Below are 139,578 nucleotides of genomic sequence, written 5' to 3'. Positions count from 1 at the left end.
TATTGCGATTTTAAATAGATTTTTCTTACATTTGATCAAATATTTCTCTACTTACATTTAAATTACAGCAATGCGTTTATCATAATCCACATAACAGTGTATATTTGCATCATTTTCACTCAAGAGCGTTCATAATCAATTATTTTTCATGAAACCAGAATATAATCTCAACATACTTTCATAGACGTATTATTTATTATTATTAATAGACTTTTTTATTAATATAAAGATAATAGAAATATTAACAACGATATAGAAACAGGACAACGTTAAAATACAATTTTCAAAGATCTCTCACAAGCTTAGAACAACACGAACGCCTGTTGAATTTATAAACGCAACTAGTGGCACACGGGTAAAACTTTGATCAGTTAATAATAACAGGTGTTTACGATTAACGATTGAGCTAAAAGGTTTTTGTAAAGATTTTAATACGTTACTCTGTCATAATACACAGAGGTATAATATATTTAGTGTTTTAACAAGGTTGCAGGTGTAAGAAGTAGCCCTGTCGAAGGCGACAGTTCGACTGCTGGGCTAGCACCTGTTAGCTGAATCGACCGTTGCGCGCGTGCGTAACCCAATGACGTACCAAATATGTTAAAGAGCTAAGAAGGACCAGAATTGTTTGATGAAAACTAAATTTGTGTATGGGGTTGTGAGAGATTCTTCGCCTTGGGGAGTCCAGTAGAGGACCTCTACTAGCGGAGGTAGTGTATATATGATTGAATGATAATTAATGATCGTAAATGATTACTAAACATAATTTGATTTAATTCGTGGTTATGGATAAAAAATATGAGATTACTACGACACTAAGAATAATAAGAACGTTAAAAAAATGGTTTATTTTGCTATCATTATATTAAGTTCAAGTTTTCGAATCTTTAATAATCTTATCACTGAAAACTTTTGAACTACTATGATAGGATCAAATGGGCCTTGGTGATCACTTTCCATCAGGTGAGCCTCCGGCTCGTTTACCACATATAACATAAAAAAGACAAGTATAAATCATTCATGGAACACGATAAAAGGTTAAATTTTATATTTTACAGTTTATCGATGTTACAGAATATTAAAAAATAATATTCAGTTCTATATTTCCATACACCTTCGATCGTCGGCATTCAGTGCAGAGCAGTTTCATTGGCTATAAAACTGCTGCTCGGCGTATCTTTGTTTTACACGCGTACTTGACTTCTAAGCATATTGCATTATATAAAGTCCGCAGTTAAAGTAAAATGGAAGACATATTATATGACTGTCATATCTTGATGATTTCCTTTTTCATACTATTTATTACGAGTAGGTATTATTGTTTCATGTTTCATTTATTTTATACTTTACGAGCGACCCGCCTCAGATGCAATGCTGATACAAAATACAGAATGTTTTTATTTACAATATTCACAGCTTTTTTATTCATTAGTACTGTAATATAATCTCAATTACAATAAATGTAGGTAATTTTTTTTCTTGCTCTTGTAAATGAATATAATGGTTTTGTTGATGTTTTTTTGATATATGCCTTATTTTTTTTAATTAGGCCAAATTAAACTCTGATTTAACGTGAAGCTCGTGTAAGGATTGTAAACGACATTAGCTCAAGGTCGCATTCAAAATCCTTTATTCAGTTTAGACGAATTACAGGTACTTATAAGTTTTAAATTAAAAACTACCATCGTTTTGCAAAGAAAATAACTAGCCCTGAAAAGGACCTTCATTGGACTTTGTGAATCAGGCCTGCAGGCTTGGTAGGTAGGTACTACCCACGCTTCGCATCATATTCTAGTGCTAACAGCAATTATCTTAGTATTTTTGTGATACGGATTGAAGATTCACTGAGTCAGTCATAACTAAGGAACGACGCACGAGGGAAACAACATACTGCTGCACTGGCGACATGAATGGTTTTTTGCATTCATTTATAAAATAACTAATTAGTAATTAATGTGTTTTATAATAATTATTATTGTAATACCATATTATAAAATGATATTTCTGTTTTAAATATCACATTTTCACAAAATTATAAATATATTTTATCATATATACAACTGAATAAAACGAAACTCAAGGAACATTATAATTACAGTTAAAAAGCTCATTATTAAGTTATAATTTAAAACATACTGTTTTATCACAGCAGCTCCACTTCATAAAAACAATCGATTTGAAACAAAGATGTAAACATATTTAAAAACAAGTGATTCAATAATTATTTATTATTTGATACCAGTTTGTTTTAAAAATGTTAAGAAGCACAGATTTAGTCGATTTTACACTAAATTTGTGATTCAATTCAATTCAATTCTTAGTTTAATGGCTTGTAGTTGTGCCGGCAGGGCACAGATTATTTCGCCAATGTCACGTAGGATGGAGAAGACACGAATGAGATTGATCGGTACGGTTGAGACACTAAACTCAATTGAATTTTAAAGTCAAGAATAGTAGTATTAATTTCCTTGTTAATCCTTAACCTAGAACAACACAAACATTAAGAGTTAATAATAAGATAATTAAAAAAAAAAAAAAAAAAAATAGTTGTTAGTATTCTAAACTATATATGTAATAAAATATGAAAAATTGGACTATTCACAACTTAATTTTATTTAATTTGATATATTTACATAAGATTGAACAAAATGGACTAAACACAAACGTCAACAAACATTCAACATTTATAGGGCGAGGGACTTTAGGAGGGAGGATGTCATAAATGGGACGAAGAAGTTTAGGGCAAAGGAACAGGATATGGGTTGCAGAGCCTTCGTCTAGGCCACATTCACACAGCGAGTGATCACGAACTCTGATTTTTGCTAGATGAGTAGGTGTGCATGAATGGCCGAGGCGTAACCGACAGATGGTGGAGGTGACCCAACGGTCAGCGTGCCTGTGAGATGAAAACCAAGGTCGCCTCGGAATTTCAGGTTGTAACGCCGAATAATATTTACCCTTGACCAATTTTGATGAAACCCAAAAAGAATTCCAGGATTTAATCATTTCAGCTTTGGCAAGAGAAAGCAAATCCTGAGATGTGTTGGCAAAATGCTCAGATGTACCAGATTGGATAGCAATCTTAGCATATGAGTCTGCCATCTCATTACCAGATATAGCTGAATGGCTAGGAATCCAGACCAGCAGGACTTGTAGCCCTTGTTGATGACAGGACAACAGGGCCTCTCTGATCTTAAAAACGATTGAAAGTCTTGATCTGCTACGAAAAGGATTCTCTTTAATGGCTAACAGACAGCTTAGTGAGTCACATAAAATAATTGTTTGCTGAATATTGTGTGACAGGGCATACTTTACGGCTTCCAGTAAAGCGATGGCCTCACCGGAGAATACAGAGGTTTCGGGGGGACATTTAAATAATAGTGCTATTTTAAATTTAGGAATCCAACAAGCTGCACCAACGCAGCCGGTCGGCGAGAGCTTAGAGGCATCAGTATATATAGGGAGATGATTAGGCCAATTTTGATGAAAAATTGTTTGAAATTGGATATTAGCATCAGGGGAACCTTTTACGAGTCCAAGATTTGTTATTACCGGAGGATTATAAATAAGTGCTTTAAAGGAGGTGGAAAAAAGAGGATTAGAGGGAAAAGTGGTAAGTGGATGGGGGAGTTTGGTATACTTGAGGAAACTGTTTAATAGGAATGGGGATGCCGGATTATCTGGGTTACAAAGGTGGGATAGTTTGTTTAATCTAATCAGTAGAGGATGGGAGGGTAGCTGTAACAATCTGATGATAAAGCGGTCACAAAGATATTGCCTCCTTATCTGTAGAGGAGGGTCAACACACTCAACCTGCAGAGCATTAGTAGGGGTGGATTTCATCGCACCCAATATAATACGGAGACATTTATATTGTATTTTATTTAATTTTTCTGAAGCTGATTTATTAAAAGGATCTAGAACGAACAGTCCATAGTCCAAATGACTACGAACTATTGCGTTATAGATCAATTTTAATGTATAAGGGTGAGCTCCCCACCAGACTCCAGACACTGCTCTAAGGGCATTAATAGATTTTTCACATTTCTTGGCTATGTAATCGGAGTGAGAAATTCCGTTCAGTTTGTAATCGAGAATTATACCAAGAAATTTTGTTTTGTCTACAAAGTTAATGCATTGACCCTCATAAAACAGATCAAAGGCAGGAATACGTCTTTTTTTCGTAAAAATCACTGCTTGACTTTTGGCTATCGACAGCGACAAGCCATGGTCACAGAGCCATTGGGATAGGTAATGCAAAGCAGAGTTTAATCGAAATGATAAATTTTCAACGGAACTTGATCTATGATATAAAACTATGTCATCAGCATACTGGAGGATGTTACAAAAGTTGTTAACAGACAAATCGAGGTCATGAGTGTATATGCTATAAAGCAGAGGACTGAGTACAGAGCCTTGAGGAAGACCTTTCCAGACGAATCTGGGGGGAAGTGAGAGATGTTGGTGTCTTACCGTTATTGATCTGCAAGTTAACAGATTACATATGAAATGAACTATCCTCGGAGGAATACTCAGCTGTTGCATTTTCTGCCTGAGCAACGGAAGAAGGACATTATCATATGCAGAAGATATATCAAGAAAGATTCCCACAAGGTACTCTCCTTTAGCGAAGGCAATTCGAATGTCTGTTGTAAGTATGCTTAGACTATCAATAGTGCTCGACCCCTTCCGAAAGCCAAATTGAGAGGGAGCAAGTATGTTTCTGCTTTCCATTAACCATTCCAGGCGATTCTTCAAGAGATGTTCAGTGATCTTTGCCAAAGTAGATGATAAAGCTATAGGTCTATAAGAATTGAAATCGGAAGGGTTCTTACCCGGTTTAAGAATGGGAATAACAATTTGTGACTTCCAAGATTGCGGGATGATTCCTTTGATAAAAACCGAGTTTATAATATTTAAAAAACAATGTTTAGCTTTATCATTCAATTTGGAAATAAAAGAGTAAGGAACGCCATCTTCCCCAGGTGTCGAATCGGATAAACCATTTAATGCACATTGAAGTTCGGAAAAAGAGAAGGGGGCATCCATTTCATCCAAAGTAGATGCTGGCGTAGAAATTAGAAAACTGTCCTCATATGGGACAAAAGGGGGGGCAAGCTTATCAGCAAAATTGTTAAGCCACTCAGAAGGAGTATTTGAGGTAGGGTTGTCAGAGTTAAGGCAACGGCGGAATTTTTTAAGTTGGGACCAGACTGCAGAGGAAGAGGAACGAGGGCTCAGGGATTCACAAAATTGAATCCAACTGACTTTTTTCTTTTTAGAAATCAGTCGTTTTAATTTGGCGTCGATTCTCTGATACTTGTAAAAATTATCCATAGACATACACATAGTGTATGTTTCTTCAGCCTCTAGTCTCTGTTCAGTTAATCGTTTGCATTCCTCATCCCACCAGGGGGTGGAAAGCAAATGATTTTTTGAGATGTGTTTTTTGGGAAAATGGAGATCAGCTGCAGTTAAAATACCATTAACGAAAAGGTCGTAGCAAAGGATTACATTTCGATAGTCTTGCGACGCAAAGAGGGAGTCAATCATGTCGTCAACAGATTCAGCATATGCAGACCAATTAACATGTTTTAATTTATATTTTAATAAAGGATTTGGGTTGGAGTATGGGATGGATCGGTTATTTAAAGAAAGGAGGATAGGGAAGTGGTCACTACCAAAAGAGGATGATAGGACATTCCAGGATAATTGAGAAGCAAGGGCAGGAGAGGTTAGGGATAGGTCAACAACGGATTTTGGGTTTTGGTTGGGGTATACTCTACGTGTTGGTGAGCCATTATTGAGGATGCAGAGGTTTGCATCATCAAATATGTCCATCAACAAGAGAGCAAACGAATCAGAAAAATGTGAACCCCAGGTGGTATGGTGGGCATTAAAATCACCCATGACAAGGATAGGATGAGGGAGACTAGAGAAGATGGCGGATAAATCGGGAATTAAAGCGGGATTAGGGTGAGGGATATACAGGGAGAGAAAAGAGATGTTGAGGGCTCTGACAGCAACAGCATTAATATGCTGGCTGGACAGGGATAGAGGGATTTGGGAAAAGGGAAGGGAGTGCCGGATAAAAATGGCACTCCCGGCATAACCATCACTCCTGTCATCTCTCAAACAGGAGAAGCCCGGTACCCGAAATCGGGATCCAGGGATCAACCAAGTTTCAGAGATGGCAATAATGACAGGTTTATGGAGATTAATTAGAGAGAGGAGTTCATGTTTTTTAGGCCGGACGCTCTTGCAGTTCCATTGAAGGAAGCTGATTGGGGCCATTTTTAAGGATTGAGAATAGTTGACCTAAGTCTTGAGCAACGTTGGACGGTAAGGGGATATCATTACAGGTTGAAATAATGCTTAGAAGAATCTTCGTTAACATTTCCAAGAAGTTGGGATTGTTATTTACGGGGAGAGAAGTATTTTGGTTGAGAGCACAACCATTGGGAGTAGTAGAGGGACAATTGCTAACAATGGATTGGTGAGCCTGTTTATCGTATCCTTTTCCAAGCGGTGATCTTGGGCGAGGAGTACTTAAAACAGTCTTACGATAGGATCTGATAGGTGAAGGGATAGATTTGTTTGGGATAGTTGGAGAATATATAGGAGGGGTGAACATCTCTTTTGCAATCTCTGCATAGGATCTACGAACAGGAGGGAACCGTGAGGATGCTTCTATATATGACACATTGTCTTGGGACATAACAATTTTTATGGATTGTTGGCGTGAAAATTCAGGACAGTCCTTATCCGTAGTAAAATGAACACCTGAGCAATGTAAGCAAGTGGCGTTATCCTTACTTACATCACAAGACTCACCTGTGTGGGATTTGGAGCACTTAAAACATCTAGGTTGTGATCGGCACTGAGTTTTTATGTGTCCATAACGGCAGCAGTTCAGGCATTGGATCGTAGGAAGTTTATACATTTCTACAGGTAGGGAAGTATGATAGGAAAACACTTTATTGGGAAGCATTTGCCCCCTAAATGTGATAACCACAGATTGGGTTGGGACCCATGTGATAACACCATCAGTAAAAGTTTTCCTGTTAAGGCGTCTGATTTTTAAAACTTCACCACATCCAGAGGGAAGTTCGAGTGATGATGCTAATTCATCCATTGTCCAGTCCACGGGAATACCCTTAATCAAACCCATTCTAGTAATATTGAAAGTCGGTACAATAGCTTTGTATTTACACATTTCAATAACAGGGTTTGCTAGAAAGGAGTTTGCTGCCTTGCTTGTTGAAAACTCAACAGATATTTTATTGCGTCCTACATTTTTAAGACCATCGTTAATAATACCACTAATTTTGTGAGTATGTAGAAATTGCCCAAATTTGATAGCCCGTATAGTAGTTCCTGAAGCAGGATCAGAGACTTCCCGGGACACATGAACAATGAAAGGGCCTTTGTCACTGTCTAAATAACTTTTAGGGCCTTCAGAGTAGGAAGGATGGGTATAAATCGTTTGGATGGAGGGAGTTGCGGTTGTGGGATGAATTACCGTTTTCTTTGTGTTGGAGTCGGAATTAATCGAATCATTAGTACTTTGTCGTTTACGAGAAGGTATAGAAGGAGAAGAACAATTGTCGGGAACTAAATCTACTGAGCCACCTGGATCAGGGGGTTCGGGAGGAGTATCAACCTCCATTATAAAACTTAAAAACTACAGAATATTAAAATACAGCAAATACTCACAATATGTATAAATGTTAGTAACACCACTAACCCAAATATCAACTAATAGTACTATTAACAGTAAAATACACTACAAAACTAAACGTAAACACTCAAAATCTCTTAACACGTGTGTTAACCAACACTAACGCAAGCCCACTAAATTTGTATAAAATTGAATAGTGCCGTCAATTGTCAAGTCAGCTGTCGCCTGTCCGTTGTCTCTTACATTTGACACTAGTTATCGCAACTTGTCAAAAATTGAGAAAATCCTGTCGAAAAGTCGTCTAAATGAATACATAAACATACTAAAGTAGTTACGATTTGTTAGCAGTTTCAATTTACCTCACTTCCTCATTTCATGTAGCGAATAATAATATTGCGTCTTCGCGTTTAAGTAGACAGCGTAATCTTAATCGACCGGCGATTGTGTGATATGTTCGATACAGAACTGTAGTTATGGCTTCTGGTTCCAAGAATGATATTGTGAATAGACTTTTAAACGTAAGGCTCGAGGAAGGTGCGAGTGGCGAAGAACATCCTCCTCAAAATATGCTACCATCTAATCAACAATCGAGACAAGGCAGTCATATTGACGAAGAAAATGGTCACGCGAACGAGCCTATGCCGTCGTCGTCCGCAATAGAGAACCTTCAGCCTACCAACAACACAGGTTGTCGTCTGCACAACTGGCAAGCGACAAAAACGACGGTTAAGGAACGATTGTCTTTCCTTTTTAATAATGAAATACTGTCCGATGTACATTTCATTGTAGGAAAAGATGCAAATCAACAAGTCATACCGGCACATAAGTTTGTACTTTCCGTCGGCAGCGCGGTGTTTGACGCGATGTTCAATGGAGTTCTGGCTACGAAATCTGATGAGGTCGAACTACCTGATGTTGAGCCGGCTGCGTTCTTACATTTACTAAAATTTCTCTATTCAGACGAAGTTAGAATCGGGCCAGAGAGTGTCATGACAACTTTGTACACCGCAAAGAAGTATGCTGTAGCTGCTTTAGAGGAACACTGTGTTGATTTTCTGAAGAGCAATCTTGGCACAGACAATGCTTTCTTGCTCTTGACACAGGCGAGGCTGTTCGATGAGCCCCAGCTAGCTGCACTCTGCTTGGAAATGATAGACAAGAATACAACAGATGCTTTGAACGCTGAAGGTTTTACGGATATAGATCAAGACACTTTAAATGCAGTTTTAGAAAGGTAAATTCCACACAAAGAAAGATAAACTTCTCATATTTTATATGTTTAGACCACTGTTATTCATCATTTAGGCAATATTTAAATATTTACTTGAACATAGTGCAGACTTGGCACAATAGATGTTTTATAAAGTTTTCATTTGGATATTTAAGATATGATGCTATGTCATTACTTTCATTGTTATGATTTAGGTAAGTTGACGGTCAAATGGACCACCACCCATAGACATTTAAAGAAATATTAACAATTCCTTACATTGCCAATGCACCAACCTTGGGAACTAACATGTTTTGTCCCTAGTGTAGTAAGTTTTAAAGTTATTCAGAAATGTTTTTAATTATTAACTGTGAATAATTTTATGAAACCAAATTATATTTTAAAACATTTTTAGTCATGTACATATAATACATTTCTGAGTTAAAATGTTATAACCATGTAGTTTTTATTTCAAATAGGCATTACAAAAAAAGGCTTCTCATTTATTATTTATAGATACATATATGTTTAAATGACAACTGCAGAGCTCTATTTTAAGAAAAAAACTGAAAATTTACCATAGAATACTAGTGCCTTGAAGTGATGATGTCAATGAAGTTCCATGAGATAGTGATATAAATAAGTAAAAAGTTTTTAACATAGAATACTTCTTACATTTACAGAGATACTCTACGCATACGAGAGGCGAAAATATTCGCAGCGGTTCTACGCTGGTCCGAGGCTGAATGTACACGACGCCAACTGCCGGTTACTCCTAACAACCAAAGAATGGTCCTCGGAAGGGCCTTCCATGCTATTCGATTCCCATTGATGTCTGTAGAAGAATTTGCAATGGGTCCCGCACAGAGCGGTCTGCTCGATGATAGAGAAATAGTTCAGCTCTTCCTATATTTTACCGTTAATCCAAAGCCTAATGTCGGTTTCCTAGACACACCTAGATGCTGTATGACAGGGAAAGAACTGACGGTGAATAGGTTCTCCCAGACTGAGTCTCGGTGGGGTTACAGCGGCACAACTGATAGGATAAGGTTTACTGTTGATCAGAGAATTTTTGTCGTTGGTTTTGGACTATACGGATCTTACTTTGGACCCACCGAGTATGAAGTTCATTTGCAAGTAAGTTGTAAAATATTGAATTATTTTATTAAAATACTATGTACCCTCGACCTTGTACGAGTTTGAATTTAAAAAAAATAAATATTATTGTAGCCTAAGTTACTACTTATTATATCAGTTATCTGCCAGTGAAAGTTCCGTCAAAATCGGTCCAGCCGTTCCAGATATTAGCCGGAAAAAATAGACAGACATACAAAAATCGTAAAAATGTTATTATGGTATACGTACCTACCATGTATATATACATATGCATTGATTATAAAGGGGGTATTTTAATATTACAAACAGACACTACAATTTTATTATATGCATTAGATATGAATAGTTTTGTTTAAAATAGTAGCACAAGCTAAGCATAAAAGTTTATTAAACGGCATGACTTGAATATCATATAATACTAGTTGGCTAACGTTCCTTAAAGTATATAAGTATACAGTGTGTTATAATTGTGCAAGATTGTGTGTGCACAAATATAAGTGCACTTTCTATTCACTCACTTGAGTCGAGATGGCCCAGTGGTTAGAACGCGTGCATCTTAACCGATGATTGCGGGTTCAAGCCCAGGCAAGCACCGCTGATTCATGTGCTTAATTTGTCTTTATAATTCATCTCGTGCTCAGCGGTGAAGGAAAACATCGTGAGGAAACCTGCATGTAACAAATTTCATAGAAATTCTGCTACATGTGTATTCCACCAACCCGCATTGGAACAGCGTGGTGGAATTTGTTCCAAACCTTCTCCTCAAAGGGAGAGGAGGCCTTTAGCCCAGCAGTGGGAATTTACAGGCTGTTGTTGCTGTTGTTGTTTGTTTCTATTCACTCACTATAATCCGATTGGACGACAAATCCCACAGACTATTTGACAATACGAAAAATAAATTGTGAATTATTGTAATCAGTGTATATTATGTGTTTAAAAATGGTTATTTACTAACGAAAGTTGAAAATAATACTTAATTTATTCAAAAATCCATAAATTTAAATGCAAATTTCCAAACGTTTGTCACGTGACACAAAACGCTCCTGATTGGCCGGGCTTATGATGAAGTCATTTTCTTGTAAACTTTGCTTTTCTACTATATGGGTTCCTTAACTTCTACTTAATAATATAAAATGGATTTTAAAAACCAGTCAAATAGTTGGAAATAATTTAGTCACAGAACCAACAACTTTACGTTTTTTCCGAAGCACTCTTCATGTTTAAATAAGCCAGTGTAACTTCAGGCACAAGGGACATAACATCTTAGTTCCCAAGGTTAGTGGCGCAGTGACGATGTAAGGAATAGTTAATATTTCTCACAGCGTCATTGTCTATGGGTGATGGTGACCACTTACCATCAGGTGGCCCATATGCTCGTCCGCCAACCTATACCATAAAAAAAAAAAATTAATATATATTATTTAAATAATGTTATCTTATATTGCAGATTATTCACTTAGCAACGAAGAAAGTCTGCGGCTCCAATACGACCACGTTCTGCTGCGACGGAACGGACGACACCTTCCGCGCCATGTTCAAGGAGCCGGTGGAGATATTGCCAAACACGTCGTACATTGCCAGCGCTAAGCTAAAGGTAACGTTTCATAAAAAAAAAAATCTTTTATAATATATATCACGTCATAAAGAATGGATCACAATTCAGTGTTTTTTAAATATGTTTTTTTTTTTTTAATAAAAATATAACAAGTAATTCATCCACCATATATTTTTTTATATTTTACAATATACGACCTTATTCTAGGTATACTTACGGCCTGTTGATTATCAAATATATCGACCATTGGTTCAAATTTAAATTACACATTTGCATTTGCTTTGCAAACGATCAATTAAAGTAGGGGTTTCATCTTCGTTAATAAATAAATGCGTCAGTGTATGAAATCCTATCGTAAACTTCCGCATTTATATATAACATCAGAACTAGGCTATAAAATGTTAATTTCACACGAAAAGAGTTAAGACTAAAAATATATTAAAAAAAAAACGATAATAGCCGTATGACTTTTCGTAAAAGGCAGTTTTATAGTTAAAAGAGCGATCTTTCCAAATTTGAATATAGAACACATGATTTATAAAACGTAAGGAGATATGCAGTTCGAGTAACTAAACAATATTTTGACATTCATCTATTAATATATATTATTACATACTGATTATTATAATCGATAGATCGATAACCTTCACAACAACAACATCAACAGCCTGTAAATTCCCACTGCTGGGCTAAAGGCCTCCTCTCGCTTTGAGGAGAAGACTTGGAACATATTCCACCACGCTGTTCCAATGCGGGTTGGTGGAATACACATGTGGCAGAATTTCTATGAAATTTGTCACATGCAGGTTTCCTCACGATGTTTTCCTTCACCGTTGAGTACGAGATGAATTATAAAGACAAATTAAGCACGTGAATCAGCGGTGCTTGCCTGGGTTTGAACCCGCTCGGTTAAGATGCACGCGTTCTAACCACTGGGCCATCTCGACGACGTCATATAGAATGGATCACAATTCAGTGTTTTATAAATATGTTTTTTTTTTAAAAAAAAATATAACAAGTAATTCATCCACCATATATTTTTTTATATTCTACAAATATACGACCTTATTCTAGGTATACTTACGGCCTGTCGATTATCAAATATATCGACCATTGGTTCGAAAATAAATAGCCTAGATTTGAAATGATATTATTTAACAACAATTAATTTAAAGTAGGGGCCTCATCTTCGTTAATGAATAAATGCGTCAGTGTATGAAATCCTATCGTAAACTTCCGCATTTATAACAGAAGAACTAGGCTATAAAATGTGTTATTGCACAAGAAAAAAGTAAGAGCAAAAATATATAAAAAAGTATGCCTTTTCGTAAAAGACAGTTTTATCGTTCGAACAATTAAACAGTAATTTCACTTGAATCTATTAATATACACAAATTTTCAGCGTATTGTTTATTACAATCGATATATCGATAAAATTACATGTTTTTTTTTTCAGGGTACGGATTCGTACTACGGCACAAGAGGCCTGAGGCGCGTGACTGTCGACTGCAACAACGGCGAAAAGGTCGTATTCCAGTTCTCGTACGCAGCCGGAAACAACAACGGAACGTCCGTCGAGGACGGACAAATCCCCGCCATTATATTTTATATTTAGAACATTCGTGTATTCCTAGCAAAATTATTTTGAATATGGCAACATATTTCATCAATTTCCGTTCTAGGCTGTTACGTGATCTGGTTATATTCGGTACGCTTAAACGGGAATGTAGTTTACTTAGGAGCTCAAAAGTTTTAAATATGTTCTACGAACGAATTGTGATAAATTATTTATGAATTTCAAAAATCATATTACAAGTATAAAATTAATATTCAATTTTTTTTAAATTACACATGAAATCAAAGGATCAAATTGCATAATTAAAAAAATATATATTTTTAAGGCCAAACGCACACCCGGTGGAATGCAGAGGATAGTTGACAGATAATAAATAATCAATTTTAAAATATAAACCCAAATACTTGCGGTCCGCTGGCCAGATACGCTGTCGATTGTCGACAGTCTGCAAACTCGCGTCGATGCTCGCTAGACGATAGGACGCTTTTTGCGTTAAATACTAATTCATTTAAGAAATTCAAAATCGTGTGATTATCAACGTGAAGGATTTGTCAATATTTGGAAATAATATAATTTTAAAACGTCAATAACGATAATTAATTATTAATATATGTTTGTAGTGTACATGTGTAATCTTTGTCAATGGCAAATTATTGTCAGTGTTTAGAACATCGTTGCTAACGTTTCACTTGATAAATGATTATTGAAGATAATTACAAACATAGGTTATAAAATACAGATTACAAAAATAGGTTTATACAATTCAATTCCAATCAGGCATATGCATATTCATTGAAAATTCACACCGTCCTTATTTCATATCAAAACTTCAAAGAGGTTTCACGCATCTTCGGCACTCGAGTCAGACCTGCGCGAACACTCCCCAGATGTGCGCCGGCCTTAATATTTTCAATTTTTTTTATTGGCGCATTATTAAATGCATCGTATCGTTTTCATAATATTCTTATTAATTAACTATTCAAGCTTTTTCAAATACATCGAGATATTTGCGAAATATTTTGGGAACTACAACCATTATCACGAATGAATGAATGAATACTCGAAAACAGAATAGTTAATAACAATAACATATTTATTATCTGTACGATTTTTTAAATAATATCAATATAAACTTCATTCTTTAAAATTTCCAAATCATTTTGATAGTTGTGTTTTTTAAACTAGACTAATATCATAAAATAAAATAATTAGTAACTCTAATGTCACATTAAGTTCGGATCTCAAACTGTGATAGAAAATAATATAACGATATACGAATCGCAAATGAATTTATAATTTCATATGTAGGAGTGTTTTGCTTGTAATTAAATGTAGCAGAAAAATAAGTTCACTATATCCGAATCTTAGGCAGATTACGGGTTCAAAGGACGGGCAAGCACTTTAATCTCCACACTTCAAACATTTACAGACTTACTTTCTATATCTTTAATGCGCTGGCAACACTAGGATCTAAGATATCGTGTCCTTTGTCCATGTGCTTATTTATCTTGAAAAAAAACATACACACATAATTTTTAAATAATTAACATGTCGAAACTAGTCGTCATAAGTCAATCGCAGATAGCTAGTAAATCATACCAGATATAATTAGAAATTGTCGTAAAAGATTTGCATTAAAAATCTAGCTAATTGTAATTATCATTGAGTAAACAACAAATCAATCAAGTCAAGTTGGGTACTTTTATCTATTGCGTTGATGTGACGACTGACTCCGACAAATATATAGTCTATGGTGTCCATAGTCTTCCAATCAAAGAAGAAGTAAGGATTAATAATAGATTTACACATGTCACCTGATTTACTAATAGCTATATTGTGTATTACTAATGTTTCGTGAATAACATTTCTCCATTTATAATAAAACATCGTTGCACTTAACTACTTAGATATATCCATTTTAATTTTACTACTAAAGTTCGGATATCAGATTCGTTGACGTTCAAAGCGCCATTTTTGCAAATCCATAGTGTATCATAGATTCATCATAGATTCGAGTTCTCGATCAATGATATCACTTCAATTTTATGTTAAAATTTTAGTCCTTAATTCTCTTGTGGCTAGCTGCTATAGAAATTAAAATTTGAAGAGAAATCATCATAAAAAAAACCTTAGCATCCGTTTCTATTGGTTATATATGAGTTATATACAGTTTAAAAAAATACATATCATATCAGTATCCACTGGGGATTGTTTAGGAGAATTCGTAGCCGACGTTATTCTTATTTAATTTTAAATCTTTGCAGTGGACGTATGTGTCTACCAAATCTTTAATATATTTTTCATTTAATATATATATACACCTGGCTACATTAATATGTTTATATGTAGCTTACAAAAGAGCTGTTCTAAAATTTAAAAAGAATACTTATAAAAAAAATTAAGTTTTATCCTAAAAAAAAACATATTTTCATTTCCTTCATAAATTGTTTATATTATTTACGCAGCGAAATCATCTCATACATACTCAGTTCATCCTCTTTCGAAGTGAAACCTTTTGCGTAATAATATTTTTCCTGATTGAATCTGCATCGTCTAATTTATCTAGACGCTACATATAGGTCTCGGCCAGAGAATTCCTTAACTTAAGCGACCACTTCTCAAACCCGACAGTGCTTCCAAAACTATTATATTCTACGTAACCTTACGATAATCTTCTGCATGTCCATATTAACTAATATTGCCAAAAGTATCGAAACATCGTAACCCTCTAAACTCTAATACAAATGCTAGCGAAGCATTTGTCATTGTCCGCCGTAACTTAAACCCTGAGTGTCGATGCTCGCTATTGTTTCTGCTGTTATATTACGACACAACTTAGATTTAGCATCGGCAAAATTCGGAAAACCGATCCCATCCGAATTAAGTATAGTAAGACCGGTAGCATCGGAAAATGCAATGGAATGAAAATAAAACCGATTACTGCCGATTTACACAACCAATAGAAATAGCTCCCTATCGCGCCATTCGACGCTATTCGTCGCTATAGATTCACGCGTCAGAGAAAGCAAGTGCATGTAAATCGACGGTTCAAATTGCCGAATATATTAGGTCATATGATATTACAAGTTATTACGTTTGTGCAAAGATCATATTCGCATGAGAAATAAATATTGATAATTTGGGATGGCGAAATTCGGATGTGATTCGATTTTACGAATTTTGCCGATGCGACATCTAAGTTGTGTCGCTATCCCAAATTATTAATATTTATTCCTCATGTGAATATGATCTGTAGTAACTTGCAATATCATATGACCTAATGTTCGTCAATATGACGCGTCGATTTACATGCACTTGCTTTCTCGGGTTGAACTGACAGGAGATCTATAGCGACGAATATCGTTGAATGGCGCGATAGGGAGTTATTTTCTAGGTTCTATTGAAAATGCCGATGCTGCGTCTAAATTGTATTGTACTATTTTACACAGTATCCATTTGTTCACTTGCCCGTTTCTGAAAACTCGTAACCTTTAATGCCGATAAATTATAATTATAACTGCATATGATCTATTAAATTTTATTAGTAATACACAAAGATGCCTTTCGCCGGTGCCAAAATACACGTTTATTACAAATTTAAACTGGATATGAAGAAATTGAGGATTCCATATTTGTTGATTCAAATTCGTTATTTTTTTCCTTATAAATAAGTTTCCCGAAATCACATGAAGCTTTGTTTGCACAGATTATGTATAGTTTTTTATTTTTTATTCGTATGTATGGTATGTCAACTTGTTGCCTTTCACAAAGTGTTAATTTTCTTTCTAGTCAATCAAAAAAATCGAATCTAATGTTAATAAATCGATTCTGGGTGAAGCGTTGTTTTAAAAAAATCATTTTAAAATAAATCGTAAAATGAAATTATAGAAAATAATGTTCCTTATAAATATTTAAAGGTAGTGTTATATTTTTTATTTTTCATTAACAAAAAAAAAAGTATTAATTAGGAATTGAGGTATTAAGAATAGATATTTTTCAAAGTTTTGTATAGAGGACGTTTTAACATAGATATCAATAAACCTAATTAGTTTGATTCATCTTTTATTTACTTCCTTTATCCCTAAGTGTAATTTTAAGTCTTTTAAAATAACTCCCATGTACAGTCGGGGTTAGAAAAGGTTCGTCACGAGTAAGATCTATTTTCGTGTGCTCAGTATGAGCGATCTGCTTGACCGATCGAAAATCATATTGCGTCGCCATCATTTGATGTTTAGATTCAAAAGGTACGAAGGTTTTCTTACTCTGACTGTACACTGCTTTGATTATACCTTTATGGTACTCCCTTCAGGCACGATTAATTAAAGATTGTTTTACAAACAAAAAGGCGAATGTTGTATGATAATAATGATGCTGAACATTGTATCCAAAAAGAGGATTTGTGAACTTCCATTTTAATTTTTCATGACCATTATTTTCTCCATTAAGTTTCAATTAAAAGAAAAATTAATAGATCAGGCTTTATCTTCTGATCATTTTTAATAGTTACAATTTATAAATTTATTTAATTACTAACTAGTTGTGTCTAAGCCGATCCCATTTCCTTCTGCCATTCTTCATGCTTTGTTGCAAGATTTTTGGAAATTGGTTTCGTCCTCTCTATCGCTGTGAGTACATCAGATAGAGATAGCTTATCTTTGCGGTTTGATTGACCTGTGGAATTATTATATATATTACATGTCATCTGCCAGTCTTTCAATTGTCATCTCGGTTGAAAGGTTTAAGAATTGATGTTCCGTGCAGTCCAATGTCCATCCATCGGCCAGTTACAACGAAGATACTTTACTTGGTGGCTTCGTGCAAGCCTGACATTAAGGTAACATCGTTTTACCAATTGACATAAGCCCTAAAATAGTAATACTTTGTATTGTTTAGTACCAGTTAGAAAGGTGAGTAAGGCAATGTAACTACTGGCACAAACTATCTGACACCCTAGTTGCCAAGGTTGGTATTGCTGATATGATTTATATTTTAAGGTACCTATATTTATAGATAAGTTTACCTAACTATATGACATAAAAATGTTTTAAATAATAAATGTATAAAAGTCTCAATGAAAATATACACGTGTGCCATATTTTATAGTAACCGGACAAACGGAGTCGAAGTCTTATTATATTATCTTCGAAGACACTACCTGTGCGACTTCGTTTGCGTTTGAATTTTCAGACACTCCAATCTCACTAGGTTTAATTATTATAATAAATATAGGTATATTGAAATCATATTGATATTTAAACATAGTTGCTTTTAAAATATTCACCAATATATTGGTACTTGATGACATATTTATGGATATTTATTTTCAAACTTTTCCAAAGAACTGGACTTTCATAAAACTATTGTACCAAGAAAGTAATACCAAATAATACTAGCAAGCACAATCTCAATACGCACCCTTGCTCCCCATATTGGGCAACATTTTCCGAACATTAGCCATCAAAGCCTCCTTGCAGACCAGTTTGACATCACTTCCTGAATAACCCTCAGTTTTAGCGGACAACTCCTCAAAATCAACATTCGGTACGAGTTCTATGCTCTTGCTAGAGAGAAAGGATTCGAACAATTCTGCTCTCGTTTTAAAATCTGGTAGAGGTATGTATATACGCTTTTCCAATCTTCTTAACATCGCTGAATCTATTTCCCTGTAAGTAAATATATATCTGCTAGATATTTAAATTAATATTTAAACAAAAACAATATTATCCTAAACGGTTGTGTAATTGAAACCTCAAGGAAGATGAGGTGTTGGTATTATACTTGTAGTATCACGTTTATTTTAAACGTATGTATATCTAGTGTAAAATTCATGTTATGCATCTACCACTATCATGGTTCTTACTGGTTAGGTTTACTTGAAAAGTAAGCCTATTTGGTGTAAAATCGACCTTTTAAATGATTATTAGTTAGACATTATAAACTTAAGTAAAATGTTTTAGCTCAAGTAATAAGACGGACTTATGATAAACGTTTTATCTATAAATAATGGTAAAGTCATTCCTTAATATGTTTAATGTGCTTTTGCTTTTGCTGTGGCGGTAATCAACCTTGGTGTGTTATATGACAACGAAAAACTAACAACTTTCTACTATAAAACAGACTTATTCAAGAATTTTCGCCAATGAAAATCCTTTGGCAGGAAATTTAATAATAAAATCTTATTAAAAATTGGAAGTCGAACTTATCGATCAAGCTAGCTGCAACCTTTTACTAAAAATGACATTTTATTAAAATGTGAGAGACGAAACCTCCCGTTCAAGCTAGGTCAAAAAACTTATCTAACTCACCAGGGTATGTTAGAATTGACGAGCAGGAATACGATTCCTTCCCGCTGGACGATGCCGTCGATTTCGGTGAGCAGCTGTGCTTTCAGGCGCCGCGAGGCCTCGTGCTCGCCCGCGCCGCGCGCCGCCGCCAGCGTCTCTGCCTCGTCTATGAATATGATGGAGGGCGCGTAGTACGACGCCATGTCGAATAGCACCTGGGATGAAAAACGATTCTCCTATTTACCGCCCTCTTTCTTCGGAAAGCCAAAACTCATTGAACGACGTCAGAAATCACAACATAAACCCTCGAAGAAATTCTCGAGTTATATTGTCTTTACTTTGCACTCCAGGAATCAGCATTCTTTCATTTTCTATACAAAATTAATAGAAGCTTTGAAAAATGCTTAATTGAATAGAAGCGAAATCATTAATTACATTTGTTTAAGCTTGAGTGCTTATTAAACTATATAATTATTAATATTAAGTAGCAATATCTTTTTCTGTCTGAAATTTATATATAACATTACTTATAGAGAATTTGCATACTTGGTTCAAAAAAAACTAGGGCGAGTGTTAAGATGTATAGGCCCAGTACGGGCGGATAGACAGCTTGGCTTAATAATTTTATTTATATAGCATTCTTTAAAAAGTATTGGGAATTATGTGCGACGCAAATAAGTAATATACAAATAGGTCCCATAAATATAGCAATTACAATTTTGTTCAGAATAGGTAAGTTTTTAAGCCTTGTTGTCTAGTGTCAAAATATAAAGCCACAGAGGCCGCGGTACTGTGTTCAAACTCCACGATCAATAAAAAATTCTGCTACAGCCCAGACACTGGACGATGGTAGTCTTTTCCGTGATTCGGAAAGCACATGTGCTTGGTTCAGAGCCTAACCTATTTCGGATCGTGTCAGAATTAACGTACCATCGAATTACGAGAGTGAAGAAATAGTGCAACTATGTTTGCACACACACACTAGTGCATTATCTATATATACCTATTATATATAAAGTAACACATCCAGACTGACTGATTCATTCTCGCCATCGCCAAGGCCCTCTAGATTGGTTGCCGTTGCCGAAATCGGTCGACATTAGTATATTAAATTATAAAAGTATGACTCATCTCACCATACACCACCAAGAGTTTAAATTTCAACTATGTAATTAAAATGAAACCAATTTAATTTTTTATATGACTCATAGGCCTATTTCTAAAACGCTCAAAAACAGCTAAATTAGGTTTGCTTTAGTCTAAGCCCTCATTTGTCCCCTGATGCGTCATAAGCTTAATAGATTAAAGTTAATTTGATTTTGATCCACTGGTCGAAATCAAATTAACTTTCTGCGTTAATAATGAATAAATTGGTTCAATAGCTTAGTGCTAGCCGGGCTGACCACTCACTCATCATATGCTATCGCCAAACAGAATTACTTTCACCTGTTATGTTCTAGTTAGTCAGTGAGCCAGTGTAGCAACAAAAACAAGGGAAATTAAATCCAAGTTTCCAAGATTTGTGACGCAGAAGATGCTAATACGTATAACGGATTGCTAAAATTTCTTACAGTGCCCATGTGGATAGGCGATGACACTTACCTACAGATGGTTCAATTTGAAGCCTGCTTTCCGATTTAACTTAAAAATGCTTATCAAAAACAAAATCGATACTGAAATGAAGTCTAATTAATACAATAGGATTTATTATTGAGTAAAATAAATAATCAGAACAAAGTTTTACCTTTACAATTTTCTCCGATTCCCCTCGCCATTTATTAACGACGGTACTGCAGGTTATATTGAAGAACGTACAGCCGCTCTCACTGGCGACGGCGCGCGCCAGCATCGTTTTCCCCGTCCCCGGGGGACCGTGCAATAGAACTCCTCGCCAGGGTTCGAGCAGCCCAGTAAATACTTCGGGAAATCTAGAATTGAACGTCGTTATACGTTATATGAATTCTGAGTCGAAATGGCCCAGTGGTTAGAACGCGTGCGTCTTAACCGATGATTGCGGGTTCAAACCCAGGCACAAAACGAAGAACCGCTGTTTCATGTGCTTAATTTGTCTTTATAATTCACCTCGTGCTCAGCGGTGAAGGAAAACATCGTGAGAAAACCTGCATGTGACAAATTTCATAGAAATTCTGCCATATGTGCATTCCACCAACCCTCATTGGAACAGCGTGGTAGAATATGTTCCAAACCTTTTTCTCAAAGGGAGAGGAGGCCTTTAGCCCAGCAGAAAGAATTTACAGGCTGTTGTTGTTGTTGTTGTTGTTGTTGTATACGTTCATAGTGAGACTTTTCATCTTTACTCGAAGTTGAAGCCACACATCGTGAGTAAACCTACACATATTGGAAGAAAGGTTGCCACATTTGTACATGTTCGTGCATATTATTACAACAGAAAATCTTCTTGGAATAAGCTCCAAGTCTCATCGAACCGAGGTTACTCTTATAGGATTTCGGTATCTGATTACATAATCATTAATAAAAATCGTGAGTAATTAATTTATATTCAACAAGCTCCATGATCGCGTCCCGGGTTCCATTCCCGGCTGAGTCGATGTAGACAAAGTTCATTAGCTTTCTATTTTGTCTTGGGTTAGGGCGTTTGTGGTACCGTCGTTAGTGCTGATTTTCCATAACACAAGTGCTTTAGCTACTTACATTGAGAATAGAATAATATATGTAATGTTGTTCAATATTACCTAACAGGGTAGACGACTGACTCCATTAAAATACTCTTGGCTGCAGTCAAGCCCTTAATATCATCCCAGGATACGCCAGAGGGCCTGATAATATCTTGATATAGTAATTCTACAATTTGCTTCTTCTCTTGTGATACACCAGCCAAGTAACCTGCTATCGGTTTCCTTTCCAACGCTGAAATCGGGGCTTCGGCATTCGCTAACAGATTCTCCTGTAAAAAAAAAACAATGTAAAAACTAAATTTTAACTAAAGATATCACCCTCCTCCAATTCGATTTGATATTATTTAATTATGAAATAAATAGCCGGGCGGATTAACATGCCAACTGATGGTAAATGGTCTTAGAAATTGGTACTATTTGGTGTTATGTCGTATAGGTTCGGAAAAACCGCCGGCGAAAGCTGGTTCCACAAAGTGGTTGTACGAGGCAGAAAATGTCTAAGAAATCGCGCTGTTGTGGATTTTCGGACATCAAGGTGGTGCGGGTGATACTTAGAATTTTGATGATGTGAATGATATTTTGATAGGCGCTCACCTTCAACAGCTTGGTCACTGTAAATGTACCCGGAAGGTCAGGGTCGGAGTCCACCTTCTCCACCACGTGTTCATGTCTAGTTCTTCTCGTCTGCGGACGCTTGACCGGCTGCTCGTCAACTTTACGACAAAACTGCGGCTGTTTGTTGAACCTGATCAGGTAGTAACTGCAATAATCCTGAATGCAAAAGAATAAACAATTATTTATATTTATACAAGAAATTCACGTGCCTGTCTGTGATTTCGAAATAACTGCAAAGTTCTTAAAGTTATATTTACTACTAGCTGTGCCCGCGAACTTGTATGCGTGTGAATTTAACAAACAAAATGATTGTATCCTAAGTTACTCCTTATTACAGTTATCTGCCAGTGAAAGTCCCGTCAAACTTTGTCCAGCCGTTCCAGAGATTAGCCGTAACAAACAGATACATAGACGAACAAAAATTGTAAAAAATGTTATTATTGTGTAAGTACTGTGTATACATACACATGCATTGAGTAAGAAAGGCCTATTTTAATATTACAAACAGACACTCCAATTTTATTAGATGTGTGAGCGAGTAAACATCATCAAACCAATGTTTTAACTTTAATCCATCTCTTTGTTCTGGTTTATCTTGACAACGGGTAAGAATCACATACATATTTATAATAAAAAGGGAATAAAGAGTACACTTGAAACTTTTATTTGCGCCAAGGCTCGTGAGGCCCGAGCCTAAAGCGGTAAAATTTAAGGGGGTGGTAAAACTAGGCAGGTATTTTTAGTAGCGACGCTAGTTATACAATCTAGAAACTCACGTTGAAAAACTCAAAAAAGAAACTGTATATTGCACCTCAAAAATATATGACACTATTTCATATTTTAATCAATGGCCGAAATTTGCTAGTTCTTCTAGTCATCATATCAACTACATCTATACTTTTGTATTTAAAAAAAAGCAGATCGAGAAACATTAAAAAATAAGATAGCGAACCTTGCCCTTTGTCACCTTGGATAGAAAAATTATAAAAAATTCAAATGAAACGTTGCTAACTAGCGTCAGAAGCGTTTAGAAGCAGGGACGATAATAGCACAAGGCCAGGATCGATCGGCTCAGGATCGATCCTGCGACTTTACCATCGCCACGTCGAACGTACACCGTCCAACAATTAAGACTAATATAAGTATATTTATATGATTATTCTTATATAATTTCTATTTTAAACGTAGTAACAATTACGACGTAAACTTTATATTTATAACCATTCTAATTAATTTATGTTAAACGACATTTAAGCCAATTATTTCGATTTTATTGCAGAATATTAAACAGGGAGCTGAGATAGCCGATTTGAGAACATTCCGATAGCCGCTACAGGTAGTATCGGAATACTTGGCGTTGATATTTCGAACCTCGTTCAGTTCCGCGGTCAATTGGAAGGCAAAGCCAAATTGGCTTCAAAAAAGCTGGGCGTGCTCAGCAAGGCGAGACAGTATTTCACGTGGGCCCATCGCCTAAAACTTTACAAGGCGCAAATTCGGCCTCACATGCAGTACTGCTCTCACCTCTGGGCGGGTGCTCCCCAGTACCAGCTCCTTCCATTTGACCGCATCCAACGTAGAGCGGCTCGAGTTATCGACGATCAAGCCCTTTCCGATCTCCTTGATCCTTTGGCTTTGCGTAGAGATGTCGGATCGCTCTGCATCTTCTACCGAATTTTTCACGGGGAATGTTCCGAGGAATTGTTCGGATTAATCCCGGCTGCTGAATTTCACCTTCGGACATCTCACCAAAATTCTAAGTTTCACCCGCACCACCTTGATGTCCGAAAATCCACAACAGCGCGATTTCTCAGACATTTTCTGCCTCGCACAACCACTTTGTGGAACCAGCTTTCGCCGGCGGTTTTTCCGAACCGATACGACATGGGAATCTTCAAGAAAAGAGCGTACTCCTTTTTGAAAGGCCGGCAACGCACCTGCAAGCCCCCTGGTGTTGCAGATGTCCATGGGCGGTGGTAGTCACTTTCCATCAGGTGAGCCTCCTGCTCGTTTGCCACCTATGCTATAAAAAAGAAAAAAAAAAAAATGATAGCCCAGTCGTTGCAAGGATTACGGGTTCAAACCCAGGCAAGTTTCACTGAATATTCATGTGCTTAATTTGTGTGTTATAATTTATCTTGAGGTCAACAGTGAAGGAAAATATCGTGAGGAAACCTGCATGTGTCTCATTTGAACGAAGTTCTGCCACATGTGTATTCCATTAACCCGCATTGGAACAGCGTGGTGGAAACAATTAATTAATTAATTAATTGTATTTAATTAACATGACGTTGTATTTTTTAAATGTTAAAAAAGAGTAACTACTGAGTTTCTTGCCGGTTCTTCTCGGTAGAATCTACTTTCCGAACCGGTGGTAGCTTCACTTAATTGTAAAATGACGATTCACAAGTGCTTATAAAAGCCTACTTGAATAAAGTTTATTTTGATTTTGATTTTGAATATGTTCCAAAAACCTTCTCCTCGAAGGAAGAGGAGGCCTTAGCCCAGCAGTGGAAAATTTACAGGTTGTTGTATATTTTAAACAAGGTAACAATTACGATGTAAACTCTGTACTTATAAACATTCTAATTGGCTTGTGTTAAACGACATTTAAGCCAATTATTTAGATTTTATTGCAGAATATTGAAGAACAGATCGATATGAATATAGGAAATAAAGCGCAAACGCTGTCCTGTCATCTCTACCGATGCCTCACAGACAACTTTGTTGATAAAAGTTTGTTTACAGATGACATCTGTATCTCAACTGAAGGAGATAAGTATCTGTATTATATCATCTAGCGCTAATCACTTGTGTAATTTCAGTAGTTCGGGATGGCCATAATAATATTAATGTTTTACAAAGACCATAAAATAATAATAAAATAAATATGAGACAACATCACATACATTACTCTGATCCCAATGTAAGTAGCTGAATCACTTGTGTTATGGAAAATCAGAGGTAACGACGGTACCACAAACACCCAGACCCAAGACAACATAGAAAACTAATGTTAATCTACATCGACTCGGCTGGGAATCGAACCCGGGACCTCAGAGTGGCGTACCCATGAAAACCTGTGTACACACCACTCGACCATGGAGGTAAATGACGCCCCAATCTTGTTTACAATGCCACGCTATCGTCCAATTGTTTTCTAATGACAGCTCAATCATATTTAAAATAAGAAATAGTGTTACATGCCAGTATTAAATGCTATGCCATATAAAATAATATTAATTACAGTTTAACAAATGATTGATCAATTAATAACAATAATAACTGCTATATTCGTAATATGCAATAATAATGTGATATAAATTATGATATATGTAGAAAGAATCACATGTCATAACACCGTACTGAAGGCTAGGGTACTCTGTAACAATAGGAATTCTAAATTTAAATCTATATGTTTTCGTTTCAATATTAACCTTATATTATAAGGATATATTATATGGATATAGTTATGAGATTCTTACAACATGACTGTGCTAGACATTTTTTTCATTTATATCTTATATACTATCCAATCTGTTGTAATTCATTCGTTCATTAGATGTCATTGTCTACATATACCATTTAACCGTACGATATATGTAGATAGTGATATGTCTAGGTAAAAGCACTCATCAGATATTCTAACGCCATAGCGTGAAGTTAGTAATTGTTGACGTCCAGGCAGGATGTATTACATACACATATAATTTAACTAACATGACTTTATTCTTTTAAATGTTGAAAAAGATTAACTACTGACTTTCTTGCCTGTTATTCTCGGTAGAATCTACATTCTGAACCGGTGATAGCTTCCCTTAGTATAGTTGATTTAATGACGATTCAAAAGACAAAGACACTTCTGCTTCAAGGGCAGAAACTAAAGGAATAAGCGTCACACGGATTGAGAAAAAATAAGAATGTGAAAAAATACCCTAAAAGAAGGCTTCCTTATTATGGTATAGGTAGGCGGACGAGCATATTGGCAACCTGATGGTAAGTGGTCATCATCACCCATAGACAATGACGCTGGAAAATTTTAACTATTCTTTACATCGTCAATGTGCCACCAACCTTGGGAACTAAGATGTTATGTCCCTTGTGGCTGTAGTTACACTGGCTCTCTCATCCTTGAAACCGAAACGCAACAATACTGAATACTGTTATTTGACGGTAGAATAACTGATGAGTGAGTGGTACCTACCCAGACGTGCTAGCACAAAGCCCTACCATCAAGTAAATGCTTCCTGCACATATTACATTCGTAAAGATATTATGTGCATGCAGTTTCATCATATGACTATAGTAAGTAAGTTCACGATTAAAGTCACGTACAATAAATCTGATAGAAGTTGATTTGTCCATTTGGCATTTAATAAAGCGTACTGCTTAACGGTTTCTTATGGAATTTGCCGAAGTAATACGACATTCAAATTATTTTCGTCGGCGCCGCTGGCAGGTAAGAGACATTATGAATGTCAACTGGATTTATTTGTACAGTGTTATTCATAGCTGTACTTAAAATACATTTCCTAATAAACATAAACAAACCATAAATCAGTCACTTTACGTAGATTAGAATTAAATATAGGAAACGCAACGTACTGGGATCATATCTTATTTTGACGTCAATGTATTAACGACTCAAGTAAATAATTATCAACAATCTTTAATACTAAAACAAGCTATACTCATTTGTAGAAAAAGAAAGACTGTTTATAAATTGAAGAAGAAACATACAGAGAAAAAGATAATTAATTTTGCGCCTCAAAATATATCACCAAAGTCTCATAATGAGCGGACACATTATTTAGTAACGCAAGAGAAACAAAACAAAAAAAAATCTCGATTTTAATTGTATTATTAATACATGGCATCTAATATTAAATATAAAACTTGATTAATTGTTACTAAATTGCTAAATAGGGTGCAGCACTGAAACAACAATTAATTACCTTTCTGATAATAGTAATTTCACAGACTTATCGGTATAGTCTATTAAAACCACAAAAGTCAAAAACCACATCAATTAACAATTAATAACAAGCTTGAATCTATAATCATGTTATAAATGTAAAAGTAACTCTGTCTGTCCGCCTGTCGCTCTTTCACGACCAAACCGTTGAACCATATTTGATGAAATTTGGCATGAAGCAAACTTGAACTCCAATAAAGGACATACAACAACAACAACAAAAACAACAGCCTGTAAATTCCCACTGCTGGGCTAAAGGCCTCCTCTCCCAGGAGAAGGTTTGAAACATATTCCAGCACGCCGTTCCAATGCGGGTTGGTGGAATACACATGTTGCAGAAGTTCTATGAAATTTGTCACATGCAGGTTTCCTCACGATGTTTTCCTTCACCGCTGAGCACGAGATGAATTATAAAGACAAATTAAGCACATGAATCAGCGGTGCTTGCCTGGGTTTGAACCCGCAATCATCGGTTAAGATGCACGCGTTCTAACCACTGGGCCATCTCGACTTTCACTGGGCCATCTCGACTCTCGTAAAGGACATAGGCTACTTTTTTGCCTGACACATGACAACCATCACCCTAAAACGCAAGCAATGCCAGGCGACTGCTTATAATCATATATATTCTGTTTTAAACGTCCACAAAGCTTTTATCTAAACTTTGGAAGTAAAATTAACGCTAATACAAGTCGTTAAGTGTCCATAAGGATAAATTAGACCATGACCTCATTGCAGAAAGTTAATACGTAACGAAAATAAGTGTCACATAATATTATTTGTCAAATCAATCAAACGATTTTTAACGTCGAAATAGATGAAATAATCATTAAAGTGAAACGTATAGCACTGTGGAATCACTCATCTGCATCTACATTCTATACAGTGAAATAGATATCCCACTTTATAAGCCTAAATCCACAATGAAGATGCCGACATATCGATTACCACAATATTTGACCGAAGCACAGAAAGGGAGAAAGACAAAAGAAATAATGAAGTGCATAAATAAATCAATTCAAATCTATACACATAAATAAATAACCGCTGTTTAAAAAATGCATATATGGTAAAATATTTTTTTTTACAATTTTTGTCTGTCTGTTTGTTTCGGGTACTATCTGGAACGGCTGGATTTTTCACTGGTAGAAAGCTGTCAATACATATTGAGAAGTAACATATTACAACACACGTTCTCGGGCATAGCTATTTTAGAATATAATTGTAATAGTATGTGTCATGCATGAGAGTGAAATGTTTTAACAATAACAACAGCCTGTAAATTTGACTGCTGGACTAAGACTAACTTTGGAAAATATTCCACAACGCTGTCCCAATTTTATTTAAACTTGGGTATTTATAATATATTTACTTTCTTTTTATTTATTTTTTAAATGCTCAGTATCAGTATACATATATTTGTGTATTCTATATTTATATTTATTTCATAGTTTTATTAACAGATTCATATTATTTTATTTATAAGTAGAGCACCACCCACCTTATATTCTATGACCTATCCTACACCGTTGGTTGCCTGGAAGAGATCGCTATGTAGCGATAAGTTCGCCAAAATTGTACGCCTGTTATATCTAGGCCATATCTTTGTCATATGTATTTTTTATTTCACTGTGTAGTGTACAATAAAGAATAAACTAAACTAAACTATCAGTAATACATTATTGTTATTATGTGAACACGGCCTTACCGGAACGTCAACACTGGCGTCCGCGAGTCTCAACATCTCTCGTGGCAGCGGTCCAACGTTTTGGACGATGCACATTGTATTTCAACTTCGATTCTAAATAAACAGCTTGTACTTTGTCCGACTTTAAGCCGTTACATAATAGAAGCTTTTGCTCTCATTCAAAAATTATAAATCCTTTTTGGGATGAAAGTAAAATTTGTAAACATGTATTTTTATGATTGCACCACTTAGATTGTTTATCTGAAATTTGTCTCTCTGAGACTCTGTTGTGCGGATAAGATTATTTTTAGTATTGTAAATTTGTGCTCAATAAAGTATAATAATACAGAACAAAACAAATTTCAATTTAAGTGTAACACAGACCATGATAAAAAGTTGTTGGTAGCTTAAAAATGTGCCCTTTATATATACGAAAAGTTATGCTTTTTTAAGAATGTTTTTTACTTGGTGGTAGGGCTTTGTGCAAGCCCGTCTGGGTAGGTACCACCCAATCATCAGTTATTCTACCGCCAAAGAACAGTATTCAGTATTGTTGTGTTCCGGTTTGAAGGGTGAGTGAGCCAGTGTAACTACAGGCACAAGGGACATAACATCTTAGTTCCCAAGGTTGGTGGCACATTGACGATGTAAGGAATAGTTAATAATTCTTACAGCGTTAATGTCTATGGGCGATGGTGACCACTTACCATCAGGTGACCCATATGCTCGTCCGCCAACCTATACCATAAAAAAAAAGAAAAAAAAAAATAGAATGTAATACGGGATGATTGACTACCACACCACACCAACGCTCCCCTACAAATTAACAATATGGCTAAATTGTTCAAATAAATAAAAAAATGTATTCATCTCGGGCCGTGGAGGTGATAACTTAACCTGTCCGAAATACGGCTAGCGTTGTGGATTAAAGTAACAAAGCCTGCCTACCGCTACCATCTGCGTAAGAAAAGGAAGCCAGACTCACTGGCGCCGTAACGCGTTACGTAACGAGATCGTTTACCATAAGATCTTATCACTTTAAAAACGTCGTAAAATCAATTTCACTTGTAATTTTTAAACTGCGATTGTATTACTTAATAAATTAAAAAAAAACTATAAACAAATCATTTAACGTCACAAACAAAAACAATTTTCCAAAAGACAAACGCTGTATCATTCATTCGCTATTCAAATCCATGCCTATTACTGGCTCAAAGCTGACGTTTATAGTGAAAAGACACTAAGGCGGTGCACGGCGCTTTGTAATATCCGCTCCGAATATGGGTCACTGTGTCTATGACATGGGATGTTTCGACAGAACTGTTTTGAAGTGATCTTGATAAACATTCTATTTTTGAAAACGTACATACATTCATATATATAAAAAAAAAAACATTAAATAAATAAATAAATATGAGACAACATCACATACATTACTCTGATCCCAATGTAAGTAGCTGAAGCACTTGTGTTATGGAAATCAGAAGTAACGACGGTACCACAAACACCCAGACCCAAGTCAACATAGAAAACTAATGGTAATCTACATCGACTTGGCCGGGAATCGAACCCGGGACCTCCGAGTGGCGTACCCATGAAAACCGGTGTACACACTACTCGACCATGGAGGTCGTTAAAACAGACATTACAATTTTGATATACACAAATACTTCTCCTGTTTCACTAACTTATTTAATCATCATCATCACACAGTATAAAACAAAGCCGCTGACCGCTGTTTGTATGATATTGACCCTATGTATGCTTTGATCTTTAAAATTACGCAACGGATTTTGATACGGTTCTTTTAATAGATCGAGTGACTTGAATCACTGATTTGTGTAAATATTATATAAACAATATAGTTAACAAACACTGATAAAATTTTAGAAGTGTGTAATGTAATGTCGTAATATGAGAATGAGTATATAAGAGGAAGTTTAAAAGTGACACCGATAGCCGAGAAGTTATGTGGAAGGCGGCTATCATGGTATGGGCATGTAATGCGGAGGAATGAGGAACACATTGTGAGGAAGGCCTTGAGCATGGATGTGGATGGATATAGAGGTAGAGGACGACCAAGGAAACGATGGATGGATTGTGTGAAAGACGATATGGCTAGAAAGAATGTTACTTGTGAGATGACGTCTGACAGAGAAGTATGGAAGGAGAAGACATGCTGTGCAGACCCCAAATAAAATTGGGATAAGGGCAGGAGAATGATGATGATGATGTGTAATGTAATGTCGTAAAATGTAAACAAATTCTGTTGTACATTTAGTATCAGCATTGAACCCGTGCGAAGCTGGGGCGGGTCGCTAGTATGATATAAAAAAGATTATATAATTTACAAAAAATATTCTAACGCGATATTTACGTAAACATTTATTTGTTTACATAATAAACCATACATTCTGAATGTATATAAAATTATTGAGACCTATTCATAATGTTTATTAACAAAAATAAAGTTAAATATAAAAACGTTCACTTGCTACTCTTGCAACAAAGTCGTGTCTCCGCAAGCGACACTTATAATCATAGTGGATGGCTATTGAGGCGCGGAACTGCGCTTTTTAATTTACGCCCTCAATATGGGTCACTGGATGATCGTTGGAATTAAAAGAAAACATGTTTTCAAAAGATATTCCTCTATCCTTTTGGGAGTTGAAACAAAAAGAAACTTTTATTTATTTAATTCTGTAATTCCAGTTACAGAATTTTGAAAAAACTCTATTAAATATGAGACTTAAAGCACTAGCATTGGAATTCCTACGTATATACTAATATTATGAATGCGAATGGCACTCTATTGGGATATCTTTTTTTCAATGTGATAGTTGGCAAAGGGGCAGGAGACATTTGCAAGAACAGGGGGCTTGCAGGTATGTTGCTGGCTTTTAAGGAAGGTGTACGATCTTTTCTTGGAGATCGATTACTTGGTGGTAGGGCTTTGTGCAAACCCGTCTGGGTAGGTACCAACCACTCATCAGTTATTCTACCGCCAAATAACAGTACTCTGTATTGTTGTGTTCCAGTTTGAAAAGTGAGTGAGCCAGTGTAACTACAGGCACAAGATACATATCTTAGTTCCCAAGATTGGTGGTACATTGACGATGAAAGGAATACGTATCGGTTCGGAAAAACCGCTGGCGAAAACTGGTTTTTTAAAAAACGCGCTCTTTTTGATTTTCGGACATCAACATGGCTACGATTCGAAACTACGATTAGTGTAGAAAGTAGATTCTATCGAAACGAACCGGCTAGAAACTCATCAGTTACTCTTTTTCATTGCTTTGAACAGCAAAGTATGTCTATTAACAATTAAATTTACATATAGGTATATTCTATCTAGAATTACTAAGTTCACACTTTTTTTATCATTAATACAATTTTGTATGTCTTATTTATTGTTTTCTGTCATGATATAACATTATTCGTGTATTTCAAAATTTCTTGTGTTTATGCTGAATGTTTATACTGTTTCCGAACATCGACGTCCAACTCTGCAATTCCTATGAGCACATAAATTATACGCGGCCGATTCCGTTAGGGTATTGGTTATATAGGATAGTCTGTTGTATCATATGACGAGTATCTAGCACCAATCCGCATTCCATTGGCGTGGTGAAATAAAATCCAAATTGTGTCTTCAAGAAGATATACAACATCACTTACTTGATGGTATGGCTTTGAAGCCCGTCTGGGTAGGTACCACCCACTCTTCAGATATTCGACCGCCAAACAACAGTACTTTGTACTGTTGTATTCGAGTTTGAAAGGTGAGTAAGCCAGTATAACTACGGGCAATCGGGACGTAACATCTTAGTTCCCAAGGTTGGTGGCGCATTGGCGATGAAAGGAATGTTTAATGTTTCTTACTGCTTTTTTCTTATTGTCTATGGGCAGTGGTGACCACTTACCATCAGATTGCCCATATCGTCCGCCCAGCAATAGCATAAAAAAATCTGCAATTGACAGGCTTATACTTGAGTATACTTTAAATGGGAAACTCTTTGAGCTTTCCGCAAACACGCGCCATAAAATCTATTGAAAACATCCGCCAACGTCATCCCGCTAGGAAATTACATAATAATATTATCTTACCTTGCGGGCACGCCAGCCTCGCTACTGCTATTTTGAGCTACTTTCAGCTCTACACATTTCATTCGTATATACAGTAACAGCCTGTAAAATTCCCACAGCTGGGCTAAGGCCTCCTCTCTCTTGAGAAGAGAAGAGAAAGAGAGAGAGAGAAGGTTATGGGCACTTTCTAACTCGCTGCGCCAATGTGGTTCGATAGGTTTAAATTTGGGAGAATTGTGTTGAAAATAGACACATGTAAGTTTCCTCGCGACATATTTTTTCACCGCTGAGCTCGAAATGCATAATATGTTAGTAACACAAATTAATGAGAAAGATGAAAATACAATAGTGCATATCAGAGTTTGAACCCGCATTCATAAGTTAAAATGTATGCGTTCTAACCACTGGGCTAGTTAATGAATTTACCAACTTTTAAAAAAAACTATTATATAATCTTTTTTTAAATGTACTTACACAGACTACAAACTCATCAAATTCGATTGAATGGTTTAATCGTAACAGACAGACAGATAGACAAAGTTACTTACGCATTTATAATTTTAGTATAAATATTCTATTGTATGAAGTGGCTTATTAAAAATGTTTTTATTATAAAAAAAAAAAAAAAAAAAAAAAAACGATTTAAAAGAAATTTAACTTTAATAGCAATACTCTGTTTCTCAAATGGTATATAGGTCTTTTTAATATTAACACATTGCGATACAGGAAAACGTCTCGAGAGAATTCGAAATATTATAAATGTGCATAAAATCTTCATAAACGTGATAAAAGCAACGGATGTTAGTCTGTTATCAGCTGTTATTATAATCAGATGCATGTGATTGACCTCTTCCACTATTTCCTAGATAAATATATGTTTATAATACGAAATCAACTCGTTGGTGTTGTGGCTAGCGCGTAATCAATCAATCAATTAAACGGCTTGTTGGTAAAATTAGTGGCTAGAAGATAATGCATATATATCCATTATTATAAATGCGAAATTAACTATGTCTGTCTCGCTTTAACGGCAAAACTACTGGATCGATTTAAATTAAATTTGGTACACAAATATTCTAGAATCTACGAAAGGGCATAGGCAACTTTTTAATTTGATAATAATGTAAACAAAGAGGTCTTATCCGTGTAACATTTTAAGTTAATTTGTAAATATATTCATATTTTCTACGCCAGCAAAGCCGCGAGTAGAATTTAGTTATTCAAATAAATTTAGATAAGTTTATACAAATCAAAATCAAACTTAGTGATTATTGATTGTCTGCTGAACAAATCATTGGGTTACTGACAAACTGCCTAGCGGTATTATACCACCTCCTTTATTTCGAAATTATAGATGCTCTCGAACCTTCTCGCCTATAATTTTACTGTCAAAAATTGAATCTGTTCTTAATATTTTAGAATACGCTTAAAATAAATGTCGAAGAAACTTACGAAGGATTTATTCTGAAGGAGTGATGGCTCGATAACCGGCGGAGTAAGCATTCGGAGCGGGATTATCGTGATTGATTAACTACTATGAATATTTAAGTATTTATAGTCAGTCGTAAATCACTATATTTGAAATAAACAATGTTGTGATTTATAATATTTATTCAGGCTTGGCGAATATGGAAGAATTCACTTTGTATACAGTACAATAACAGCCTGTGAATTTCCCACTGCTGGGCTAAGGCCTCCTTTCCCACTAAGGAGAGAGTTTGGAACATGTTCCAACTCGCTGTACCAATGCGGATTGGTGAAATGCACATGCGTCAGAATTTCGATAAAATTAGACACATGCAGGTTTCCTCACGATGTTTTCCTCCACCGCCGAGCTGGAGATGTTTATAAACACAAATTAAGTATATATATAGTGGTGCTTGCCTGGGTTTGAACCCGCAATTATCGGCAAAGATGCACACTGGCCCATCTCGGCTCAACTGGTCTATCTCGGCTCACTGGGCCATCTCAGCTCACTGTTCCATCTCGGCATGTATGTGATGTTGTCCAATAGTTATTCTTATCTCACCTGTAGAATAATATCCAGGTCGATGTTATCACAAAGCGTGTATTCGTCAGTGAGAGCCGCCTCGGACGCGAAGGTATCGGCGGTGTTTAAATACCCTTCCTGCTTCAGAAAACCGAGAACTAGGTACTTCAAGATTCGTTTTCTAGTACGAAATAGGGCTTCTTTCTGTTGACGAAAAGATTACAAGATCGTTAATACACCGTGTAATATAAACAGGGTGCCCAAACAGTTGATCACCTCATGGCTCTATACTTAACATTTTTCTATGTGTTATATTTTTTTTTTTGATCTGTGACTTGTTAAATAGTTACCTCTTGTTTAACTTCATTTGCAAATACCAATTATTATTAAAAGTCCAAAAAATATAAAATGGTAAATGATACCAAAATGATGGCATATATTATTATTTGAGAGTTACTTACTAATTGATAGTCAAATTTAAAAAATCCAACAAACAAAAATGTTTCTTATAATTTTCAATATTAAAATTCAATTATTTTATGAGAGATATAGAGATGAGAAGTAATGTGAATTATGAAGACACACACACACGCTAACATTCTTTCACCTTTTGGTTTAAATTTAGTAACAGCGACAGACTATAGCCTCACAAAAGAGTTCCTAACTATATGTTCTAATTTTCATATACTTATAAATATCACTGTCATTTCTGCAAAAGATCGACAGTTATATTAAATTTAACCTTGAAAATCTGTACCTATCTTAAAGAAAAAATATGGGTTACTATTTATGCCTTAAACCTGACTACCAATCCATGAAAAGCAAAGGGGCGAGCGATAACTAGTACAATATACATATACGTATAAAAGAGGTCGTATGGCCGAAGTTCTTCACGAGAAGTTTTGATAGAATTGGCGACACAAAGTATTGAAACTATGAGAATGCGACAGATAGCTAATTTATGACAGTTTTAAAGTTTTCTCAGATACACTCAACGCGTACTAATATTATAAATAGTAATGTATATTTATTAAATAAAGTCTAAGGCGATCATGAGGGTATACACTAATTATTAGTCTGGCATTCACATATACAGGGTTATTGGTATATCCGTTAGGAGGTGATAGGAATTTAAAATAAAATTTTAAAACAGAATCAGTTCAATAGCTAAGTTATTAAAAAGACATTTTGTAATATAGCCTTTATAAAGTATTTATAAGCGAATCCAATGAACTCTCTATAACAGAGCACAGCACACACTGCATGTTCTTTCAGAGACTTCTTCGTGAGGAAAATAGTAAGGATAGAATCCTACATTATTCTTTGTAAGTAAGTTTTTTTACATTGGTTTTTATTTTTAGTTAATTTTGTGAGATTTTTAAAGAGCGACCTTAAGTACGAATTCGTTCATGTTCGAATACGAATGTCCACCAGCGTCCTTTCTGGTGATTTTATTTCGATTGATTTGAAATAATTTCCTTCTTTTTATACTTTTTTGGAAAGCTATGAAAACGATTATGTTTTTAAAATAATCTGCAGGCCAAGTTTTATAATGATTTTTTTAGTTTTTAAGGCATTTTTGAGGAAAAAAAAATGTTGAAATAAATTCGTTTTCCGTCTCGCATTTATAAATTTGGACCAATAATTATTGTTTAAATATTGACAAATATCCAGTGTTTAATCGTTTATAAAACAAAAGAAAAAATTAGATTTTTATTGAAACTTGTTTTTAAATAAATTTTTGAAGTTGCATTTTTGACAAATTTTGAAAGAATCTAAAAAAACGTGATAACTCAAAAATGGTTTACTTTTGGATTATGCATATGGTGGTTAAAATTATTGCAAATAGTCACCCCTATCATCTCCTAACGGATATACGTCGAGTTATGAATAACCCTATATATGCATGCACATACATATATTATAAAAACTATTCCAAGACCATAAATAATATTTAGGGTTTGGACAAAGACAAATTGACTACATTAAAGTAACTTTACCTCGTCCGTTCCTACAGATGTTCTTGATATCATTTTTGTTTATTTATTTAAATATACATTTTGTTTTATGTTCTGTTGCTTAAAAACGATGCAACATAAAATCTATTGGATTTATCCGTAGATCAGGGTTCTTTGTCAACATTTATAGTACTAATTAACTTATTATTTAGAATCATAATTCTTAATATATATAATACTCACACTACAATCATTGATATGTTCTATTTGAGAAAATTAAATATGTGAATTACATATATTATTAGTTTGTGTGTCCTTTACTTATATCGTATTTTTTGGTTTCTTTCTTCACTGATTAGACGTGAAAACATAATATTATAATAACACCTCAATTTTATTAAGCATAAGTTCTAATAAAAAAAATGATTTGATAATTTTAACTTCATTAAAGACTCTACATATCAATTGAATCCGAAACCATTTAAGTATGAAATAAATACATTATATTGTAAACGATTTTATATGTACTAAGGTTTACATTTAATTTGACTCCCCAGTGAGGTGAGCTACTTTGAATATAAGGATCTTAGATAATCATAATAACTAAAGTAACGTATAATAATAACTACTTACAGTTTCAAGTTTCCTCATTCGACTCAAAAGGCGGTTCACTCCCGACATTATAATAAAATTTCGTACAATACTTATAATCAGATAAATAAATAAAAAATATTCCAATACGTTTTGTCAATTGTATAGTGAGTGACGTTTTTGTTACCAAGGGGTAGTTACGGGTTGCTAGGCGACAGGCAGTTACCAGAAGTAAGTACACACGGAATACTTTGTATAGGTCACCGGGTACAGTCCGCTACAAAAATATAGTTTTGGATATGGATGAGTTACTATAATTGTAATCCAAACTACCATTCCACGCGGTCAAGATTTATACGGTACCTATTTTTAATTTATTTTTGTATATATTTAAGCATTTAATGTTATTAATTCTTATGTTGATAAAGATATTAATATTATCCAATCATAGGAGAAAAGCCAAATAAATAACATTTGATAACAATTTGGCGTGATATCATTGGTCGAGAGCTTCTTTTTTTTTAAGGTATACGTTGGCGTACGAGCATATTGGCCACCTGATGGTTAGTGGTCACCATCACCCATAGACAATGATACTGTAAGAAATATTAACCATTCCTTACACCGTCAATGCGCCAACAACCTTAGGAACTAAGATGTTATGTCCCTTGTAGCTGTAGTTACACTTGCTCACTCACCCTTCAAACCGGAACACAACAATAGTGGTATTTTGGGGTGGAATGACTGATGAGTGTGTAGTACCTACCCAGACGGGCTTGCACAAAGCCCTACCACCAAGAACACAAAGCCCTACCACCAAGGAAAGCTTGATTAATCTATGATATTTACTATGGATTTGGGAAAAAATGGCGCTTTAAACGTCGACGAAACTGTTATCGGAATATAGGAACTCTTAAATTAAAGTGGAAATATGTTAATAAACATATTAATCATAATCTCTTAGTAGTGCACAATGAAGCTGAGTTACTAGCAAATCGCATGAAATACCTAAATCTGAGGTTCATTCGAAAATGATTCTAAAAGCCCAATTGAATAAAGTATATTTTGTTTTTTTTGGATGTGGTGATCAAACAGCAGGATGGTTTATTAGTAGCTTATTTTAATTCGAATCAAATCAAATCAAAATAAACTTTTTTTTAACTAGGCATTTACAAGCACTTTTAAATCGTCATTTTACAATTACCTAAGTGAAGCTACCACCGGCTCGGAAAGTAGATTCTACCGAGAAGAACCGGCAAGAAACTCAGTAGTTACTCTTTTTTAACATTTAAAAAATACAAAGTCATGTTAGTTAAATACAATTATTTCAATTAATATATCCTGCTGAAGTCAACAGGTATTAAAAATAATACTAAGGAAATATTTTTACCTTACGCTCACTGGCTTGCCCTAGGAAATACTTTGTCCAGCTGTGGGCTAACAATAGCTTATAATTATAATTCTATGCCATACTAAGTAGGAAAACTCTATGTTGATTACAGGGTAGGGTTTCATGTCAATGTTACGTTTGAATATTTTATTTTTATTCGACTGTACGAGTAAGTTCGTGTTCGCTAATGTGTTTGAAATATAAACTTTTTTATGTAATTTATACTTGTCAGTTATTAACAGAGTTTTTAATTTGAAGCAAAAACGCTTAGATTAAAAAAAGGCAGTTACAGCTCGCGGAATATGATAGTGTAGCGAAAAAAAGCAAATACAATTTTCGATTTAAAATGTATTCACCTTAATTATTATTTAATTTCATAACCTGATCAAAATCGTTTAAGATTACGAAGCGTTCAAGATAATGAGTTCGCTAATAGGTTATTTTGAAAGAATATTTAGTTTACGATTAATCTTTAGACAATGCTATTGAGAGAACACAACACACACACAAACTTATTTCTATTTTGTGTGTATTAAACAAATAAATAGGTAATGAAATGAATCAACTATACATTAATGTATAGTACGACACAACTTAGATGTAGCATCGGCAAATTCAATAAAACCGATTACTGCCGATTTATACAACCAATAGAAATAGCTCCCTATCGCGCCATTCGACGATATTCGTCGCTAAGATTCTCGCGTCAATCCGAGAAAGCAAGTGCATATAAATCGACGTATCTAATTGACGAATATATTACGTCATATGATATTATAAGTTATTACGTTTGTGTAAAGATTATATTCCCATATAGAAGTAACTATTCATAATTTGGGATAGCTTACTTAATTCGGATGTGATCGGTTTTACGAATTTTGCCGATGCTACATCTAAATTGTGTTGTACTATATTTCAACAATTATAATATTCTCGTGCAACACGCCAAACAAAATCCTAAAACAAATAACGATCGTAACTGCTTACTCGGAAAAAGGTCTTTTACTACTATTAAAGAATTAATATTATTTACAAATTTTGAGATATATAGGAAGTCAATATTAAAACAATGAAATAGAATAAAACCTATATATATAATAATGATAACTGTGCCTAAAGAATTAAAAAATAGATTATTATTGTCAATTATTTAAACCTTTACTTAATTAGACGCAATAATCAAAAAGTCAATTCGTTTGTGTTAATTGTACTAAGCGTGTTAATACTTAAGTTAGTTATATCTTTCTTTAGTAAACGTAAAGTTGCACATATTATTTACAATTGAATAAATTATCATAGAGACTACATAAGGAGCCAGTATGGACAAGTAAGATCACGTGACACTCAACTGGAGACTAGGTTTATACGGCCAAGCACTTCTAGTACTAATTTCCACGAGATTTTAATTAGTTTCGTACTCAGATGTGAAGCACAATACTAAATAATGTTATGAGTGGTTGGTATCCCCCAAAAGGATTTTCATAAAGTCCAACCTCTAATTAGTATATGTATTAAGTGATATATTCACCTACTGTTATCATTACATAGTATAAAACAAAAGGCGCTGACCGCTGTCTGTCCTTATGTATGTTTAGATCTTGAAAATTATGTAACGGATTTTGATTCGATTATTTTTCATAGAAAGAGTGATTCGAGAGGAAAGCTTTTATATATAATGCATGGAAAATATAGTAAAGAAACCCTGATAATTTTAGAAGTGTCTAATGCGATATCGTAAATAAAAAAAATCTATAGCATATGTAGTACCATTATAATAGTACCCGTGCGTAGCCGGGGCCGGCCGCTAGTTATATATACACAAAAATATCCCTATGAAAATATAATTTTAAAAATTCGAAGAGTTTACCACAAATACACAGGAAAACTAAAGGCATTTTTGAAATATGTTGGATATGTTTGCGTTATTTGAACTCGTTCGCCGTCCTTGAGAGTAGCTCTACGTGCATTCGGAAATTTTGCCTTTTAAAGTAATATTCAAATACGATCAATGTGATGTTGTCTTAAATTTTCGCGATTATTACACATTTAAAGTCTACCCGTGACCACGAACGCTGTAAAGTGCTCGAAACGTCGGGATGTCCAAAATTATTAATATACGCGATTAAAATCCGTTATAACTAGTTTTATTTAAACGATCAATGTGTGTATAGTATGTTATAATTCACGTGTATATGTTTGTTAAGTTCAATAATAAAATGAAAATATACTTTATTTAAATTGATTCCTACTGTCCTTTTAATCTCTGTTTTAAAATCACTACATAGTATAAAACGAAGTCGCTTCCTCTATTCCTATATCCCTATGGATGCTTAAATATTTAAAAGTACACAACAACAACAACAACAGCAGCCTGTAAATTCCCACTGCTGGGCTAAAGGCCTCCTCTCCCTTTGAGGAGAAGGTTTGGAACATATTCCACCACGCTGTTCCAATGCGGGTTGGTGGAATACACATGTGGCAGAATTTCTATGAAATTTGTCACATGCAGGTTGCCTCACGATGTTTTCCTTCACCGCTGAGCACGAGACGAATTATAAAGACAAATTAAGCACATGAATCAGCGGTGCTTGCCTCGGTGTTTGAACCCGCAATCATCGGTTAAGATGCACGCGTCCTAACCACTGGGCCATCTCGACTCTGTATGCGAGTACACAACGCATTTTAATGCGGTTTTTTGAATAGAGTTATTCAAGAGGAAGGTTTATATGTATTATAAGCCGAACTTATTGCGGGTAGTTGGCGTACCTTCCGACTCGTATAAAAACAACTACAGGTCACTTTCTCATCAGTCGTCGGTCGGTCAGAGTGTCGGTACTTTCACTACTTAGCAGTAAGATCGTTTATTTATAATTGTGGTTTATTTTATTTATTTAAAATACTTTATTGACCAACAACATAAGTTGTGACAAAAGGCAGACTTAATGCCTGAAGGCTTTCTCTACCAGTCAACCTTTAGGCCAAACAGAAAGTCATGAAGGCGGTAACAATAAATTTAGTTTAGTGTTTATTTATGCGTTTTTCATATCTGAAATTAACGGTTGTTTGTAATTGCTCAATATTCAAAATATTACTGTTATTACTGTTTAAAATTACGATTATTTTTAAATAAGTTAGCTATAGGTTGTTTCAATTGTTTTTTTTTTCCTTCTGATTGCTAAAAGTATAATACATGCACAAAATAAGTAGAGAATGACTGAAAAACTGTGAACATTGTAAGACACACTGCAGTATATTTAGTATCAGCATTGCAACTGTGCGTAGCTGGGGCGGGTAGCTAGTATAAAATAATCTTAATCGATTTCGGTCACAATTATTATTCTCAACGAGAAAATAGATAACTATAGTACGAGACAACTTAGATATAGCATCGTAAAACCGATTGCATCCGAATTAAATACACTATCCCAAATTATCAATACATATTTATTTCTTATGCGAATGTGATCTTTACGCAAACGTAATAACATGTAATATCATACATTCGACAATACCTATTACATTCGACAATTTGACATAACACTGACGCGAGAATCTATAGCGACGAATAGCGTCTAATGGCGCGATAGGGAACTATTTCTATTGGTTGTATTAATCTGCAGTAATCGGTTTTATTGTAATTGCCGATGTTACATCTAAGTTGTGTCGTACTATACGTATATTCTATTCCAACCACAAGAGAACAGAAGCCAAATAAACAACATTCGAATTGACGCGAGCGAGCTTGAATAATCTATGATTTTCATTAAGGATTTCCGCAAGAGCGGCGCTTTGTCAACTAAACTGTTATCGAAACTCTAGGAGTAAGATTTAAGTAGATATAATAAGTTTGGTATCATCGTTACATAGTGTAAAACAAAGTCCTTTCCTCTGTCTGCCTGTAAATTTAAAATTTTTTAAATTACGAAACGTATTTAGATGCGTTTTTTTTAATAGATAGAGTGATTTGAGAGTTTTTTTTATATACAAGGCCAATAAAGTAGAGAAACGCTGATAATATTGGAACTTTCTATTGTGATGCCGTAAATTAACAAATTCTGTAGTACATTTAGTATCAGCATTGCACCCGTGCGAAGCCGGGGCGGTCGCTAGTTATATTATATTATACATAAAATATATATCAATCAAGAGCTGTTAGTAGTCCAGTAGTATAGACAGATTATAAACTTTATAACATTTGTGAACAAAAGCCTTATTTACACAAATCGCGTCTATGATAGTCTGTTTACTTGGTGGTAGGGCTTTGTGTAAACCCGTCTGGGTGGGTACCACCCACTCATCAGTTATTCTACCGCAAAATAAGAGTACTCAGTATTGTTGTGTTTCGGTCTGAAGGGTGAGTGAGCCAGTGTAACTACAGGCACAAGGGACATAACATCTTAGTTCCCAAGGTCGGTGGCACATTGACGATGTAAGAAATAGTTAATATTTCTTACAGCGTCATTGTCTATCGGCGATGGTGACCACTTACCATCAGGTGTCCCATATGCTCGTCCGCCAACCTATACCATAAAAAAAACTATCTAACCTAGGTTAATGGGGTGGGGTTTTATAGATATGATACTTAGGGCGACGAGGTGTTCTGTAAGGGGTTCGTGCGTCCTTTTTGACCCGCGAATGCGTTATGACGGTATAATCCGGGTGTTACCTCTCCGATTCCTACCGAAGACGATAGCAGTGGGGTTAGTGGGTAAGAACCTTATATATGTCACCCAGTCTAGGAACACGGGTACCTACTGAAAGGTTTCCATTGTGAAACAAAAGAATTGGTTTAAATATTTTGCTTAAATTGGACCGATATAATAAATATGTTGTTGTATTATAATCTGAGCGATATAAATATGTTTTCGTATCATAATCTGAGTAGATATACATACAAAGGTGTCTTACAATATACGATTAACTAACATATAACTATGTTTCAACGTTGCGTTGAAGTTTTACGCATTATGATCGTCCTGCGCATTTCCGTAAAAGATCTGCAGTAAGATGTCGCCTAAAGAGTCAATGCTTTTGTTCACTACATACATTTTTTGTTATATTCGATTAAAACGCATTGTAGAGGAGTAATGCTTTAACACTAATTATTTATACCCATAATAGTCGATATAAATGGTTACAACAAGGAAAATTAACAATTTTATGACCCTTTTTGGTTTTTAAAAATTGCGAAAACGCGTATCGGATAAAATCTGCCCTATAGTGGTAGAATAAACTCCAATCTAGAAGGAGGTTAGACTCTTAGAACTTAGCAGATCCTTTTGCTATTTTTGTTATTATTGGGTTTATTCGCAAATTGTAAATTTATTTTAACATTATATAATTATGAAGTATGTATAATATTACATTAATTTGACGTAGATATAGAGATGTTATTATTATGGCGTAGGTAACAAAGTAGAAGTTAAACTGGTTCCCTTTGACTATCGTGCCTGAAGCACTCTGCGACGATTAAGCTATGCATCCAATTGTCTGCAGTGTCGCAATTTTAGGATCCAAATACTAAAGAGCTTAAACCGTAACAAAAAGTATCAAATTACCTTATACCTTTGACTGCTTTATATCTCTATGTATCTAGCATTTGGCTGCAAATCTGAGTTCCGCTACAGTCCCTCGGAAAGCACTTTGGTTCTCCACGTAAACTCTTTCCGGGTGTGTCGGATTTGCAGTCCCATCGAGAGTGAGAGTATGCACCTATGTTTCCACAATTGTGTATAAAGTTGGTTAGTCTAAAGTTGAATAGACCATATACCAACTGATGGTGAAGGGCCACATCATGACCCAAAAACATTGGCGCAAACATAAGGTAATTCTGCTGTAATATTCACCATTCCTTACATCACCAAAGAGACAGTAATCTTCGGAAAACTTTAGGCCCCTTATGACTGTAATCACAAAGGCTTACTCACCCTCAAACTTGATTACAAGAAAATCAAATATTGCCATTAAGTGATAGGCCATGTAAGCCTTTATGTTCTTCCCAATAAAAATAATTGAAAACAAAGTCTTAATGTTTATTATAAACTTGTTTGCATCCGGAGGTTTGGATTGCTATAAAGAGGGAGGGTGTTTTTAGAGTACATTTATACTTTAAGTGCGGGTGTCACTCACTCAACTAATACGCGGAAATGTTGTCAGATTTCACGTGAGGAACAAGTTCGTGAGTGACTACATATAATAAAATTGAAGTGTATGTTTGCAATATTAAAATAGCACTTTTTTACTCAAAACAAAATGTATTTATACACGGTACACATACCAAAATAACATTTATTACAATTATTGTCTGTCTGTCTGTTTGTTCCGGCTAATCTCTGAAACAGCTGGACTGATTTTGACGGGACTTTCACTGGCATAAACTGATATAATAAGGAGTAACTTAGGCTATAATATTTTTTTTTGTTAAATTCAAACGCGTACAGGGTTGCGGCCACAGTTAGTCTATTTATAAGATTCGAACTCACCTATCACTTATGCATGACCTAATTTTAACATCGAAATAAAACTATATTTTACAAAAGCGATAGTTCACTACACTACTAGAAGTCTAAACATTGAAAGACAATTCGAACACTTTTACGTGCCCCAGGGTGTGTGAAGCAGCCTTGTTAACAAACCATGATTAAAATAATTTCATTCTGAAGGTGAAAACAATTAAAGCACGTTACACGTTTCAAACTTGTTATGCCTTGAAAATATTTATGCCTAAAAACACTATAAATTATTCTCGAATTTAAGTTATTTTTTAAACTATATTAGCTATTTTTAAGCTAACTAGCTACGGTCGCTTGAACTTGTTTTAAGTTGGAACAAGTTAGCCTCTCAGCCGAGACTTGAAAACTCAATAACCTTTTACATTTCAACGCAAAGAAAAATAATTCCGAGTTGAATTTAATTTCGTTGAAACGCTTTTTAGTAAACAAGAAAGAATGAAAGCAAATATTACTCGTTCAGTAAAACGATTGATATGGGTGTAATAAATCTATCCGTGGAAAACGAAAATCATAGACAAAAATTGAATAACGTCCGACATATTTAATTTATGATGGTATTTTATTGTCTATGACACACGCGCCATGACAACTCAATACATTCGAAAGCTATTAGGGCTTTATGTGATACAGATAACAAATACAACAGATAACTAATTTTTTAACATCCACATATTTCCAAATATGTGGATAATTCAGTCATTCACTTTATAATTTAGACAATATAACATACATTACTCTGGTCAATGTAAGTAGCTAAAGCACTTGTGTTATCGAAAATCAGAAGGAACGACGGCACCACAAATACCCAGACCCAAGACAACATGGAAAACTAATGATAATTTTTATCAACTCGGCCGGGAATCGAAGCCTCGTAGTGGCGTACCCATGAAAACCGGTATACACACCACCTGACCACGTAGGTCGTCAAATCTAATAGATAAATGAGCACTTCATTCAATGTGCTTAGTGTTTATGTTCCTTATAAAAATGCATATGGCAAAAGAGCATCCACCAACCTGCATTGAATCAGCAACAAAGCTCCAAATCTCCTCTTTACTTGGTGATAGGGCTTTGTGCAAGCCCGTCTGGGTAGGTCCCACCCACTCATCAGTTATTATACCGCCAAATAACAGTACTCAGTATTGTTGTGTTCCGGTCTGAAGGGTGAGTGAGCCAGTGTAACTACAGGTACAAGGGACATAACATCTTAGTCCCAAGGTTAGTGGCACATTGACGATGTAAGGAATAGTTAATATTTCTTACAGCGTCATTGTCTATGGGCGATGGTAACCACTTACCATCAGGTGGCCCATATGCTCGTCCGCCAACCTATACCATAAAAAAAAAAAGAAAAGAACTCAGCAGTGAAATTTTCACAGGCTGTTGCTTCATTATTATAAAATAAATAATGTAAATTAGTTCTTTACTACACAATTTATTCCATTAAATGGTGTTGGAAATGAATAAACAACCAATTAGTTTCATTCATTAATTCCAATTATTTTCTTTTCTATCGTCCATTTTCAATTTATTCATTTAAAAGAACTCGATTCCAGGCTACTTTTAATGATGTAATCAACCCTTTATATAATACAACTGTCACACTATTTTTGAAGACTAGTAAAGTTTAGAAGCGGCTTTGAAAGTACGTAAAGGTTTTAGGTATAAAAAAGTCGTAGCCTATTTACCTTTCTCGTTCTCAGTTCAATAGTTTATTATTATATTAGCATTTATTTTAAAATACCTACCCTTATATTTCATGAATTTGAAATTTCCCAATTTCTGGAAAAATCTCTGTATTGACGTAAAAACTTTTATAATAAAAACTAACTAACATTTATAAGTCCAGATTGATTACATTATTAATACGTTAAATAATCGAAAACAATTATTACAGAAGAATCATAACAGTAGTTTCTAGAAATTCTGAATCATTAACAATCGCAAACTCCTCAATAACGATTAGAAGATAAAATCTTTGGTCACATATTGCTTCAATATTCTCTCGTAGCACAATAACAAACTATTTAGTTTTAAGACTTCCTGATTGGTACCTTGACTGCCTCGTGTGTCGTTAGCTGAAAATACTGGTATTTTTCAAGGTGAAGGTCGGAAACGTTATTATTAAAATTTATCTTCAAGAATTTCCATCAAAACAAAGAGTTGGGAAGTTCGCGGTATTACATTCCCGTGTCACAGGATGTTACGTAAATTTGTGTTTTCTGATCACACTCTCCTCTCTGAGGAAGTGTTTAATTAATATTTATCATAATATATGTTTATTTATTATAAAATGATGCCTATAAAATAATACTCATTGCTACATTAATGCGAAGACCGCCATTTTCATTGCCCAAAGTAATAATTGTAATGAACGCCCGCCAAAAATACTCGTAATTTTTCACAGATAATAAAATCAACATTCCAATAGTCATAAATAAAAATATTTTTTCAAAATATAAAGTGCATAATCTACATCCCTAAAATATAATTTTACAGATAATTATTATTTGCGTATACATAAGTTGCTGTGTTTGCATGCACGCCGGCTTCATAGTAAATAAAATATGCCCTCAATCATTGACGTTTACTTCAAGAAATCATGTCGTAAATTAAGCCTGTATAAGGGGAAGCCTTAACAAGATAATTGGGACTTGCCTAGTTTCACGATAATTATAGCCGACAAGTAAAACAAAAGATTAAAAAAAGTAAAGTAAAGCTTATGTTATATGCTTTATTGTAGTTGTTCACAATTTTTAGTTTTAATATTAAATTTCCCAGAGCTGTATAAATGTATGTAGTTAAAGTAACAATAGGTAGGTAAATATGTACGACTAAATAAGTGACCGAATATTATAATCAAATGCGAGAATGCCTGGATAAAAGATACGTCAAACTAAAGTTGTAACTATCTTTAATTAGTTGTTACCTACAACTTCACTTGCATATTAAGAGATCGTCAGGTTAGGTATAAAAACCTTGGCCCTTTCTTCAAAACATATTTCATCAAACTCAGTTCAATTCAATTGGTTTAACTGTAAAAGCGTAACAGATCGACAGACCAATAATCAGAGCTTCGCATTTATGATAGTAGCACAGATTATTTTCAAGCTACTACACGATTACTATTACGATTAGTATTCAAAGAACAGGGTACGATTATTTAAAAAAAAATGTACGCTAGGGAGGCGACAGGATTCAAAATTCTTACATTACGATTTCGATAACGATATATTTTAAGTATTATTTCATGCTGTTTTTATTGGTTAAGGATATAATTTGAATTTTCTACACTAAAAACTTTTTAAACATCGACAAAGTATTAAACATTTGACACGTAATTCCATTTTCAATTTTCAAATAAATTCCCAACTTCTGTCAATTTTAGATTATGAATATTTAATTTATCGCCAACGCTCGACCCATTTCAGTTATCTAGATTACGTGAAGGTGAATTTTTCTCTGTTTAAAACTATTGAATTAATTTTAATTCAAAAGAGGCGTTAGTCGTGACCTAGATTGGAACAAAATTGTTACTTTTGTAACTGGGAATAGATTACTAATTAGTCAACATTAAATATGAATGTTTGTTAACCTCCACAGAAATGAAGACTCCTTTAATGCGTCGTATTATATTATATGTAGGCAGACTGGCTAAATGATCAAAGCACACCGTACATCCCAAGCACTACCTTGGGTATTAAGATGTTATGTCTCTTGTGGCTGTAATTACGCTAACGCAATGGCGATATATGCCTAACTAGTTCTCGCTCGCGGCTTCTCTCTCTTTTTAGGGGGTTTGTCGACAACAAATTGTTGTTGTATATGTCGGCGCGAAACCACGAATTTAAGAAAAACGCAAGTCCAGAAATGATTATTTTAATAATAATAATAATTCAAAACTGTTTGATTGTTAAATTAATAATTTTTAGTGAATTTTGAAATGTTAAATTAGTCTATGTATTATTATTTTAGTGTTTGTAAACAGCTGTTATGTTGAGTGAATAAGTCTACCCACCTATTTTTGTTATAAAAGATCAAGCGCCCGCCGGTATCAACAGGCTTGGTCGAGCCGTCGGAGCGATCAGACCGTCTCATATTGGAATAAATCAGAGAAGAATATTCCCTGAGTTTAATTTCTAACCTCCAGGATGGATAAAGATCGAAATCCTGACACTCGTGACGTCAACTATGCTGACGTCATGTTATTTAAAAACGGGCTCGGACATGCTGCTCCGTTATATACAATACTATTATGTTAGGCAAAAAAAGAGGACTATGTCCTTCCTGGTCTTCAAGTTTGCTTCATACCAAATTTCATGAAATTTGCTTCAGCAGTTTGAGTGTGAAAGAGCGACATACATAGTTACTTTCACATTTATAATATTAAAGTCTATATATAGATAGTAGGCGCCAATATTTATGGGCAGTGGCGACCACTTTCCAACATTTGGCCCAATTTTCCATCCACCAAAGGTCATTAAAAATGTATCACAATTATATCAATATTTTCCTATAAATATGTATGCTATTTGAGTGAAAGGTGTTTTTGTGTTATTTGTTGGCACATCTACAACGTTCTTCAATGCATTTCCTCCCACTATTAAACGATGTTTTTTGCGGTAAGTCAAACATAAATGTCTAAACCCGCAATGAGATTTGAATTTGTAAAGCTGGATCCGAGGTACAATCGTCGAGTCGATTTGCTTTGAATTTGAATATCACGTCAACAATATATGTGATATATGTAGTAATAATAGCTTCATTTTGTTCGAGTCTATGCATTCAAATATTCATTCATTGAATGAAGTTATTAGGTTTTTGACAGTTGCCTTTGAACGTAACTTTTGCGGATTGTATGTAAGGTAAACTTTTTAAAATACATGCAGCATTTTATTACCATAAATATTTTTTTAAAAACGATATGTATCATGTGTTATAAATATAGTTCCATTTTAAAGTCCTTAGTGACGCAATCGAAATTAAATACAGTATTTAAGTAAAATAATCTTAATACGCATAAATGTACTGTGTATTTAATACTTAAAATATTTCTGCGTTCTCTATTACATAATTGATACGAAACGATATTCTCTGTTACAAAACCAACAAAATATAATACATAGCTAACACAGAGTTTATAGTTTGATCACACTACATAGTAATTAACACAATTCATAGAAACCGCCAACTAAACAAAGAACACTTTTATTTCACCGGCAACGGAAAATTGATAATCGATACTACATATCAATTAGTGATAATCGAATCGATAATCAAAATGATAGGTGGCCGCAATCACTAGTTCCATCTGTCAAAACGTTAAAAAACGATTTGACATATTATGTTGCTGTACCACAATTTCTTTGACGCAGTATTTCAATAGGCTATTTGACAATGCGAAAAATAAATTGTGAATTATTGTAATCAGTGTATATTATGACTTTAAAAATGGTTATTTACTAACGAAACTTGAAAATAATACTTAATTTATTCAAAAATCAATAAATAAAAATGCATTTTTTCATACGTTTGTCACGTGACACAAAACGCTCCTGATTGGCCGGGCTTATGATGAAGTCACTTTCTTGTAAACCTTGCTTTTCAGCAATACAGCAAAGTGACGTCACCGACCCCATTGCAGCGCCATATTGTCCATGTAGCGTTTTCGCGCGTTATTTAAATATGGAATTTTTAATATGATATTTTTCGGCAAATATGTACTAGAAATAAAAAAAATAATCTTCAAATTTTACTGGGTTCTTTAACTTCTACTAAATAATATTAAATGGATTTTAAAAACCAGTCAAATAGCCTATTAAAAAAAAACATTCCTTGTAAAGCATGCCTGTTATTAGCTATAATATAAATAAGATGTCATTGTATTAAATACTCACAACATTGTTTACTAACTGGTTTATTATGCAATTAGTTTATCATATTAACCGTTCTCCACATTTTTCCTTCAGACATAACACGGAACCATGCTAGCGTGGTATATCTATAATGCTATCTACCTAAACTCAATTATGGGCTAAGAGCAAAAAGCGCGGCAAAAATGTATGTAACTCATCGGTAATAAGACCATAAAATAATTACCAAAACTAAACTAGATATCAAAAATGGAAAACATATGACGATAGATATTTTTTTCTTAATAATATGAAATCAAAAGTTGGAAATAGATCAGATGTCAGTTAACGGCATGATCGTGTAGTTATTTAACTTGACGTCTTCATAAAGCAAAGATTTGTAATTATAAAAATATTATTTATCTGTATTGAATGCGAAATATTCTGCCAATGACAATCAAAAAAATTGACACAATTCAGATAAAATACTAAACTAAAACAAGGGAAAAGTCACGAAGAGAATATCAATTTCATATTGATATATATTTCTGCAGCTGTGTGTGTAACAAATAAGTTATTTCAATTTCAATTTAAAACCGATAATTTGACTTCATTATAAAAAATAAATAAATAAAATTAACCTTTATTGCTGTAAACCCACAAAACATAACTTTACTATAGCTTAATCTAATTATATCTAAACGTTTATTATATATGTAATTATTCTAAGCTAACGGCGTTCGGGTGAATTTATTCTGCAACAGCTTGTCTTTCGACTTAGGCCTCCTCAAAAGATTTCCACTTTTCTCTGTCCCTTGCAACTCCGATCCATTCCTTACCAGCCGCCTTCTTCAGATCATCTTCCCATCTTTTTGTTTGTCCACCTTTGCTTCTTTTACCGTCTCTTGGATGCCACTCTGTTATTATACGGGTCCACTTCTCTTGAACTTGAAATTTGACTTCATTAGTAAACTAATGAAGTCAAATTTCAAGATTATTAATTACTATGAATGATGTTCTCGGAGTGTTCTATTACTAGTAGTCGCCCGCGGCTTCGCTCGCCTTTTAGAGTGTTGATTGTCATGTGTAAGGCAAAAAAGTAGTCCATTTCTTTTATTGGAGTTCAAGTTTGCTTTATAGCAAATTTCATTAAATTCGGTTCAGCGGTTTGGTCAGCGACATACAAACAGACAGACAGAGTTACATTCACATTTGTAGCACTAATATAGATAATATATATTGACACACATGCATTTTTAGCCATTATCATAAGTATTACACCTTTGTCACTCCACTGGTGGCAGGAGGGCTGGTTCGTTTTTTGCCCAGAGGATCGGAATTCCGATTCAACGGGGAAATGCTGCTAGCATACTTGCCACCATTCCACGCGGTCAAGATTTATAAAGTAACTAGTTTTATTTCATATTTGTATATATTTAAGCATTCAATGTTTTTAGCCATTTAATATTCGTATTAAAAAATAAAATAAAAACCAAATGTGTGGGATGCGTTATGAATCTTATTTGTAGAGAAAATTAAATTAATTATTCTATATAACATCGCGCTCCTACGCAGACGGAGTAGTAATAAAACCACTCGAAGATTTCACTAAAAACTAGGTACACAAAATATACACAATACAGATCATAAGTTTTTTCGTAAATCGTATTAGTTTATTCTTTTTTTTTTTTCAATAATATTTTTGCATTCTGTAGATATTAGTAAAGAACTTTAAAAACTTTACAATTCGCTAATTTGTAAAGCCTGGTTTGAACTATTCTTAGTAGTTTGCATTCTAGAATTCTCTTCTCTTCCGAATTGTTTATTTGTGTTAAGCAAATTTTATACATAAATTATAATTTTATACATAACTTCCTCCATCTTTTCTTGGAGTATTGCATATAAACATCGTAGCTCTAATCTTTAATTTCAGTTCAATCAGTCGAAAATCTATGACGAGTTATCCAAACTTTCATCCCCTATTTTATCCCCTTAGGGATGGAGTCCTTTCTTAGTGGATGCCTACGTCATAACATCTAACTGCATGCCAAATTAGTCTATATGTCAGTCAGTTAGATTTTAATTATGATTATGTTGGGTTGTTTTTACTAATATGTATCCCCAGGCTTAATCAAAACTATGCAGTGTAGACCTAGCTTAAGCGATGTTAGGTGTGAACGGTGTGCGATCAGCTGTACAATCGCGTACAAATTGATGCGATAACGCGCGGTTGGACGCGAATTGGCGCGGTTTTCCACTTCCCAATAACTCTGGAGTTATAAAGATAATTAACTTCGTTGTTCTCCATAGGGCAGATCCTATACATACACATCACAATCGGTAAATTGTTTTCGTTACTCCCGTCAAAAGTTACTTCAATTATATTTCCTTTTGTCACAGGTATGCTTTCTAGTCATAACAAAAAGTATATACTAGGTGAAAAAATAAAAACGATTTTGTTTACCTTAAATTACTAAATACATGTCGAATTTAAACTATGTAATATATTTATCCTCTACCAAGATCAATCAGCAATATGTTAACTGTAATTTCATTGAAACGATATTCAGAATTTAACATTAGTGACGTCATGGTTTTCATTGGTAATTAAAAAGATATTAGAAAAATTGCACACGAATGTCGACTGCTATGGAAAGTCGCACCGCAAACATGTAAGCGGCACAGAAGCGCAGTGCCGCATTCGGGGGCGCGGGGTAGTTCAGTCCGCTGCGGCCGGCAAGCGAGGCAGCATGTCCCGTGCCGCGCCATTAGCTCTCGCGCTCGCGCTAATCGCCGCTCTCGCCGGTGAGTAAAAACTTCTTTATTACACAGATTATAAATTACATGTGACATTTTGACAGTTCGTTTGGTAACTTTTTTTTTTAATGTTTCTTTTATTTTCGGCCTAGTGTTTAGAATTTTTACGCATTCGATAATTAAACCGGTGCTATTTTGCAACGTTTTGATGGCAACGTAAACATTAACTATAATTACCGCAATAATGTTAGCCAAAGAAATGTAATTATAGAAAACGACTGTGCTTTTTGTTTTATTATATTTTTTAACGGTTATTTATTCTATTTTAAAATACAAATTGTTTTTGTATTAAAAACAGAAAATAATGATTTTTTTTTTATTTTATGGAAAGTCTTTGAAAGGGCTAAGTATCTGTCTTCAATCAAGACAAGCGGATGTCACCTCTTCAAATGAATGGATGTTGAAGTGTTACCCTTACGCGATGCGGGTTAACGCATACTCGCCGCAGTGGAGAGTTGCAAAAAAAGTTTAAATAATAGTGCGCGGAAACAAAGGATACCTACTTCATGTATATACCAAATTTTAGATACATTTGTTATTTTAATTTTTCATATTTTTAATTTAACTTAAAATTATTCATTATTTACATATATGCTGTTAATTAATTAGATGTGTATATTATACCTGAAATGAAAATTAAAAAAAAGACACGTACTCAACTTTAAAAAAACCCCACAAACTATTTAATGAAAACATTTCATTGTGTATATATTTTTATTCAGTACATTGTAAAGAATCTTCCAATAAGATTCAAAATTAATAAATAGTTACACATAACTTTTCATTTTCTAAATTGTAGACTCTCAACTGTATGGGAAATGGGAATTCCATTATTACGAATTAATTGTATGGGTTTTGAATGATTCAATGTCATTTAAATTTTTCAATTCTTTCATAAATTTCAAAATACGATATCCATTCATTCATTCAAAAAACCTTTTTTAAAATAAAAAAAAACAAATCTTTATCGATTTGATAATCTGTGATTAAATAATAAACGAGTATTGCTCGCGAGTTATTATCTGTAATCTGTACGTATTATGTCAATTGGTTTCAGTTTAAGCGCAAAGCAAAACTTTTAGTACTTCTCTGCAATCGAGCTCTGTAGTTATGTTTCTGAATCTGTACCTCGTTCCACGACCTTTATGCATAATGGATGCCTTGTGAACTTCGCCAATTGGAATAGCTTCAACATGTCACCGAGTGCACTCCACTCACTTACATACATAATGAATATCTGAGAACTCCAGCGGACATTACGCAATAAACTCAACTATTCTAAGAAGTATAAAAGACATTCTTTAATAAAATAAATTGCCGGTTATTACATTTTTCTTTCAAAGCTGAGATGGCACAGGGGTTAGAACGCGTGCATCTTAATCGATGATTGCGCGTTCAAACCCAGGCAAGGCCTTTTACTTTACCTTACTTTTTACATTTTTCTTTTTAATAAAAACGAATTTCTTTGTCTAGAACGAGCTGGATAGAATAGCTTCTAGACAATGATTATGGAGGTCCATTGTACCACAGCGACATCCAGCACGTGTACTTTATACTGCCCATTATTGTCAACTGTAATTAATAATATATTTAGTTTCAGAAATTATATCCTAAATGAACAACTTCCCGCTGTATAATGGCTTGCATAAACATCCGGGTAATCCGATGCGCTTAGAATCATTGACATTGTACGAAAAATATATACACAGTTTAACAGTAACGAGAGGTAGTAAACATATAAAACCTTCGTCGTCTCTACTCATGTACTGGCCATTTGTAACAAAAACTCTATATTTGTATTTTAAAAAGTTTCCAAATTTATCAGCTATCGTATCACAGTGAAACAAACTGGTATAAATATATGAAATCGTTAGGAGTCTTAATGTGATCATCGAGGCCCTTCATAAGGCTCTTAAAAATGAAAGTAGCAATCTGTTTATTTCACTCATATGGACAAAGACTTCCTTTCTTAGAAAATATTTTGGGGATTGTTGCTTTCCAATATATGGGTCAACGTATACGTGGCATTTTATCATGAAGAACTTCACCGAGGATTCAAAATCCACCGTCATATAAATAATAAAAATTAAATAAATAAATAAATAAATATGAGACAACATCACATACATTACTCTGATCCCAATGTAAGTAGCTAAAGCACTTGTGTTATGGAAATCAGAAGTAACGACGGTACCACAAACTACCCAGACCCAAGACAACATAGAAAACTAATGATAATCTACATTGACTAGGCCGGGAATCGAACCCGGGACCTCGGAGTGGCGTTCCCATGAAAACCGGTGTACACACCACTCGACCACGGAGGTCGTCAAAATATTGATTGGCACAAACGTGGTATTTTTCAAGATGAACTTCATCGAGAAGGATTCAAAATCCATTGTGTCATATCGGAGTTAAAAACACATAAGGACATTTGATATATCCAACAAAACAAATTAATTTGAGCCGTTGTAAGTAAAGACAATATACTCACCTTAATTCAACCTTAATGCATTATGCCCCGTTTCTGTAAGATCAATTAAAAACAGATCTTTCCACGTTCAGCTGAAACGAACAGTTCTATGAATATTTACAACACATCGTCATAAATTTGTAATTTTACTGGAGTTTTTCATCGGAGCCGATGTCACGTCGCATGACTGAAGGCTGATGGTTGATTGCTACGTGTCATACGATATTCGAACCCTTGTCAATAAGCTACATAAAATATGATCAGCTTATTTTTCTCTAATAATTTATTGTAAACTAGCTGTGCCCGCAAACTTTTACTCTTTTGAATATAACAAAAAAAATATTGTACCCTAAGCTTCTCCTTATTATATGTATCAGTTTTCTGCCAGTGAAAGTCCCGTCAAAATCGGTCCAGCCGTTGGAACAAACCGACAGACACACAGACAAGCAAAAAAATATTATTGTGGTATATGTACCGAGTTTAAATAAATGCTTGCATTGATTTAAAAAGGACCATTTTAATATTACAAACAGACACTCCAATTTTATTATATGTATTGTAAATAAAAAATAGGCAACTGCTTACAGTGCAGAGCGATATGGTCAAATTAATGACTAAGCTCTATAATAATAAAAAAAAATAAAAAAAATAGGCGATAAAAAGTGCTTCAGAAATAAAATCCAATTTAATCTGATTATTATTTATTGTATATTATTTATGAGCCGATATGGCTTAGTGGTTTTAACGCGTGCATCTCAACCGATAATTGCGAGTTCAAACCAAGGTAAGCACCACTGAATATCATGGGAGAGGAGGCCTTAGCCCAGCAGTGGGAAATTTAAAAGCTGTTGTTGTTGTTAATCTGATTATCTTTGCCATAAACCTTGAATAATATATTATTAAAAAAATACTTAATATAACGAGTACTGTTCTTAATTTAATCATTTCTAATGTACGAATTGATAAAACCAGCTACAAGAAAACGCAAACGTAAGAAAAAAGCAGCCTAAAGTTTCATAGTATGCCATTTCACATTCAGCCTAATTCTACTGCACCTCGCAGCCCTATTTACTCTTCAAAATTATTTTCTACAAACGTCGAAAGTAGAACGTGCTTACATCCGCACTCTGCTTACTACTCAGACTACTACTGTACTCAGTAACTACATCGTATAAATGTCAAATTAGCTCTTTTGCCTGTTAAAGAAAGCCTAGTCGAGATGGTTCAAAATCATACATACAAATTCTGGCAAGGTTAGCGTGATTGTTTACATAGGCTAAATTAGTTTTTAAAGATTAATTTCGCGCTCAGTAGCAAAGAAAACATCACATGGAAACTCGCATTTAGTTGATGAAATTTAAATATTAGTCTACGTTGAACAAGTTCCAAACCTTCACAGCTTATGACCGTTTTTGAATATTTTAGTTGGAACACTTATATTCTTCGTATGTAAAGTTTCAAGCTTTAAACAGTCCGTAAGGAAAAGAGGCTGCATCTTTAGGTCAAGGTCATTGGATTAGTATACAGACATCAACTCTACATATAACCATACCAAAAGATATATAAGGTAATAAGACGAAGTGGTTATAGTATATAAAGGAGACAAACGTTTGAAGTTGGGTAATAAAATAAAATTTACAACATCGTTATTATAGTGACGTTAACATTTCTTAAAAGATATCCTGTAAAAAGATGAAGGCCACGGTGAACAATGTCATGGGATAAATTATAAGTGCATGCGCAAATAGAAGTATTATCTTTCTCTCATAATCCAATGGGTTGGAAAATCCATAGAAAAGAGTTTAGGTAGAGGAACAACGGCTCCAATTGGTTTCCGAGGCAGAGCAGTGCTATATTCATACTTTTTGCTAATACAATAAATACGAAGAGCTCAATAACTCTTTATTGAACCTGGAGTTTGAACCAGGACCATGGAGCCTGCGGCTTTATAAGCCACTGGACCAATGAGACCGTCAGTTTATAGAACATGCTGATATACGTCTTGACTTATTTATTGATGTGGGGTGGATGTGGCGCTTGTTTTGGTTTTGTGAACTTAAGAGAGTTTAGTTTTGCAAACTTTTTGGAAAGGAACTTCCAAATTAGAAGCATTTTTATAAAAATCCAGTCCTGATATTAGGAACCATAAGGAAAACAATAGGAATTAAGGGTTTCCTCAAATATTACTAAAATTAGCGATTTTGGTATTCACATAAAAAATTCGGCATATCCTTTCAGAAAGTATAATTTAATTAGAAGAAGACCAAAACCGACTTCAGTGTTTTTACTAATTCTTTTAACATAATTAGCTAACGAAAACAAAGTTGATTTAAACAGTTACATCTCGACGATGGCGACACCATCTGTCTAATTGTACGAACACAATCGTATTCAAATTGAATTACTAATTGCAAAAGTACGGAAACTAAGGAACTTTGTGCGAATTGTTACATTTTATTTCCAGCCATCAGCTTCAATTGTTGAAATTAATGTCTTTGCGATTACGAATATTCTGCAAGTACAATAATTTGTCTAATATTAAATCTGTTAATTATATGTTAAATAATAATTGCATAAAGATAAAATTATATCAAAGCGACGCGTTTTTTATTTCATTCGAAATTTAAATTACTTCATTCCAATTACAAAACATATTTTAAGGTGATTGTTATGTACCAGTTTTAAAGAAAGATATACTGAAATAAATTAGATTTTGTACATATGTATCCTTTTTAATAGCACTGCTACGCATCGCTGATAAAATGCTACGCCAGGATGACACCGCTGTTTAACTACGATTGCTAAACATAAGGCTAATTTTATAAACGTGGAATATGCTGTTTGTAAGCTCATCACGACTAAACCGCTAAACCGATCGAAATGAAATTTCACATACGGATGCCCTGGGACATGTATAAGGCATATAAATTGCCGGATTTGCGGGAAAAATAATGACGCATATAGAGTCGCAGGAAAACGCTATTATCTTACACATTACTTTAAAACTTCTGGAATATTACGCTAGAGATCTAGCTATTATGATATTTTGATTTGTTTATTCTTTAAATTTTATGATTATTATAGGCAATATCATATATCTTTGTTTACAATGGTTTTCGGTAATGAGCTGTTGTAAGTTAGTATTATACTGGTATTTAGATTTATTTATTTAGATAGATGGTAGATTTTTGTCATAGTGATTATGGGACGATAGCTGCACAAAAAAATGTCTATTAGGGTCTGATTTTAAAGAGCTCTAGTCATAAATGTGCAAAGATTGTAAATTATTGATTGCAATTTACTAAACAGTTGCCACGTAATATTAGAAAGTGGAAAATAGTTACTGGCTGATTGGAGATCGGTAATACGGCTGTATAAAAAAAACAAAATGTAACCAAAATCAAATTGTCATCGACAAAGTCCACAACTTTTCAATACACACGTAGTTTTGCCGGATACACACTAGCTTAATTTGATCTTGTAAAATCAATGAATAGTTATAACAAAACTATTTAATTACGGATAACGTTTCGAATATTGAATATACAAGGATATAAATTATCTCACGTAGAGGTATAATAATTAACGCGTGATTACGACCCGAAAGTAATCAAATCTTTGTTCTAACTGAAATTACATAGCGTGTAACACAACTATTAACCACGCAACTGTACCAAGAAAATGTACATGACTGTGTTTTACTTCAGATTTACCCTTATTTCAGCGACGGCGGCCGCTCTCGAGGGAGACCAGCCAACATACAACATATTACAGTTCACGTGTGTGCCCGCAAACGCAGCACTACCTTTTCTCACTTTCATAATCACGTACTTTTTCGATGTTACTGAATTTTTTTCGACACTTTTTGTTGATGGTAGGGTTTTGTGCAATCCCATCAGATATCCTACCGTCAAACAAGTACTCAGTATCGTTGTGTTCAAGTTTGAAGAGTGAGTGAGCCAGTGTAACTACAGGCACAAGAGACATAACATCTTAGTTCCCAAGGTTGGTGGTGCATTGGCGATGTAAGGAATGGTTAATATTTCTTACATCATGTGGCCTATATGGTCGTCCGTCAATATTTAACATAAAAAAACACATCTTATCAGCTCAAACTGGGGTTTGAAAGCAGTGGTTCAATACCAAGCCAGCATGGTACTTATCTTTATAAAGTCATAACATATAATCAGTAATTAAGTGATGGTATGAAAGGCTCATACGCATGTATTTTGTTATAAAAATGTTTGATACTGATAAACCTGCATCTTGAGCAAGTGCAAAGAAAGGAAAAATATTAATCTGAACGTCATAACATTGTAATTTATCGGCATTTAGAGCAACAATCAATTCAGTACAGTACTCTAGTCAATACAAAAGAAACCATACGTGTTACTCGATTGAAGTCAATTTGTTTTGAATTCACGATTATTTTATTAGTCATTTGTAATGTGGAGTACAAATTGAAATGATGAAATAAAAAAAGATTTTAAATTGACATGGTTATTTTTATTATTATAGTTATTAAATACGGGATATGTTTTTCATTTTTAATTGGTGAAGCTCGATATTCCGACATTATCTACGAATGTCTTGTACACGAGACTCAGTAAATAACCCGTATTAAATAACTATAATAATTAAATGAAAAGGTCTTGTTGTGCAAATAAGCCAAATAACTAACTCACGTATGCTATCCGCAACCTTTTTTAGTATGTGTATGGGTATCGCTACATAAACAAACTTTAAGTAATTGGAACGTCAAAATGTGTCGTTACCCTCGTAACGCCTCCCTTGAAAACGCGATGAAACTTCGTCGTCGCTAAAACTCTGCCTCGGATCACCTCTTAAAACATTTACAGCCCTTTCACACTGACGACAAAAATAGAGGCGTGCACTTATAACGCAAAGCGAATGCAATGAAGCGTCGGGAAGTGATTTGTGATCAGTTATCGAAAGAGTGGTTCCGTAGCTATACTCGTATTTAAACTGTAAAAGTATAAACTTCTTGTGGTGTAGTAAACAATTGGCAAATACAGTTTTAATTTTGTGAAACGATCCGAACAAAATTCGTAGCTTTTTGTCATTAGACAATACAAACCGCTACGTCCGTATATTTTAAATCTGTAATATTAAAAAGGGTAATATTTAGGGAACTTAAGCGAATAAGAATTAATGTTGTATTGCTTAAAAATCGCTCCGATTTTATATGTATTATACTGTAGTTCTTTATTTTGATCTCACTTGTTCAACCAATGTTTGCAAGTAAGTGTGTAAGCGAAAAAAGCGATAATTTTTATTTGTATCAAAATCCCCGTGACACAAAATTATACAAAAAACAAAACGCAACAAAACAGCCTGTAACACAGAGCTAAGCTGGATGCACGTGTGGCAGAATTTCATTGAATTCAAAAAAAAGGTATGCAGGTTTCCTCACGCCGGTTTGCCTTCGGCTTACAGAGTTGAATTATAAAAACAAATGAAACACCGGAAAATTGAACCCGCAATCATCGGTTAAGATCTACGTGTTCTAATCACTGGGACACAGGCTCTACCATATAAATAATTTTGTTAAATTTCGAAAGTTGTTACTTTGTCAATCTGGCAAAAACCATTCCCGGTTACCTATGGATTAAAATTTTTACATGTTGGTTCAGTTTCACTGACATTGCAATTTAATGGTAAGCATGACCTGATTCTAAAGCCAGGATTGGCTCCAGACCAAGGAACTCCTCAACCGCCAATAGCATAGATAAGAATGTTTGATTATAAAAGCTTCTTTTAAAATATGATATTTTTTTGCTTTGAAAATCAGTGTTATATCTAACCTTGTCCGATTTTCTTTGTAAATATTATGCAACACAAATAATATTTGTATTATTTATAGAACAATTTGTCGGTATAGATATCGTTAATTTATTTTCATTAAGAAATAAATAAACTATATACTCTTCACTGAATATTATAAAACAAAGTCGCGACTCCAAAACCGCAGTAAAACTGCTCCTACATGAGAGGTATTACCGCTACACGGGCGGATTTTTATGCGGTTTTCACTAATAGATACAATGATTCATAAGGAAGGTTTAACTATATAATTTATGAAGATTTTTGAGTAAATAAGTTGCAATTGAACGACAATTGTTAAACATGTTCGAAAAAAATCAACCAAAAAAAATAGAAATAAAAGGTAAAAATAATGAAAAACTGATATCCATCCGTGCGAAGCCGGGTCTGGCCGCTAGTTTATGTCAAAAATAAACATTGACCTATTAAGATTATTTTGGCGTAAATTAATTTATCAATGTACAAAATATCTAAAAAAACTCTTATATCGCCGCCGCCGGTGTGAAGAGTATTAATCACTTCAAGTTCGCAGATAATGCGACGTCACAGTTTCGGAAAACCATTCGTCATTGTTGCTATTAAAAAATAACGCTTCGATAGCGCCATTTATAATATTTTGGACACATATTAATAACAGATTATTTTATATTGACTAGTAGTTTGCCCGCGAATCTTCGCGTTTATTTAAAAGTAGCAATCGCCCTCTAATCGGTTGTCATATGTAAAAGTAGCCTATTTCCTTTAATGGACCTCAAGCCTGCTTTATACCAAATTTCATCAAATTCGGTTCAGCGGTTTGGTCTTAAAGAAAGGCAAAAAATCTAGCTCTAGAATTTCATATAATTCAGTCCATTGGTCTGTTCGTGAAAGAGCTACAGACAGACAGGTAGAATTACTATCACATTTATATAATTATTATTATAGATAAAATTTCGAAACCTGTGACAGATTTTGTTTTTTTATTACATTTCATTGTCACCTTCAAGTTACTCATCTTAAAACCAAACCTTATTTACATTACCTTATTACATATTTCATTTTAGTAATGTAAAATAATATACATTAGTTCGATAAGAATTGGAGTTTGTCGATAGAAATTTATTTTTGTTTACGTTTTTAATGTTTGTTTTCTCTAAACAGCTGTGGTATCACTCTCTAACCGGTAACTTATTTACGCTCTCTAAAATTAATTATTCGTTAATAAATAGTTATCAAGATTTGTCTTTATTTATCTGCAAGTCTACGGCTAAAGTTCTTCAAAATGAGAGCATAGCCAGCATGAGTATAGCATATTTTATGTGTCGCTATCCGTCCCACAATCACTGGGACAAAAATTGCCTTACGCTATTAATATATAAGAAGATGTCGTTGTGAAAAGGAAACCTCTTAAGGTCTTTCGCCAGCACTTGTCAGATATAGTTTTCTTTTCAGGAACGATCGTAGTTTCCACTGAGACATATATATGTTTTTGCTTGCATATTTAATCAACTAATCGGATTTTGTATATATGTTCACTAGTATTTACTTGTGGGTTTGCTCGAGTGAAAGTTGAAAACAGATTAATTTAAAATATGAAGTTAATAATTTAAGACCACATTGGTGTATATTTTTCATTTAAAAAATGGAGTAATTCCATGAAAACTTTCAGCATTTATTTCACCCCCTTAGGGGTGGAGTTTTTAAAATTCCTTCCTTATGGGTGGGTGTCTACTCATTAAAACGATCCTACTCACCAAATTCCATGGCCCTAACTTTAATAATATACGCTCAGAGAGGATAAATCTGTCAGTCAGGACCTGTTATTATATATATATATATATATATATATATATATATATATATATATATATATATATATATATATATATATATATATGTGTATTAGATATGTATTATATATATATATATATATATATATAATATTTGGATCCACATAATAGAGAATGTGAACCTGAAATTATACTTTATTAAAAATTAGCACTATGATTTTTTTTACGTAAACACATAGCTTTCTGTTCCTCGACAAATTTATTCTCAGGTATATTTGATTTTATATGTATATTATTTAATAAAAAATATTTAATAAATATAAAAAATAATCTACATATATTAATATTATAAATGTGAAAGTAACTCTATCTGTCTGTCGCTCTTTCACGACAAATTGAAATTGAAATATGACCATACCATAAAATGCGAGTTAATACGCGGGCGAGTACCAGTATATTGTATATTTTTATTATATACATATAAATCTTAATAGTCACTTTACAAAAGATCACGTGAAATGCTGACAACATTAAAGTAATCAATTATATATCTAAGATTAAAAATCTCATATATTTAAGACCGACTATCATAAAAGTTGGAGCATAAAAGCATGGATCATGGATGAGATTTTCATAATAGACTTTTTGATTTCACTTCTAAATTCGTCTACAACGTGGATAATCGTTGATCGTATTTTCACCAATTTACAAACAAAGGTAAATTATGCCAGGAGAGACCACGACAATAGTCAGAGTCGAAATTGAAACCTGGTATTTCCAAAACCCTAAACTTATAAGCGGTTTAGAACATCGGTCTTCCATATACATCATCATCATCATCAGCCCAGATATACATATTAGGTATATATATATGTATATATTTTCATGGAATAGGTAGTCGGACGAGCATATGGGCCATTTGATCGTAAGTGTCCACCATCAGCCATAGACAATGACGCGATAAAAAATATTAACTATTCCTAACATCGTCAATGCGTCACCAACTTTGGGAACTAAGATGCTATGTCCGTTGCGCCTGTAGTTACACTGGCTCACTCACCCTTCAAACCGGATCACAACAATGCTCTTGCACAAAGACCTACCACCAAAAATATTGGTATCCGGATACCATCCATATACAACAGCGCTGTTAATATTAACCATTTCTTCGCTAAATTGGTGATCCTTGGAAACTAGTCTTTGTGACACTGGCTCAGCCTTTACACAGAAACACAACAATACTAAGGGTTCTTCCAACAAGAAATATTATTTAAACTGTCAGTTGACAAAACGATATAAAAATAAAAATATAAATGATTATATATATTGTGACTAATATAATATATGGTCAGGAATAACTGAGTTTGGTACTGTTCCTTTTTGGTAGAATCTAGGATGTGGTAGCTCTAAATTTAATTAAATCTTGTTATAATCATTCATCGTTCTTGTACAAGCTTCCTTGTTTAAGTCTATGTTAAAGGTTTGATTGATTAATCTAAACTAACAACCCTTTTACTAATTAACGTTGTATCTATACTATAGTACGACACAACTTAGATGTAGCATCGGCAAATTTCGATAAACCGATCACATCCGAATTAAATACACTACCCCAAATTATTAATATTTATATCTAATCTGAATATGATCTTTAAACAAACGTAATAACTTGTAATATCATATGACCTAATATATTCGTCAATTTGACACATCAATTTAAATGCGCTTGCTTTCTCGGGTTGAACTGACACGAGAATTTATATCGACGAATAGCTTCGAATGGCGCGATAGGGAGCTATTTCTATTGGTTGTATAAATCGACAGTTATCGGTTTTATTGAAACTATAATATTATAAATGCATGACTTAAAAGAAATATCGGTGTGCAACAATTCATTCGATAAAATTCGCACAGAGCTTCGCCTTCTTCTTTCATATGTGTAATTCTTGCTTAAAGAAAGAGACAAATGGATGACTATTCGTCGGTAATAAAACTTTTATTAGCAAGTCCATATATTTCAAATAAATGGATAGATACGGAGCTGTATAATGGTTCCATCTACAAATATAAACCTTGACATTATTTTAAATTTCTTTTGAGAAAGATTTTTAATTTATCACATTCGGAATTGGCAAGTATCAAAGATTTTCGCCCCGGAGTTTGGCTTACAATCATGTTTATCCGACTTTTCGAGAAAATGGTTATTGTTTTTGTAGTCAACCTCAAATTACTTTATTCAATATCGAAGCGTTACTCTTCCTTAAAGTAAAGTATGTAAAGTAAAGTTTAATAACAGCCTATAAATATCCCACTGCTGAGATAATGCCACCTCTTCCATTGAGGAGAGGGTTTGGAACATATTCCACCACGCTATTCCAACGCGGGTTAGTGGAATGCACATGTGGCTGAATTTTGAAGAAATTAGACACATGCATGTTTCCTCACGATGTTTTCGTTCACCGCCGAGCACGAGATGAATAATCTTTCTTATTGATGGTCAAATGAAACAGTAACACCAGTTCGGAAAAGAAAATTCTAATCAAATTTTAATCCGACATATGCAGGTTTCTTCATGTTTTCCTTTACTGAGCAAAATTAATAATAAACAGAATATCCAATTATGTTTACCAGAGTTTGTTGAACCCACAATCTTCGTTTAATATTCATAATTAATTATTGATATGACTGCATCATATCGAGTCGAAAAAAAGGAGTAGTAACAGTATGTACAAGTCCCAGTGCTGGATATAGGCCTTCTCTTGGTAAGTAACTACTAACTACTGAGTATCTTGACAGTTCTTCTCGGTAAAATCTACTTTCCGAACCGGTGGTAGCTTCACGTAATGTTGTTAAATTACGACGACAAAAGTGCTTGAAAAAGCTTATTTTGAAAATGAATTTAAATTGAAAATAAGTTGCGGCATCAACCTACTAATGAACCACAGAAGAATAAGCCGATTCAGATGAAGTTAGCAAACTATCTATTATTCGAGAACTAAGTGAATTATCAATAACCTAATTTCAAAAGATGTGTAAGTTTCTTAGGAGTTTCTACGACGTAGGCCAAGTTAAAGTTTATGATACGGAAAGTACTCCATGAAGTATGGGAAATTTACTAAAGTTTTCAATCGATTTATGATGTTTTGAATTAGTTTTTTATGTGTAATGCTATATTTACGGAAACAGTCGATATGGCCCAGTATTCATGTACTTAATTTGTGTTTATAATTCATATTGTGCTTGGCTTTGAAGTGAATCGTGAGGAAACCTGCATGGGTCATATACATACTCGTAGAAATTCTGCCACATGTGTATTCCACCAACCCATTGGAACAGCGTGATGGAATATGCTCTAAATCTTCTCCTCGAAGGGGATAGCCAGCAGTGGGTAATTTACAGGCTGTTGTTGTTGCTGCTATATTTGCTTTACTTTATTCTATACTTTATTGTACACCACACAGAGAAACTAAATAAATACAACATAGATTTTACCTTAATATGTATAAGAGACGTACAATTTTGGCTTCCTTATCGTTACATAGCGATCTCGTCCAGGTATTCAAATTTTATCAAATAAATTACAATCAGAAATGGAAATATATAAATTAAAATATTTTTAAGTATAGATTTGAATAGAGTAAGTTAACTCATAGTCACGGTTTCACAAAGAACCTTTGTCTCGTTAAGGAGAGACTTTATCGTCCAGTTTTCTTCATTGGAAGAGAAATTAAAAATGTCTATCAAAGGAAAGGAGACTTTTTATTTCATTTCTAACTCGCTAGCCATAAAATTAATAAGAAAAAATAATCTAGCATTTAGCTGCAGAGCTTTTTAAAGGTCGCTCAGCCAGGAGAGATTTAAACCATTTCCATTGCAGAGGAATAAAAGGCTCCTAGGCAATTAAAGTCTATTTTAATCTTAAGTAAATTTTATTCGCGGCTTATATAAGTAAAGCTGCCCTTCTACTAATATAAAAGTGATCATGAAGTCAATTATACATTGATTTATCTTTGTGGTGGTTGCCTTGCCTTGTGACTCACAAGCACTATCTGTAGTAGTGTACTGCTAATTGGAGGAGTACAAAAAAGGATCCATTTGGATTGCATCAGTAATTTCCCATGGCTAGCACGAACTACATGGAATACTACCATGTATTCACATGTAGAGGTGAGGTGTAAAGAAGTGGATGAACTGATCCGTTCGTCATCTTGCTACCAACTTATATCATGAGATATATAAAATATGAATTTCCTTTGCTTTTTCTTAGCTATAAATATTCTGCACTTGAAATTAACGTAGGAGGTGATAATCGGATAATATATTAAGGTGATTATGTACAATCCGATCCAGAATTAAGCGCTACCCATTGACACCGACGTCAATATGGCTTCAGGTTATTGTATGAAACTAGCAGACGCATCCAGCTTGGTCCGAAGAAATTATATCATCTTAGCAACTGTCAACATTACAATTTTTCCTCTTTATTTCGAAGCGCATAGAAAAAGTATTTACTCTGAGTTCAATAATGTAGAAGGCACCCGAAACTCGCGCTCTGAATTCGACGTATTGGGCGGTTGGTAAAATATTATCCGATCATAAGCAACGCACGCACAACGCTCAGCCCTTTTAAACGCCGTCAGCAAGCTCGCGGCGCTCAGAAGTTTTCACAGGTTTCAAGTGTATCGAAACATATTAAACTACGAGTACGCACGTGCATTGAACGCAAGAGATTGCTGAAGGTAAAATGTGAGATTTGGGTACTACCCAAAGTGAATCACACAAAATATTATCAGTGAGTCGAGATGACCCAGTGGTTAGAACGCGTGCATCTTAACCGATGATTGCGGGTTCAAACCCAGGCAAGCACCGCTGTTTCATGTGCTTAATTTGTCTTTATAATTCATCTCGTGCAGCGGTGAAGAAAAACATCGTGAGGAAACCTGCATGTGACAAATTTCATAGAAATTCTGCCACATTTGCATTCCATCAACCCGCATTGGAACAGCGTGGTGGAATATGTTCCAAACCTTCTCATCAAAGGGAGAGGAGGCCTTTAACCCAGCAGTGGAATTTACAGGCTGTTGTTGTTGTTGTTATCAAATATTACTATCCTAACCTACCTAACAAAAAGAAAATACAGTAAAATGACTCAATTAAATAATCTTGATACCAAAATGTAAAAGTCTGGAAGATAGTCTTATTGGTATTAAATTTGCGTACGTTGCGGTTTTCTGTATACATTAATAATTTAGTCCGTAATTATAGGACTAAGATCATTGATTAGGCCCCACTTTTATGTTTTAGTTCAGAACAAAATATTCTGCCTACTCTACAAAGTCTTCAATATTTCGCTCGTATGGAAGTTGAATATATTTACAAATTAACTTAATATATTTATACATACATATACTACATCGATGTGTATTTCACCCACTGAGGGATGATAGTGGAGAATATGCAGAAACACTTAAATATGTACCTATCTATTCATTTTTAATCAATATCACAGAAATAAAGCTACATTTTTCTAACTTAAAAAATGACGGGCCATACAAACTTTCAACACTTATTTCACCCCCTTAGGGGAAGAATTTCAACAAAATTCCTTCCTTAGTTGGTGCCTAGACAATATAACCACCTTACTCACCAAATTTCATGGCCCTAACTTAATAGTTTACACTCAGCGATGATGTATCAGTCAGTGAAGACATGTTTATTTAGTGGAAATAATGCAACATCTGAAAAAAAACATAATTAATCTTATTTTTACTTCGATCAACGTCGGTCTCCGTGAGAGGATGACTGAGAAAAGACAGATGTACTAAATTAAGTAAGACCAAGTTAAGAAGGTTTGTGAATAGTTCGACCTCGTTTACCGTCGGGAATTAATTGCTATAAGTTCATCGTTAGTTTAATTCCTAACTAATAAGACTATAGATCCTAACGTCGAATAAAAACTTAAGACTTAGCAGAGGTTAACTTTCGTCTCTTGAAAATGACACCAAGTCTGCTCCTGCCCTTATTTCCGGTCTTGTTGGACTTCCTATCCCATGTGATTATGAGAATGAGGATTTTTTTTTAAATACTGAACAACATGACGTATATTACTCTGATACCAACGTAAGCAGCTCAAACACTTGTCTTATGGAAAATCAGAAGTAACGACGGTACCACAAACACTCAGACCCAAAACAACATAGAAAACCAATGAATTTTCTACATCAATTCTGACGGGAATCGAATCCGGGACCTCGGAGTGGCGTAACCATGAAAACCGGTGTACACACTACTCTTCCACGGCGGTCGTCAAATTTTGAGTTTGGTTATACAATATTAATATTTTTTAAAATAGTATTAAGATGGATCAACACACTTTACTATCCATAGTTGTTCAACCATAGGCAATGTAAGTGACGATTAATACAAAAACTTAGGGTGGTGGTAACCCCTCACACCAGGTGACCAATTTGTCAACTCGCGTACCTACTCGTAAGAGTCGAGATGGCCCAGTGGTTAGAACGTGTGCATCTTAACCGATGATTGCGGGTTCAAACACAGGCAAGCACCGCTGATTCATGTGCTTAATTTGTCTTTATTATTCATCTCGTGCTCAGCGATGAAGGAAAACATCGTGAGGAAACCTGCATGTGACAAATTTCATAGAAATTCTGCCACATGTGTATTCCACCAACCCGCATTGGAACAGCGTGGTGGAATATGTTCCAAACCTTCTCCTCAAAGGGAGAGGAGGCCTTTAGCTCAGCTGTGGGAATTTACAGACTGTTGTTGTTGTTGTTGTTGTACCTACTCGAAATGAAATGAATAAAAAAATATGCCCTTTGAAACTTAGCGATTCGAACTAGTTTATAAATATTACGAGATATTTAAGCAGCACGTGCGTGTTGTGCGTGCTCGCCGCATTAGCACGGTACGCGCGAATACATCGGCTGCTACTGTTTATATCTCACCAGTTGCCGCACGCAGCTTCGCTCACTTTATAGGGGTTAAGCTGTTAGGCGTTAGGTATAAAATAAAATCAAATTCAGACAGATAGTGTTGAATTTATAATATTAGTGTACACTTAAAATATATACTGAAAAAAACACTAATTTGATCTTAAAACGTTTTTTTGTGAGGCATTCCTCACAGTTACCTCAGAATTCCTTTAACGTAATTCAAATATTACATGTCAATATTGCGTCTGTTAATTTACGGCTAAGTATTCTTGTTGATTTATATTTACTTATTCAATATTAACGCCATTAACAAATACACTAATTCAAGCAGAAAATAAAAATACTGTTAAAAGAAATTTTTAAATCTAACAGTTTGCAATTATTAGTGTAACAAAAATTTTCAAAATAGACTTAAACATGCAGTAAAATTCAAATTAACAAATTTATTTATAAAACAATAATTAATTAGCAATCAATTAACAATACATCACCAAATTAATGACAATTTAAAATGCAATTGAGATAATTTGACAGGCTTATAAAAAAAAACACACGGTACAAATAAGTTAGAAAAAATCATTATTATACTGTGAATCATCGCTTAACATATAGATTATAGCAAAATTAATTTAAAGTAATTATTTTTTTTTGTAATTTTAGTTTTTAAGATTTTTCTTTGTTGTTTTTATAACTTTTCTCCTTTTGTATGATTTTGCCTGTCTACCTTTTAACTTTTCTGTCTATGTTTCTTCTTTCTCGTGTATACTGGAAGAAATATCTTCTAGGGATAAGTATACCTTTTAAACTTATTTTTCCTGTGTACACATTTTCCTTTTCAATGTATCTGGCAAGTTTAATAAACGGTTAAATTAAATTAAAAAAAAATGTCTGTGGAAATTAGCCAAGTGCTCAAATGTATGAAACCTTACATAAAAATACACGTTGAAGACACATACATGTAGGTTATAGATGTTACTTTGGAGCTTAAAACGTCGAGCGGATAAGAGATTGTCTAGGTAGTCGAGCCCTGAGGCAGCCTTGAGAAATTCGGTATCTGTCAAAGCTGAAAATATCTAGTTTTGAGATTCTAAAAATTGAATCTGATTTAAACCTACATATATTATAAATAGTTTAAAGGTAAACTCTTTCGAGTTTCATCTGAACGATTTGAGCTGAGATTGCCCAGTGGTTAGAACGCGTGCATCTTAACCGATGATTGCGGGTTCAGGCAAGCACCACATATATATATATATATATATATATATATATATATATATATATATATATATATGTGCTTAATTTGTGTTTATAATTCATCTCGTGCTCGGCGGTAAAGGAAAACATCGTGAGGAAACCTACATGTGTCTAATATCACCGAAATTCTGCCACATGTGCATTCCATCAACCCGCATTGGAACAGCTTGGTGGAATATGTTCCAAACCCTCTCCTTAACGGAAGAGGAGGCCTTTCTCAGCAGTGGGAAATTTACGGGCTGTTACTTTACTTTACTTTACTATTTATAATACAACACAATGCTACACTGATATGTATAAAAGCTCTCGACCAATGTTATGACCTCTGATATACCTCTGATCGCGATATCGTCAGTAGGATGACAAATGAATCGAACCCGGGATCTCCGAGTGGCGTACCCATGAAAACCGGTGTACACACACCTCGACCATGGAGGTCGTCAAAACTTGAACTACAAGAAAGGTCATTGGCTACTTTTCTTGTCTTACACATGATAGTCAACCGATAATACGCGAGTGAAACCTCGGGCAACAACTTTTATTTAATATAATATATTATTGTTAATCTACTTTTTTATGGTATTGCAGACGAGCATATGGGCCATCTGATGGTAAGTGGTCACCATCACCCATAGACAATGACGCTGTAAGAAATATTAACTATTCTTTACATCGTCAATGTGCCCACCAACCTTTGGAACTAAGATGTTATGTCACTTGTGCCTGTAATTATACTGGCTATCTACTTAGAAATATTTTATAAAATATATTTGATTTTTTTTAAATTAATAAGCAAGTTGATTTTTTTTAATTAACAAATTGCGAAGGGCGTTTGAATGTAATTAATCACGACTACTTATGTTAAAATATTGAAATGCAATTCTGATTGTCTGAGCGGATATTGAACCAGTTCTCATATCCCTGGGTGGAAGACAATATTTTTTTAAGTATAAATTAATGCCAGATTTCGTATTTTAATTACAGAGTTCGATATGTAACATTAATAATTATACTGAATTGCAATCATCTCGATTTTAATAGTAATTGTTTTGTTCTTATTTTATTATAAAGAAGACTATAAAGTTAATAACTACATTGTGTTCAATAGGCTTTTTGAAAATACGAAAAATAAAGTATCAGTTATTGTAGTCAGTATATATTATTTGTTATATAGTTATATTTGAATACTGGGTTCCTTAACTTCTACTAAATAATATAAAATGGATTTTAAAAACTAGTCAAATATCCTATTGTGTTCGATAGGCTATTTGAAAATGCGAAAAATAAAGTGTTAATTATTTTTATCAGTATATGTTATGAGTTTAAATATGGTTATTTATAAACGAAAGATGAAAACAATACCTATTTATTCAAAAATCCACAAATAAAAATATATTTTTTTTTTTAAATATTTGTCACGTGACATAAAACGCTCCTGATTGGCCGGGCTTATTATGAAGTCACCTTGTAACCTTGCTTGCCTTCTATATGAACCACAGATTAAAATACAGGCAAGTGACGTCACCGATCCCATTGTAGCGCCATATTGTCCAAACTCCAAGTAGCGTTTTCGCGCGCTATTTAAATATGGAATTTTTAATATGATATTTTTCGGCAAATATGTACTAGAACGAAAAAAATTAACTTTACTGGGTTCCTTAATCTGTACTAAATAATATAAAATGGATTTTAAAAACCAGTCAAATAGCCTATTATGGTGACTTTTCTAAGTCTCAGCCCTAAAAGGGTCGGCTACTATAAACACGAGTTCGACCCTGACCTCGCTCTATTGTCGTACCTAATCTATTTCGATGGCGAGAGGAATAAAAATAAACAAACTTTAAACTTACATATATATTACATTATAAGTAATGTATACAGGGTGTCTTAAAGATGGGTGCAATACTTTAAGGAGAACCTAGTATAGGCAAAACTTTTTAGGCCAAGGTTGTGATAGACAAAGTCTGCCTATTTTTTTTTTCTAGCAAGATTTGAAGATTTTTTTAAAATGACCCAAAAATCTGCACTGTTTTTAAAATAGCTCTCCTTAAAGCTTTGCACCGATCTTTAAGTCACTCTGTATATATGTAACATATACGTGTGATATATATAACTTATAATGTAATATATATATAACTTATATATTATGTGATTCGCCAATACTTCTTTATTGTGCGCTAAAAAGTTCTTGATTGTTTATTATACAACACTGTCCTATTTAAATATTTATGTCCACTTTTATTTGACTTCCAAATCTCCAGTAACAACTTGGCCAACATTCGCAGAATTCTCAGTTTTTTTTTCTAGATTTCGACCAATGATGGCATATCAATCGAAGGTCAAATTTATTTATTTTTACCATTCCTACCAGTAGAATTTCCTATATAGGTAAGGCTTTCCAGTGTATATTGAGTTGGAGGGAAAATATTTAAACTTATATAAGATCTTAAATTACATGTTAATTTTGATTGTTAAACTTATTAAGTGAATTAAATCAAATCAATTTTATTGAAGTAAACTTCACAATGAAGCGTTTTTGAATCGTCAATAATGAAATACTACCACCGTTTCGGAAAGCAGCTTCTAGCGAGAAGAAAAGGCAAAAAACTCGCATACGGTTTATTTACCATGTTTTTTATCTACAAATAATAAGAAATAAATAAGATATGTCGATTTTATCTACAAATGTCTAGTTTACGAGACAAGACAAATAAAAAACTTGGTAAATAATAAATATGCCATTTTATAAACATTCATAATTTAAATTGTAATGAAGTGTCATAATTTTAAACTAATAACACTTTTAACATACACTACAAATGACTCACAGGTAGATTTAATTTTCAAAGCGAATTATTAGCTTAAATAACATTTACATACTGAAGAGTCAGTCTCGGGGTCGCGTGTGGGCTCGCTCACGAGTACTCCTTTTTCAATCAAGATAATCCTCATTAGGCCTCATGCCTAATGCCTTTGAAGCTTTTGGAATTTTATGACAATCGATCGTGCTACTCGAGTTTATTAGTGTTCATATAAAACAATATATCTATATAAAAATATATATCATAGTCCAATTCTATTATTTTAAACTCCAGAATAATAATTACTATACTATAATTTTATTTTTTCGTAAATCATCAATCCTGAGCCGAGATTGCCCAGTAGTTGATAGCGGGTCCAAACTCAGGCAAGCACCACTGAACATTCATGTGCTTAATTTATGTTTATAATTCATCTCGTGCTCGACGGTGAAGGAAAACATCTTGAGAGAACCTGCATGTGTCTAATTTCATAGAAATTCTGCCGCATGTTTAATCCACCAACCATAGGTTGAGGCCTTAGCCCAGAACTGGGAAAATTACAGGCCGTTGTTGTTGTTGTTATTATCGTTGTTGCTGTTGAAACATAAACCATTCGAAGTCGAGAGGAATGTCTAGTTATTGATAAAATAATATGAAATAAATTTGCCGGTCGATAGCCATCGCTGTTTGTTGCATTGCGCTACCAAAATACATTTTTACATTAATGTAAGCAGTTTTATGTTTTCCAACATTTCCCATTTCAAACGCGTCTACGAGGCAGCGTTCGTTCTCAGTAGGTTATATGATATACGTATATGGCTGTGCAGTGGAGCAAGAGGTCTCGAAGGAATAAGACGACTTTTCACAAAGCCTGCGCACTTCTTATACTTACACGAACCTCTATGCATTCTGCGGTCAATAGCCGCATAGTGCAGGTCATTTTCAGAATTTCAGAATTTTCAAAAAATAGTTCGTAATGTAAACGTAATACTAACTGTTCGTAAGAATTTTTAGATAAACTCGATCTATAAACAAAAAGAACTGTCAACGGCGTACTTTAAGATGTCTTAGGGTCATCTGATCGTACTGGCGTTTATAGTCTTTTTACAATCAGACTTACAGTGGCAATAGCACGATTTTTTCAGATTTGTCTCGTCAGCGCACGTGATATCAACACACAAGCCACATAGCGTTAACAAACGATTAATAGTTGCGGGTTAGTAAAATCCTTTGTATTTCAAACAGACTTATTTATTTATCTGTACCGGTTACCCGTTTCGGCTTCTCACGGATACAATGCGGATTATACATACATTTTATATTGAAGAGCAAATTTTTTTTTTCCGGTTAGTTAAGTTTTAGTAATCACCTTTTTCTCTTTGATATGCATATATTATACATAAATCTTAATCTTAAATCACTTTGTTTATTGCTGAAAACTTTATTATTTTGTTACATAGTCTACGTACAGACGGCAGAAACAACCTTATCTTATACTACGTACAGATATATCCACTATTACCTACTTTACCGTAATTTTATTAATTTGATGAGTGTAAATTAAACAAGGAATATAATTTATTAGTTCCCAAAGTTGGTGGCATATTAGTAATGTAAGAAAAGGTAAATTTTTCTTAAGGTTATATTTTCTGTAGGTGGTGGTGGTCACTTAACATCAAGTGGTCCATTTACTCGTCCGGCTACCAATAAAAGAAATCTTAACATTAATTATTTTAATATATACAAATATGAATTAAAAATAGTTGCTAATCTAAGTCGAGATGGCCCAGTGGTTAGAACGCGTGCATCTTAACCGATGATTGCGGGTTTAAACCCAGGCAACCACCTCTGTTTCATGTGCTTAATTTGTCTTTATAATTCATCTCGTGCTCTGCGGTGAAGGAAAACATCGTGAGGAAACCTGCATGTGACAACTTTCATAGAAATTCTGCCACATGTGTATTCCACCAACACGCATTGGAACATCGTGGTGGAATGTGTTCTAAACCTTCTCCTCAAAGGGAGAGGAGGCCTTTAGCCCAGCAGTGGGAATTTACAGGCTGTTGTTGTTGTTGTTGTTGTTGCTAATCTAATCTTGACCGCGTGGAATGGTGACAAAAATGCCAGCACTATTTCCCCATTGAATTGTAATTCCGATTTTCTGGGCAAAAAACGAGCTAGCCCTCCTATCAGCAGTACCGTCAATAAGGTGAAGGTTATACTTTTAATGAAGCTTAAAATACTTTTAAAAACCAATTCATGTCACAAATTTCAAATAAAATGTTTAATGTAAGTTTCGTGTAATAAAACGTTTGTTTTGTAAGCAATATTAGCATTTAGTGTTACTGTATGGTGTAAATAATTGCTTAGTAGAATAATAATGGCTTTACCAGAACAATATAAGACAAAGGCGCTACTACGAGCGTCGCGGCGGACCAGCAACTGCCGTACGTCACTGAAGCCTATTAAATAAAACGGTCTTTTATTAATCTGGTCTATTTCTTGAAGCCATTAGCAATGATTTACAACTCACCGACTGGCGGTCTACTTTATATATAATATATTACATCTTTATCTTTTATGCTGCATTTTTGACAAATTTATTTAACTTTTATGATATCAAAGAAATGTCTAAATGAGGTGTCAATGGTCGGTTGTAAATATTGCTTAATAGTTTAGTATGACGACGAAAAAAATATTTATTTTTAAATGAACGTTCGTTTGTCTAGTGCGTTGATATATAGACACCGATTTCGAGGTTCTTGGTTCAAATCCTAGATAGTAAATTGTTAGATTATTCTATCGACAAATATCTAAGTAACAGCCCGAGTCTTGAAGTTGTCTTGAAGAAAATATCTCGGTAAGGGCGTAAAGCCCTTGCTCATGCGCCTGAACTATTTCCGACTCTTGGAGTTGCCGTTTCAGTAAATTTTTGTTTTTTTTTTTATGATAACTAAGTAACATTATGTTTGTTTTACGTCAATTGGACATGTTTTCAAATTCAACGCTAACAACAATACTACAGGTTTCTACGTGTAAGTCTACCAAGTAAAATATAATATTAATCCATGTACAGTCAGCGTCAAATAATTAGAGACACTCATGGTATTCAAATAATTAGACGCAACCAAAAAGTCAATAATATCGGTACAAACAAAGTTTCCTTATTGTTGTCAACAATATACGCGCTCAAAAAGTCGAGACGTTTAAAATGTCATATAGATCGTTTCAGACAAACCGTCATAAATATGGTTACAGTCATCTCGCCATTGGTTTCCAAGCATTCTAAGTGTTCAAAAATACGATTGAGCGCGTATATTGTTGACAACAATAAGGAAACTTTGTTTGTACCGATTTTATTGATTTTTTGGTTGCGTCTAATTATTCAAATACCCTTAGTGTCTCTAATTATTTGACGCTGACTGTACGAGAAACACGAATTCAAATACCTTTCTTGGTTGGCTGAGTTTGATAAAAGTACGAGTTATTTCTTTGAGAAATTAAAATTATAACGAATATTGTAGATGTTTAATTCCTTCCGAGTTTATAGAAAGTTTAACTTTATTCAAAGTTATAAAGCTAATCATGAAGTGGACTGGTTTGCAACTGGAAAACTTATTTCAAAAGCACTTTTAAGCTCCAAGAGTTTGTATGAGAATGAATGTTAATAACTTTTTGTACAAAATAAACACCGAATTATGATTTTGATTCGGGCCTTTTATGTTTTTTGGTTTCGTTTTAGATTCTACAATCTACATTTTGAATCAATGGCAGTTTCAAATGTAACAAAATTATATTATGATGTTTCAATGCAAAGATTTAAATCGTTAGATGCGCCCTCACCTTCAAAAACTGTGGAATATTTTTTAAAATGCGTGTGTTGACAAGTCGCTTACGCGCTCACACAGATGCAAGCGAAGTACGGTCAACAAATTCATCAAATTGTAAAATGTAAGAAATTAGGTTGTTTTAATTATTTGTAATAATTGCAAAAAATAATACACGTTATTAATAAACAATTTTAATTTTAACAAAAAAAAATATTATTGTATTATAAAAAATAGTATTATATATTTTTTGTTATTACATACACGTTATTACATAATATTTATTCTCCACGAAATAAAATCAATTTACTTTTGCCTGTTTGTTCTCTGAACATTTTTATGAATATGATGAAGGCGTGCATCAGCGTAGCATTTAATTACGAACTTAATTAATTGTATTTTATGGATCCAAGTTGTTATTTGTTCTAGGCAGGACAAACTCGACTAAATCTCGTAGGTGACCATGCCTCATCTCCCTGGTCTCGCTGTATTACCTTTATCCACTATTATTTCCAAGCTACTAGATTTCTAAGAGCAAAAATATACTTTGACGGACTAATATTACAAAAATATTACAATGCAATTTAAAACATTTTTTTTTTAATATAATATTTAAAAAACATAATATGCCGACGCTACCACAGTATTTTCGCTGTTAATGTCCATTTATAGATGATCCCTTTCCAAACCGCTTCCGTAGTACTTCCGTGTATCTAGTTATATTAGTTAATAGAATGGTACTGAGACAATAGTTTCATCTCTGTTAATTACATAAATTATGCCATACTACTTTCTCTGTCGCACAATTTCTTTCATTTCGTGGTCTTTTCGGACATCTGAATAAAATAAATTCAATATTAAAATAAATATAAATAGTTACGAGTGAAATGTTTCACCCTGGGCTTTATTAGTATTTCTTGAGTTATGATTGCACTTTCGAAAGGCACATGACGGCATTTTGCGATTTTTTTTGGATTATAATTAGAGCATTAATTACAATGGATGACGTCTGACTGTCACTGCGTATAAATGAACACTGGTAGCGAATGAGTAAGCTCACTCATTTGAGGATTGACACATTTTATAGCGGTTTTACTATGGCAGGGGCGCATCTAACGATTTAAATCTTTGTTTCAATGTAGCTTGCATTAAATTAACATATGTAGGATATATTACGTGCATATAAAATAGATTTACGGTTTTTTTTAAACAATTATGTAAGATGACAGATTTTATCACTTTGTACGCTGTCTTTAATCTTAAATGGTCTACATAGAAAGTATTTTATATATATATTTGTAATGGAACAGGCATTTGTCTTTCATCTCACCTGGTACACGCCAAAAATCCAAAATAAACCTATTCACTGTACTCTTATATTCAAGGAGTTCATTTTTAAGGACAATAATACCCCTGTTTTGTTTCGTCAAAAGCCTTCGTAGATATACATAAGTTATCTGACTAAAGTATCATCACGATGGGATGAATAGTTTAGCAACGCATACCGGAAAAACAATAGGACATTAATTAAGAAGTGAAAAGCTAATTAAAGGCAAATGTTTGTGAGCAATATTTTCGATCAGATTCAAGCTTGATCCGTTGTTCGTTTACGGTACATACTCTACTATACCAGGTACCTTTAAGTGCCAACAAACGTACATAGTTTCAATGATACTTGTATGTGAATACGCAAATTGAAATCATCATTTATTAAAAGCATTTTAAAACATTGCATTGTTTGTGTCGGACTAACCATGCAAGCTGTATACAATACAATACAAGTAACTTGTTGTTTATCTTCAAGCAATCAGAACGGTACCCTAATAGGTGGAAAGACCGGGTTATATGCGATTCTCACCTACAATTGGTTGGTTCAATTTTCAACCGACTTCAAAAAGGAGGAGGTTATCAATTCATTAGAGACACCGACTCCAAATATAGCAATAATTATAACTACATTATATAATCGTAAATCGACTTTTAAGTAGTCTAATATTTTTCATTTCATTTTACCTAGGAGGACTCTAAAAAATATGTTAAATATGCAATTATTTTTATTACTTTTTAGTACATTTTTATTTGTTTTAAAATAGTGTTTTGATCGAAGTCGGTTTTTCTTTTTGTTAAAATTTTATTTATTATCACAATCTAATAAGAAAATGTTAGCAGAGAGCGAAACAATTTGAAAATCGATGAATTGAATATGTACCTTAGGTTGCTTAAATATCTCATCGATATAATTAACTTAGTGTATAGCATTTAAAATTTTAATTTTATTTTTTCGAATAACTATGACTTCGTATTACTGCACAAAAACCAATGAACGATGCTGATGGATCAGTTCTATATAATTAAATGGTTTTCGTCAATATATCATCCGAAATTATTTTATATGACAATGCCTTGCGTGACCTGATTTTACACCAAATAATTGTATCAGATCAAGGAAAAAAGGATACAAAATGTTGTATATGAAACCTTTTTGACAGATCGAGCTCACTATAAAATAAGCATTAAGCGACACGGAAATCCTTCAAGCGTCTGTCCTTCTAGAATGAATATTTAAAATTACGAAAGATAATATGTCTCTCTTTAATTTTTTAACTTTTTTTAAAACACAAAACAACAGCGTCCTTTCATCAATTAACAAAAAAAATTAAACAAGCCAAGCGTTACCGGAAACTGTCCGTTCCCCTCCCTTCCTTCCGGTTCATGAATCGTAAAAAAAAAATATATTTGTCGCTTAATTTGCTTAAAAAGAAAATTCACATTAATCCTTTAGAAGGTTTCGCAAATAAAAGAAAGCAACAAAGTGTAAAATTTCAACCGAATTTTCTCAGCGGCCAGACGGTGAGCATTACCGAGCTATGTAGGGCTTCACGGTGTCTAGTCAACCTTAAAAACTTGCACCAGGATATGCTCTGTAGGGTTTCTTTATTGTATGCGTTTTATAATCGATATATATGATTTTTGTGGATTAAAAAATATTTGGTGGTAGTATAGGAATAATGGTTAAATGTGTATTGTGTATTCAGTAGAGTTTTACTTGGTGGTAGGGCTTTGTGCAAGCCCGTCTGGGTAGATACCACCAACTCATCAGTTATTCTACTGCCATACAACAGTACTCAGTATTGTTGTGTTCCGGTTTGAACGGTGAGTGAGACAGTGTAACTACAGGCACAAAGGACTTAATATCTTAGTTTCCGAGGTAAGTGGCGCATTGACGATGTAAGGAACAGGTAATATTTCTTACAGCGTCATTGTCTATGGGTTATGGTGACCACTTACCATCAAGTGGCCCATATGCTCGTCCGCCAACCTATACCATAAAAAACAAGAAAATAAAACGTCGCATATACCTAAACTTACCATTATCTTAAAAGGTTTTACGGTAAGAACTAATCTGTTATCTATTCCAGCCACGAGAGGACATAATACAATAACATTTTGACATCCTACTGACGATATCGCGATCAGAGGTATATCAGAGGTCATATCATTGGTCGAGAGCTTTTATACATATTAGTGTAGCATAGTGTTGTATTATAAATAAAGATATAGTAAAGTAAAGTAAAGTAACAGCCCGTAAATTTCCCACTGCTGAGAAAGGCCTCCTCTTCCGTTAAGGAGAGGGTTTGGAACCTATTCCACCACGCTATTCCAATGCGGGTGTAAAGTAACAGCCCGTAAATTTCCCACTGCTGAGAAAGGCCTCCTCTTCCGTTAAGGAGAGGGTTTGGAACCTATTCCACCACGCTATTCCAATGCGGGTGTAAAGTAACAGCCCGTAAATTTCCCACTGCTGAGAAAGGCCTCCTCTTCCGTTAAGGAGAGGGTTTGGAACATATTCCACCACGCTATTCCAATGCGGGTTGGTGGAATGCACATGTGGCAGAATTTCGATGAAATTAGACACATGCAGGTTTCCTCACGATGTTTTCCTTCACCGCAGAGCACGAGATGAATTATAAACACAAATTAAGCACATATATATATATAGTGGTGCTTGCCTGGATTTGAACTCACGATCATCGGTTAAGATGCACGCGCTCTAACCACTGGGTAATCTCAGCTCAATAAAGATATATTAGTTAAGAACTGTAAGTAGTCCACAGTAGTGAATCAAAGTTTTGTTTATACTTATTCCTTCTTTTATCGAGATAGACTTTTAGTCAAAACCCAATCGTTACCTCTACCAATTCGTAACTACTCATCAATTGAACTCAAGATTCGAGAACCGAGAGCTTTCGACGTAAAGGAAAGTGCTGTCGGTATTTTGGGCACTCTACCTCGATGTAGTGGCTTTTCACTGCTTTGATTTAATGGAAATAATGTATAACTTATGTGTATACAACATTTTTAATCGATTTTAGTACTAAATGAAATAAAATAACTAGATTTAATATACATACGAATAAATTTTATTGATAACTATCTAGCAGACTACAATTTCTATAGAGTCAACTCTTCAATGATTATTACCAACAACAACAACAGCCTGTAAATTCCCACTGCTGGGCTAAAGGCCTCCTCTCCATTTGAGGAGACGATTTGAAACATATCCCACCGCGCTGTTCCAATGCGGATTGGTGATATACACATGTGGCAGAATTTGTCACATGCAGGTTTCCTCACGATGTTTTCCTTCACCGCTGAGCACGAGATGAATTATAAAGACAAATTAAGCACATGAATCAACGGTGCTTGCCTGCGTTTGAACCCGCAATCATCGGTTAAGATGCGCGCGTTCCTACCACTGGGTCATCTCGAATCTTATTACCAATATTTAATCTTTATTAATATTATAAATGTGAATGTAACTCTGTCCGTCTGACGCTCTTTCACGACAAACCCGCTGAACCAAATTTGATGAAATTTTGTATGAAGCTAACTTGAAATCCATGAAAGGACATATGATATTTGACTTTGACGATCTCTGCGGTCGAGTGGTGTGTACATTGGTTTTCATCGGTACGCCACTCTGAGGTCCCGGATTCGATTCCCGGCCGAGTCGATGTAGAAGGTTTATTAGTTTTCTGTGTCGTCTTGGGCCTGGGTGTTTGTGGCACCGTTGTAACTTCTGATTTTCCATAACACAAGTGCTTTAGGTACTTACATTGGGATGAGAGTAATGTATGTGATGTCGTCCAATATTTATATTTATATTACCCATTTTCTGTCGAAACGCTTGGCCCTTGTCGTAGTGGTGCAAAAAGCTTCATCAAAAGTATAACACCTCGCCTCATTGCCTCCTCTGGTGACAGGAGGGCTGATTCCTTTTTGCCCAGAGGAATCAAGCAGGAATAAAGAAGCATTTCGGAATTCCGATTCAACGGGGAAATGCTGCTAGCATTCTTGCCACCATTCCACGCGGTCAAGATTTAAACATGAACTAGGTTTATTTCATATTTGTATTTAATGTTTTTACTTCTTATATTAATAAATGTTAATTTTTCTACGTTTGATATTTATATTTATATACTTTGCCTCACACATGACAACTAACACGCTAAAACGCAAGCGAAGCCGCGGGCGACTACTAATAATAAATATAAATTGGTCTCGTAAAAGGAATATTAGAAATATGTAATACAACAATGATTCGCACGAACTTATTTAATTCGCAAAAGACATATTGACAAAATATATTGCTTCCGCTGATACACGCAACTAAGGAGTTTACAGATAGTTCTACTTATACGAGATCTATGTCGTATTGTTCTCACGAAAAAGTGTATCGAATAAGGGTCCCATAAATTGCCGGAATTAAACCAACGTGGCTAGAGGAGATTTATTGTTCGAAATTAAGATTTATGAATTGATTAATTGAGATTTATAACGCTTCTTTATTGATTTAAAGATGTTCAATGTTTAGCAGAATAATCAGACGGAAGTTGATAGCAGATCTAACTTTATCTTTCAGTTATTCTTTTTTTATCTTCCGTTCCTTTGTGGAGGAAAGACGCGTTCCTTGAAATGTCATCCTGTAACACCAACAGCGTTATCAAAATGTCATAAATTTCAAGGTACACTTTTAAAACGCGAATTTTCATACTTACAACACCGCTGTAATACTTAGAACACAGAAATCGATTATTACATTAAACAATATTCGTTTAAGACATATATTTTTATTGAAGTAACCTAAAAAAACTGTATACAAGCGCTTCTTAAGCCATGTATATGTGTAATTAGGTTTGATTGATAGAAAACATATACTAATGTTCGAAATAGATAATCTTTTATGGCTAAATTGCTGAACCGAATTTGATGAATTTGGTATGGACCAAGCTTACACACTTACTTTTTATACCTAAAATCTATAAAAACCAATCTATATCTATACTACTATTATAATGGAAAATTTTGTATTTTTATATGTAATGAATAAACTCAAAAAGTACAGTGCCGATTTCAAACATTCCTTCATCTTTGGAAAGCTACATTTACTCTGAGTAACATAGGCTATATTTATAGCTATAAAAGATTATTCTTACTAAAACTTAAATAACCTAACACAAGGTATAAAAACGTGCGAAAAATATACATAAAAGGTAAAAATATAAAAAAATCTTATGTCGTTTTCCTTGCGAAGTAGGAACGGGCCATCATAATTATTTATATAATTCTAAACAAATGCAAACGCTCTCTAACTCTTATTGTTTAAATAAAGAAGTCGCAGCTATGTGTACATACCATTAAAATGTTTAGTAGTAAGAGCATTTAAAGTTTTATTATAATTATAGAGACCAGTCTAAGAGATTAACTCACCTTTGTGAACTCTACATTATAAAGGAAATGCATTTTATTGTGAGTACTGTACCTCTCAACAGTTCAACAACATTCAACTCTACTGAGATCTGTTTGACATATACTCAATGATATAGACTAAAACAACTGATGATCATGCCGTTTGATTAGTGTATTCAATATTAAGGATTCGTTTCAGTAACGTATAGTAAAAGTATCACAATGACATTTAGATTCAAAACCAACACTCTTCAATTAGGCTGTTACAAGCAATTTTGAATCGTCAACCGTCAGATCGAGAAGAAACTCAGTGATTACTCTTTTTCAACATTTAAAAGTCATGTTAGTTAAATACAATTATACATATAAATATATGCTTGCCAAGAAATCAACAAGTATTAGTTACTGTAAACTGGAAGTCTACTAGTATTAGTACTAATGAATATACCAGTAGCAATGAATATTTATTTATTATTTGTTTCATTTATATAAAATATGATTCTCTTGAAGTTAAAAAATCAAATTAACAAAAATCTCTAAGTGCCGTTCCATGCGCGACTCTCTTTTGTTTTTTTAATAATCCGTTTGCGTAGGAAATACCTTGCAATATTTTTTACAGCTATAAGAATGTCGTTTTAAAATCGATTACATTTTTATTAAATAGGATACACTAGCAAAATATGAGTATTAACATAAAGAAGTATTTCTAACAGTAATGATGGTAACGTTTGAAACGCTGGCAGTTTATTGGACATTGAAATTATCTGACTGAAAGTTACCACTGCTAGTAGGTATTGGCACTTAAAGAAATATTAAGTATCCAGCATCAATGCGCCAAGTGTTATGTGCCTGTTAATATACTATCTTATTAGCTAAGTGCTGCTGTTAAGTGGTATTATCTGATGGGAGGAGAGTAGTTACCTAAAAATACATCATGATTTGATTTGCTTCGGAACGCCTTCATACTAGATCTACTCTATTTCTAGTAATTGAAACTAATTTGTATTAAAATACATTTAGATCATTTATTATTATTCAATATTATATCAGCCATGAAATATATCAATTAATTTTATCTATTTAATTCATTTCATATAAGACTAAATTATAATTAAGAAAGCAAATTAAAACTTCATACTATATACAGATTAAGTACATTGATTATTTAATAATAATTTTAGTATTAAATTTAGCAGCTATTATAATCTATAGTAAAAGCATTCTCTTTACGTTGATAATAATTATGAATTATATTTAGAAATATCTATGAGATATATGTAATGGACGTAATTTTACCTTTGGGACATATTTGCTAGTTTAAACTATTCCCACGTCCGCTTATATCAAACATATTATGGAGAAACAATAGGTACATAACACATTTATATATCATTACATAGTATAAAACAAAGTCGCTTACCGCTGTCTGTTTCTATGCTTAGATCTTTAAAATTACGCAACTTTCATGCGTTTTTTTTAATACATAGACTTATTCGAGAGGAAGGTTTTTGTATATAATATATAGATAATTTATTAAAGAAACACTGATATTTTTAGACGTTTCTAATGTGACGTCATAGATTTGTTGATACATAAGAGAATACAATTTCGTTTCTTTAATGATTCTTAAAAGAAAATATTAAACCTTTATATACTGCGCTCAGATCCGATGTAAATTTTTTTCGAATGTGCCAAATTCATAATCATAAATTATTTTCTGTATGGAAAACACCATATAAGCTAATGGTATCACCCCTTATAAATGGCCCGGTGCCTATTGTCACAGAATCATTGTTGAACATAATTCCAACAGTAATCGATCACTTTACGAGTTACGAGCCGTAAAAATCGATCCTTTAAGTCACGTGTAAAGGACGATAGACAGTTTTACCACTCATTTGCAAAACAAATCCCTTTTTTGAATATAAGAATATTAACCTATAGCTTACCTTACATAGCTTAGCTTACGATTAGTCATTAAAGAATATATTATACACAAAATCTTGTAAATTAATATAAATTTATATAAATATGAGACAACATCACATACATTACTCTGATCCCAATGTTAGTAGCTAAAGCACTTGTGTTATGGAAAATCAGAAGTAAAGACGGAACCACAAACACCCAGACCCAAGACAACATAGAAAACTAATGATAATCTACATCGACTCAGCCGGGAATCGGACCCAGGACCTTGGAGTAGCGTACCCATGAAAACCATTGGTCCGGTGTACACACCACTCGACCACGGAGGTCGTAAATTACGCTTCTCATGTTAATATCTTAAACTGTAGTATAAGTTTTATGTATATTGCTTTGGTAGATTGATTAAAATCAAAGCATATTTTATTGGTTCGTCATTTCAACAAGAACAGCCTGTAAATTTCCTACTACTGGGTTAAGGCTGCCTCTCCCTTTTAAGAAGAAGCTTTGGAACATATTCCACAACGCTGTTCCAATGCGGTTTAGTGGAATACACGGGTGACAGAATTTCTTTAAAATTAGATACAGACATCTTTACTGATACTGTTGTTAATGACACAAAACGGACATTATTTACAATTCCTCAAATTCCAAACAGAATGCTCTTTATAACCATGTACTTAAAATTAAAATACCTTAAACCAACCTTGATTATACTGAGAAAACTAAAAGGGAATATTTCACATTTTAAATTTTCGGGAAAAAATCTTATGTATTTCAAAAAGGTATACATAAAACTACGAACTCAAGGGGAAGCATGGTAAATTAATCGCCGAAATTTTTCACCCTCTTTACATAGGGATCTTTTCCCCTGCAACGTCTATTGTATAGTTTTGAGTTCACTTTAATATCGCTATATTTTATAGTTATGTATATAAAGATTTCGAAGACAAAAGTTTAGAAATATTACGTTCTATTTATTTATATGTATGAGCCGAGATGGCCCAGTCGTTATAACGCGTGCATCTTAACCGATGATTGCGGGTTCAAACGCTGAATTTTCATCTGCTTAATTTCTATTTATGTCCTGTTTTGGAGTTCAACTTTGCTCATACCAAATTCCATCAAATTCGATTCAGCGATTGGTCATAAAGGAGCAACAGACAGACAGAGTTCCTTTCACATTTATAATATTAATATAGATTTAACATTATATTTATTAATTTATAAAAAGCAGATTTATTATTACAATCGTATTTGTATGTATGTTGCACTGCTCTCCTATCACACTTGGATGTAACATCGTAGGTCTTTGACATCCATACAAAAAAAAAACATAACTGTCATAAGCGCCAAAAATTAATTGAAACATTTTGACAGTTCAGTGAAATTTAGACAATTTCGACAGCGACTGTACGCTCATCATGTCCTCGAGACAGTACTCGAGACGCGTAGCTAGCGCACACATACAGCGCACCTACTCGTGAACCCTTTTAATTATGTGCGCCGAATTTTTTTTTTTTTTCAGTCATTGAACCAGTCTTTGATGTGACGCAAAACGTCAGACGTGTTGATGTAAACATGGAACATAAACGTGTCTGTGTTTTTGAACGAAACGAAAGCTTACGTTTGTCTATTTATACATATTATTTCGTACATGTTTCATGGATACAGAATTCGTAACAATTAATAAATCTCGAATGAGTCGAGATGGCCCAGTGGTTAGAACGCGTGCATCTTAACCGATGATTGCGGGTTCAAACCCAGGCAAGCACCGCTGATTCATGTGCTTAATTTGTCTTTATAATTCATCTCGTGCTCAGCGGTGAAGGAAAACATCGTGAGGAAACCTGCATGTGACAAATTTCATAGAAATTCTGCCACATGTGTATTCCACCAACCCGCATTGGGACAGCGTGGTGGAATATGTTCCAAACCTCCTCAAAGGGAGAGGAGGCCTTTAGCCCAGCGGTGGGCTTTTACAGGCTGTTGTTGTTGTTGAATAAATGTTATGATAAAAACAATAATAAAAAAAGCTTAGGTATCTAATTGTACAAAATTATATCATCATTATCATTACATAGTATAAAATTCGCTTACCGTTGTTGTCCCTATGTTTGTTTTATAAATCCAAACTCTGCTCGATTAGATATAAATACATTTATTTAACATAATAGGTTCAATCGGCATAATTCCAAGTTGTTCAATCAATCACCCTTATTTTTTAAGATAACACCGTTATAACCCGGATTCTGACCACCGACCGCTCTCTTCTGTTTTTCTTCTTTTTTTTTCTCCTGTCACCTCACAATGTATTCCGTCATCCAATTGGTCAGCCGAGCTAATTCCGCTCTTAACCTGCCAACCACGAGGCAACAGTGTTACCATCTCTAAATATAAAAATCATTACATATGTTTAAATCTTTAAAATTACGCAACGGCTTTTGATGCGTTTTTTTTTTAATAGTAAGAGTGATTTGAGGGGAAGGTTTTGATATATAAAACATGGACAAAAATATTAAAACATAGTAAATAAACAGTGAAAATTTTTGATGTTTCTAATGTGATCTCGTAAATAAACAAAAAACAAGATATAATGTCACGTTACGACTGTCGAGTTAACAATTTGATTATTTAATCCGTGCAACAAGAGTAACTAAGCTTCTTAACGTTTTTTCACTCCACATTCTGAATAAATATTAGCTTTGAATATAAATTAATCCAGTAACTAATTGATTCAAACTCGACATATTCATTATAATATTATTTTAATCTTTTCAAATCTAAGAATGTCACATACAAGTACAACACAAAAAGTATACTAAGGCTAACACAAAAGCCGATTTCGATTTTATAAATATTGAATTCAATTATGAACATTAAAGAACATCGACTCATAATACCCTCGCCTCTTGAATTATTTAGTCGTTCGAGCTCCTTGTATTGACTGTATCAATGAAAGTTCACAAGGTCACAACACAATACAGACTTTGTCATGACTTTTATCAAAAAATAATAAAGATTAAAAATCTGTTAAAAAAAAACATCAGTACAGTAACTGTTAACATCATTCATCATCATCATTCATTCACATATTGTGAATGAAAAGACTGATAATTTTTTATCTGTTACAATCGAAGGAATAAAAATAAACGAACGTGAGATATACGTACCTACTCCGTGCTATTTGCTAAAAGCTCTGTTATGTTATGCATGCAGTACGAGAATACGTTCGATGTTCATTAAACTAATTAAATTCACTTTAATTTTCCTCACAAAAACCATAGATTATTCAAGATTTCAAACATTTACATCAAGTCAATTCAATTATTTGTCTTTTCTCCTGTTCAGATTTTGTTGCGCCGACTCTTCTGTAGTCTGACGTGTCTCTTTGCAAATATTTGCAATACTTCTGTTTGAATAAAGAATTCGAATACAGTTTTTTTTTTAATAATCGTCTTATAAAATAGAAAACGCATGTTAATTTTATGTTTTCTCTCATTAAAGTTTTGTGTATACCTCAAAGGCAAACTAATTTTTCTAGTCGACATTTTCTAATCTAACTAACACAATAAGTCGTATAAACACTAACAAAAATCATGACCCAAACATAAATGAACAAAAAAAAGTTCAAAAAGTTGTCATAAAGCCTAAAATACGTACAAAATACATTATTACAATGTTTACATTCAATAATAACATTTATGACAAGGATTTATTACGAAAATCCACGTCGTAATAAAATGAGGCAAACTACATATCATGGGCAAAGTTTATGTAGCTTTTAGGATCTCGCGGGAATACCGTCAAATCCTTTATCCAAAACCCGAGCTTTATAGCTGTGTAACTTGCATGTCTGTTCTACAAATTTTAAGACCGCATTACTGTTTGTCATATATTCTACGGTGGACAAGACCTTTCATGCATGCTTCGCACAGGTGCAATGCTGATACTAAATTCACTACAGATTTTTTCTTGTTCATTTACTATATCGTCCATATACAAAAACCTTACTCTCGAAAGCATACTACATATTTATTAAAAAAAAATTTGCATCAAAATCCGTTGTAATTTTAAAGATATAAGCATAGGTACATATGGACAGACAGCGGTAAGCGACTTTGTTTTATATAGGTATATAAGATTTCGGACTAAAGTTCGCTGAAGTAATAAATCTTCATTGTGTCGTCTAATCAAAACATTAAAGCACAGCGCTAGATCGCTTATAGTGTGAAGATCCCGGGGCTTACGCGCTTATATGGCGCCACATAAGATTTGACAGATTGTAAGATGATGTCGCCTTTACACAAATACATATTTTTTTCTGTTGTATTATAACGATTTTAGTAGCCAGAAAGTTAGTTACTCGAACAACACCTTATTGACTGAAAAATTGTTGTGTTATTTAACTCCAGGTTCATACTTTGATTCGTATTATCGGGATGTTTTTAACAAATTAGGAATACTTACTGTTGCGTCGTATTATATTTACAACAATATTATGTATATTCACAGTAACATTGATCACTTTGATAAAATCAGTGATAATCATTGTATATGCACTAGAAGTAAGGATAAGCTTATAACGCCAAGTTTCCGACTCCGTAAAGTCAATAAATCTTTCTTGGGGCAAGGTATCCGTTTCTATAATAAAATTCCGCAGACATTTTTAAATTTGCCGTTTCATAAATTCAAATCTTTTATAAAAAATACCTTGGTAAAAAAAGGCGTATTACTCGATACAAGATTTTGTAGATGATAAAAAAGCGCGGAATTAATACCTGTTGACTTCCACGCAGGATACATTAATTTAAAGAATTGTAGTAACTAACATGACTGTATTTTTTTTTAAATGTTGAAAAAGAGTAACTACTGAGTTTCTGGCCGGTTCTTCTCGGTAGAATCTACTTTCCGAACCGGTGGTAGCTTCACTTAATTGTTAATTGACGATTCAAAAGTGCTTGTAAAAGCCCACTTGAATAAAGTTTATTTTGATTTTGACTTTTTTTTATTAGTACCTCTCCATACGCGCCCACTAATTAGCTGGGAAAACTACGGTAACGTCAGCTGTACAGTCTGCAGTCCAGTTCAATCGAAGTGGGTGTTCGGAACGCCATTTCTAAGGCGAAGTACAAATCACTATATCGATTTACTTCATAAAGTAACTTAAAACAATAGACTTGAAATAGCCATGCGTCTTTAATGATATTGATAATATAATGTCAATTTATCTACTTTTATCTATATTTCCTGCATTACTTAATTACTTTACTAAATTTCCCTACAAAGGAAAAGTCACCCGCATTAGATACACTTACCATAACACCGATAAAGTACATGAAAATAAAAATAAAAAATATGTACCAACTGTTGTTGTATGTACTTTATTCGAATATTTTAAAAGTAATTCTATCAATTTAATTTAAAGCTACCACTGATCCAAAATTTAGTATTTACTCAAAACAATCGACAAACAATGCAATCGTCAATCATAAACATCTATGTACATGTAATAATCATGAACCAATAAATTTATAAAATCTATATCTGTATCAACGAAAACTAACACTATTATAATCTATTTAATTGTATTCATATAGAACAAAATGTCTTATTTAATAATATATTTTCATGATATAAGTTAGTTGACCTGATATTAAGTGTAGTTAAATGAAACCATTCCTTACATGGGCAGTGCGCCACCGCCCTTAAAAATAAGATGTTATGTCCCTTGTGCCTGTAATTAAACTGTCTTACTTAACCTTCAAAGTATTCCTGGTTGTAGTATATCTGATGAATATGAGTGGTAGCTACACAGACGAGCTTACAAAAGCCCTAGCACCAAGTAAGATGAGCATGCTCTGAGTTCAAACTCAGTGGTCCAAAATTGATCATAATCATTACAGATAATTTAAGAAAACAGATAAATTTACAATGCTGCTACTATTGTTTTTATAGATTATGTTAAATCTCTTTGATATCTTCAAAACAAGCGTTAGAAAATCGATTTGCAAACAGACGAGTAAATAGTACTAATCTTTTTTCTTTGTTCTATCAAAAAAGTCGATTACATGGACTTTTTAACATATCGAAAACTACAGAATGTATTGTAATATTTATGTATGTATGTAAATGTAATTTTAATTTCGATATAAAACAAACTTGTGTTTATCGAATATACTATTCAGTTAAATAATGCGCACTGCGGTAACAGACTTCATTATTAATTACTTATTCATGGGCGATGTATTCATGAATATTCATGTTCACAGCTCCTCTTTAAAAACTTTATTGATATTCTGATAATAAACAGCCCGATGTTGTCTTATCGTTAATTTCTCGTTTAATAAAAAAAGTAATTAATTAATTCATTGAAACCAATTATTACTCATCAGTTATTCTACCGCCAAATAATAGTGCTCAGTATTGTTGTGTTCCGGTTTGAAGGGTGACTGAGCCAGTGTAACTACAGGCACAAGGGACATAACATCTTAGTTCCCAAGGTTGGTTGGCATAATGGCGATGTAAGGAATAGTTAATATTTCTTACAGCTTCATTGTCTATGGGTGATGGTGACCACTTACCATCAGCGCATATGCTCGTCCGCCAACCTATACCATAAAAAAAAAATTGTACCAAACAGTAACACTTAGTATCAGACTTCCGGTTTGAATCGTGAGTAGTTTAACAACAGCATCATGGGATATAGAATCTCGTTTCAAAGAGCGCAATGACTGAATGTATGAGGAATATTAAGAATGTAGGTGACCACTTAGAGTCCAGCGATATAGACCATATATTTAACATAGCTGTCACCCCTTCCTACTGTCAAATAGTATATGTATTATTACATAGTATATGTTGTTATTACACCTAACCATTATGTATATAAAAATATATAAATATTTTTATATACAAAAAGTAACAAAATTTTGCAATGTTCGCATTTACATTTTAGATTTAAATTAAGTAATTACAATAAGTTTCACGGAAATATAAAAATATATTTTCTATAATGAATACGTTGTTTGTTTCAGCGTGCGTAGAGGAAGATTGTATAGACTGGGAGGGCAAATCAGTGCCTCACGGGCTGTTGTACGTGCCAGGGCCAGGGGTGTGCTCCATCTGTGTGTGCTACCACTCGAAGCCCATGTGGTGCAAAGCTATTTACTGTGATCCGCCTTATGTAAGTTAATGGCAATTATTATTTTATTTTTATTAAATGACATTGATATACATTTTTCAAATAGCTAGCTTATGCGGTTACAATTTGACCAACCGAAAATTGATTAGATGTAAATTACAAGTAAATTGGCACTGTGATACTACAGCAGTCTCAGAAAGCACGGAAAGACATTCTTTCTACGTCTGATATCTCCGACCATGTTAAAATGGCCGCTCTATCAGATTATAAGACTACAAGAATACTATCACCACTCTAAATATTTGCAATATTTGTAAAATGTATTATCTGTGAAATTTAAGGATTATTCGGTTGGAAAAATACGTAGGTACAATTTATAAATAGTACAACAATATAATAGATAGAGTGCCAACTTAAATAATGTTAACGATTCGTGACCGGATATATAAATAGATAAAACCTTATTTCTCCACAGTTCTGCAAAAATTTCCGAGTTGGGGAACGTTGCTGTGAATTCGAGTGCTTGGACCCACCTGGAGAAGACACCAGGTATCGTGAGCGACAACGCTTACGGGCGCTCATCCTTGCCGGCAACTCTTCGGCACCTCACACCAAACCTTCTCTACAAATCAAAGCTGGAATCTCATTGATAGCAGTGGCTGTTGCGAGATTCGTCTGAAGAGAGACAATTTGACGATATATTTTCGTGCACTGGTGATAAATAACGGATATATCGTAGGCTCTTGTGATTTATAAATCTGCCAATCCAAGTAAATATAACTCGAGTTATAAAATCGTATAGATAAACACGGTGCTAAGATAGGTATCTTAGTGGTTGACATTCTCGTCTCAGAAACTTTACCTAAATAACTTCTAACAACTTAACCTAAAATCTGAAAAGGGACGCAACTACGTCACTCAAAGGTGACACCTCTTACAGAGGGAAATGTATGTTCGTATTATTCTGTGATTACAACGCGATACTCCAAAATCAGACAAGATGGTACTTTATATAAGATAATTTAGTAAATTTAAAAAACATTTCGACTCTTAAAAAACCTTAGTAAAAATTCTTGTTACGATTTCCTCCTAATCCACTATCTTTTTGTAATAACCCAATTGCCAAAGAAAACACCAATTTACCTCTATCGATACCTTTTATAAATTCACTTAAGTTACATTAAGACTTTCATTAGCTAGTCATATTTTTACAGAAACAATTTAGCTTACAATTAATTTCTATATTTATCAGAAAAAAATTTAGAATATTAATCAGACGATTCCGTTTTGCTTGTAAAAATGAATAAGGTATTTACACCGACAATAATCATAAAAGCTAGACTAAGGTTTGGGATCTTGCTTTTATGGGTAGAATTGTTATAATCATTAATTTATAAAGGTACAATTTTTCGAATTGAAATAAAACATTGCAAGCAGCATGCTGAGAATCTACAGAAGTCTTCAACTCTCAACAAAATGGCAGACTGCCAATTGTATGTTTACCAATTTGAAACAAAAAAATGTCATCGAAAATTGTGCTGTATCTATAAATTATCAGTATGATTTCTTAAAAGATTCGGACAAAATAAAATAACAGCCGATTGTCATATTGCTTAAAAGATTCAAGAATATTATAGAATATGGGTACTTACCTTTTTAAAATTTTAAGTGATTTATTTTTATTTTTTTGTACTTTGTTTAGTGACTAGTTCTTATATGACATGGCTGATTTGATAATTTAAATATTAGTATTTAAGTTTAAAGATAATAATTTATTACACAGATAATAATTAGATACAAATAAAATGTTCGGACCAATTTTATGTAAACAAGTAGCCTGGTGTTCGATATTTTACTTTCCATGTTAATTTTCATGTTAAATGTGTCTTGTCCGGTAGAATCAAAAAAGAGTACAGATAACAACAAAATGTTTGTACCATTTTGAATATAACGCTTTATCGACGTACCACACATAATAATATATAATAGAAAAAAAAACAATTGAAGTATACAATGAGCACCTACAATATATAAATTTTTGTAGTCGAATGTACTTATGTACTTTATGGTGCAATAATTCCCTAAAAGTTGTGTAATCCAGATTTGGCGTTACAAATTAATTATATTAATATTAAAATTGCAATATTGTACAGTGTATACATCGTGAACAGAACTTATAATTTTATGTTCACAAATGTGTAAATAAATTAAAACTAAACAGATGACGCACTTTTAATAAACGACTTATTTTGTGTTTAATTTAAAGTTTGAGTGTATTGTCTGTACCGTTAAATATTGCAATGCATCTCTTGTGTGGATGGACCATAAAATTAAAGAAAAGGTATCTGAAACATTGAGTAATTATATTGTATGCTAATTATTTTAATGATAAACTGTGTGCCTTACACAGCCCTTCGAGATTTCACTCGAAATTACATAAAACAATTTATTCTCCCTTCTACATTATATTTAAATCCAGTGATATTATAAAGTAGATAAATTATAGAATATACCAAATGAAAGAATTATGGAATTCTTCACTTCTTAATAAATCGTGTAGATAGGCACTTGAAAATTGTAGCTTTAAATTCCTACGTCATATCATCGGCTATTAGGTCTTACGCTCACTGAGACATACAGCCACGGTAAAAGCTTCATCGCGACGTAATGATGATGTAAAATTATACACTAACGATTTGGTATCATGTCATTTGTCGAATTACACGCCTAGCCTTAGAATTTTAATACAGCAATGCGATAGATAAGCTTAGATTTACTTTTTTTTTCATTATTAAACAAAGATTAGCCAGATTACGATGCTTTTTTATCTCGTTTAAAAAACTAAGTCACTGATGTCTATGTTGTTCTCGTAGGGCTACAGGATTGATAAATTACATACTAGTAAATATACCAATTATAATTACTGATTTAATTATATGCGTTTATAAAATATTAATTTTCGTTATGATATCTGATTTAATTGACGACATATACTGAACATTGCTTCTTATTTCATGAATGATTTTAAAATAGCTATAACTATGGAATTATGAGACGTATTTAGCTTAACAGATAAAATAAAACAACGTCCCCAGATAAATAGCAAGAATTTTACATTCATTAGTAGATATTAATTCGACTTAGCTATATAGCGTGACCAAGATATTTGACCTAGGTCATAGGCATAACGACATAAAAAAGTAGCTTTGACAATAAAAAAATTCGCTACACGCGTAGTGTTTCATAATGACATCTTCTCACGGAAATTTTAATAGGATTATTCAAATTTGGCTTAAACATTGACATCTAGATATCATCATAACATATCAACAGAAATGAATCACATCCTGCTTAATTGTGATAGACAAAATTTAAAGATTATTTTTAAATAAGACTACCAATCTATTTATGAGATGTAAGAAAAAAGCAAGTAACAATTAAAGGATATTTAAACAATGTAAACCTGTCAAAAAATCGCTAACCTGTTAAAATGAATATAGATTATCTGTTTGACTTTGACTAAAATCTATATTCTGTATATTATAATACTTCCGACTGTACTTATGGCTTATGATGTAATGATAATATTATTTTTATATTCCGAAATTTGGATCCCTAATAAACAGCCGGTACCGTCTAGATTATACATAAAACTAAATAAAGAATAACCCCAGACCTACTATTTCATTTTATTTTAAATCATAGAAACTGCTGTTAACATTATATTTATTTATTTTTGCCCAATTTAAAAATTAAAAACAAAACCTGAAGATCTATAAATATGTTTTTATAAGTTTATATAATAGTAATAATTTCGAAAGTGTTTGTAAGAGGTTTAGTATAAGGTTACTTCAAAAATCAAACACCATTTGAATGCATCAATACCTACATTATAGTGAGAAATTAAGAGATCGTGTTTTTATTGAACTTGGTTAAAAAATAAAAACTTCAGCCCTCAGGAAAAATACTAACAATAAAAACGGCTTGATTATTAAAATATTTGTATGAATTAATAAATCTTGATAATTTTGCATCAAAATGTAAACCAGATCAAATCAAATGTTTGAGATGAATTTTTGCTTTTGGTGGTGGCCACTTTGGTGGTTTGGTAATAATAAATCGATCAAATTAAAGCTAAAGTGGATCTCGATATACTTTTTCCAGTGTTAATAAATAACTTTCCGCTTTGCATGGTGTGCAAATAAAGTGTATATTAATAAGAGTAGATAGTAATTTCTTCTTGGGATCAGCCAAATGCCCCACACTCTTGTCCAGCCAGAACCAAATGAAGAAAACCGACAAAAAAATTATTTAACATCAATTCTTTTATTAATATATGCATCATATATAGAGTCATTGATGACCAGAAATAATACAAAAACAATTTTAATGTTTGCATAGTGAAATAATTAAGTTCAAAACCTGTACAATGTCATAATTTATTACATTATCACGCTCATAGCTTACATAATCTCTCCAATTAATTTAATATGAAACCATAATGTACCTTACCTAATTCTAAGTATCATTTGTATTCATTTTGATCTTGAATAAATGGTGTGAAACTATACATATTTTTTAAATTATTACAATTGTAAATACATGCAAATAAATATTTAGCTCAAATAAATCTTAGTCCAAAGTTACTTGTTTTATTCATATTTATATACCCAATATAAATATACATTTTATTTGGAAAGTATACATTTCTACTGGCAATACTTTTACTTTTTTAACCTGTATATAAGAATTATTTACATTATGGCCTTAAAAATCAAATCTTTAATTTTATAATTAAAAGCTTTTTTTAATATCCATTGTTTTATAAAGCAAAATTAATTGTATTATACTCAAACATTCTCATATTTAATGTTATTTATTGGTTAATTCTGAATTAATAGCTTAACAAGGTACTTAGTTATATATATGTTTATTTACATTTTTGCATACTAATAAGTCATTAAAAACAAAAGTTTTTATGATAAAACAGTTATAATTACCTAAATGAAAATATTTAATAGTTGTATTAAAAAAAAACTTCCAAATTAAAAAAATATAAATATTTTATTTATCAAACAAATAAATACTCATTGGAATTTTTTAATCTTAACTGGAATCGTTAGTTTACCACCTCAAGCCTTTATCGTGTAAATCTTTCTTTGCCTCTAGAATTTCAGCTTTCAACTGTACAGCTGCTTCCTCACAGTTATTAAAGGTGAATGTTCTATACAATACAACAGTTACGGCATATAGGCCAAACAAGATTACAAATATTATTGGCGATACTAAAATAAAATTCATATTATCATCAATGAATTTGTGTTTTACATAGCCACCAACGAGGGAGCACCACACAGCCAACACTGCTGAAGTCACCGACACCCATTCTAAAAGTTTTGTCATTTTTCTGTGAAAAGATATAAAAATATGTTTCAATTATTTTTTTTCATTAAGGGTTTATTAACCGACTTCAAAAAAAGGAGGAGGTTCTCAATTCGTCGGGGCCTTTTTTTTATTTTTTTTTTTTTTATTTTTTATGTATGTTACCGAATTACTCGAAGATGGCTGGGCCGATTTTGACAATTCTTTTTTTGTTTGAAAGGGCATGTTTTACAGGTGGTCCCATTGTCAGGAGATCAGGATCTGATGATGGGATCCTGGAGAAATCGAGGGAACTCCTCAAATTTTATAGGCACACCTATAGTGATTTCGGTTTTATTCAAAGTGCCTTGGTTATATGCTCACGAAAAGTGACATTTGATGAAGTGGAACTGATGATGAAGACCACAACTAGTAATCAGAACCTATTAGTAAGTAACTATTTTACGGGCTTAGTTCTATTTCTTTAAGATAGTCGTCAAGCAATTAATGTTAGTAAACATGCCTATGATGAAGTCTAGCTGATGGTGGACTACCAGGAGAACTCCTCAATGATTAACGGCATTAAAGTGAATGACAAACACTACCAATTGTTATTATAAATAACAAAACAACACTGAAAAGCAGTAAATAAATTTTTATAAATAAAAAAAAACCGCCTTCAAAAATTAACTAAAAAGAAAAAAATAATCAGTTACATCCATATCCAATTTACGATTTTTTAATCACCTTTTGAAGGCGGTGCCAACAAAGTAAATAAATTCCTATATTGAAATCATTTAATTTGTATCGATAGTAAGGTTTGTCTAATGGTGTCATCTATACAATAAATAGATTTAGTTTTTGTATGTATGTATTATGTACCTATATGCATATATAGCAATGTTGGCACCGACTTTGAGAGGTGATTAAAAAATCGTAAATTGGATATGGATGTAACTGATTATTTTTTTCTTTTTAGTTAATTTTTGAAGGCGGTTTTTTTTTATTTATAAAAATTTATTAGTATTAACATTACTTAACCTACACGTCATAATTACATTTTGTTTTAAAAATAAATTTAGTTTTACTAATTATATATTCACTGAGCAACTTATACCTTTTTATATTATTTATGTGTGCCGCTATTAGATTTATTTGATAAATGCAACAGTAATAAAAAATTAGCACTAAATTCAATCAATATTTGTTTTGATAATATTTGTCAAACGCAAATGTCAGACCGACGTTGTCAGTTTTTACGTTTCATTTCTCAAAATATTGTTATAGAGAAGTCTTTTAAAAACTAAGAGTCACCAAGACAAGAACCTTAAGACGCCTTTATTTTAATTATATATATATTTATTGTAATAAACAAAATGTAACACTACAATTTGAAGTATTTCCTACTCATAATCTTAGAATAATAAAGAGTCTATTAGCTGTTAGTATTGCAAAGTACATTAATCAAGTCTTCTCAAATTTGATCATTATTTTATTTAATTCAATAAAACGTTTATATAAATAATAAATTATAGGGTGTTTTTTGTTACCAAAACAATGAATAATTTTTTTGTTCTTTTAAAAAAATCTAACGAACAATAAAGAAATTTGATCGAAAAATTAGCTTAATAGTTAACGAAATATTGAAACACCAAATAAATATATACGAAAGCAATATTATTTCGCCTTCTCTTTTAACTTCTTTTTTATCTGATCTTTAGATTGGCGTTTGGCATATTATGACATTCGACAGTTCACATACTACGTGTGACATTGACAATAGTCAATAACACTATTTCCAAAATCCAAATGCAATTGCACTTCACAATCGTTATTGTGAAAAGTGAGTTATGTCAAAACTAGCACAAACAAACGATGTACAATTAAATTAACATAGAAAAAAGCATTGTTCTGTTTGATTTTAAATAATTAATAGTATATCAGCTATTTTGTGACAACTCAAAATGAATGAAATTGACGATAAGTTCTATTATGTGTATAGTTCGTCGTTAGATCACAAAGTAGAGATAAAAATGTAAGTACCTAATAAAACGAATGTTGTTCAAAAAGACACAATGACTTTCTACTAAAATATCTTGATACTTGTTTGAACCACAGTTGCTCAAAATCTAATGATCCTTAACTTAAATTATATTTAAGATAAAAATTACATTTTTATATATCTAATCTTACTTTTTTCATAGCCTGCATCCTAATTATTTACACTCTAAAAAGCAATCTTAACTATAATACTTGTATAACATTATAAAAACATACTTAATAATTATAATCTGGTATAGTGTTAAAGCCCTCAACATTATTATCTAAGAAAAATACATGCACACAAAGTATTACTAATGTAGTAATTTCAAACGATTGTCACTTTGTATATTTAGTTTTTGCTTAATCCCTTACATATGTTTATTCACTTGGATGCAAGATGCATTGGTGCAGTCTGGTGAAATAATCTCCAAACCTTGTCTAAAAGAAGAGGAAGCCTTTTTCCAGGAGAGAGATATTTAAAACCAATTCCTATGGAGTAAAGATGATAATGTCTTAGATTTACATATTTCATACAATTTGCTAATAAATAACTACTAATTCAGCTGAATTGTGCACTACTAAGAGTTTATAAATCTTTATTTATAATACAACATTATTCTCATCTACCTTTATCCACTTTAATTATACTTTAAAAATTCCTATAACAGTTTCAACATTGTGACAATGATATAGTTTCAATTTCCTGCCAAATGTTGTTTATTTGACTTTTTTTCTGTTATGGTTGGAATAGAATAGAAATGCTACTTAATTTAAGGTTTTTTTTCTAGCAATTACCTTAAACTATTTATGTATTATGTATAGTATAGTATTATGTATTTGTTTACATAACAAAAGTTATTATTAATTTCAGTGGCACTCTTGAAGGAAAACGAGCAAAGCCTGAATATGACAAGTTGTTGTCAGATCCCATGCTCAAATTCTCTGGACTATATCAAGAGGGCTGTTCTGACTTGTATGTGACGTGTCAAGTGCTGTGTGATGGGGTGCCTCTTGCATTGCCAGTTACGACGTCTTATAAGGCTTTTACAAATAGATGGAAGTGAGTGATGCATATTTAAATACATTTGAATTAGACTTTTATTTAATAACAAAGAAAGTTTTATATTATTTTTTTTAATGGAGTTTGTAATTCACCTCATGCTTGGCAAACAAGTATTACAGACATTCTTACATTTGTATAAAAAAAAAACTATATTTAATACTATATTCATTCGCAAATACCCATCATAAATTTTATTGGAATGTCCAGTATTTAAAAATTCCATTAAATAGTGCAATGTTTTTTCAGTTGGAACGAATGGGTGACTCTTCCAGTATACTACAGTGACCTGCCACGGAATGCAATACTTGCAATGACTATATATGACTGTGCAGGACCGGGAAAAGTAATGGTGGTCGGTGGTACTACTATTTCACTATTTGGCAAACATGGAATGTTGAGACAGGTATGATTGTTTAAATTGCACATGGAAATATTCATAAGTAAGCAAAAAATGCATAAAACTTTATTTCAATAATTTTTTTTTTTAAATATTTATGAAAAATAATACTGAAGATACAAAAATTCCTACTGTTTTGGGATCTCTTTTTCTGATATCTGTACCAAGGAATTTTCCTGTTGCCTTTATTGGCGTGTATTGATTTTTTTATTTATTTTTCCCTTTTGACTTCAACCCAAGCGGGGTTGTATAAAGTTAAGGTCTGTTGATCAAGTTTTCCACTTCTATACTTATGGTTTTTCGAAAATGCCTTCAAAGTCTAACGAGTGACGTTAAAATGTCAAGGCAAATCGATCAATTGCTACCGTATTTCTATTTAGCGACGAACGAAATATTAACTTTATAATTCACAATTCGCAAAAAGTAGCAAAATTTCTTTTTTTTTTTTTTAAACAATTACAACGAATTGAGCCCAAATTATTCTGCCAATATCTCGCTTATGATAGAGAATAAAAAAAAAATTCTGGCGAAATGCAATTCACCCTTTTTTAAATTCTGGAACAAGAGAGTTAGAATAGTTTTCTTCTAATTAAATCATCCATACATTATATTTTTATACTTCTCATCTTTGAGAGCCAATATTAATTACGATCAGACCACTATGGAACTAAGCTTAGAAGAATGGATCAGTGAGATTTTTACAATTTCGCTGTAACTATAAAATATATTTTTATATTTAATTTGTTCATGAAACTACGACGAAGTAGGAATCTATGATATAGTTAATGTAACTGTATAGTAATTCTTCAATTGATCTAGTTCCAAACAAACTCAACCTACCAATTCCTACTAATATTATAAATGAGAAAGTTTGTGAGGATGGATGTATGTGTGTTTGTTACTCTTTCACGGAAAAAATATTGAATGGATTTGAATGACATTTTACAATAATATAGGTTACATATCAGAATAAAGACTAACAAACAAAACAAAGACTAAAATTTATAACGATTTTATGTAATTTGGTCATAATATAACGATACATATCAAGTACCCGTGCGGAGCCGGGGCGAGACGCTAGTTTTAAAATAAGTCTCTAGAACTATGCATCAAATAGTGGTGGCAAATAATTTTTGAAATATTCAAATGTATTTTTCAACATTTATAATGTTCATTATCATAATTAACGTTATCACAAGTATTCCCATTAGAGCCGGAATTAGAAGACGCGAACCGCCATTGAAATATAATATATCTTATTTGTAGAGATAAAGGAAAATGTCACGAGGAAGCCTGCATGAAACGAGTAAAATAATTAGAATATTCTATTAAGATGTTTAATGGATTACACACTAGCTGTGCCCGCGACCTTGTACGCGTTTGAATTTAACAATAAAATATATATTGTAGCCTAAGTTACTCCTTATTATATCAGTTATCTGTCCGTCAAAATCGGTCCATCTGTTCCAGAGATTAGCCGTAACAAACACACAGACAGATAAAAATTGTCAGAAATGTTGTTTTGGTATATGTACCGTGTATACCTACATACATACATATGGCTTTTTTTATATTACAAACAGACACTCCAATTTTATTTTATGTGTAGATTAATAAACGTCGCGGGTATTCGAATAACTTGACATTTTTATTTTAAGCAAAAAAAAAAGTGCTTTTTTTTTCAAGTTGTGTGTTGTTTTAAACATCCACTCATTGGCGGATTAAATTTTTCAAATACTCTCTTGGTTAATTTCGACCAATCCCAAAGAAGAATAGCACCCTAAATCCCATACCTTGCAACTCATTGGCTGAGATAGGATTGTTTTGTAAGCATTTCTTGCAGTGGCATTGTATTAAGGATCAAACATCTTATCATTCTTGTTTGTCGACATTCTTAATACATTAAAAAAGAAAAAAAAAACCGACTGATTATCTTTTAATCTGATATTTCAGGTTTTTGTATTTACTTAGATTACTAATTTATTATAAAAGTATTTTAATTTGCAAGAATTTTATATTATTTTGTTCATATCAGCTCGTTTTCTAGAATTATCTAGTAATAACTCATAGGATAGATCCGGGTAGTATCGTAAGTTAAAACGATATAGATACAAGAAAAGTAACTGTAGTAAGCCTGTAAATATCCCACAGCTGGGCTAAGGCCTCCTTTCCCATTAAAGAGAGGGTTTGGAACATATTCCACCACTCTGTTTCAATGCGGTTAGTGGAATGCACATGTGGCAAATCGATGAAATTAGCCACATGCAGGTTTCCTCGCGTTTTTTCCGTCACCGCCGAGCACGAGATGAATTATAAACACAAATTAAGCACATATATTTAGCGGTGCTGGATGCTAACCACGAGTTCGTATAACTGCGCCCTATTTAAGCAGACCCTTTGCCTATTTTACTGTCTCATTCACTGAAACGTAAACGCAGGTTCAGTACTGCAAATGCGTTGCTCAGTAACGATAAACACTAAACACAAATACGCTCGTGCGCTGCAAAAAAAGCGCTATGTACGTTTTTAATGATACTAGCAGCAGGGGCTCAGCGGAATCTTAACAAGAGCAAAACGAAAAACCAATAGTCCTGCCAAGTCCTTCTATTCTTGTGCCCCCGAGAGTGAAACCAATAATCAAAATAATTTGTATTTATTACATTTTGTGAATCTAATCGGCTTGACAGACCTAATCATAATCTCCTCTTTTGAAACGAGTCCTGCAATATAAACTATTTTTAGACTGCGACTTACATTCAAAAAATGACGTGACCGTCTATAAATACATCTTCAAAAACAAAGTCGTGTATGCTTGGACCTTTAAACTGTGCGACGGGTTTTTGATGCGATTTTAATAATAGATTGTTTCTAAGGACAGTTTTAATGTATAATAAAACAGAGAAACGCAGATAATTTTAGAGGATTCTAATGTTTTTTTTTTTATGGTATAGGTTGGCGGACGAGCATATGGGCCACCTGATGGTAAGCGATCACCATCACCCATAGACAATGACGCTGTAAGAAATATAAACCATTTCTTACATCGTCAATGCGCCACCAACCTTGGGGACTAAGATGTTATGTCCCTTTTGCCTGTAGTTACACTGGCTCACTCACATTTCAAACCGGAACACAACAATACTGAGTACTGTTAATTGGCGGTATTACAACTGATGAGTATCTACCCAGACGGGCTTGCACAAAGCCCTACCACCAAGAAAATGTGAATATAAGTGAAAGTATTAACCCTAATCCAATTAAGTACTATGAATTTAAAATAGATCGATATGGCCCTTTACAACATCTCATTTAAATATTCGAAAATATTAACTACTAGCTTTTACCCGCGACTTCGTTCGCGTAGACTTCAGGTTCGTCCCGTCTAGTCTAGTAATCGCTTAAAATCGCTTCGTAAATAAGCCATTATTTCTCGTACAAAGTAAAGGATAAAAAATGGTTATTGTGGGTTATTCCTAAGAGATAAACATATACCATCACGGACTTTTTTGTAGACCTTTTTAAGTTGTACAATACTGTAGTACATTGTTTTGATCTATCTTGTAGGATTCAGTCAGCGTTTGCAATGTAAGCGCAAAAAATGTGTTTTTTTACGACCTCACTTAGAAACCTCAAAAATTGTAGCCTATGTGTTATTCTGATGTATAAGCTATATTGTGGTAAAGTTTCATTCAAATCCATTCAGTAGTTTTTATGTGAAAGAGTAACAAACATCCATACATACAAACATTCGCCTTTATAATAGTAGTAGGATTTAAAAGGCCGGGACATAACAGATTGTATATCTTAACGATAAAAGACTATGAAAGTTTCATATAACGACAAACGACAACGAAACTGTGAAAATTGCATATGAAGACATCTGTAGTGTACATATTCATATGTTTAGTATCAGCATTGCACTGGAGCGAAGCTGGGTCGGGTCGCTAGTTTTTTCTATAAATCATGATGCAAATTTAAAACTACGTCGTAATTTGTAGATTCAAATTACCAAAACCAATATGTAATTAATACTCTTGGCTGAAGGTCGTGCATCATTTTGACCGGTTTTTTGAAAACTTCCTACCATATTGTTGTGCTTGTACAAAATGTAATCACTGCTATTAATATTATTATTTTTTATACCAGCTACCCATTCTGGGTTCGGGTCGAAAAGGGCTTACATAAAACGTTTTTACCGTTATCCATATTACCATTGTTTTAAGCGACGTGATCCTGAATTTCAGCATAATTTTGCTTGATGAAGTCAAAATAAAAATAAAACCTATGTAAAACCATAGTAAATGATACACGTCAATCGCACCATTGTTAAAAACCGTATTTAAATCGATTTCGGTAGTTTTTTAAATCTCTGACAAACAAACGATGGAAGTATTTTATACTAACTAACTCACCACTAACACTAGAAAGCGCTGTAACACATTTTATAGGGCTTTGTGAAAGGCCTTTTGAATACATGCCACTTTTTTTTCAAAATGAAATAATTTATTGCACTGTTCTCGGAAAATTGCGTGCAATAACGGTTAATGTTTAAATTATAAGTTTTGAAATATAAATTTGATATATAAGTAGTTAATTATTATACTTTTTTTGTATCAGTTCTGATATTTGCATTAACTTTCTTATCGTACTTTTGATTGAGATCTGCCTCAGGAAACGCTTGTCACGATATTATTTAGTAAAATACTTTAAAATAACATGAACGTGTTAATTAAACAATCACTTCGATAGCTGGTTGAAATTATACTTGCTGTATACAAATTATGTTCGTATTTTGTGTTATTATATAGTCCAGTGGATAGATGACGTATGTCAAAACTAGAGATTATGGGTTCAGACTGTTATTGCTATAGTGGAATTATTCGATTTTTAAAGAAAACATTGTGAAACCTCCAATTGTCAAGATGAAGAATTCAGTCTCGTCATCATCATCATCATCATTAGCCCTTACCCGTCCACTGCTGGACATAGGTCTCTCCAAGTGCACGCCACTGTAGTCTTTGTTCGGATACTCGCATCCAGCTCCTGCATGCCGCCTTGCATAAATAAATTGAGTCTCATCTGTATTTAAATAGTCATTTGGGTAGCTTAATGGAATGTTCCGAATTTTCTCCTTAAGTACATTAATGTATAATGCATCGTATGTTTATGCATTGATGGAGTTCGGCCACAGTGACCAATCCCAATGAAGATCAGCCAACTGTGCAGAACATTACGTTGCATCATGAGGTCAGGTATAGACGTAGACAGGAAAGATCAGCTGTGAGACTACGGGCTTTCTTGCTTTTCGAAGCACGGGAGTATAAACACTTCCAACTTGCAGACTGCTGGTGGTTACTGAGTATCTTTCGATAGAGAACTCGATAACTTATAAATGGGGGTCTGAACCCAGCATGTTGGATGCTGCGGTCTCATATATGTATAGCCATTAGACCAGCGAGGCAGTTAACTTCTTACTCGTTAAACAGATGAATAACTAGAGAATCCAATGTCAAAGCTCCTATATGTCCAGGATGATACAAAATTAAGTACCAATAAAATAATATAATAAAATAAAGTCATCGATGAAAATGGCGCCTAATACTTAAACACCTTTTTTCTTAATAGATTTCGTCCTCATGGTAGGGGATAGTTTAGGATAGGAGATAGTTAGGGGGTAAACAAAGTTTCAGATATAAGAAATAGCTTAGTTCCTATAAAATTCGGTCCAGTAGCTTAGTTCAAGCGTAGCAGACTGAAATACTTGCATTTATAATATTAGTACAGATGTCTATATACCTAATTGTTTACAATCATTTTTTGTTTACATTAATATTGATGGAGTTGTTTGCCCGTTTTATTATTATGAGTCCTCGTCAAAGTATGAGTAATAATTAATCGATGATGATTGTTTATATGTCATTGATTACACACGAGCTGCGCCCGCGTCTTTACGCCTATAATATGTACATGTTTTTTTGTTATCATTATCATCATTATCATAGTACTAGCTTTTGCCCGCGACTTCGTTCGCGTGGACTTCAGGTTCGTCCCGTCTAGTCTAGTAATCGCTTAAAATCGCTTCGTAAATAAGTCATTATTTCTCGTACAAAGTAAAGGATAAAAAATGGTTATTGTGGGTTATTCCTAAGAGATAAACATATACCATCACGGACTTTTTGTAGACCTTTTTAAGTTGTACAATACTGTAGTACATTGTTTCGATCTATCTTGTAGGATTCAGTCAGCGTTTGCAATGTAAGCGCAAAAATTGTGTTTTTTTACGGCCTCACATTAGAAACTTCAAAAATTGTAGCCTATGTGTTATTCTGATGTATAAGCTATATTGTGGTAAAGTTTCATTCAAATCCATTCAGTAGTTTTTACGTGAAAGAGTAACAAACACCATACATACAAACTTTCGCCTTTATAATAGTAGTAGGATAAAACAACTACCCGACCCGCTCCGATCTTTAAAATCACGCAACGGATTTTGATGCGGTTTTTTAATCGATAGAATGACTCGAGGGTAGGTTTTTGTGTATAATACATGGACAATATAGTAAAGAAGCACTGATATTCTTTTAATTTTCTATTGTCATAATAATAAATAAACCAATTCTGTATATTTAGTATCAGTAATGCACCCGTGTCAAGCCGGGGCGGGTGACTAACTCGCTAGTAAATTCAAACCTTTACTGCATTCGTGGTCTACCCGTGACCACGAACGCTGTAAAGTGCTCGAAACGTCGGGATGTTAAAAATAATTAATATACGCGATTCAAATCCGTTATAACTAGTTTTATTTTAAATTCAAAATTTCTTATATTTTTTAGTTTTGACCTCTGTGCTTAAAAATTGCTTCCGCATTCTTAATTGAATAAAAACGCATGTCGAAGTTGACCTCGTTATTGGTATATATGCGTTTATTTATTGCCAGTCTCGTTGGTCTAGTTGCTAGCTTATATGGCTTCAGACCCTGTGATTCTCGGTACAAATCCTGAGCTGGGTTTAATACGTGTTATGAGGTGATTGTACGTTGTTATACTTCCCTGGCTGAAAAGCACATTCGGCCGTTGGTTGTACTAGTGATGTAACGGTAATTATACATTCTCAATACTATTCCGATGCAATTTTCAATTCCATAAATTGACCTCAGTTTAAGCGTAACTGAGGATCAATTCGACTAATTTATATCGGTAACGATACGATCCCGAGTATCTATATTTTGACGGGACTTTCATTGGTAGCTGATGTAATGAGCAATAACTTAATCTACAACAATAACTTTTTTTGTTAAATTCAACCGCTCATGAAGTCGTAGGCACAGCTGGTATTGGGTCTGGATCGTTGCGTTTGTAGTATAGGAAAACAGCTAAACGCAGTGCCGGTGACCCAGGGTGCCAAATGTTGGTCTGTAAACGCTCGCTACGTAAGAGAAATAAAGCTTCGTCTCCAGAAAAAAAAGTATAGGGCTAATTCTAACAAAATTAAATACAGAAAAAAAGTAAAAATGGCTTAACAGTATAAAAATATTATATATAAATTATTTGTTTTATTTAAGAACTAGTTATCGATAGTGCTAGGCTTAAAAATGCCATGTCTTTACTTGCGGTTCAAGTGTGCTCCATACCAAATTTCATCTTTCGCATTTATATTGGTAAATTTAAATATGTCTTACGAATCGATGTATTTACAGCTAACATACGATGATATAAATATCATTAGTCTTAGCTCGCGATATCGCTCGCCTTTTTGGGTGTTGGTTCTAAGGCAAAAAAAGTGTTTCTATTAGAGTTCAAGTTTGTTTTCATACCAAATTTAATCAAAATCGGTTCAGCGCTTGGTCGTAAAAGAGCTACTGAATCTTTGGCGTTTGTAAGACTGATGATACGCGACTGGCCTGACCGTCGATACATTTTGATTAACCGCGACTCATAAACAACCAGACATCGATTAGACACAAGTGATTGAGCAGATGTAGTCTAAGGTTCCTTAAACGACGAGTGTGACCTTGTAAGTAAGTTTTTCTAATTGAAACAAACTTGCGCTTGTCTCGAAAACGCAGGCATTATTAACCGAACGTTTTTGGGCATTGGTATACGCATATATAATAAGATACCGGAAAATATAATCAATTTACCATTTTCAAAATTTAAAAAGATTATTAAGAATAGAAACGCTTGGAGTTAGGCTCGGGTTCCATCATAGGACACTAATTCCTGTAAATAACAGCATTATAAATCTGTTTATTTGAAAAGAGCAACTATGTGAGTTTCTTCTCGTTTCTTCTCGCTAGAAGCTGCTTTCCGAAACGGTGGTAGTATTTAATTATTGACGATTCAAAAACGCTTCATTGTGAAGTTTACTTGAATAAAATAGATTTGATTTGATTTGTTTTGAAGATTACAGGTTCAAAGTAGCAACACTAAATGTGCTTGTTATTCATCTTTTGCTTAGCGGGGATGGAAAACATCGTGAGGAATCCTGCATGTGTCTGATTTGAAACAAATCAAAATCGGATCAGCGGTTCAAGCGCGAAGATGTAATACTAATTACGTAATACTACTTTAATTAGTGTACTATTATAAAATTCCAATTAAATACTAATATCGATTTAAATTCTACTTCCAAAATTCCGATAACTCATTCGACATACAAAACACTATTTTTCGTGAATTCATAATTAATATCATATGTAGATTATTCAAGGTGTCAATTCAATGACAACGTTGTTTATTGGTATTTACTCATCTTGGTTTGAATAGGCTTTGAGGTTCTAAAGCGAGAAGTAATATTAAAAGGCCAAGTTTAAAGGCAAAGCGGAACCTGAGCGGATGATAAAATAAATTGTATAAAGAATTAAACACTATTCATGTAATCATGGTCAAATAATTTATTTATTTAACTCTTTATTGCACACCAAATATACATAAAGATACAAAATATATTTTCTTTAAAACAAAACTGGCCAAGCAAAAGGCGGTCTTATGGCTTATAAGCCATTTCTTCCAGACAACCTTTGGGACAATCTTGCTCACGTTCGAAATATTTTTATGGCATAGAAAACCAACCTGGCATGTCTGTATATTATTATTTCAACATATCCTACGAAGTTTCCTGATCCGATTAAAACAAGAATCTTTCATGGAGGTCTTATCTCAACAACAACAACAACAGCCTGTAAATTCCCACTGCTGGGCTAAATGCCTCCTCTCCCTTTGAGGAGAAGGTTTGGAACACATTATATATATGGATAAGGCCGGGCGTGCACCTTAACCGGCCTTATCTCAGCAGTGGGAAAATTTACAGGCTGTTACTTTACTTTACTTAGGTACTTTTACTAATGTAGACTCACCCCATATCGCCGCATGTACGATGTCAGAACAATAATAACGTACACTAATGACAGTATGTTTACTAATTTAAAATTACGTGTAAATGCGTAAAAGTGTGAATATAATATTTGTTTAAATTCGCTCCTGCGATTAGCAAGGACTTTTTTACTTACACCAAAGAGGTTTTATTACAATTTATTTTAGGATCGGATGATCTTTAATTAATCTGATCTTTATCCTCTATGACATAGATTATTGCTATGGATAAGAGAATTAAAAATGCGAACGAAGTCGTAAAATAAACCGGTTCTGTACAAAAACAAATTAGAAACTACGACGATTGAATAATACACGCGTAACGTAGCCTTCGATTTTGGATATTATCGATATGAACAAAATTTCACCTAGCTATATGTAAAATATATAAATATTGGACAACATCACATACATTACTCTGATCCCAATGTAAGTACCTAAAGCACTTGTGTTATGGAAAATCAGAAGTAACGACGGTACCACAAACACCCAGACCCAAGACAACATACAAAACTAATGAATTATCAACATAGACTGGGAATCGAACCCAGGAGCTCGGAAAGGCGTACCCATGAAAACCGTTGTACACACTACTCGACCACGTAGGTCGTCGAATATAATATATTTAACTAAAACAAAACTTATTTTGTTTGTGTGTATTGTAAGGCAAGACTAACTACTGAGTAAAAATACATCTTTTTTATGTTATAGATTGGAGGACGGATGATGGTAAGTGGTCACCATCACCCATAGACAATGACGCTGTAAGAAATATTAACTATTCCTCACATCGTCAATGCGCCACCAACCTTGGAAACTAAGATGTTATGTCCCTTGTGCCTGTAGTTACACTGGCTCACTCACCCTTCAAACCGGAACACAACAAAACTGCGTACTGTTGTTTGGCGGTAGAATAATTGATGAGTGGGTGGTACCTACCCAGACGGACTTGCACAAAGCCATATGGAGGAATGTGGAAGAAAAACTTCGCGTAGTATTGTCGTTATATTTATATATAAGTACATAGTTTATTATATAGGTTTTCAATTCTGCGAACGTTCGTTAGCGAGTGAATGAACACGCCCTGTACATCGGCCTGTGTAACCCGACCCATTTAGATAAACTACAAATCCTTAACAAGAGTTATGGACTATATGACTACTTTATTTTCATCTATTGCACTTGCATTTGAAAAAGAGTATTGTTCATAGAGAAGAGTTCGTTTTATAATTTTTTATATGTGTGTACGTTAACACAGCTACACATCTATTGACGTGAAATTTTGTTTTAATCGAAAGATTGTAAAGTCACTACGACTTTACAATCTTTTATAAGAGCTGAGATGGTCCAGTGGTCAGAACGCGTGCATCTTATCTGATGATTTCGAGTTCAAACCCAGGCAAGCACCACTATATATATGTGCTTAATTTGTGTTTATAATTCATCTCGTGCTCGGCGGTGAAGGAAAACATCGTGAGGAAACCTGCATGTGTTTGATTTCATTGAAATTCTGCCACATGTGCAATCTACCAACCCGCATTGGAACAGCGTGGTGGAATATGTTCCAAGCCCTCTCCTTAATGGGAGATGAGGCCATTAGCCCAGCAGTGGGAAATTTACAGGATAAAAATTAAATTTACTTTTTACAATCTTTTATAACGCATTGTTTTATTTTAGAATACGTTATATGGGTTAATTTTTAATTGATTATGTATTTTTTTGGCAATAATTAAATTCAAAATCATATAAAACTTAATATTACAAAACCAATGTCCGTAAGCGGTGTAGACCACTTCCCACCAATTGGCCAAATGTCTACGCCTACCTATTATACGCATATTAAAAAAAAAACATACAAAAAAAATAGTTACTACCATAACTAATCAACTCATATAACAGTTTTTTTTTTATAATACAGAATAATTTATTGTTTATAAAATATGACTAACTTGTCTTGACAACATATGTTGTCAATTTATAATTACTTTGTATTTCCTTCGACGATATCAATCAAGAGAACTCGTATGTACGATTTAAACGATCAGTGCTCTTTCAACCTTGCTACGGTCGGGTGTTAACTGATAAATTCATAACTTATATTAACTAAGAATATTCATTTTGTCGTCTACGTTACGCACAGAAAACTCGCAACGAGATGTCGAAACGATTTTATAAATATAAAAACAATAAAAACTTCTTCGTTTCAATTAAATAGCGTAAATTAAAAAAAAAAATTATGGGTAATTCGACCAGTTCGTTGCGTGTTTACAAAAAGTGGTGTACTTTTGTGGATAAGGTACGTTGTGTTTTTAAAAAGGGTATGTTCGATCTCCGCGTGTGGCCCGGTGTGGAGGGAAGCGAGAGGACCCCAGGGAAGGCACCGGACCGCGGGAAGGAACAGATGCAGAGACTGGCTAAACTCGCCAAGAAACATCGTAATGGGCATATCCCGAAGGTAAGTCTTAGACCTAGACCGTATTTAAATTTGGAATGCTGTGTGATTTCATATAATGTATACCTATTATTGATAACGAATCGATCGAAAAAAAAAAAACATTTAAATATGCTTTTGCAAGTTTAATTTTTTTTAATTGAAGTGGTACCCGGGCGAGAATTATACGGATTAACACGCATCATAAATTTGATGGCTAATCTTTTAAAAAAAATAATATTTAATTAAATTAACATAAGATTAGCTATATATATTTGCTTATAACCGACTGCAAAAAATAAATTCGTTTGAATTGTATTATATTTTTATAGCATTTGAATTTAAAGAAAAATTTAGATTTTTGTAATTTTTTTTTTTTTTGATTAAAATTTTGTTTGTATATCTGATATTGGCTTTGATACGGATGATACAAGATATGATTTTTAATAACAAGTTGAAATTTATTTACTGACTATACAAGTACGGTTTACGAACTTTATCAATAATACGTAGGTATAACCTTAAGTGTATATTTATTTATATGAATAAATAAAATGAAATATATATTTTAGTGTGCAAAATTCTAAAGTAATCAAACTTGCTTGGGAATAAAACAGATGCGTTTAAATTTACAAATTCCTTAAAGCTTCATAGTTATTTTTTTTTATTTGTCTATAGTATTTATTACCACTTTCAAGACGTACGTAATATTTGTAATTATTTGGCCTTAAGAAAAGAGTCGTCTGGTTTTATTTCGGTTTTAGATCTTAAATAGTAAAAAAGCGTAACTACTAAGTTTCTTGCCGGTTTTTCTCGGTAGAACCTACTTTCCGAACCGGTGGTAGCTTCACTTAATATATATATATATATATATATATATATATTGTTAAATGACGATTCAAAAGTGCTTGTAAAAGCCTACTTGAATACAGTATATGGTCTCTAATTTTTTGATGTTATAAGATATCGATGTTAAAATCTTTCTACTATCTATCGGCGTTGGTGCCCACAAACAAATAGGTGGCCCAGTTTGCCTACCTATTTCCAATAATGAATTAATTTCAGGTGGACTGGCTTGACAGACTGACGTTTCGTGAAATAGAAATGATCAATGAGAAAGAGAAGCGCAACTCCAACTACATGTATTTGATGATTGAATTTCCGACGGTACAAATAGATGGCATTAATGTAAGTCAGTATATTAAAGGTCTAAACTATAACCATTAATATTATATATATGTAAGTAATATTGTCTGTTTGTTTCTCTGTAATCGTGGCCATTAACTCTGAACTTAGCCTGTGGGAATATTTAAGAGAGAACATGGGATCTATGGGAGATGATAACTATTTCTTTAACAGTTTTATTACTGTGCCATTATTAAATTTTCCAAGAATGAATAATAGAAAAGACTAAATTATAAAGACCTAATTATATTAATAAGTAGGAATTTAGCAGTTCTCAGCAGCGATAGATTTGAGACTGATTGATATCTTCGTTTACCAAATTGGCAAGTGACGATCTCAATCATAGGTTCACAGGAACGAGTTTCTTTACCAAACTACCGCGTGATAAGAGTTGGATTCGAGATGGTCCAGTGGTTAAAGAGTATACGTCTTAACCCTTTTTCTCTTACTTTGTGTTTATAAATCATCTCGAGCTTTGCGGTGACGGAAAACATCCTGAGGACTGCCATGCAGGTTGCATGTGTCTATCCACCAATCCGCATTGGAACTGGGTTTTGGAATATACTCCTAATCTTCTCAAATTTAGTAGAGGCCTTAGCCCGGCATTTGGAAATTTACAGGCTGTTAATATCATAACCCACTCATCAACTTAACCGCTAAATAGTAATAATAGTATTGTTGTATTCCGTTTTGAAAGATGAATAATAACATCTGGCGTAAAAGAAATAGCATCTTACATCCCAGCATAAAAGTCTATGGATAGTGGTGACCGCTTATAGCACAGTTGCTAGTTAGCCTATATATATTATAAAAACAAAACACTAGCCTGCATCATAACATGCCTAGCTTCCCTCGATAATGGCCTGGAATGGAAATCGATCAAGAGTACATTATTGAATGAAGATTATGATTCGTATAAATTACCATTACGAATTAAAAAACGGGTTTTGTACAATCAAGTTTTACCAATGTTTAGACGAATATCTACTTTATTCAGGTTGTGATACGGTGTATAATCCTTCGGAAACTATCAATGCTTTTACGTAATATTATAACTAACGATTGATACGTTAAACTAATGACGTTACTCGTCCACAGCACGCCGTTGTTTACTACGAACAAGACGGTGACGAAATGTACCAGTTCAGAGCTCAAGCGGAAATAGTCACCGTGCCCGACTATGAGATACTGCAGGTATGTTGTTTGTTCCATTCGATTTAATTCATATACAACCTGGGCCATTTGTCCACTGTTCCAAAACTCGGAGGTGAAAACCTAAGGTAAAAACCTTCAAAAAAATAGAATAAAATTACGTTTTTAGCTGGATATACTTAAGTGAGAAAAAGGTTATAAAGGACTTGAGAGGTGAGCTGCCCGAGGGTACCAACATTTTTAATCAGACCCTGTATATTCGAAGTTATGTCGACATTCTATCATAATCATTAATCATTCAAATCAATTCTAAATAGCGTCTATGAATTCGCATGTACCCATCTATTTTTTTCTCGTACTTCTATTTTATAAAAAAAAAAAAATTGGAAAACAAAAAAGAATTGTAGTGTGTTTTATCTTCGCCGAATTATAAATTAATTTGATAGTTGTGCCCTGGCAAGTGTTGCAACGACTTTCTTTATTTTTCTCGCCAAAATGTTCTTCATATTTAAGCGTTACCGAACGTAGGTAGATAAAGAACTCTGTGTTAACTCAGGTGAGATGGCCCAGTGGTTAGAACGAGTGCATCTTAACCGATGATTGCGGGTTCAAACGCACCAAGCACCACTGAATATTCATTTGCTTAATTTGTATTTATAATTCATGTCGTTCTTGAGACAGAGACTTCGAAAATTGATTTTAAGAATTTCTTATTTCATTTTATAATATTTATAATTATATAATATAATAATTATTTATAATTTTATAATATAATACAGTGTAAACTCTTTATAACGTTATCCTTTATAACGATAAACTCCAACCACCAATTGTTGCTAAGTTGATAAATTTTTTTTGTTGTTTAATCAAGATGATTCCACAATATACATTAGATATGAATAGAACACATAAAAAGTACTGGCATAGCAAAAAAACGTCACACATTGTTACCAGAATATATGTGTAAAAAATTATTTATAAGCAAATTTTTCTATATCCATTACGATTCGATCGATATGGTGTTTTTTTTTGTTTACTCCATATAACGATAACTCTCTTTAACGACACAAAATGCTCAGTCCCTTGAGTTTCGTTATAACAAGTTTGCACTGTAATTATAATTAATGTTTTACTCGATGCAACAATAAACGAAAATATAACCCAGTGTATCAATATGAGACGACTTAGTATCAAAACCTTTGCTATGAAAATTAAAAACATATCTGCGCTAACTATAATGGCTATGGGTCAAACTTTCGAATTTGTTTTTAATATTTTATTTTTTTCAAGAAACATGTCTTAAATCGAATTCGCTTACTCAATAAAAATGTCAAATTAACTGATTAATAATGTTAATCTTTGTAAATGTTATATATTTCGTTTTATATGGAAACATTGTTCAGTGTCTTACAATGAGGACGGTTATTTCATTTCCAAGAGCTTTTTAACATTAAAACATTAATTATGACTAATCTTATCGCGTTAATAACTGACATACATACATACATACATTTTTAAATATCGCTTCGCCTCCTACCGCGTATTTGATGTAAGCTTTATTAAAAGACTCACTGTGTCTGCCATTTCGTACGGTTTTGAATTTAACAAAAAAGTAGTTTATGTAGCCTACCTTGCCTCTTATTACATCAGATGCTTTCGCATGCATGCTTGTGAAAACGTCGTCAAAATCGGTCCAGCCGTTCCACACAGACAAACAATTGTTATTTTCATATTACAAACAGACACTCTAATTTTATCATATACATATATAGATAATCGAAGATTTTACCACAACTATCAATAGGCTATTTGACTGGTTTTTAAAATCCATTTTATATTATTTAGTAGAAGTTAAGGAACCCAGTAAAACTTTTTTTTATTTCTAGTACATATTTTACGAAAAGTATCATATTAAAAATTGCATATTTAAATAGCGCGCAAAAACGCTACTTAAACAATATGACGCTCCAATGGGTTGGTGACGTCACTTTCCTGTATTTTAATCTGTGGTACATATAGTAGAAAAGCAAAGTTAACAAGAAAGTGACTTCATCATAAGCCCAGCCAATCAGGGGCGTTTTGTGTCACGTGACAAACGTTTGAAAAAATGCTATTTTTATTTATGGATTTTTGAAAAAATTAAGTATTATTTTCAACTTTCGTTAGTAAATAACTATTTTTAAACTCATAATATATACTGATTACAAAAATTCACAATTTATTTTTCGCATTGTCAAATAGCCTATTCTAGCAAAACTAGAGTAAGTTGTGGCAAAGTTATAAGAACTTATACTGGTTCCATGATCAAAAATTAATTAAACACAGTTATACCCAAAAACTGTTAAAGTATTTCTTGATAGCACGTGTTAATAATTTAAGGTCAGGTTCGTTTAATTGACATTATTTCATTGAAATAACTTAACTGTGAAATAAATTGTTCTCACGATGTGTGTAATGATAATAATTCCAAGATCATTTTTATACAGCCATGCTATAATCGCGTTCATTTAAAATTATGAATTTATTTCCGAAAAAATAGTCCATTTTTTATAATTAAATAAAAATTATTTCTAAAATCATTTAAAATGTAAAAAACGTTGTGTCGTCTAATAATTATGCAAATAGCGGATATCACTTCACTTGTCGACAAGATCATTTCTCCTTTTTTTTAAACTCAAATATTGAGTTAAAGTTTTATGCCAATGATCTTATTTATTCAAATTTATTGTACTACTGACACGCATAATCTTATTACTTTTTTGTTTTAAATACGCAATTACGGTTAATTAGGTACTTTTTTTTTAAACTACATGGTCAATATGTTAATATTTGTGCTAATAAAAAATAAGTATAAGCAAATAAATGCTTTGCGAAATAAGTTAATTTAAAATAATCTATCAAAACAACCAATCAGAGAAGCTTTTTGAAACTCTACGAGAACGAAGTTGCGTTTGATTTTTTGAAAATTTTATTGATTTGATTCAAATTACGAGAACACGCGAGTAATATCTGGTTCTCTCAGTAATTTTATCATGATTTTACATTACTTTTGTTTTAATTACTCTTATCATCGAGCAGTTTTGTTCGCGCCAAAATGTCATAGTCGTGTTTATCAACGTTTTCTTAGTAAAAGCTATTTTTAAATATGTTTTGTATGGCAACATTAGATTACTCCTTGTTTCCGATATTATGAGCAAAGGCATGATAGAATATGACAAACGGTAATTAATGAAATCATTTTATACGTAATCATAACAATTCAATAGTTTTTATTAAATATAACATAATCAGCGTATAATCTGTGTCACTGAACTGGTCCTAAACAGCTGATGAGCTGAATCACTTTTGATGTCCACAGGGCGATACGATCTAGAGACAGGATTTAAGAAATAAATGACAATCCTATTTCACCCAAACGACTTACGGGCTGTTTTCTAGTATTTGTATGTTAATGTAACTAATAGTATTTTATTAACAACGCATTTCGCTTTCTAACGAAGCTTTCGAGTTTCTGCAGTATTAAAGATATGTTCGCTGCTACGAGGCTGACTTCTTTGCCATTCTCAGAGCAAGAGCAGCCTCTTCCCGGTAGATACTGAGAGTACTCATTCGATTATGACTGTAATCGTTCTGTAGCTATGTAATCCTTTCTCAATATTTTGGCATAGCCAGCATCGGCGATGGATACAATATTATATTCTTTATTGAAAATATAATTATTATAACTATAAGTTTAATTAATAGCCTTAAATTAAAATTATTATTTCCATTCAAATTGTACAGAGAAAAAATCCCGTTGAGTTTCTTTCACCGACTTTTCGCAGATCCAAACTGTTTCTTTCCGAACTGTTCTTAGATTTTAATAATCAACATATTGTTATACTAAATATTTATGAATTTGAATATCAGTCAGTTAAAATACAAATAACCGATCATGATGTTAGTATCGACAGTGATTTTATTGAACAAGTATTTACCGTTTTGTCCCGGAGGCGATGTAGTTTCTACCTCTTTTGTGAAGATACGCGTATCTTCAAAGATTGATAGATAATGTTTCAAAATAGTTTTAACAATTCATGAATAAATAATAGTTATCAATAATTTAAAATTAAATCCTGGTAGTACTTGTATGACGTCAAGGGAACGATTGAATAATAAAGATTGACGGATATCTGTAGTTTAGTAATGGTGTGATACTTTAATTTCGCCATTGAGGTGTCCATTGCGTTAGCAGCCGTGACCTCATAATCACATCCAACATTTGTATTCAAATTGATTTGAATGACAAATTTATGTCATCGATCAACGTCTCAGTTCTACCCACGCGATGTATGTATATCAAACATTATGGTACACCGACCTGATTGGTCAAAAATGCGTGGACATTATTTAACTTAAAAACGTATTACATTCCTACTTAAGAATTTATTGATTCACCATACTAAGATTTACCACTCTCTGCATACCCAAAGGAAGGACTATCGCGACAAAAACTTCCCATACGAAATAAAATTTAAATCAGTTAATGCTTGAAGGTAACCGACAGAGTTATAGTACGACACAACTTAGATGTAACATCGGCCAAATTCGTAAAACCGATCACATCCGAATCAAGTACTTTATCCCAAATTATTAATATTTATTATTCATGTGAATATATCCTTACACAAACTTGTAATATAATATTACCTAATATTATCGTCAATTTGACACGTCTATTTACATGTAGTTGTTAGCTCGGGTTGAACAGACGCGAGAATCTATAGCGACGAATATCGTCGAATGGCGCGATAGGAAGCTATTTCTATTGGTAATACAAATATGGCAGTTATCGGTGAATTTGCCGATGCTACATCTAAGTTGTGTCGTACTATACCTACCGTAAAGTAAAGTTGTGGGTGTGGTGCGGCAGGAAAACCTAGTGGAGTCGAAACAGCACCGGCTGGCACGCTCGCTGCGCTGTGCCGTGCCGGGCCGCGACGCCAAGCCCTCGGCCGCTGAGCGAGACCAGCTCGCCGCTCTGCTGGCCGCGCCCGCCGTGCTCGCCGCACTTTCCGCTGACGACCAGGATCTACTCTGGAAGTACCGGTACTGACCGACGACACTCGACTCTGTATTAACCTTTGCATGAATAAATGAATGTTCCGAATTGGACTCCGATCATCCATTCTATCAGGTGACCATTGATATTCACTATATGAATGATGTTATTCGCAGGTTCTATTTATCATCTCACCGTCGAGCCCTCACAAAGTTCCTCGCATGCGTCAATTGGAATCGACCAGGTAATTACTGTACATCATAGTTGTAGACCACGAAATCTAGTGATCTCCTTGGTTTTCATCCGATGAATTTGTGTTCCGAACAAACCCGTGTTGTGCAGAAATATTCCAACAATGTGAAACACAGACTAAAAGGTTTCGAGCAAACTCTGTGTGTATGCTATCCACTCATTAGATATTCTACCGCAGCAGTATTAGGTAGTATTAAGCAGTATTGTTGTGCTTTGTTTTTCCTCACGCTTGCTTGGATGGATTTTGGCGTAGTTAAATATCATCGAAATTCTGTCCTTAAAAGATTTAGGCAATTTTCTCAGTTCGTCTTAACATTTGGTCGATACTAGTCGCATAATACACTAATGACCTTTCCATTGCAGGCGAAGTTAGGCAAGCGTTGTCCATGATGAAGCAATGGGCGCCGATGGATGTTGAAGATGCCTTAGAGCTACTGACTCCCAAGTTCACGCATCCGGCCGTCAGAAAGTAAGTTGGTAGATAATACGGTACACTAAATAAAAATGATGTGTCGCGCGGCACCTGGTTGTAACTGAGTTGCTCTCGTGCTGCGTATTATGTTTTAGATAACAGACAATGACATCAATTAATTTCCATTTCATTCTATTATACACCGCATAAAAGAACTTCATTCAAAAAATGTGGTGTGGTCAAATACTTAGGAATTGATCAAACTAATCGATCTTAGTGTGATACCAAGTATCAAGACTGTTTCAAATTACTTTGTTTTTTTTTTTTAAATATATGCCAAATATCTATACTACTTAAATTAACCTAAATTTAACCAAATAAATTTAATTTTCATGATCTTTTTTAATAAAGATTTTGATTGCCATAATGAACGTCCTTAAAAAAAGAGGAAACTTGATCAGCGTGACATTTAATGGGTGTTATTTTTTGCAGATATGCAATATCAAGATTAAAACAAGCGCCCGATGAAGATCTGCTTCTATACCTCCTACAGTTAGTACAGGCTTTGAAATACGAGGACTACAAAGAGATACACGAGGGTACGTGTGTTCCTATAACTAACGATATACGTGTGTATACACACACACACACACACGCACACACACATACATACTCACAGACACAGACACGCACACACACACACGCATACGTACGCACGCACACATACACTAAAACCACTGCATACTTTGAAAATGTTTATTACAATTTTAATGTTATTTTGTGTTTAGAGTATGCAAAAATCTGCGGTAAAGAGGTTCCCGTTTATTCGGATTCGGACGGCAAGCTGATGCAGAGCGGACAAAGAGGCAGCCAGGCCAGTCTCCTCTCCACTTCAAGTAAGTTAAGCTTTCTACTGAGTTAAGTAACTTTAAAAAATTATAGTTAAACTTCCAATGAAACGCTGCATCGACAGCCAACTTGTTCATATCTCAGGAGTAAAGACAACAAAAAACGACGCGACAATATTTGTAACCTTTCCTAAATGTGACATAGTTTTTATATCAACAACAACAGCCTGTAAATTCCCACTGCTGGCCTAAAGGAGGCCTTTAAGGAGAAGGTTTGGAACATATTCCACCACGCTTTTCCAATGCGGGTCGGTAGAATATACATGTGGTAGAATTTCTATGAAATGTATCACATGCAGGTTTCCACACGATGTTTTCCTTCACCGCTGAGCACGAGATGAATTATAAAGACAAATTAAGCACATGAAACAGCGGTGCTTGCCTGGGTTTGAACCCGTAATCATCGGTTAAGATGCACGCGTCCTAACCACTGGGCCATCTCGACTCTGTTCTATTATCGCTAAAAGAAAAAAAAAATTAATAAAATAAATCGGGTTTTATACTGATCATATTCGTCGTTACGTCATCGTCCCCGGCATGTGTTGCAGTGCTGACGGCGAGCGAGATGACGTCATCGTCGACGAGCCGCCACTCCGCCGACGCCGCCGACGAGCCGCTCGGCGCCGACGCCGCGCTCGCCGACAACGACGAGTACGGGTACGATTCTACGCCTCTGCTGCGGAATTATATAATCTTTTTTACTATGTTACCCGATGGTAAGTGGTCACCACAACCGTCGGACACTAATGTGCCACCAATCTCAGGAACTAAGAAGAAGAATATTAGGTGTCTTGAAAGGGATCCGTTGCTTTTAATGGAGGTCGTGACCTTTTACCTTTGATAATGAATTTCAAGAGCGTGTTGTCCGTCCGCGCAGGTCGGAGGAGCCGAGCCTGGCCGGCTTCCTGGTGCGGCGCGCGCGCAGCAACAGCGTGGTCGCCAACTACCTGTACTGGTACCTGCTCATCGAGTGCGAGGACGAGGCGGCCGGCCGCGGCGCCGACCTCGCCGCGCGACGCATGTACCTCGCCGTCATGCGCACGCTCTCGCACCGCCTCGCCACAGGTACGCGCCGTGCGCACGCTCTCACCGCCTCGCCACAGGTACGCGCCGCCGTGCGCACGCTCTCGCACCGCCTCGCCACAGGTACGCGCCGTGCGCACGCTCTCGCACCGCCTCGCCACAGGTACGCGCCGTCATGCGCACGCTCTCGCACCGCCTCGCCACAGGTACGCGCCGTCATGCGCACGCTCTCGCACCGCCTCGCCACAGGTACGCGCCGTGCGCACGCTCTCACCGCCTCGCCACAGGTACGCGCCGTGCGCACGCTCTCACCGCCTCGCCACAGGTACGCGCCGCCGTGCGCACGCTCTCGCACCGCCTCGCCACAGGTACGCGCCGTGCGCACGCTCTCGCACCGCCTCGCCACAGGTACGCGCCGTCATGCGCACGCTCTCGCACCGCCTCGCCACAGGTACGCGCCGTGCGCACGCTCTCGCACCGCCTCGCCACAGGTACGCGCCGTGCGCACGCTCTCGCACCGCCTCGCCACAGGTACGCGCCGTCATGCGCACGCTCTCGCACCGCCTCGCCACAGGTACGCGCCGTCATGCGCACGCTCTCGCACCGCCTCGCCACAGGTACGCGCCGTGCGCACGCTCTCACCGCCTCGCCACAGGTACGCGCCGTGCGCACGCTCTCACCGCCTCGCCACAGGTACGCGCCGCCGTGCGCACGCTCTCGCACCGCCTCGCCACAGGTACGCGCCGTGCGCACGCTCTCGCACCGCCTCGCCACAGGTACGCGCCGTGCGCACGCTCTCGCACCGCCTCGCCACAGGTACGCGCCGTGCGCACGCTCTCGCACCGCCTCGCCACAGGTACGCGCCGTCGTGCGCACGCTCTCGCACCGCCTCGCCACAGGTACGCGCCGTGCGCACGCTCTCGCACCGCCTCGCCACAGGTACGCGCCGTGCGCACGCTCTCGCACCGCCTCGCCACAGGTACGCGCCGTCATGCGCACGCTCTCGCACCGCCTCGCCACAGGTACGCGCCGTGCGCACGCTCTCGCACCGCCTCGCCACAGGTACGCGCCGTGCGCACGCTCTCGCACCGCCTCGCCACAGGTACGCGCCGTCATGCGCACGCTCTCGCACCGCCTCGCCACAGGTACGCGCCGTCATGCGCACGCTCTCGCACCGCCTCGCCACAGGTACGCGCCGTGCGCACGCTCTCGCACCGCCTCGCCACAGGTACGCGCCGTCATGCGCACGCTCTCGCACCGCCTCGCCACAGGTACGCGCCGTGCGCACGCTCTCGCACCGCCTCGCCACAGGTACGCGCCGTGCGCACGCTCTCGCACCGCCTCGCCACAGGTACGCGCCGTCATGCGCACGCTCTCGCACCGCCTCGCCACAGGTACGCGCCGTGCGCACGCTCTCGCACCGCCTCGCCACAGGTACGCGCCGTGCGCACGCTCTCGCACCGCCTCGCCACAGGTACGCGCCGTCATGCGCACGCTCTCGCACCGCCTCGCCACAGGTACGCGCCGTGCGCACGCTCTCGCACCGCCTCGCCACAGGTACGCGCCGCCGTGCGCACGCTCTCGCACCGCCTCGCCACAGGTACGCGCCGCCGTGCGCACGCTCTCGCACCGCCTCGCCACAGGTACGCGCCGCCGTGCGCACGCTCTCGCACCGCCTCGCCACAGGTACGCGCCGCCGTGCGCACGCTCTCGCACCGCCTCGCCACAGGTACGCGCCGTGCGCACGCTCTCGCACCGCCTCGCCACAGGTACGCGCCGTGCGCACGCTCTCACCGCCTCGCCACAGGTACGCGCCGCCGTGCGCACGCTCTCGCACCGCCTCGCCACAGGTACGCGCCGTGCGCACGCTCTCGCACCGCCTCGCCACAGGTACGCGCCGTCATGCGCACGCTCTCGCACCGCCTCGCCACAGGTACGCGCCGTGCGCACGCTCTCGCACCGCCTCGCCACAGGTACGCGCCGTCATGCGCACGCTCTCGCACCGCCTCGCCACAGGTACGCGCCGTCATGCGCACGCTCTCGCACCGCCTCGCCACAGGTACGCGCCGTGCGCACGCTCTCACCGCCTCGCCACAGGTACGCGCCGCCGTGCGCACGCTCTCGCACCGCCTCGCCACAGGTACGCGCCGTGCGCACGCTCTCGCACCGCCTCGCCACAGGTACGCGCCGTCATGCGCACGCTCTCGCACCGCCTCGCCACAGGTACGCGCCGTGCGCACGCTCTCGCACCGCCTCGCCACAGGTACGCGCCGTCATGCGCACGCTCTCGCACCGCCTCGCCACAGGGACGCGCCGTGCGCACGCTCTCGCACCGCCTCGCCACAGGTACGCGCCGTGCGCACGCTCTCGCACCGCCTCGCCACAGGTACGCGCCGTCATGCGCACGCTCTCGCACCGCCTCGCCACAGGTACGCGCCGTGCGCACGCTCTCGCACCGCCTCGCCACAGGTACGCGCCGTCATGCGCACGCTCTCGCACCGCCTCGCCACAGGTACGCGCCGTGCGCACGCTCTCGCACCGCCTCGCCACAGGTACGCGCCGTGCGCACGCTCTCGCACCGCCTCGCCACAGGTACGCGCCGTCATGCGCACGCTCTCGCACCGCCTCGCCACAGGTACGCGCCGTGCGCACGCTCTCGCACCGCCTCGCCACAGGTACGCGCCGTGCGCACGCTCTCGCACCGCCTCGCCACAGGTACGCGCCGTCATGCGCACGCTCTCGCACCGCCTCGCCACAGGTACGCGCCGTGCGCACGCTCTCGCACCGCCTCGCCACAGGTACGCGCCGTGCGCACGCTCTCGCACCGCCTCGCCACAGGTACGCGCCGTCATGCGCACGCTCTCGCACCGCCTCGCCACAGGTACGCGCCGTCATGCGCACGCTCTCGCACCGCCTCGCCACAGGTACGCGCCGTGCGCACGCTCTCGCACCGCCTCGCCACAGGTACGCGCCGTCATGCGCACGCTCTCGCACCGCCTCGCCACAGGTACGCGCCGTGCGCACGCTCTCGCACCGCCTCGCCACAGGTACGCGCCGTGCGCACGCTCTCGCACCGCCTCGCCACAGGTACGCGCCGTCATGCGCACGCTCTCGCACCGCCTCGCCACAGGTACGCGCCGTGCGCACGCTCTCGCACCGCCTCGCCACAGCTACGCGCCGTGCGCACGCTCTCGCACCGCCTCGCCACAGGTACGCGCCGTCATGCGCACGCTCTCGCACCGCCTCGCCACAGGTACGCGCCGTGCGCACGCTCTCGCACCGCCTCGCCACAGGTACGCGCCGCCGTGCGCACGCTCTCGCACCGCCTCGCCACAGGTACGCGCCGCCGTGCGCACGCTCTCGCACCGCCTCGCCACAGGTACGCGCCGCCGTGCGCACGCTCTCGCACCGCCTCGCCACAGGTACGCGCCGCCGTGCGCACGCTCTCGCACCGCCTCGCCACAGGTACGCGCCGCCGTGCGCACGCTCTCGCACCGCCTCGCCACAGGTACGCGCCGCCGTGCGCACGCTCTCGCACCGCCTCGCCACAGGTACGCGCCGCCGTGCGCACGCTCTCGCACCGCCTCGCCACAGGTACGCGCCGTCATGCGCACGCTCTCGCACCGCCTCGCCACAGGTACGCGCCGTGCGCACGCTCTCGCACCGCCTCGCCACAGGTACGCGCCGTCATGCGCACGCTCTCGCACCGCCTCGCCACAGGTACGCGCCGCCGTGCGCACGCTCTCGCACCGCCTCGCCACAGGTACGCGCCGCCGTGCGCACGCTCTCGCACCGCCTCGCCACAGGTACGCGCCGTCATGCGCACGCTCTCGCACCGCCTCGCCACAGGTACGCGCCGCCGTGCGCACGCTCTCGCACCGCCTCGCCACAGGTACGCGCCGCCGTGCGCACGCTCTCATACCGCCTCGCCACAGGTACGCGCCGCCGTGCGCACGCTCTCGCACCGCCTCGCCACAGGTACGCGCCGCCGTGCGCACGCTCTCGCACCGCCTCGCCACAGGTACGCGCCGTCATGCGCACGCTCTCGCACCGCCTCGCCACAGGTACGCGCCGCCGTGCGCACGCTCTCGCACCGCCTCGCCACAGGTACGCGCCGCCGTGCGCACGCTCTCGCACCGCCTCGCCACAGGTACGCGCCGCCGTGCGCACGCTCTCGCACCGCCTCGCCACAGGTACGCGCCGCCGTGCGCACGCTCTCGCACCGCCTCGCCACAGGTACGCGCCGCCGTGCGCACGCTCTCGCACCGCCTCGCCACAGGTACGCGCCGCCGTGCGCACGCTCTCGCACCGCCTCGCCACAGGTACGCGCCGCCGTGCGCACGCTCTCGCACCGCCTCGCCACAGGTACGCGCCGTCATGCGCACGCTCTCGCACCGCCTCGCCACAGGTACGCGCCGTGCGCACGCTCTCGCACCGCCTCGCCACAGGTACGCGCCGTGCGCACGCTCTCACACCGCCTCGCCACAGGTACGCGCCGCCGTGCGCACGCTCTCGCACCGCCTCGCCACAGGTACGCGCCGTGCGCACGCTCTCGCACCGCCTCGCCACAGGTACGCGCCGTGCGCACGCTCTCGCACCGCCTCGCCACAGGTACGCGCCGCCGTGCGCACGCTCTCGCACCGCCTCGCCACAGGTACGCGCCGTGCGCACGCTCTCGCACCGCCTCGCCACAGGTACGCGCCGTGCGCACGCTCTCGCACCGCCTCGCCACAGGTACGCGCCGTGCGCACGCTCTCGCACCGCCTCGCCACAGGTACGCGCCGCCGTGCGCACGCTCTCGCACCGCCTCGCCACAGGTACGCGCCGTGCGCACGCTCTCGCACCGCCTCGCCACAGGTACGCGCCGTGCGCACGCTCTCGCACCGCCTCGCCACAGGTACGCGCCGTGCGCACGCTCTCGCACCGCCTCGCCACAGGTACCTCATCACTTCGTTACAAATATCACATCTTTACTTTCGTGGTGTAACATCGTTACTTGGTGGTAGGGCTTTGTGCAAGCCCGTCTGGGTAGGTACCATCCACTCATCAGTTATTCTACCGCCAAATAACAGTACTCAGTATTGTTGTGTTCCGGTTTGAAGGGTGAGTGAGCCAGTGTAACTACAGGCACAGGGGACATAACATCTTAGTTCATAAGGTTGGTGGCACATTGACGATATTTCTTCCAGCGTCATTGTCTATGGGCGATGGTGACCACTTACCATCAGGTGGCCCATATGCTCGTCCGCCAACCTATAACATATGTAATATGTCAATGAGACTGTACTGTCAGGCAACGCGGAGCATCAGCGCACGCGCACGTTCCTGGCGCGGCAGCAGGTGTTCATCGACAGGCTGGTGAGGCTGGTGAAGACGGTGGCGCGCGAGAGCGGCAACCGCAACAGGAAGGCGGAGCGCCTGCAGCAGCTGCTGGCTGACGCGGACGCCTTCAAGTTCAACTTCACAAACTTCGAGCCCATGCCCTTCCCGCTCGACCCGAATGTCAACATTAAAGTAAGTTTATTTAAATAATAATAATAATAATATGAGACAACATCACATACATTACTCTGATCCCAATGTAAGTAGCTGAAGCACTTGTGTTATGGACAATCAGAAGTAACGGCGGTACCACAAACACCCAGACCCAAGACAACATAGAACACTAATGGTAATCTACATCGACTCGGCCGGAAATCGAACCCGGGACCTCAGCGTGGCGTACCCATGAAAACCGGTGTACAAACCACTCGACCATGGAGGTCATCAATTTATTATCGTTTATATTCTTACTCATTGTATTTAGATTTATATATAAATGTAACAGCCTGTAAATTTCCCACTGCTGAGATAAGGCCTCCTCTGCCATTAAGGAGAGGGTTTTGGAACATATTCCACCACGCTGTTCCAATGCGGGTTGGTGGAATGCACATGTGGCGGAATTTCGATGAAATTAGACACATGCAGGTTTCCTCACGATGTTTTCCTTCACCGCCGAGCACGAGATGAATTATAAACACAATTAAGCACATATATATAGTGGTGCTTGCCTGGGTTTGAACCCGCAATCATCGGTTAAGATGCACGCGTTCTAACCACTGGGCCATCTCAGCTCATCAGCATCTTTATATATATACATATATATATTTATTTATTTTATATGTATTGACAATATAATTTATTAATGGATATATAATTTGTGTATTCTATATTTATATTTATTTCATAGTTTTATTAACAGATTCATATTATTTTATTTATTAGTAGAGCACCACCCACCTTATATTCTATGACCTATCCTACACCTGTTGGTTGCCTGGAAGAGATCGCTATGTAGCAATAAGGTCGCCAAAATTGTACGCCTGTCATATCTAGGCCATATCTTTGTCATTTGTATTTTTTTTATTTCACTGTGTGGTGTACAATAAAAGAATAAACTAAACTACGTTATCTCTTCATTCGTCTAATATGTAGTCACTTTGGGGTTGTCCATTAATCACGTGATCTTTTTTTTAGCATTTTTTAACCCCCCCTCCCCCATTGGTGATACGTAGTGAGGTTTAAGACCAACCCCCTCCCCCTTCTCAACATCACGTGTATTTTTAGTACCTACAACGAATCTTAAAATTATCTGAATATTATCTTAATTTAAATACAGGTATAAACTATAATCTTATTTTATTCTGAAATTAAGGATCATATTTGTTTAAAAATTATTATCGCGCATTAGACGAAAAAATAAATACACGAGATATCTTACTACACCCCCCTTCTCCCCCTTGTGTTATTTTCGTGATTTTTATCAAACCCCTCCCCCCCTTTCAAGCCTCACGTGATTAATGGACAACCCCTTTGGTATTCTGAACTACGTTATCTTTTGTGCTGTGGTTTTTGGTGAATTGCGATCCGAGTGATCTAGTATTGACACTTTCATTTTAATGTTGTCTTAAATTTTCGCGATGATTACACATTTAAATAAAACTATTTATCACGGGTCTGCCCGTGACCACGAACACTGTAAAGTGCTCGAAACGTCGGGATGTTTAAAAATAATTAATATACGCGATTCATCCGTTATAAATAGTTTCACTTTCATTTTATAATTTCTTTATGAAATTCGCAGGGAATAGTCGCTAAGAAGGCGAGCCTCTTCAAATCGGCTCTGATGCCGTGCAAGCTGACGTTCCTCACGACCGAGGGCTCCGAGTACGAGGCCATCTTCAAGCACGGAGACGACTTGCGCCAGGACCAGCTCATTCTGCAGATGATCACGCTCATGGACAAGTTGCTCAGAAGGTAGGTCGACTGACGAGTCGATGGACAAACGTCCACACCAGTACGAATATGTAGAAAAAGTAAAGTAACAGCCTGTACATTTCCCACTGCTAAGATAAGGCCTCCTCTTCCATTAAGGAGAGGACACGACATAAGATAAGGCTCACGTTCTACTAATTCGAGTCGAGATGGCCCAGTGGTTAGAACGCGTGCATCTTAACCGATGGTTGCGGGTTCAAACCCAGGCAAGCACCGCTGATTCATGTGCTTAATTTGTCTTTATAATTCATCTCGTACTCAGCGGTGAAGGAAAACATCGCGAGGAAACCTGCATGTGACAAATTTCATAGAAATTCTGCCACATGTGTATTCCACCAACACGCATTGGAACAGCGTGGTGGAATATGTTCCAAACCTTCTCCTCGAAGGGAGAGGAGGCCTTTAGCCCAGCAGTGGGAATTTACAGGCTGTTGATGATGTTGATGATGAGCCTTATCGCAGGGAGAACCTGGATTTGAAGCTGACGCCGTACAAGGTGCTGGCCACGAGCTCGCGGCACGGCTTCCTGCAGTTCGTCGAGTCAGTGACGGTGGCTGAGGCGCTGGCTGCTGAGGGAAGCATCCAGAACTTTCTGCGCAAGCACGCCGGCTGCCCGGGCGCGCCGTACGGCATCAAACCGGAGACAATGGACACGTACATCCGCAGCTGCGCCGGCTACTGCGTCATCACGTACCTGCTGGGCGTGGGCGACCGCCATCTTGACAACCTGCTGCTGACGCGATCCGGCGCTCTGTTCCACATAGACTTCGGCTACATCCTGGGCCGCGACCCCAAGCCGCTGCCCCCACCCATGAAGCTCAGCAAGGAGATGGTGGAAGCTATGGGCGGCGTGCACTCCGAGCTCTACCACGAGTTCCGAAAGCTCTGCTACACGGCCTTCCTACATCTGCGCAGGTTGTTTTTTTTTTTTCTATTCATACTTAGAATGCAAACGTCACCTCGGCCCGTAGACATTGGTAGGGTCAGCAAATTAAATCCATATATATCTCTTGTCCCTTTCGTACTCCCTACTCATTGATCAAGAGGTTGAATAAAGCATTTAAAAACGCTTGTTATTAACATGCTGTGTAACTGTCAGTGGTGGCGTTCCATCTGTCAGTGGTGGCGTTCCATCTATGTAGTTTAATAATTTATTATTAAACTACATAGATGGAAGCTCTGCTACACGGTATTCCTACATCTGCGCAGGTTATTTTTTTTTCTATTCATACTTAGAATGCAAATGTCACCTCGGCCCGTAGACATTGGTAGGGTCAGCAAATTAAATCCATCTATATCTCTTGTCCCTTTCCTACTCCCTACTCATTGATCAAGAGATAGAATAATGTATTTCAAAACGCTTGTTATTAACATGCTGTGTAACTGTCATGTTCATACTTAGAATGCAAACGTCACCTCGGCCCGTAGACATTGGTAGGGTCAGCAAATTAAATCCATCTATATCTCTTGTCCCTTTCCTACTCCCTACTCATTGATCAAGAGATAGAATAATGTATTTCAAAACGCTTGTTATTAACATGCTGTGTAACTGTCATGTTCATACTTAGAATGCAAACGTCACCTCGGCCCGTAGACATTGGTAGGGTCAGCAAATTAAATCCATCTATATCTCTTGTCCCTTTCCTACTCTCTACACCTGATCAAGAGGTAGAATAAAGTATTTAAAAACGCGTTCCAACCAGTTTAATAATAAACTATGATCTAATTCAGTTTTTTTTTTTTTTTTAAATATGTTTGAATTCTAAACCAATTTGTATTCGCTTCCAGACATGCAAATCTAGTTCTAAATCTCTTCTCGCTGATGGTGGACGCGTCCGTTCCCGACATCGCTCTAGAACCCGACAAGGCCGTGAAGAAAGTGCAGGATAAGTTGAGGTACATACAATTACAGTAACTCACATAAGCTGTCAATAATTAAATTACTTTTGGAAATGTAAATGTTTGAGAATGCAACTATGTCACGTTAGGTTTAAATTAAGGTTTCAAGCGAAGGAGCGTTCGCAAAAAAATATTATACACTGATATATTCAAATAGTTTTATAAAGAAAAAAAAAAGAAAAAGTCTACTCTAACGAACAACTGACAACGAGATCATGTGCAGTATATAGGTCAGTCATGACGTCAACATTCTCCTCGGTACATACACTGACTCTTAGCTAATGATCACAGCACAGCAATAAATAAAATAAGCTATAGTACGACACAACTTAGATGTCGCATCGGCAAAATTCGTAAAACCGATCACATCCGAACTAAGTACGCTATCCCATATCATCAATATTTATTTCTTATGCAAATATGATCTTTACACAAACGTAATAACTTATAATATCATATGACCGAATATACCCAACAAACATTTTAGCCGTATAAGAAGAAATTACGCAACTAATAATTGTATAAGCGTTGTATAGAAGTCGTTTTATTCTTTTATTCGACTTAGTGCCGCCTATAGTTTATTCGACTTATAGTCGTGTAAAAACGTCGTAGAAACGTCTATACGACTGTTTTATACGACTATTACACGGTATTTAGTCGTGTAACTAGCGCTGTGGCAGTAGAAACGTCTTTGCGACTTTTATACCGCCTATAGTCGTATTAGAGTGACTTATAAAACTCCTATACGAATTTAAGTCAATATCACTTTTTCACGCCATTTATACGACTGAATGTCCTATAAGAGTTTTAAAATACACTAAATATTACATACAACACCATTCATTTGCATCTTTGTAAAAATAATATTACATAGTTGAAATGGATAGAAAAAGCTGGGCAAATATGTAAAAAGTGGCCACTTTAAGAGGAAAGTTAAAAAATATTATGCATCATTTCTTAACTCCAATTGTATTAATATCGAATATAAGTACGCGACAAGTTACCTGTCGATCAATTGGAGATGGTTCCGTACAAAATTTAGAGAGTTCTGAGCAACGTAATATTAATCGAAGCGCAGAAAGTGCATTTAGTGGTTCTATAACAGTTGTCATGATTTTTTAAATATACTTATATAATTTTAGTTGAAATAATAATATTTAGTACGGTTTTGATTTTTAAATACTTTTTTTTTATTTCAAATAACATTTATTATTATGATTATTGATTCGGTTATCGACACCGTATTGTGGGACTCCCGTCACTGCCTCTCGTGGCGTGGTGTGCCAAGCTGGTACTGCTGGTAACTGCCTGGCACGAGGAAAAAAAAGGCGGTTGATTTTGAACGGGGAGTGGGGAAGAAAGCTAGATTGTGTATTAGTGATAGTTCCGATTATGATATCACAAATGAAGCCCATGAAAATGATATACTTCGTGATAGTATAAATAAAATATTTTTTCTAAAAAATAAAATATTTTTTCTAAAAAATATTTTATTTTACTCTTTTTAGTGTTATTTTCTCAAAATAGAAATTAAAAGTCCTTATGTCACAAATGGTCATTTGTTGATTTTTTCAAAAAGCGCTGAACCTATTTCAATAAAATTTTTATGGGACCACTTCTGGAGCATGATATACCAAAAAATAACATAACAAAAGAAATGTTTAGTGAATCTGTACTTCTCTTCATAAAAGCTACGAAGAGGAGTATAAATCCATATAGAACTATTTCCTAACTCCTAGTAATTGAGGACTTATACCTTCCATCATCAGCTAAGCAGTATAATATTATGATTGCCAGAAGCAGACGCCACTATAACTTCAGAAAATATGTAAAACACGGTACATGTGCTTATAAAATTTGAGGGTTCCCCTCGATTTCTCCATTCCAGGAGTATCTTCTTTCTAACAAAAAAAAAATCATCAAAATCGGTTCATAAATAGCGAAGTAATAGGCGAAAAAGCATAAATATATACCGGTCGAATTGAGAACACTCCTTTTTTTTAAGTCGCTTAATAAATGCGCATAAAATCTGATCTATTATATCACGTATCATTTTTTTTATCAAAGCTGAACCAATAAATATTCAATAGTTATATAAAATATCAAGGTTTTAAATACTTGACAAATACTAAACTGAACTCTAATTTCGTTTTCTATGGCGGAATATTTACAAATCCAATAATGACATAAATTGAAACGTCGTTTAGAAGTTGTATAAAAGTCTTTTCCTGTACTTTAAGTCGTGTAAAGGTAATTTTTATAACTTACTTTAAAAAATCTCAATAAAATATTATTTATTTAATGAATTACACTAGCCCGTTCATTACATAGTTAAAACTAGCGCATTATACTCGATCAAATTAATTTCCCATCAGATCAATATTCCTTGAACTTGAATTTCGAAGTAAACACATTGATGAATAAATAAAAATAATGTTCAATATCAATGAAGTTTGTTCGTGACAGCTTTCAAATTCAATTTACAATTAATATATTATCCAGTCAATTTGACAGCAAATATAGTTAGATAAGAAGCGTGTTGGATACTGCTATTCGATCAAATGTCGTAAAGCAGCGGTAATAAACACTATAAGTCTGCCGCACGACGTCTATACGACCACTATGCGACCACTATGCGACCAAAAAGTAACTTATGCGACCACTACATGAGTCTTATAGGACACTAAGTCGTATAAAATGGGCCTTTTCTTGATGATGTCGACGTTATAGCGGCGTAACTGCGACCAGCTTATAGAACCAAAAGTTACTGGTGGCACGTTGTGGCGACCTTTCAAATGTTTGTTGGGATATTCGTCGATGCGTCGATTTACATGCACTTGCTTTCTCTGACGCGTGAATCTAGCAACGAATAGCGTCGAATGGCGCGATAGGGAGCTATTTCTATTGGTTGTGCAAATCGGGGGTAATCGGTTTTATTTTCATTTTCCGATGCTACATCTAATTTGTGTCGTATTATACCTATTATTTTGAATATTATTATAAATAATAATATTCAAAATGCTACTACTATTATAAAGGCGAAAGTTTGTATGTATGGATGATAAAAACTACTGAATAGATTTGAATGAAATTTTACCACAATATAGCTTATACATCAGAATAACACATAGGCTACAATTTTTGAGGTTTCTAATGTGAGGTCGTAAAAAAACACATTTTTTGCGCATTTTTATCCTTTACTCTGTACGAGAAATAATGACTTATTTACGAAGCGATTTTAAGCGATTACTAGACTAGACGGGACGAACCTGAAATCCACGCGAACGAAGTCGCGGGCAAAAGCTAGTAATATTATAAAAATGTCTCATTCCAGGTTAGATCTAGGCGACGAAGAAGCGGTTCACTTCCTACAAAACCTCCTAGACATGTCCGTAACAGCTGTCATGGCGGTGCTAGTCGAGCAGTTTCATAAGTTCGCACAGTACTGGCGAAAATAATTGTTCATTTACATCTCAACAACAACAACAACAGCCTGTAAATTCCCACTGCTGGGCTTAAGGCCTCCTCTCCCTTTGAGGAGAAGGTCTGGAACATATTCCACCACGCTGTTCCAATGCGGGTTGGTGGAATACACATGTGGAAGAATTTCTAAGAAATTTGTCACATGCAGGTTTCCTCACGATGTTTTCCTTCACCGCTGAGCACGAGATGAATTATAAAGACAAATTAAGCACATGAAACAGCGGTGCTGCCTGGGTTTGAACCCGCAATCATCGGTTACGATGCACGCGTTCTAACCACTGGGCCATCTCGACTCATTTACAGCTCAACTCGTCAAAATATAATAAGAGTTATACTAAGTCTTGGGTGAGAATTAACACATTCCCTACTGATTTCAATACTCTGAGAGATGGTAACATTAAATGTACATAACCAATTACATTGTCAAAGCATTATCAACTACATATGAAAACTAACAGTGATTGTCTGTTATCTCCCCGCCAGAATACAACAAAGGAATACTGTTTGGCAGAATTTATGTAAAATACCAGTTTCAAACAAAATACTACAAACAAAATTATTAATGATACTTATTTCAATAGAGACAGTATTGTCAAAGGTATTGGATGTGTGAATCCATCGACAATATGTAATTATCTCTGTATGATATTACTAAACATTTTATTCGTAATAATTTTCAGAAGTATAACGCTATACCAAAACGTTTGTATATGGCACTTCTAAATTTTTTTAACTCTTTATTGTATTTTTTTATCATATTATATGATATGTGCATGAATATTATTAATGTTGTCCGGGCAACGCTTAATGATAAAAAATTTTTTTCTATTCGATGCTTGAATGTGATGTATGTTATTTATTTTATATATTTATTACAGTTATATGAGTGTATTGGTATTTGTATACATTACATTATAAACAATATTATAGTACTGGGTTAAATTTTT

General features: G+C 35.4%; 5 protein-coding genes across 5 annotated transcripts; 3 read left to right on the top strand and 2 right to left on the bottom strand.

The window, feature by feature from the left end:
• Nucleotides 1-7,921: 7,921 nt before the first annotated feature.
• On the top strand, nt 7,922-14,632 carry LOC124534764 (BTB/POZ domain-containing protein 2-like). Its single transcript, XM_047110776.1, has 4 exons — nt 7,922-8,915; nt 9,575-10,028; nt 11,455-11,601; nt 13,019-14,632. The coding sequence occupies exons 1-4, from the start codon at nt 8,155-8,157 to the stop codon at nt 13,175-13,177; spliced, it is 1,521 nt and encodes a 506-aa protein (XP_046966732.1). The 5' UTR covers nt 7,922-8,154; the 3' UTR covers nt 13,178-14,632.
• Nucleotides 14,633-17,681: 3,049 nt separating this feature from the next.
• On the bottom strand, nt 17,682-36,139 carry LOC124534923 (katanin p60 ATPase-containing subunit A-like 2). Its single transcript, XM_047110966.1, has 8 exons — nt 36,134-36,139; nt 35,472-35,636; nt 22,674-22,850; nt 22,137-22,348; nt 21,167-21,350; nt 19,444-19,637; nt 18,554-18,801; nt 17,682-17,809 (listed from the first exon to the last, which is right to left on the bottom strand). The coding sequence occupies exons 1-8, from the start codon at nt 36,137-36,139 to the stop codon at nt 17,682-17,684; spliced, it is 1,314 nt and encodes a 437-aa protein (XP_046966922.1).
• Nucleotides 36,140-54,429: 18,290 nt separating this feature from the next.
• LOC124534755 lies at nt 54,430-99,938 on the top strand. Its single transcript, XM_047110766.1, has 3 exons — nt 54,430-54,540; nt 95,190-95,338; nt 95,772-99,938. Exons 1-3 carry the CDS (start codon nt 54,486-54,488, stop codon nt 95,973-95,975), a joined length of 408 nt encoding a protein of 135 aa, XP_046966722.1. The 5' UTR covers nt 54,430-54,485; the 3' UTR covers nt 95,976-99,938.
• A 405-nt stretch (nt 99,939-100,343) lies between these two features.
• LOC124534701 (dolichol-phosphate mannosyltransferase subunit 3) lies at nt 100,344-100,700 on the bottom strand. The gene has a single exon (XM_047110685.1). The coding sequence runs from the start codon at nt 100,697-100,699 to the stop codon at nt 100,421-100,423; it is 279 nt and encodes a 92-aa protein (XP_046966641.1). The 5' UTR covers nt 100,700; the 3' UTR covers nt 100,344-100,420.
• Nucleotides 100,701-102,438: 1,738 nt separating this feature from the next.
• LOC124534596 (phosphatidylinositol 3-kinase catalytic subunit type 3) lies at nt 102,439-138,762 on the top strand. Its single transcript, XM_047110520.1, has 18 exons — nt 102,439-102,692; nt 103,572-103,760; nt 104,010-104,166; nt 115,849-115,986; nt 117,028-117,150; nt 118,246-118,341; nt 123,212-123,387; nt 123,517-123,584; nt 123,956-124,061; nt 124,497-124,603; nt 124,793-124,900; nt 125,461-125,569; nt 125,790-125,977; nt 131,229-131,449; nt 133,059-133,231; nt 133,712-134,164; nt 135,038-135,145; nt 138,483-138,762. The coding sequence occupies exons 1-18, from the start codon at nt 102,622-102,624 to the stop codon at nt 138,604-138,606; spliced, it is 2,715 nt and encodes a 904-aa protein (XP_046966476.1). The 5' UTR covers nt 102,439-102,621; the 3' UTR covers nt 138,607-138,762.
• Nucleotides 138,763-139,578: the final 816 nt, after the last annotated feature.

Source organism: Vanessa cardui, chromosome 13 (assembly GCF_905220365.1).
Source record: "Vanessa cardui chromosome 13, ilVanCard2.1, whole genome shotgun sequence".
Lineage (NCBI taxonomy): Eukaryota > Metazoa > Arthropoda > Insecta > Lepidoptera > Nymphalidae > Vanessa > Vanessa cardui.
The sequence above is the reverse complement of the archived record's forward strand: the minus strand, read 5'-3'. Positions and strand labels throughout refer to the sequence as shown.

What these genes read in the sequence shown, in the direction of transcription:
- LOC124534764 (XM_047110776.1), top strand. Translation starts at nt 8,155, where the DNA reads ATGGCTTCTGGTTCCAAGAATGATATTGTGAATAGACTTTTAAACGTA. An exon ending in TTAAATGCAGTTTTAGAAAG is followed by an intron (nt 8,916 to 9,574) that starts GTAAATTCCACA and finishes TTACATTTACAG; the next exon opens with AGATACTCTACGCATACGAG. An exon ending in TTGCCAGCGCTAAGCTAAAG is followed by an intron (nt 11,602 to 13,018) that starts GTAACGTTTCAT and finishes TTTTTTTTTCAG; the next exon opens with GGTACGGATTCGTACTACGG.
- LOC124534596 (XM_047110520.1), top strand. Translation starts at nt 102,622, where the DNA reads ATGAATGAAATTGACGATAAGTTCTATTATGTGTATAGTTCGTCGTTA. An exon ending in AACATGGAATGTTGAGACAG is followed by an intron (nt 104,167 to 115,848) that starts GTATGATTGTTT and finishes GTTTTTAAAAAG; the next exon opens with GGTATGTTCGATCTCCGCGT. An exon ending in CCGACTATGAGATACTGCAG is followed by an intron (nt 118,342 to 123,211) that starts GTATGTTGTTTG and finishes GTGGTGCGGCAG; the next exon opens with GAAAACCTAGTGGAGTCGAA.
- LOC124534701 (XM_047110685.1), bottom strand. Translation starts at nt 100,699, where the DNA reads ATGACAAAACTTTTAGAATGGGTGTCGGTGACTTCAGCAGTGTTGGCT.
- LOC124534923 (XM_047110966.1), bottom strand. An exon ending in ACCTGGATATTATTCTACAG is followed by an intron (nt 22,851 to 35,471) that starts GTGAGATAAGAA and finishes TTTTGCATTCAG; the next exon opens with GATTATTGCAGTTACTACCT. An exon ending in TCAGTCGTCTACCCTGTTAG is followed by an intron (nt 21,351 to 22,136) that starts GTAATATTGAAC and finishes GTTCAATTCTAG; the next exon opens with ATTTCCCGAAGTATTTACTG.
- LOC124534755 (XM_047110766.1), top strand. Translation starts at nt 54,486, where the DNA reads ATGTCCCGTGCCGCGCCATTAGCTCTCGCGCTCGCGCTAATCGCCGCT. An exon ending in GCTAATCGCCGCTCTCGCCG is followed by an intron (nt 54,541 to 95,189) that starts GTGAGTAAAAAC and finishes TGTTTGTTTCAG; the next exon opens with CGTGCGTAGAGGAAGATTGT. An exon ending in TTTACTGTGATCCGCCTTAT is followed by an intron (nt 95,339 to 95,771) that starts GTAAGTTAATGG and finishes ATTTCTCCACAG; the next exon opens with TTCTGCAAAAATTTCCGAGT.